This window comes from Pongo pygmaeus, chromosome 2 (genome assembly GCF_028885625.2).
Source record: "Pongo pygmaeus isolate AG05252 chromosome 2, NHGRI_mPonPyg2-v2.0_pri, whole genome shotgun sequence".
NCBI lineage: Eukaryota > Metazoa > Chordata > Mammalia > Primates > Hominidae > Pongo > Pongo pygmaeus.
This window is the reverse complement of record NC_085930.1, coordinates 196,557,919-196,702,097: the sequence shown is the minus strand read 5'-3', so window position 1 is coordinate 196,702,097 and position 144,179 is coordinate 196,557,919. Positions and strand designations below refer to the sequence as shown.

Genomic DNA, 144,179 nt, shown 5'->3' with positions numbered 1-144,179 from the left:
TGTGGACAGTGCTTTCTGCATGTGAGGTGATTTTCCTTGAGGATTCTGTGTAGAAATTCTTTGCTGCCTGAGTTTAAAATGTTTTTCTTCAAAAGACTTGTATTTGCTCCTTCCAGCCATCAAGAGGCCCTGTCACCCTAGGACCACTTTAAACTCACTTTTTGGCTTGGATTTTTTTAGTGCCACATGGTAGGGTAAATTCAGGCCTCCAACTCATTTGAACACTGCCCAGGTTTAGGAATTGTGAGAAGAAACTTTTGTTTTCTTTTCTGTATTTTCTGCTCTACCCAGAGTCAAGCTTGCTGTCCATTACTTCCCTCCGCAAGTTGTGGAGATCTTTCCCTTCGGAGAATTTAGGTTTATGTGGTCGTCTGTAACCCCAGTCCCCACTCCACTCAGGCTCCAACTTTGGCTCCAGTTAGGAGCCAAATCTTAGGCCACCCCTGATCAGAGGTCACACAATGACAAAACTGTCCCAGAAGATCCACACTGTCTTTCACGTCTGGCCTTCTTTACTTTCCAATCTCATCCATACCTTGAATTTTAGGTGGGTTATACCATGAGAGGTTTATCTAAACATCTATTTTACCAAAGGTTGGTGCTCAACCTTTCCCTTAAAACCCTCTTCTTGGCCAGGTGCAGTGGCTCACGCCTGTAATCCCAGCACTTTGGGAGGCCAGGGAGGGCGGATCACCTGAGGTCAGGAGTTTGAGACCAACCTGATCAACATGGAGAAACCCAGTCTCTACTAAAAATACAAAATTAGCCAGGCATGGTGGTGGGCACCTGTCCTAGCTACTCAGGAGGCTGAGGCAGGAGAATGGAGAATCGCTTGAACACGGGAGGCGGAAGTTGCAGTAAGCCAAGGTCATGCCACTGCACTGCACTCCAGCCTGGGCAACAATAACAAAACTCTACCTAAAAAAAAAAAAAAAAAAAAAAAAAAAAAAAAAACACCTCTTCACTTTTTTCCCTCTCTGCAAAGACATCATAAAGGAAAAATAAAATGCAGTTTATCTTGTAATAACACAGTTTTAATTTGCTTGCCGCTTGTTTGAAGGAAATTGTCTACCATATGCATGTTTGTAAATTGCTGTTCTGCTGTTTTTCCAGTCCACTGTGTGTGGTGAGGATGTGCTTGTTGGCTGCTCTCAAGCCAGCCACTTTTGCATCTGCTGCGCCTGTGTCCAGAGATCTAACCCATCTCTTCTTTTTCCTCAACCTCTGGTGGACCTGCCACCAAATTTTCGTAAAAACCCTTACAAGAAAGACCATCACTCTCCTAGGTTAACACTGTCTTTTCAATGTCCACTGACGTATTTACCCTACAAGCTATTTTTGGAGGTTAACCTCAATAAGTGAGTACATATCATAATGCCATGTACCTAAAAGGCATTTGCTGTTTAAGACAAACAATAATGGCTTATGGTAAATATGTAGCCTGAGGATATACACAGCCACTGTCAATCTTAGTTCTAAATTCCATGTCCCTACAACTTCTAGATACCTTTGCTAATATTTTTCTACTTTCTAGAAGATTCCAAATACTAATTATGTTCTAGGTGGCTGAGCATGGTAGCTCATGCCTGCAATCCCAGCACTTTGAGAGGGTGAGGTGGGAGGATCACCTGAGCCCGGAAGTTTAAGACCAGCCTGAACAACATAGTGAAACCCCATTTCTTAAAAGAAAGAGAAATAATAATAATAATGTTTTAGGAGTGGAAAGTGAGACCAGAAGAGGGGCCAACAAGCATTTATGGAATGACTACTCTAAGCAGGGAATTATGCTTCATGTTGTCAGCATCAGGGATGAGTAATAGTCTGCTCTTAACTAACTTACAGAGATACGGACTAGGAAACATGGTATCTAAAAACCTCTAGGATCCATTTTTATTCATCTCACAGTGCTGTAGGAGGGAAGACATAAGAGATGGATGTTGAGTGGGAAATCAGCAATGCCTACTACCAGGGATTGCAAATGGTATATCTGACAGGTTGGAGGAGATTCTGGAAAAAGCTAAATTGCAGTGATGGACAATGGGCTCATGGAATACAGAAAACTCCCTGTTAACATAGAATCCAGCAAGGAGGCTCCTACTCAGTAGTAGGCCCCAAAGAGAAGGAACATAGACATCTGGGGAAAACAAAACAAAACAAAACAAAACAAAACACAGATGTTGTAGTTTAAATTCTTGCTGCTCAAAATGTGGCCCTATCCCAGACCCATTCTATTAGAGTCTGCATATTAACAAGGTTCCCCTTCAGTCCAGAGCAAACCAAGGTAATTGTTCACCCTACAACAGTTTCTCAAATTTTAATGGGCTTAATGAACTCTGGGGACCCTGTTAATATGAAGATTCTAATAGAATGGATCTGGGGAAAGTCAGTGCTAAAACTGCATAGTCTCAGGCAAACTGGGACCTTGGTCACCCTAGAAATACTACTTTACACTGCCTCATCCTGTTTCCTAGGATGCCTGTACACTGGGTGAGAGATAACTACATGTGAAAATATAGAATATTCTCCCTGCGAATCCAAGTGGCACACAGGAAGGAGAAAGTGTATTGTGAAGGAAACCAAAGTATTTCAACCCGAAATATATTTTTGATATATTTTGAGATGGCTGTTCATAGGGCCTGCAGACAGAAGTAGTCCTGCAAAGCTGTCTTTTGTCAGGAGATCTGCACCTGTAGAGGAGATAAAGTGAAGTCAACAGCAGTTACAAACAAACTTTCTTGGAAGCACCGCCCTAGTCTGGACTTAGGAGAAATTAACTGAGAGTCCGGTTAAGAAGAGATGGTAAAGAAACATTTACCATCTATTATCTCTCGGTGCTGCTACCTTTGAGGATTTATCTGTATAATAAGACCACCTTTGCTAGTCAGGCCTCCTTTTCTTTTCCTCCCATAAACAATGTTGCAAGTTGAAATTAAAAAAAAAAAATTAAAAAAACCAAAAACCTATCTTCCAGCCTGAGCAACATGGCAACACCCCCTCTATACTAAAAATAGAAAAATTAGCCAGGTGTGGTGGCATGTACCTGTGGTCCCAGCTACTCAGGAGGCTGAGATGGGAGGGTCACTTGAGCCCACAGGCCAGAGGTTGCGGTGAGCTGAGATTGCACCACTGCCCTCCAGCCTGGGCAACAGAGTGAGACCCTGTCTCAAACAAAACAAAACAAAACACCTATCTTGCCACCATAAACTTGTTTACCACCCTAATGAGTTTTTGTCCATGCTCTGAGCCCCTATTCTTTCTGTAACCTCCAGGTGGCATAGACGGAGTTAGCTCCCCTATCTCCCAGTTCCTGTGGAAGGGTAAGAAACTAATTTCAGTGGAAACTTTCTTACAATCTGCAAAACTACCTCTTGTCACAAAGATATAGGAAGTGTGGTTTCTTCTTCAAATAAAGCCAATTAGCTAATGCAGGTGGTCTTCTCAATGACCATAGTGAAGTTAGAATGAACCATGTGTGACAAAAGGTCCTGTCAAGTTTTCTTATTTGAGAAATAATGATTGTTTATCTTGAACACGTGTATGTAATGGGTTGTGTGTGCTTGGCTATATAGGGGGATGAGCTTTCTTTCTGTCTTTGCAGTCCTTTAGCAAATTGCCTGTGGTGTCCATCACATTCTGGTTGAATGCTTATTCAATAATAAAAAGTGTTTTCTTTCTGTTCTATTTCTGTGGCGATGTTATCTGGATTGAGAGGAGATTTTGTTTTTAATTATATTTCCCCAACACCTTTAAGAAGAACGATGCAAAACTGATGTGGTTTGGCTCTGTGTCCCCACCCAAATCTCGTGTCGAATTATAATCCCCATGTGTCAGGGGAGGGGCCTGGTGGGGGCAGATTTCCCCTTGCTGTTCTTGTGATAGTGAGTGAGTTCTCATGAGATCTGATGGTTTAAAAGTGTGGCATTTCCCACTTCACACTCTCTCTCTCCTGCTGCCATGTGAAGGTATGTCTTGTTTCCCCTTCACTTCTGCCATGATTGTTAGTATCCTGAGACCCTTCCAGCCATTTAGAACTGTGAGTCTATTAAACCTCTTTTCTTCGTAAATTACGCAGTCTCAGGTAGCATCTTTATAACAGTGTGAGAATGGACTAACACACCCAAATAAACTCCTTAAACATGCCTGGACTTCTTGGTTTCTTTCACTGAGCTTTAACGTCCAGGTGCACGGCTTCTTGACAGTAAAGTTCCCTGTTAGCAATGCCTCGCAAGGGGGTGTAAGCACTTTTCTCTATCCCAAGATGCCTTTCAGAGGCTAAAGCAGAGACAGAATTTGAGCTGATAACCAAATGGCATCCCATCACAGGATTGTATTCAACAAAAACTTACTGTCTTTTGTGTACCCGCCAGTGTGCTAAAACTCAAATATGGTCCAATCTACAAGCTTACTGATTTTTTTTTTTTTTGAGACAAGGCCTTGCTCTGTCACCCAGGGTGGAGTACAGTGGCACAATCTTGGCTTACTGCAGTCTTGACACCCTGGGCTCAAGCAATACTACTACCTCAGCCTCCCATGTAGCTGGGACTACAGGTGCATGCCACCATGTCTGGCTAATTTTTGTATTGTTGTACAGATGAGGTTTGACCATGTTGTCCAGGCTGGTCTCGAACCCCTGAGCTCAAGCAATCTGCCAGCGTTGGCTTTCCAAAGTTCTAGGATTACAGGTATGAGCCACTGCACCTGTCCAGGCTTGCTGATTCTTAACCCAACATAATTTTTTCTTTTGCTATTTAACAAAGCTATAATAAATGTTTGTGTCTTTTGGTCTACATAAACAACATACCACATTAAGCAGATTAACCATCAGCTCTATTTTGACATTTACACAGTGAGTTTTTTTTTTTTTTTTTTACAGAGTCTTGCTCTGTCACCCAGGCTGGAGTACAGTGGCGTGATCTCAGCTCACTGCAACATTTGCCTCCGGGGTTCAAGCGATTCTCCTGCTTCAGCCTCCCAGGTAGCTGGGATTACAAGTGCGTGCCACCATGCCTGGCTAATTTTTTGTATTTTTGGTGGAGACAGGGTTTCACCATATTGGCCATCCTTGTCTTGAGCTCCCGACCTCAGGTGATCCACCCACCTCCCAAAGTGCTGGGATTACAGGCATGAACCACCATGCCCGGCTTATACAGTGATTTTTTTTCTTTCTTTTATTTTTGAAACAGAGTGTCACTCTGTCACTTAGGCTGAGTGCAGAGGTGTGATCACAGCTCACTACAGCCTAGGCCTCCTGGGTTCAAGCAATCCTCCTGCCCCAGCCTCCCAAGTAGCTGGGACTATAGGTGTGCCACCACACCCAGCTAATTTTTTTTATTTTTTTGTACAGAGAGGGTCTTGCTCTGTTGCCCAGGCTGGTCTCAAACTCCTGGCATCAAGCAATCCCCCCACGTCAGCCTCCTAAAGTGCCCAGATTGCAGGCATGAGTCACCTCACCCAACTGATTTTTTACTTTTATCAAATTTATTCTGATGTATTATAACATTTGAGTGTCACAGACCTTCAATAGGCAGGTCTGTGCCTATTATCCCTGAATGTTAGGTGAATGCACTGTTTCAAAGAGAATAACTTTCTCCAGGATAAACACTGAGTTAATATTATAATAAAGCCCAACAAGCAGGTCTCTTGACTGATCTCAGGGCTCAGACTCATTCTGCAGAGCCAAAAGGCTCTAAGTTTTTTAACTCTTTAAAAGTAAGAAGTAACTTACTAATGAATGGGTGCGTGTCTTCACAATGACAGATAAGAAGAATGGAAAATCCCAGGGCATTTGAGCTCCTGACAAGATGAAGCTTTGGCTCTCTAGTGGCAGGCAGTGATAGGTCTTTCAACAGTGCCGTGACAGGAGCCACAGTGATGCTTTTATGTTTCTTTTATCTTCACTGAGACCTTGGGAAGAGGTTCGGAAGCCCAAGGAAGATTTGTTATTGAAAGAGGAGACTTTTCTGGAGAATCTGGCACACAACTTGGTTTTGCTAGGCTTTCAGGAAATTAATAGTCAGGCTGCATTCCAGCCTCGGGACCTGGGCTGGTGGCAGCTGCTAGATATTTGGTCTGGCGATTTAAAATGCCACTATTAGAAACCTTTTGCAAATTAAGACAAATGCTAGGTTTGTTCCTGCTTGCTGGGGGACACACTTTTGCCTTTTCAGCTAGAGCTAATTATCTGCACCTGAGAAAATTGCTATCCAAGTGATGATTGGCCTGGGGGCTCTGTGAACTGCCCTCCAGAACTTTCTGTTCTCAGCAGTCTTTATTACCTGAGAAAGCTAAAGAATTTCTACATTGCATGGAAGACCATGTGAGAGAATGACTTTCCTCCTTATGTGTGTGTTAACTCATCTATCTGATTACACACTGAGTTAAGCTGATGATCTATACTGCAGCTTTTGTGAAATGCTTGTCTGATGATGGGTGAGAGTAATTGATGGATATGGTGGACAGAGTTGATTATCTGAATCAAGGAAGTTTGTTTTGCCTCAGCAAAAACTGCTTTTGGGGGCCAGGCACGGTGGCTCACACCTGTAATCCCAGCACTTTGGGAAGCTGAGGCAGGCAGATCACTTGAGCCCAGGAGTTGGAAACCAGCCTGGGCAACATGGCGAAACTCCGACTCTACTAAAAATACAAAAACTAGCCAGGCGTGCGTAGTCCCAGCTACTCAGGAGGCTGAGATGGGAGGATTGCCTGAAGTTGAGGCTCCAGTGAGTTGAGACTGCATCGCTGGACTCCAGCCTGGATGGTAGAGTAAGACTCCATCTCAAAAAATAAAACAACAACAACAAAAAATGCTTTTGAATTCAACTTTAAAGTGAGAATTGACCTCCAAGGAAGTCATAAATGTTTGAACCTGAAAATAATTTAATTGTCTTCTAAAAATAAAGACCATTGGGGCTTACTGAATGAGGGCAGGATCTCTGTCTTATTTATTTCTGTATGCACAGCTCTGTTCTTGACACATGATATACTTCAGTATGTGTTCATTGCTGAATGTTTACAGACCTAGGGACATGTTCACCAAAGTTGGTATTGGGTACACAGAGCAGAGAGAGAACCCCTTGGAAAGGCTGGGACCACTGCAAGGCTCTTAGAGAAATGTCTGAGGACTCTGTCCACATTTCAAATGTGACTTTCAAGAGGAAGAGGTGGGTGCCCAAGAGCCCTTAGGGTGACTGAGAATCAGAATGAGGGGACACAGAATGGATTGGATCTTAGGAGTGGGATAGAAATTACTAATATCAATGTTCTTCCCCAGGTGCAGCAACTCGTTCTGAAACTGCTCAGACACTGGAGGCAAGGTAGTCTGTTTTAGCAATGATGGCCATCCATCTTCTCATGAGAAGCCTTGAAGAACTTCTACTTATTTATGCTTTTATCCAGTTTCACCAGAGAACTGTGCTAACAATGAAAGACTCACTACAGGCTGTGCTCAGGAAAATACTCGGTTTCCTGGCAAAGCTGCCTAGAGCCCCACCAGCAGCCTTGCCAGGCTGACCTATGATCTCAATGAGAAACCCTATGAGAATGCACGGAACACAAGGGAACCCATCATCACCTGCGAAAACAATGTACCCATTTAGAACCGAGGTATTGAGCAGCCCTCAGGTACAGGCCCAGGAAGGGTAGGGGTGAGAGATGGGCAAGGAGCTTATTACCTAGTGGGTAGTATGAGACAGGTATCTGATAAACACAAGACATGGTGGAAAGCATTGAGTACCATGAAAAATACACCAGAATAATTAGTGTGAGATGGTGGCAGAGAGAGAGAGTAACTGAGGATTCTTTGGGGATATCATATTTCAGATAGGCTTTAAATGATTAGTAGAATTTGTACAAGGAGCTTTGGAAGTAAGAGGCAAGGGGATTCCAGACAGAGAAAAGAGATGCGTCAAATTACTGAAGTGAAACATCACCGACTGTGCTTTGGGATAAGCAAGAAGTTTCATTTGGCTGGAACATATGTCGGATGAGAGAGGGTATTGAGAGACAAGATTAGAAGGCTTTAAACATCAGAGGAAAGCAGCCAGCCCTTACTTGGAATCAAACTGAAAGGCACATGTTGGAATAGTCACAGGTCAGCATTTTTATCCATAGTAGAAATTTATCAGAGCTTCTAAGGAGCTCACAGCACTTTCCGATGAGATTTTCACCAGCCTCTCTGAATCTTTATAAAGAAGAACAGAGACTGTGATTAAGCTTTTCTCATTTCGGGTGGAAAAGAAATAAGGTAAACTTTGAGCATGGAATATTAGATGCTGGTTAGTTATCAGAGTGGATTCTGTTCTTAAGGGTGTGTAGCCATCTTTTTCAGATATTCAGGCCACACAGGCAACCACTCTATTCCTAGGGTAAAACTAGCACTGGAATTCGAGTTCCATGTCTGACCGTTTTTTATGTCAAGCTCTTGAACAATGAAACTAGAACAGCCTCACCTAAGGCAGTGGCAGTGAAATTGGGGAAGAGGAAACAACTTCAAGAAAGAGTTTGAGGATATATTCAATAGAACTTGGAATGAAGGAATGAAGAATGTGCATGTCAGTTCAAGTCCTCTAGAAAGTGGATGGATAAGACAGAGTTAGAAGTGCAACAGATTCATTAGCAGTAATGTCTATGAAAGACAAAAGAGAGGGAACAGAAAGGGGTAGGAAAAGCCTTTAGACCACGAGGTAGGTCTGATATCTGTGAAAGGAGAGGAGAAAGGAAGGTTGATTAGATAGGAAGAGCCTCAGATTTTGGTGAAGCTCTGAAAACATTTGACCAACTTATTGGAGAGCTCTGATCCAAGGAATGTCAGGCAAGGAATCCTTCATTGGACAGAAATGGTGAGGCTCATTCATTGAGTAGGAGCTACTGGGAAGAGAATGACCTCAGCTCAAATGTGATGGATGAAAAGGCGCTACAGGTGCAGGCTGTCAGCTAACTGCACTCCTTGCCACAGACTTCCCTTGAGGGAAGATCTGGAAGGGTCTCTTCCATGGCTGCCACAGGGGTGAGAAGAGATAGGAATCAAAGATGAATCCAAAGCTCTTGGATGGATGGCTAGGTAGTTCCTGATATTGTGAACACAGTTTAGAGAAACGGGCTGCGGAACACTGTCTTCTCCAAATGCCTCTGAAATAAACCTTGCTTGGAGGTAGAGGTTGTGACAAGATGACACTTTTAAGCCTGTGATTTAATATTCTTTTTTCTTGTACACTACACAGCATTATGTGTCATCTTGCAGCTCATACTCTAAAACCACAGCTTAAGCCTCTTCTCAGATTATCTCTTCCATAAAGCTAATCTGAATGAACCCAGGATTTAAAAAAAGGTTGACACAATGCTATTGATTCAAAGCCTTGTTTAATATATCATTGCTTTTTCTTGAATTCTCTTTCCACCAATTCCTCAATATCTTTCTTATATGCCTTTCTCACTGAGAATTCTGTCTAGCCCCCTGCCAAAAAAATGTTTCCCTTCCTTCCTTCCTTTGTTTGTTTGTTTTATAAAAGCATTTACAATTTTATTAAGGGGCAAATATGTATGATAAACTGTATATATTTACTGTATAAAATTGGACAAATGTTGTAATATGTATAGACCCTGTAACCATGCCACAATTAAGATGAAAAAGATTTCCATTAACCCAAAAAGTTTTCTTATGCCATTTGGTAAAATATTTATCTCTCCCTATCACCAGGAAAACATTGATTTGCTTTCTGTCACTGTAGATTAGTTTGCATTGTCTAGAATTTTATACAACGGAATCATGTAATTGTACTTTTTTGTCTGGCTTCTTGGACTTAGTATAATTACTTTCAACTTTACCCATCAATCAATAATCTGTTTCTTTTTGTTGCCAAATACTGTTCCATTTTATGGATTTACCACAATTTGTTTACATTAAGACATTGATAGACCTTCAGTGGACTTCAATTTTTGGCTGATAAAAATAGTGCTACCATAATTATTCATGTGCACCTTTTCTTATGAATGTATGTTTTCATAGCCCTTGGATAAATATTTACTTAGGAGTGGAATAGCTGGATTGTATGGTAAAAGAATGTTCAACTTTTTAAGAAAGTACCAAACTGTTTTCCAAAATCGTTGTACCACTTTATATATTCAAACCAGTAGTATTTGAGAGTTCTAATTTCTCCACATCATGTTAACATTTGGAATTATCATTTTGTTTCATCATATTTTTAAATTTTGGCCATTCTAGTCAAAGTGTAGTTGTATCCCATTGTGGTTCAATTTGCATTTCACTAATAACTCATAATGTTCAGCTTTTTTTTGTATCCCATCTATATGTCTTCTTCGGTAAAGTGCCAGTTGAAATCATTTGCCCATTTAAACAAATTATGTTCCTTGTCTTCTCATTTTACAGTTGTAACAATTCTTTACTCTGGATAAAATTCTTTGTTAGATATATATTATGTAAATATTTTCTCCTAAATCTGCAACTTAGATATTATTTTATTTTTTTATTTCAGTAGGTTTGGGGAAAACAGGTGGTTTTTGGTTACATGAGTAAGTTTTTTAGTGGTGATTTCTGAGTTTTTGGTGCACCCGTGACCCGAGCAGTACACACTGTACCCAGTGTGTAATATTTTATCTCTACCCTCCCATCCTTCCCCTCGAGTCCTCAAAGTCCATTATACCATTCTTATGCCTTTGCATCCTCACAGCTTAACTCCCACTTATAAGTGAGAACATATGATATTTGGTTTCCACTCCTGAGTTACTTAGCTTAGAAAGTGGTCTCTAACTTCATCCAAGTTGCTACAAAAGCCATTATTTTGTTCGTTTTATAGTATTGCATGATGTACATATACCACATTTTCTTTATTCACTTGTTAGTTGATGGGCATTTAGGTTGGTTCCATATTTTATCACTTGTGAATTGTGCTGCTATAAACTTCTGTGTGCAAGTGTCTTTTTCATATAATGACTCCTTTTCCTTTGGGTAGATAACCAGTAGTGAGATTGCTGAGTCCAATGGTAGAAGTACTTTTAGTCCTTTAAGGAATCTCCACACTGTTTTCTACAGTGGTTGTACTAGTTTACATTCCCACCAGCAGTGTAAAGGTGTTCTCTTTTCACCACATCAATGCCAACAGTTATTATTTTTTGATTTCTTAAATTATGGCCATTCTTGCAAGAGTTAAGTGGCATACTGAATTGTGGTTTTAATTTGTATTTCCCTGATAATGAGTAGGTGTTCTTTCCCTACTTCATGTTTTTGTATGCTTTGTCAATGATCAGTTGGGTATAAATCTTTGGCTTTATTTCTGGGTTCTGTATTCTGTTCCATTGGTCTACATGCTTATTTTTATACCAGAACCATGCTGTTTAGGTAAGGATAGTCTTGTAGGTTAGTTTGAAGTCAGGTAATGTGATGCCTCCCAATTTGCTCTTTTTGCTTAGTCTTGCTTTGGCTATGCAGGCTTTTATTTGGTGGGGGGGGGGGTCCATATAAATTTTAGAATTTTTTTTAGTTCTGCAAAGAATGATGATAGTATTTTGATGGGAATTGCATTGAATTTGTAGATTTATTTTGGCAGTATGGTCATTTTCACAATATTGATTCTATCCATCCATGAGCACGGGATGTGTTTCCATTTGTTCATGTCATCTATGATTCCTTTCAGCAGCTTTTTGTAGTTTTCCTTGTAGATGTCTTTATCTCCTTGGTTAGGTATATTCCTAACTTTTTTGTTCGTTTTTGGTTTTTGCAGCAATTGTAAAGGGGGTTAAGTTCTTGATTTGCTTCTCAGCCTGGTCATTGTTGGTATGTAGCAGTGCTACTGATTTGTGTACATTGATTTTGTGTTCTGAAACATTATTGAATTCATTTATCAGATCTAGAAGCTTTTCAAATGAGTCTTTAGGGTTTTCTAGGTATACAATCATATCATCAATGAACAGCAACAGTTTGACTTCCTCTTTATCGACTTGGATGCCCTGCATTTCTTTCTTCTGCCTGATTGCTCTGGCTAGAATTTCCAGGACTACGTTGAATAGAAGTAATGAAAGTGGGCATCCTTGTCTTGTTCTACTTCTCAGGTGGAATGCTTTCAACTTTTTCCCATTCAGTATAATGTTGGCTGTGGATTTGTAATATATGTCTTTTATTACCTTAAGCTATGTCCCATCTATGCCAATTTTGCTGAGGGTTTTAATCATATAGGGATGCTGGATTTTGTCAAATGCTTTTTCTGTGTCTATTGAGGTGATCACGTGGTTTTTGTTTTTAATTCTGCTTACGTGGTGTATCACATGCATCAACTTGCGTATGTTAAACCATCCCTGCATCCTTTGTATGAAAGCCACTTGTTCATGATGGATTATCTTTTTGATATGCTGTTGGATTTGGTTAGCTAGTATTTGTTTGATTTTTGCATCTATGTTCATCAGGGATGTTGGTCTATAGTTTTCTTTTTTTGTTATATCTTTTCTGGTTTTGGTATTAATGTGATACTGGCTTCACAGAATGATTTCGAAGGATTCTGTCTTTCTCTATCTTTTGGAATAGTTTCAGTAGGATTGATACCAGTTCTTTGAATATCTACTGTAATGCAGCTGTGAATCCATCTGGTCCTGGATTTTATTTTTGTTGGCGATTTTTTTATTACTGTCTCAATCTTGCTAATTGTTATTGGTCTGTTCAGAGTTTCTATTTCTTCCTGATTTAATATGGGAGGGTTGTATGTTTCCAGGAATTTATCCATCTCTCCATTTTTTTAGTTTGTGTGCATAAAAGTGTTCATAGTAGCTTTGTTGACTTCCTGTCTTGATGACCTGACTAGTGCTGTCAGTGGTGTATTGAAGTCCCCCACTATTATCTCAGCATCGTTTGTCTGAAAAACTAAGCTTGGTAGTGGAGAATTCTCTCAGCATTTGTTTGCCTGAAAAAGACAAAGGCCAGGGAAGTCATCCTCAATTATTCCCTCAAATAAGTTTTCTAAACTTTTAGATTTCTCTTCTTCCTCAGGAACACCAATTATTCTTATGTTTGGTCATTTAACATAATCCCAAGTTTCTTGGGAGCTTTGTTTACTTTTTTATTATTCTTTTTTATTTGTCTTTGTCTAATTGGGTTAATTTGAAAGCCTTGTCTGTGAGTTCTGAAGTTCTTTCTTCCACTTGTTCTAGCCTATTGTTGAAACTTTCCATTGCATTTTGTATTTCCCTAAATGTTTCTTTCATTTCCAGAAGTTGTGATTGTTTTTCTAATGATATCTATTTTTCTTCAATATTATGCATCCGTATCCTGTATTTTTTTTAATTTCTTTAAGTTGGTTTTCACCTTTCTCTGATATCTCGTTGAGTAGCTTAATATTTAACCTTCTGAATTCTTTATATGGCAATTCAGAGATTTCTTCCTGGTTTAAATCCATTGCTAGAGAGCTAGTGTGATCTTTTGGGGGTGTTATAGCACTGTGTTTTGTCATGTTACCAGAACTACTTTTCTGGTTCCTTCTCATTTGTGTAGACAATTTCTTCAAATTGTTCTTGAATTCTTTTTTGATTGGACTGTGTTTTTTAGATTTAATTTTCTTTTCTTTTTTGTGTTTTCCTCTTAAGAATCAGACTTTAATGTTTATTATAGTCTAATTTGATTCTTGGTGCTTATAGGAGTAAAGACTCTGTATGAGTTCCTTAGTTATAGAGAGTCTTTGTGTGCTGATTTTCCCCAATGTTGGTTGTAGTAGTTATATTCTTGGTGTGTGGGTGAGTTCAACGTCTCCTATCCAGTTGAAATGGCAGGGATCTCTTGAAACTTATCTCATTCCCTAGTGGTGTACAATTTATTCGTTTATTTAATTTTTCCCAGTGTTTTATTTACTGATTTGATGATTCAGGCTTCAGGTCAATAGGAGAGGTAAGCCTGGTTAGGCTCCAGGTGTGGCTAAGGCAGGTGGGAAGATATAATACCCAGTGGTGGGCCGAGGTCCAAGCCTTGATGAGTGACTGGGGGCTCTCTCAATTAGATGAGCTGAGGTTTTACCTTGGTGAAGAGTGGGAGCTACCTCAGCTCTCTTGCCAGGTCAGCAGGAAAGGTCTTCACCTCAAAGCCTCACTCCTGTCCTAGTGTTGCAGCTCTTCAGATAGGACAGGCACCTCTTTTAATCTGTAGGAATGTTGAGTTCCAAGTAGGAAGGAATTATGACACTGCCACTTGTATAGGCCTGAATTTGCGGGGGGGGGGGTGCTCCTCCTGTGGGGCTTCACTCAGCCTGGATTGTTCCAGAAATGCTGCCTATAGGTGCCTCCATGCTGCATTCTTGTGGGGGAAGCCCCAGCTGCATTTGTGGTGGAGTGGCAGTAGGGAAGAAGGACCCCTTCTCCAAGGCCCTTCACAATCACAGAGGCAGCCCACCTGTTGGGGTAGGGGTGCAGACTTTCCCTACTGTGCCCAGCACTGCAATTGTACCTTTTCTGTGAGAAACCACCCACCAGTGGAAGGATCTGGAATTCAAGGCCTGCTGTTCAGATTCTTTTGTCCCGTGGGGTGATCCTTTGATGTGGTGCTCTCCCCCTTCCTCTAAGGATGGGGCTCCCTGAGAGTTGGACTGCAGTGATTGTTATTGCTCTTCTGGGACTAGCCACCCAGTGGGGCTATGGGGCTCCAGACTGCTGCTGATGAATGTCTACAAAGAGTTCAGTGATGTGATCATTTTTCAGATCTCCCAGCTGTGGATACCAGCACCTGCTCTGGCAGAGGCATCAGGGAGTGATGAGATTCCTTGGTTGTAGAGAGGTTTAGTGTGCTGGCTTTCTCAAATGCTGGTTATGGGAGCAGTAAAGTTGGCACGTGGACAAATGCAGGACCTCTAGCTAACTAGAATGTTGCAGGCAGTGGAATTAACTATTGTTTTCTCTTTCCTGAGAGCAGGCTCATTCTGTCATGAGTTGCTATAATGGGCTGAGTTGTTTGGCCTCCAGCCAGGAGGTGGTTCTTTCACGACAGCACTAGTTGTGGTATTAGCAGTGGGATTTAAGCTTGCCCTAAGTTGGCCAGGGGAGGTATTCTGGCTTCTCAGGCAATCGGCAAGGCCATAAAGCTCCCAAGAGCTATAGTTTTTTGTTCAGCTACTAGGGTGGGTAGAGAAAAGCCATCAGGTGGGGACAGGGTTAGGTGGGTCTGAGCTCAGACTCTCCTTAGGCAGGGCTTGCTGTGGCCACTGTGGAGCATGGGGATGGTTCTTAGGCCAATGGTGTTATGTTCCAGAGGGAAGTATGGCTGCCTCTGCTGTGTCATATGGGTCACCAGGGAAGTGAGGGATAGCAGGTAATGACAGTCCTCACTCAACTCCCATGCAGTTGTTGAGGCCAGTCTCACTCCCATAGTGCTCCACTAACAGTGCTGAGTTGGAATCCAGGCAGCCTGCAAGCAGAAATCAGACCTGCCCCAGGCTATAAGCTTCCCAATCAAGAAAGCAAGCATGGCTTTCGTGGCACACTCCACCCCATCTGCTCATAATGGCTGTGGCTCCTGCACTTGGATCTGCAGCAGTCCCTGTTCACCCCTAAGATTCTGCTCAAGGAAGTTCATGCCCACTAGAAATTATCACAAAATTCAGTTGGAAGCTTCTTTCATCTGGGCCCCTCCCTAATTCTACCAGCTGCCTTCCCTGAGGGCCTCTGTGAGATACAGTCAGATATAGTCAGGGACGGCTTCCCTGGGCTTGAGCTGGAGACTGGGAATTCCTACAAAGTTCTTCCTGCTGCTGCTTCTACTTTTATATTTTGCATGGCTCCCTAAATCTTTTCGAGCTTTAAGTAAGGTTAAATCCTTCTCCTCTGATCTAGATTTGCAGATTCCCCAGGGAGGAAGCGTGTTCAGAGGTAGGGCTCCCCACTCATTCTTTGGGGACTCACAGTTTTTTGCCTGTCTCATGAAGTTTGCAGTGGTGTGCTGCTGCTTGTTTCAAAGGTTCCGTTTATTCTTTTGGTTTTCCTGGTGCATTCCTGTGGTGATTCTTGAAATAAAAGTTCATAGTGTGAATCTCCACAAACTGTTCTATCCATCCAAGTGAAAGATGCATGTTAGCCCTGCCTCCTATCCACCATCTTCCAGCTTTTATTTTGTTACCAGTAACCTCTGAAGATCAAGCTTTCAAAATTTTGATAAATTCAATTTATTAATTTTTAAATCTTATACTTTACACTTTTAGTGTCCTATTTAAGAAAATATTGGATAACTTAAGGTCACTAAGATTTTTCCCTCTGTTTTCTTCCAAATGTCTTATAGATTTATTTCTTGCAATCAGGTGTATATTCCATGTAAGTTAATTTTTGTATATGGTGTGTTATAAGATTTGAGGTTAATTTCTTTTTTTTTTTACATTTGGCTATCAAATTGTGCCAGAACAACATGTTGAAAAGACTTTCATTTTCCCCATTTAATTTCCTTTACACTTTTGTCAAAAACCAGTTGACCATGTATCTATATGTGGATTTACTTCTGTACTCCATCTTGTTCCATTAGTATGTTTCTCTAACTTTATGCCTATCCCACATTGTCTTGATTATTGTAGGTTTATAATAAGTTCTGAAATCATGTAGCATAAGTTCTGAAATTTTGTTCTTGCTTTTCAAATTTGCTTTGGCTATTTTAAGAGTTTTAAATTATCTTTCAGATTTTGGGATCAGCTTGACAACGTACAGAAGTATGAATAATACTTACAGTTGGCTGGGCATGGTGGCTCACGCCTGTAATCCCAACACTTTGGGAGGCCAAGATGGGCAGATCACTTGAGTTCAGGAGTTCAAGACCAGCCTGGGTAACATGGTGAAACCCTGTCTCTACTAAAAATTCAAAAATTACCCAGATGGTGGTACATACCTGTAATCCCAGCTACTAGGGTGACTGAGGCACAAGAACTGCTTGAACCAAGGAGACAGAGGTTGCAGTGAGCCAAGATTGCACCACTGCACTCCAGCCTGGGTGACAAAGCGAGACTCTGTCTCAAAAAAAAAAAAAAAAAAAAAAAAATGCCTCCTGGAATTTAATTGGAATTGCCTTGAATCTATAGGTTAGTTTAGGAATAATTAGTCTCTTAAAAATATTTAGTCTTTCTATTCCTGTGTTTTGTATATCTTCATTTCTTTAGATATTTTTAAATATGTCTCAATAATGTTTTGTAGTTTTCAGTGTATAAGCCTTGCACATTATTTGTCAAATTTATCCTTCATTACTTAATATTTTTGATGTTATTGGAAAAGTTGTTTTTTAGTTATATTTTATAATTGTCTATTGCTTTTATGGAAATAAAATGATTTTGTATGTGTTTATCCTACAAACTTGATAAACTCACTTATTGGTTTTAAGTTGTTTTAGAGACTCCTTGGGATTTTTTTTCAAAGACATTATGCCATCTGCCAATAAAGACAGCTTATTTTCTTCTTATCCAGTAAGTTTGGAAATTTTCTTATCTTATTGCAGTGGCTGGGACTTCTAATACAATGCTAAATTAAAGCTTTGCAAACAGATGTTTTTGCCTTTTTCCTCAATTGCAGAAGAAAGGAATTAATCCTGTCACTATCAAGTAAGATGTTAGGTATAAGTTTTTCATAAATCTCTTTATAAGGTTGAGCAAGTTTTCTTCTATTTCTAGATTTCTTGGCACTTTTATCACAAATAGACATTGAATTTGGTCAATGCCTCTTCTGTCTCTAACGAGATGATCATAGTCTATTAATATAGAAAATTCCATTGATTGATTTTCAAATGTTAAAAGAAACTTATATTACTGAAATAAACCTCACTTAATCATAAAATGTTAACTTATTTTTGTATTGTTAAATTTAATTTGCTAAAATTTTGTTGAGAATTTTTGTGTGTAGGCTTAGGAGGAATGTTTATAATTTCCTATTCATGCAATATTTTGGTCTGGTTTAAGTATTAAGGGCAATCCTGGCCTCATAAAATCAGTCAGAAAGTACCCCTTCTGCTACCATTTTTGAAGAGATTGTGGAGAATTAGTATCATTTCTTCCTCCAATTCTTCGTAGAATCAACCTGAGAAACCATCTGGGCTTGGTGACTTCTTTTTTTGGAAGATTATTAATTATTTAATTTCCATAGTAGATACAGAGATATCCAGGTTATCTTTTGTGTGTGGGTGTGTGTGTGTGCACTTTAGTAGTTTGTGTCTTTCAAGGCATTTGTCTATTTCAAACAGAATGTAACATTTATTGGTATAAAGTTTCTGTATTAGTTCATTTTCATGCTGCTGATAAAGACATACCTGAAACTGTGAACAAAAAGAGGTTTCATTACACATGGCCGGGGAGGCCTCAGAATCCTGGTGGGGGGTGAAAGACACTTCTTACATGGTGGCAGCAAGAGAAAAATGAGGGAAAAGTAAAAGTGGAAACTCCTGATAAACCCATCAGATCTCGTGAGACTTATTCACTATCAGGAGAATAGCATGGGAAAGACCGGCTCCCATGATTCAATTACTTCCCACTGGGTCCGTCCCACAAGATGTGGGAATTCTGGGAAATACAATTCAAGTTGAAATGTGGATGGGGACACAGCCAAAACATATCATTCCACACCTGGCCCCTCCCAAATCTCATGTCCTCACATTTTAAAACCAATCATGCCTTCCCAATAGTCCCCCAAAATCCTAACTCATTTCAGCATTAACTCAAAAGTCCAGTCCACTGTCTCATCTGAAACAATACAAGTTATTTCTGCCTACGAGCCTATAAAATCAAAAGCAGGCTAGTTACTTTCCAGATACAATGGGGGTAGAGATATTAATGTTAATCTTGGGGATTAACATTAGGTTCCTTGCTACTTATGCAAATTTCTCCAGCTGGCTTGAATTTCTTCCCAGAAAATGGTTTTTTCTTTTCTATCACATGGTTAGGTTGCAAATTTTCTGAACTTTTATACTCTGTTTCCTTTTTAAAACTGAATGCCTTTAACAGTACCCAAGTCACCTCTTGAATGCTTGCTGCTTAGAAAATTTTTCTGCCAGATACAAATCATCTCTCTTGAGTTCAAAGTTCCACAAATCCCTAGGGCAGGGGCAAAATGCCGCCAGTCTCTTTGCTAAAACATCACAAGAGTCACCTTTGCTCCATTTCCCAGCAAGTTCCTCTTCTCCACCTGAGACCACCTCAGCCTGGATCTTATTGTCCATATCGCTATCAACATTTTGGGCAAAGCCATTCAACAAGTCTCTAGGAAGTTCCAAACTTTCCCACATTTTCCTGTATTCTTCTGAGCCCTCCAAACTGTTGCAACCTCTGCATGTCACCCAGTTCCAAAGTTGCTTCCACATTTTCAGGTATCTTTTCAGCAACTCCCACTCTACTGGTACCAATTTACTGTATTAGTTCGTTTTCACGCTGCTGATGAAGACATACCTGAAACTTGGAACAAAAAGAGGTTTAATTGGACTTACAGTTCCACATGGCTGGGGAGGCCTCAGAATCACGGCAGGAGGCAAAAGGCACTTCTTACATGGCAGGAGCAAGAGAAAATGAGGAAGAAGCAAAAGCAGAAACCCCTGATAAACCCATCAGATCTCATGAGACTTATTCACTATCACCAGACTAGCATGGGAAAGACTAGCCCCCATGATTCAATTACCTCCCACTAGGTCCCTCCCACAAAACATGGGAATTCTGGGAAATACAATGTGAGTTGGGATTCGGGACGGAGCACAGCCAAACTGTATCAGTTACTCATAATATTTTTTATCATTTTAATGTATATAGAATCTATATTGATGCCCTTTCTTTTATTCTTTATTGGTCATTTCTGCATTCTTTTTCTTTTCCTAATTAGTGTGACTAGAGATTTATCAATATTTTGTAATCTTCTCAAATCAGTCATTTTCTCTATGTATTTCTGTTATCTATTTCATTGACCCCTACTTTGATCTTTATCATTTGCGCTCTGAGCCTTATTTTGCTCTTTTAAAACATTAAGGTGGGAAGGCAATTAGATCTCTGTGACTGTTATGGCCCAAAAGAAAAGTTTCTCTGTTCAAATTTGCCCTGAAATCATCTTCACTCCCACCCTCTTTCCAATCATGGGGCGTTTTATCAGTAATCATGCTCTAAGTTGAAAGCATTATAGATGTTGGAGTGTGGGCAGAGTCATTTTGCTTGGGTAGTGAGGGAGTTTACACAGATCTAAATGGAGAAACAGGGAGATAATTGGGAACCTTAACTTAGAGAAGGTGCAGAATAATGGTCATGTAAGCAATCCACCCCTACCTAAAGAACTACTTTATAGAATGTGTTAGACTTCTTCTGGTGCATCACTGGATCGATGGGTACAAGCTACAGAGAGGCAGGTTTTACTCCAATCAGAATGTTCAAAATGGGAGTGATCTCTGTGGAGAGGGTGCGAGTTCCCACTCTCCAGAAGAAGTGGATAGAACTCATATTTGAACATTTGTCAACCTTACAATTTCCATTTCTGAAGTCAGAAAAGGTATATGTTGAGACTCCACTGTCAGCACATACCAATTGTGTGATCCTGAGCCAGTTACTTAACCTGAGTCCCAGCTTTCCCATACGTTTACTGTAAACATGCCTATTTACAGGATTGCAGAGATTAAATGAGATATTATATAAAAATATGGTTATCAGAGTGTTTGATATATAGTATGCACTCCATAACTTCTATTTATTTATTATTAGATTAGTATCAGGATACACTGAAGTCATAATTATACAACTTTGGAAGTGGGAAGAACCTTGTAGTTCATTTAGTCTAAACCTATTATTTCATGGCTGGGGAAGGTGAAGCAAAAGCAAATGGCTTCCCAAAAGCCCCACAGTTTTTCATTTGATAAAATGAGCTCTGGAGCCCAGGTATTGAGATCTACGGTCAACTGACCTTCTCCCCTCTCCACATCACATACTACATAGTGGACTCAGGAGGCAGGAAACTCAGTTCTAAATTCCAGCTTTTTTGTTGGTGAACTGTGTGATTTGGGGCAAGTCCTTTCTCCTCTCCAGATCTCAGTCTCCTCATCCATAAAGGGGAGACATGGCAATATTTCCAAAGGCTTTCCTGAGTTCAGTATCTTGTGTTTTAAAAAGGTAATTTAGGTTAATATGGAAGAAATTGGTCTGTTTAAATTACTTTTCTTGAGAAGGCACTTTCATTGCTTTGCCCACAGTGGAAAAAAAAAAAAGAAGAATGCTTTTGTTTCGTATTTTATTTTTAAAAGGAACTCTATCATTCATTTCTAAGCTTGCTTGTTTGCAGCTGCATTGAGTGAAATAGCATGCCAGGCTTAAGGCAAGCCAGCGCTTCCCAGGAATGCAGTGTAAGGCTGATACTTTGCTTTCCTTATCTCCGTTTAGGGTGCTGATAATACAGCCTGCAGCACGCCTGTCCCCATCCTTGTCATTGGCTTAGGGATTTGCAGAGACCACACTGTTCCTTCTGTTCCTGGGACCCTCGTCACCAACTTAGAGATAATCACTCATTCCAGCTGTTCCCACGTTGATGGAAAGCTGGCTCCACTTGCCTGCCTAATGAATGCCTATGTTTACCCACAAAAGAGAAGCAATATTCCAAAAAGACATGTCAATTAACATGCTGCCTCCCAACTTTCTTTGGCTGCTATGAAAGATAAATCTTTCCGTTTGTCTTATAGTGTTCATTTTGCAAGTTTTTCTGTATTGTCACATTAAGTAGATATGCAGCCTATCAGATATGTGTCCTCCCTCCAGGATGTAGTGGGCACCCACGCTGTGCCCAGTGCTCTGCCAAGACTCCGTGCCTGTCCTCAAGTAACTCAGAGAGCAGGGGTAAGGGGAAAATGAGGAATTCTTGGGCTTGCGTTGGTATTTTAATGAATATAAATTAAGTGCTAAGAGAATATGGTGTAAGGGGGAGATGAACTCTGCCTGGAACTCAAGAAAGTCTGCCTGGAAATGGTGAAATTTACAACTTTAAAAGATTAGTAGAATATAAACGAGCAAAAAGAAAAGTCTGCACAACTAGTTTCTTTAACAAATGTCATAACTGATATTAATTGAATGTCAACTTAGTGGCATGTCCTGTGCCAATGAGTTGCTGGAGGGCTTACTTTAGAGAGGGAAAAGATGAACCTTGTGGCCTAAGACAGCATCTTTCCTGAATGGAAGGCTGTTGCACACTTCATATAGGGAAACTGAGGCAGTCTAGGAGAATTGGTTTATGTAAGGTTTTCTGGCAGTCCAGAGGAAGGAAGGAAAGAATAAAGGAGGAATATCTTGCCTTTCCAAGTGCCAGACTAGGGTTTGTTTGTTTGTCTGTTTGTTTCGAGACTGAGTCTCACTCTGTCACCCAGGCTGTAGTGCAGTGGCGTGATCTCGGCTCACTGCAACCTCTGCCTCCTGGGTTCAAGCGATACTCATGCCTCAGCCTCCTGAGTAGCTGGGATTACAGGCGCCCGCCACCATGCCTGGCTAATTTTTCTATTTTTAGTAGAGACGGGGTTTCACCATGTTGGCCAGGCTGGTCTTGAACTCCTGAACTCAAGTGATCTGCCTGTTTCGGCCTCCCAAAGTGCCAGGACTATAGGCACAAGCCACCGCGCCTGGCCCAGACCAGGAGTTTTCAACCTCGGCACTGTTGACATTATCAGTAGGTACTTCTTTGTTGTGGGGATTGTCCTGTGCATTGTGGGATGTTTAGAAGCATCCCTGTCTTCTACCCACTAGATGCCATTACAACCTCTCCCCAATTGGAAAAACTGAAAATCTCTCCAGACATTGCTAAGTGTCCCTAAAGGGCAAAATCATCCATGGTTGAGAACCACTTTGAGATGCAACTTGATACGCTGGAAAGATCATAAAACCAGGATCAGGGGACCAAGCCTTTCCTTTTTATAGTTTTTGACAATTCACTTCCAGTTTTGGGCCTCAGTTTCTCCACATTAAAAAGAAAGGAGTTGTACTAGACTTATTCACACATTCATTCATTCACTCAACCATTATTTTTAAGTTTCTGCTTTGTTCCAGACACTGTTCTAGGTGCTAGGGATATAGCAATGAACAAAGAAAGCAAGTCCCTGTCCTCAGATGCTTGCATTTTAATCGTGGAAGGCAGATAATAACCAAGTAGACATATACAAATGGAATACAATTTTTTTTTCTTTTTTTTTGAGATGGAGTGTCCCTCTGTCGCCCAGGCTGGAGTGCAATGGCACGATCTCAGCTCACTGCAACTTCCTCCTCCCCCCAGGTTCAAGCAATTCTCCTGCCTCAGCCTCCTGAGTAGCTGAGATTACAGGTGCCCGCTGCCACGCCAGGCTAATTTTTATATTTTTAGTAGAGACGGTGATTTCACCATGTTGGCCAAGCTGATCTCGAATTCCTGACTTAAAGTGATCCACCCGCCTTGGCCTCCCAAAGTGCTGAGATTACAGGCGTGAGCCACTGTGCCCGGCCACAAATGGAATACAATGTCAAGTAATGATGCATTCTGTGAAAACAATAAAACAGGGCAATCTTACAGAAAGTGTCTGAGGGTAGAAGGTTACTATCAAAGAATTACTCTGAGATGACATTTGGACTGAAATGTAAGTGATGGAGGGAGTCATCCGTGTGAAGCTCGAAGGAAAGGACAGTCCAGGCAGAGAACAGGACTTGCAAAGGCTCTGTGGTGGGAATGACCATGGCCTGTCAAGAGTGTGGCGAATAATGAGGAGAATGATGAGAGGTGAGGTCTGAGGAGTTGATAAGGGCCAGGTCCTACAGGGGCATGTAGATCATATGTAGGAGTTTGGATTTTAATTCAATTGCAATGGATGTCACTGAGGTATTTTAAGCAGGTGAGTGATACAATCTAATTTTTTGTTTTTATAAAGATCATTCTGGTTGCTTTGGGGATAATGGATTTTAACGCAGCAAGAATGGGAGCAAGAAACCAAGGAAGGAGAGGGTTGCAGTAGACCAGGAGAGAGATTGTGATAGCTTAGCCTAGACTTACAGTAAGGGAGATAGAATTGGATATAGTTAGAATGTCCTTTGGAGGTAGAATCCAATTAGATTTGCTGATGAATTTGATGTGAGGGCCAAGGGAAAGAGAGGAATCAAGGATGATGCCTAGGCTTTGAGGCCAAAGAGTTGAGTGGATTGTTTTCCTTTTTCCATTTACTATCAGAGGAAAGCAGATTTAGGGATGAAAGGCAAGATAAGTGTAAAATAATTTCCAAAGAGACTTTGGGAGGCTGAGGCAGGAGGATGATTTGAGGCCAGAGGTTAGAGAACAGCCTGAGCAACAAAGCAAAACCCCATCTTTACAAAAAAATAAAAATAAGCTGGGCATGGTGGTTCACACCTGTAGTCCCAGCTACCTGGGAGGTCAAGGCAGAAGAAATGCATTAGCCCAGGTATTTGAGGCTTCAGTGAGCTATGATAGCACCACTGCACTCCAGCCTGAGTGACAGAACACAACCCTGTCAAAAATTAAAAAATCCAACCAGAAAATTCAATTCTATAATTCAGTGTTGTGTTTGTTTTGCTTTCTCCAGAGACCTCAGTCTACCCCCTCCCACTTCCACAACACACAGACACACACCACAGATGCACACACAAAAAAAGTGTAACAAAAACAAATACGTGGGACAATGTAATAGCAGGAAATTAGTGTGGTTTTAAAACTACTTCATGCAAGCAGAGATAGTCTTGTGTCTGACAAGCAATAAGGGACTTTGGAAAATCATATTAGATGAGATCTTGTCAATGGGAGGTTTTGCTATCAAGAAATCTAATGAGGCTTGAAGAAAACTGATAATTCATTAGCATTCTTGAACATGCCCCCACTTTGCTGCATGGTAATTATTGAGTAGCTACAGACCAGCTCAGAAATATAGCGACAAGATAGACTACTCCATCCATCAAATCCCAACAGCTATAATCATCTAATGAATGCTACATGAATCAAACAGTGGAAAATAATAATAATATCTTTGCTCCCTGCTGAGCTGTTCAGCACAATTTCCAGTCTACAGTGAATAGATTTACTGGAAAGTTTGGCTCCCTCTAGGGTGCAAGGCCACAGCTGTCTAACATCTATAGGACAATGGTACTCCTTAGACCCAAGGCAGAAAGGGGATGGAAGAGGGGAGATAATCTTTCAGCTGAAGAGAAAGCAATCCTTCAGCTTCATCATAGTAGGAAAGCAAGAAATCAGGAGCAGTAATGGCTTTTATGTGAGGCTTGGGGTTTTCAGGATTCCAAAACAAGAATGGGCTTCTCTTTATGGATGGCAAAAGATACATATTTCTAAAAGCCTTAGATCCATTCCGTCTAGCACTGGATGGAGAGACTGCATTGAATGGTGCCAAGCCCAGTGTCTGGAACTCTGAAGACATAAGAGCAAGCCCTAGCTCAAACTCTTCTGATGTAACTGTAGACAAATGACTTCTATTGTCTAAAGCCTTATTTTGTATCAGTAACACGGAGATACTAAAATGTACTCTATATTTCTAAGTTATCATCATGAAACTGCATATGCTTTAGAAATATTCAAGTTTTAGAAAACGTAAAAGGTGTTTATGATGGCTACTTTTTAAATCAGAACAACCTTTGTAAAGAATGTACCACTGATTGACAACAAATCCTTGATACAGAAAATTCTCATGCCCATTCCCCCAATATATTTTTTTCCTTACCAGCTAAGCATCAAAGCCCAACAGTTACATCAGAAAAATATATGGATCTTGGGGTTAGAAACTACATTTCTGTGACCTTGGATAAGTCCTTATTACATACAAATATGTTACCTAGCAAGGGCAACACACATTGACCTGATTGATGCCATTTTTGCTTTGGCAGAGGTGAGTTTCTCAGAGCATCTAACAGGTCACCCAAAAGAGGAGGATGGAAAGAGACATCAAGTCAGAAGAATGGCACTCGCATTCTCTCTCTGCTGGAGATTAACCACATGCCCTTCTATGATGATACAACTGCAAATGAGCAGAGATCTTTAAAATATGAGCTCCAGTCCCCACCTTCCTGGCCTTGTTGTGGTATAGGCATTACAGCCCTGCTCTCCTTCTTTCCTGAGTCAATCCTAGAGATCTGGCACATCCTTCAGGAGAGATCTAGAATAATTCACCTTCTTTGACATGCTATTCACTATGCCTAGGTGAACTCCTCTCCAGCATGCTCCCTCACTCAAGCTACAATCTTTACTTGCTTCTAGCTATGCTTGCCCAGTCAATATAAACACACTTTGATACCATAATTTCCTGCTGAGTCTGTAATGTTTATATATACTAGCCACTGTGACTAGGCCTCCACACTCTGGGTCTGGACATTCTCCTCCTCTTGGATTACTAGATCCTTTTTCTCCTGCCCACCCCATTTCCCTCCAGTTGGTCCTGGGGTCCTGCTCAAACAAGCTGTTCATCTGGACTGTCACCATGTTGTTGCAAGTACCTGAGTCGACATCACCATTGCCTGGGTGCTCCTGATTCATGACCCACAATTCAGGTGGAACTTTGTATTCTGGCTCTACCAGCTCATATGAGTTGAGTTCTCACATTCATCTAGACCATGCAGTTTGAACTGACAGCCACCACATTCAATCAACTTGCAAGTCAGGTAAACTCCCAGAGTAGCCTGATTCTGTCCCTTCCACCATCAGTTTCTCTCAAGGTCCTTGGCATGGGATCTCAAAAGAGCTTACCCATAATCTGGCTTTGAGAGAGTGATTCTGACTCTTTTGCAACTTTTTTCTGGAACTCTACTCTGAAAATTGCCATGCAAACAAATCATTCTCATTGCTTTTAAGATACGCCTCTTCTACGATGAAGATGAAATATCTTTGCTTTCTCAGCCCACATCTCCCTTTTGTAATTTTCTCATAAGCATGGGAGAATCTGAATTTGAAGGGCAATTCAATGTATTACCAATTCTGAGACATCCTGTCATCATTGCTCAATAAGTTACTATTATATTTAAAATAGTTAATGAAATGCTAATTTGATCTTGGTCAATCCTTTTATTGGATGGAGCTGAGCAACTTCAGCAAGTTTAACACTGTTAAATATATTCTTAAAAGTATAGATAATAACAGCATCATAGGCTGAGATTGCAAAGAACTATAGTGCCATCTGAAATAATGTCTGAGATGAAGAGCACTCAACTGGGAGATTGTATTAGTCTGTTCTTTCATTGCTATAAAGAACTACTTGAGACTGGGTAATTTATAATGAAAAGATGTTTAATTGGCTCATGGGTCTGGAGGCTATACAGGAACCATGGCTGGGGAGGCCTCAGGAAACTTACAATCATGGCAGAAGGTGAAGGGGAAGTAGGCATGTCTTACATGGATGGAACAGGAGGAAGAGAGCCAAGGGGGAGGTGCTACACTCTTCTGAAAACCAAATGTCATGAGAACTTACTCACTATCATGAGAATAGCATGGGGGAAATCCACCCCCATGATCCCATCACCTCCCAACAGGCCCCTCCTCCAACCCTGGAGATTATAATTCAATTGCAATTTGGGCAGGGAAACAAATCCAAACCATATCAGAGATGTATCCAGTCAGTGTGGTAGAAAAGACTGCTTAAATCTTCTTGGGGAAGCTGGTGGTATTGCAGTTCAGATTTCAGATATTCCTCCTTTTGTGTGAAATACACTTCAAGAAAACCCATGGATCCTTAAGCTTGTTGTAGTTAAAATTTTCTAATTGTTACACAGGGTTGCTATAATAGCTCAGGGCAGTATTCTATGTCTGGGTCACCACACAACTCTTGACCCTCTCTTGGCCTCAGTTCACTCATATATAAAATGAAGATGATGGGCAATGTGATCTCTCAAGTCCTTCCCACTCTAAGATATATACATATTTTTTGGCTCATTGGGCACAGCAGCCTCAAAAATTCAGCTTAACTCCACATCAGAGTTAGCTTCTAAGTTAGATGTAGGCATGCTTTCAGATTACACCTGGTGGTAAGTTTCCCAAGTTTTAAACTCTTTATTTGCTCCTAAAAATTATTAGACTCACAATACCTATAGGATACTAAGTGTTTTGCATGTTAGAAAGTTGTTGTGGAACTGAATATAATTTTCATTTAGCATCTGTTGCTTCAGGGCTCAGAGACTGAGCCAGCTCACTCCTTCATAAGACAATCCTTCCAACTTGAAGACAGAGCTCCTTTCTCTCCAGAGGGAATCAGAAAGAACAGAAGGCAAGGAAGACAAGCTCCATCCTAAACTCCAATCTGCACTGTTGGATTCATATTCTTCCAGAGCTGAAAAAGACTTGTGAAGTCCTATGATCCATTGCACTCCCTCATTTTACAGTAAAGAAATTGAGGCTCAGAAAGAAATAAAATGGTTAGAACGTTGGTGTTTAGAACACAGCTTGAATCAGACAGACCTGGGTTTGAGAACTGGCTCTGAAACTGTCTTTGCAAAAATTATATCAGTGAGAAAAATTATAATAGTAAGCTAAGCCAACTCTCCCCACCCCTTGCCTTTCCCTTAATTATTTCTGGGCTGTTGGGCTAACTTTAGAAGACATTTAGGCTACAGTGTAAATGATAATAGGCCTTACCCAAAACTCAACTGCTTTTGTAAAGCTAATGGGAGGCCTTCATACTTGGGGGAGGAGAGGAGCCTGAGTCCTGCTAAGGCACAGACATAAATGAAGGCCAGCCATTATTCCAGAGGTTATAAGATATGTAACTTCCCCAATTATTCCTGAAAATAAAACCACTATTATAGATTGGCCTTTTGAGATATCTTTCCAGGTTTTTTTGCATGTCTGAAATCCATGGCTCCAACCCCCTCCTGTGCCCAGAAGCAAAGCAATTCAGAAGGACAACTTAGACTCCCTATGATTTTATCTCTACCCAGCCAATCAGCAGCAAGCACCTGTTACCTGGCCACCCCCACCCTTTCCCTCAAACTGCCTTTGAAAGTCTCCTAACCTATGAGCTTCTGATGAAATGATTTGAGTAGGAACTCCATCTCCCATGTGGTGTGGCTGGCCTTGTGCCTATTAAACTCTTTCTCTACTACAATGCCATGGTCTTTCTTTATGCAGTGGGCAGGAAGAACCCCTCAAGCAATTATAGCTCCATCAGTTATTAGCTCTATGACTGTGAAACCCCAAAATTTGAAAGAGGTCTCAGTTAATTTATAAAGTTTATTTTGCCAGGGTTGAAGATGTGCACCTGTAACACAGCCTCAAGAAGTCCTGACAACATGTGCCCAAGGTGGTCAGGGCACAGCTTGGTCTTACACATTTTAGGAAGACATGAGACATCAATCAATATATGCAAGAGGTACATTGGTTCCCTCCGGAAAGATGAGGACAACTCGAAGCAGGGAGGGGGCTTCCAAGCCACAGGTAGGCAACAGGCAAATAATTGCATTATTTTGAGTTTCTGATAAGATTTCCCAAAGGAGGCAACCAGATATGCATCTATCTCAGTGAGCAGAGGGATGACTTTGAATACAAAGGGAGGCAGATTTGCCCTGAGCAGTTCCCAGCTTGACTTTTTCCATTAGCTTAGTAATTTTGTGGCCCCAAGATTTTCCTGTCACATTTCCCCTCTTTTCTTTTAAAAAATCTTTTGGAGAAAGCATTTTAGAAGGAAATTAGTTTCTGGTCTCAGGTTTCATCTGATCTCTCATGGCTAGGACAGTTTATTTCTAGATGGGTAGCTCCTGAAAGCTCATTTTTAGCAGATTGTGAAGTCTCATGTCCTATGAAGAGAAAAGAGGGGGAGGAAAGGAGAAAAACAACAACAAACAAAAGAAAGATCCTGGAAAATTGACATAGGTTACATTACTCTGAAGTCCATACATTAGTAGGCAGATATGAAAGTGGTTTATGTATGTAAATAGGTTGCTGTTATTTTCTTCTGAAGTTTAAGGTGTCTGGCTTCAGTTCACAGGGTTTTAAGAAAACACAGGTTTGTTTTCAGTGATTTCAAATTAGGACAAAAATGGGGGAAAAAGGAAAAGAAAGAAGAAAAAATTAAAAATATTATTTGGAAAACTTGTAGCCAGGAAAAATTATAATTTAGCCCAAACTGTAGAAAATAATAAAAATTGAAAAACATTAGGAAAGACTCAAATCTAACAACAAGTGTACAATAGTTTTTGAAACATAATTTTTCTCTCTCCAGTTTTCCATTTTTACTAAAGACAAATCATGGTAGGACTGATTTGCTTTATTATATTTGGTCAGATTATTTGTATAAAGTGCAGCAAGAATAATTATTTTTCACATATGCTTTTAAAATTTGGCTTTGATGGAACTTTTTACTATAGAAGGAATCTCAGATAAGACTTTTAAAGCTGAACCCAACCATGGACTTGTACCATCAAATACCTATGTGTTTGGTGAACTTCCCCTCCTCTTGAGGTGCCAAGATAAACTTGGGGCTCCTGGGCCTTTCTGAAAATGACATTCTTTACTTACCACAGGTCAGAAACCCTGTAGAGGGACTGTGTAAAGTATGAGGACAGTTTTCCCAAGGACTTTTTTGGTTCCATGAGTCAAGTTTGATTCCTTAAAGGACAACACACCATTCCAGTCAAAGCCTTGGTAAAATAACAAATTTCTCCAATTGTGTCTTGTTACAAATGAAAATAAATTCTTGTTGCACTTATGCAAATAACTGGATTGCCATAAATTAAGAATACTCAAAAATAGTTTCTAAATTCTGGAGAAATCAGGTAGAGAGAAACAAACATGCTCCAAATTTTGTTCATAAGAGTATACTAAATTGCCAAAGCTGTCAATAGCTCAAAAGAAAAGTTTCAAGACTCTGAAAAACAAAACAAATGATCAGCAACATTTTAAGCAAAAAGTCAAAAAGATTAGTTCAGTCCATGCAGTTAATTCCTGTTCTGGTTGATATTCATGAACATTTTAGCACTCTATGCATGAGTCCTGAAAGTTTTTCCTTTATTCTGATGTCACAGTCTCCAAAGTTATCAGAAACCTGCATTCGAGAGCACCTGTTATAGTTTTATAGATGATTATAAAACCACCTTCCAAAGAGGACCAAAACAACACAACCATTGTCCAAGGTTGACACAAAGTTTTAGGGAACCCATAGTCAAAGACAAAACTGACAAGGAAATTTGTTACCTCTGTGGCAGACAATACTTTTAACGTAACAATTATCATTATTACTGATAAAGTCATATCAGAATTACAGGAGTGTCCCAAAATTTTAGAACACATATCAACAACGTATTTATACAAATTAACAAAGAAAACCAAACACCATTTTATATTTGATAATGCTTCCTATATAATTTTTGTACTAAACAAGCCAAATTATGTCATTTTTGGACTTTAGGGAAACTAATATCTTAGAGGATTAATTAAGTCAGAAAAAGACATAATTTATAATTTGATTTTGAAAAGTTTGTCAAGTATCAAAGGTTTAAAACACTTGATATCACAAAATAGGATCACAAGTCATTGTAAAATAAGTCATTCTTTTAACCAAAGTAATAAATCTAAGATTTCAAAAACAGGCAAAACCTTTATTCTTTTAGAGAGGCGACTTAATTTTTCAAACAATAAGCCCTAATAAAAACAGTATGAAGCCAATTAAATTTGCTTTTCAAAATGTATAAACAATCTATAACATTTAAATCTTTACCATAAGATATAATGTCGAGAAGCCTTTTATAACCTTTATAACCATTATTAAGGAATCAGTTAATGCCTCAAGAAAACCTTGTTAATCTAACACAGGGGCCCATATGCTGGTCTTGCATCAGTGTGCCTTTGACATCAATGATTAATTTATAGAGAAACTGAACTTATTTTTATCTTTTAAAGTTGGCTCTTACAATCTCACATGCCCACCTCTACTGCAATAGTCCTTGGGCCTTGAAGAGTTGAATAGATTTAATTTCTGGCCCTGTGTCTCAGTAATGCAGTTAATTTTATTTGCCATCTATTACAGGGCTGTCAGTGTTTAAGATTTAGCAGGACTTGGTGGCCATTTTAGATCCAGGAGTCAAAGTCCTGTAACTCAATGTCACAAGGACTTTAAAAGCACATATAGGAAGATACATGAATATAATAACCTTAATTTTTAAAAAAAATTAAATTTCAATTTTTTCCTGGGAAGCAAACCAAAGTTAATAATAATGGTGTATTAATTATTTTGATAAAACATAAAATCCATTACACAAGTTACCAAAAGGCAAAAGAAAATATCTTCCACAGAGCACAGAATATTATGTTGGAAGAAAACATTTCCCTTAGACCTTTAAGAAAATGTACCTTTTAAAAGGGGAGAGAAACAGCAAGATGCAATAAACGTTAGACTTTGGGTTAAAAAAAGAATTAAAATCTCTTATAATTTATTAAGAGTGAATCAATCTCTTAAGAAAATGTCATTGTTCTAATCAATAACTTAGCGTATAAGTGTTTTTTTGCATCAAGCCCAACCTCTAGAAAGAGCATTATAATTTCCCTTTAATTATAAACAACTTGATCATATAAAAGTTTTGGGTTTTTAAAAAATTTTATTTAATAAAGCCTTATTGTGACTTGCACAGACCATTCATGACATGCTTGGACTTTCTGGTTTGTCCTGAACATCCCTATTTCTTAAACAACCAGTCATTTTATTTTAGGTCTAAATTTACCATACAAGATTATTTCTCATATAAAATTATTTCTCTTTCTTTTTTTGAGATGGAGTCTTGCTCTGCCACCAGGCTGGAGTGCAGTGGCACAATCTCGGCTCACTGCAACCTCCACCTCCCAGGTTCAAGCCATTCTCCTGCCTCAGCCTCCCGAGTAGCTGGGACTGCAGGTGCCTGCCACCACTCCTGGCTAATTTTTTGTGTTTTAGTAGAAACGGGGTTTCACCATGTTGGCCAGGATGGTCTCGATCTCCTGACCTTGTGATCCACCCACCTCAGCCTCCCAAAGTGCTGGGATTACAGGTGTGAGCCACAGCACCTGGCCAAAATTATTTCTCTTTAAGCTTTCTTACCACAAAAAAAAAAAAAAAAAACCCTCTTTTTTTTTTATAACTTTCTTTACATCCCTCTTATTTCCTGGTTCCTTTACCTTGTTTTATACATAACCTTTAAATAAGCTTTGAATTGGACAAACTTGTTCACCTTTTCTTAAAAAGGACAAAGGACACACTATTTTTTTTGCAAGAATGTTTTCCTACAACATATATTATTGGAAAATACCCAAATAATGAAATATCTATTATTTAAATATAACTTCATATTCTAAATTATGAAAAGTTAGTCTACAAGTGTTTATCCCATTACATTTACCTAATTGTTATTTTAATTGTTTACCTAATTTATGAAAACTATGATAGTCATAATTTAAAGTTATGAAACTGCCATTGCAAAATTATAACTGAGGCAGTAAAAATGATTTGGCCTAGCTGACTCTGTCTTGCTTTTAACCTCCAAGCTGTCCTTGTTCATTCCTGGGCATAGGCCAAACTAACTTTAGGAGGAACTTAGTTTATAGTTTAGCTTTGAAACAAAGATGATAACAGTTGTTTCCCAAAACAAACCTCCTTACTGCCTGTGGACTAGACTGTCTAAAGCCATGGGATTAGAAGTTATGGTAATCTTACTAAATTTAAGACGCAGCTATTTTCATTAAACCTATATCAATGTCTTATTTCTTAAAAATTACATAAGCAAAAATCATTCTGTTTGGGGTTGGGTTTATATTTTTGTTACCCCATGCCAAATTTTGACACCTTGTAGTATTTGGAAGGGATAAGTATGAAATTGCTTGATCAATAAATGTAAACAAAAATGTGTGCTGGCAATTCTTAAGACATTTCTAACATTACCAATAATTTTAAAGCTAGCTTATTTATTAAAGATTTTACTTAAGTTACATAAACTTGAAAAAGCATTTGACTAGTCTTTTCTTTTTTCCTGATAAACCATTCAAGTCAAGTGCTTTTATTTTCTTAAGCCAATTAATTAGAACTCTTTCTATATTTTCGGTAGTGACGCATGTATACAACACATAAATACATAGACGTATTAGACATGCCAATAGAAGCGTGTCTTACAGATTTCTAAGACTTCCTTTTTTTTCATATCTTAGACTTGCAAACTCTTGATAACCTGTTTCCTTACTCTGGCAGTTGTCAGCTAAATAGCCCTAACTCTGTATATTGAAGGAAATAACTCTTAGGTGAAAAATCAGACGGCAAAATTTACATCTCAAGATTCAGAAGAAAAAGTCTGGTGGTGCTAGAAGAAGATTAAAGATTGATGCCAAATCAAATATAAAATTATAGAAATTTTTCATAGAATTGTATAAGGAGACCAATTTTATTTTGGTAGAAACTACCTTTAAAAAAAATATAAAAAACCGGGTCTCTGAGCAGTGGGCAGAGACCACACTGAATCCTGGGTCTCTGAGCTGTGGGCAGAGCCCAGACCAAATCCTGGGTCTCTGAGCTGTGGGCAGAGCCCACACCGAATCCTGGGTCTCTGAGCTGTAGGCAGAGCCCACACTGAATCCTGGGTCTCCAAAAAGGGAGAATAATTATGAGGCTAGACCATGTGATGTTTTTACAGTGCACTTAAAAAGCTTTTCTTTAAACAAAGACATTTCTAAGGGCCTAAACTACACTCTGTCAGGCCTCTGAGCCCAAGCTAAGCCATCATAGCCCAGTGACCTGCATGTACACATCCAGATGGCTGGTTCCTGCCTTAACTGCTGACATTCCACCACAAAAGAAGTGAAAATGGACTGTTCCTGCCTTAACTGATGACATTGTCTTGTGAAATTCCTTCTCCTGGCTCATCCTGGCTCAAAAGCTCCCCCACTGAGTACCTTGTGACCCCCACTCTGCCCGCCAGAGAATAACCCCCCTTTGACTGTAATTTTCCTTTACAGTCCCTTATTTCCGCACACCGACCTCTTATCTCTGTGCCCCAATCCCTTATTTCCATGCCCCGAACTTGTATCTCTGTACCCCAACCCCTTTCCTGCTTTTCTGGAGGGTAAGAACCCCTGAACCCCTTCCCTCCGTGTCTCTACTCTCTCTTTTCTCTGGGCTTGCCTCCTTCACTATGGGCAACCTTCCACCCTCCATTCCTCCTTCTTCTCCCTTAGCCTGTGTTCTTAAGAATTTAAAACCTCTTCAACTCTCACCTGACCTAAAATCTAAGCATCTTATTTTCTTCTGCAATGCCGCTTGACCCCAATACAAACTCGACAGTAGTTCCAAATAGCCAGAAAATGGCACTTTTAATTTTTCCATCCTACAAGATCTAAATAATGCTTGTCGTAAAATGGGCAAATGGTCTGAGGTGCCTGATATCCAGGCATTCTTTTACACATTAGTCCCTCTCTAGTCTCTGTTCCCAATGCGATTCCTCCCAAATCCTCCTTCTTTCCCTCCCGCCTGTCCCCTCAGTCCCAACCCCAAGTGTCGCTGAGTCTTTCCAGTCTTCCTTTTCTACAGACCCATCTGATCTTTCCCCTCCTCCTCAGGCTGCTCATCACCAGGCCGAGCTAAGTCCCAATTCTTCCTCAGCCTCTTTTCCTCCACCCTATAATCCTTTTATCACCTCCTCTCCTCACACCTCGTCCGGCTTACAGTTTCGTTCCGTGACTAGCCCTCACCTGCCCAGCAATTTACTCTTAAAAAGGTGGCTGAAGCTAAAGGCATAGTCAAGGTTAATGCTCCTTTTTCTTTATCAGACCTCTCCCAAACCAGATAGCATTTAGGCTCTTTCATCAAATATGAAAAACCCAGTCCAGTTCATGACTCTTTTGGCAGCAACCCTGAGACACTTTACAGCCCTAGACCCTAAAAGGTCAAAAGGCCGTCTTATTCTCAAAATACATTTTATTACCCAATCTGCTCCCGACATTAAATAAAACTCCAAAAATTAAATTCTGGCCCTCAAACCCCACAACAGGATTTAATTAACCTTGCCTTCAAGGTGTACAATAATAGAAAAAAGTTGCAATTCCTTGCCTCCACTGTGAGACAAACCCCAGCCACATCTCCAGCACACAAGAACTTCCAAACACCTGAACCGCAGCGGCCAGGCGTTCCTCCAGAACATCCTCCCCCAGGAGCTTACTACAAGTGCCAGAAATCTGGCCACCAGGCCAAGGAATGCCTGCAGCCCAGGATTCCTCCTAAGCCACGTCCCATCTGTGCGGGACCCCCTGGAAATCGGACTGTTCAACTCACCTGGCAGCCACTCCCAGAGCCCCTGGAACTCTGGCCCAGGGCTCTCTGACTCCTTCCCAGACCTTCTTGGCTTAGCGGCTGAAGACTGATGCTGCCCGATAGCCTCGGAAGCTCCCTAGACCATCACGGACGCTGAGCTTCGGGTAACTCTCACAGTGGAGAGTAAGTCTGTCCCCTTCTTAATCAATACTGAGGCTACTCACTCCACATTACCTTATTTTCAAGGGCCTGTTTCCTTTGCCTCCATAACTGTTGTGGGTATTGATGGCCAGGCTTCTAAACCTCTTAAAACTCCCCAACTCTTGTGCCAACTTAGACAATACTCTTTTAAGGACTCCTTTTAGTTATCCCCACCTGCCCAGTTCCCTTATTAGGCCGAGACACTTTAACTAAATTATCTGCTTCCCTGACTATTCCTGGATTACAGCTACATCTCATTGCTGCCCTTCTTCCCAATCCAAAGCCTCCTTTGCGTCCTCCTTTTGTATTCCCCCACCTTAACTCACAAGTATAAGATACCTCTACTCCCTCCTTGGCGAACGATCATGCACCCCTTACCATCTCATTAAAACCTAATCACCCTTAGTCCGATCAATGCCAATATCCCATCCCACAGCAAGTTTTGAAAGGATTAAAGCCTGTTATCACTCGCCTGCTACAGCATGGCCTTTTAAAGCCTATAAAGTCTCCTTACAATTCCCCCATTTTACCCGTCCAAAAACTGGACAAGTCTTACAGATTAGTTCAGGATCTGCGCCTTATCAACCAAATTGTTTTGCCTATCCATCCTGTGGTGCCTAACCCGTACACTCTTTTGTCCTCAATATCTTCCTCCACAACTCATTATTCCATTCTCGATCTTAAAGATGCTTTTTTCACTATTCCCCTGCACCCCTAGTCCCAGCGTCTCTTTGCTTTCACTTAGACTGACACTGACACCCATTAGGCTCAGCAAATTACCTGGGCTGTACTGCTGCAAGACTTCACAGACAGCCCCCATTACTTCAGTCAAGCCCAAATTTCATCCTCATCTGTTACCTATCTCGGCATAATTCTCATAAAAACACACGTGCTTTCCCCGCTGATCATGTCCGATTAATCTCCCAAACCTCAATCCCTTACAAAACAACTCCTTTCCTTCCTAGGCATGGTTAGTGCAGTCAGAATTCTTACCCAAGAGCCAGGACCGCACCCTGTAGCCTTTCTGTGCAAACAACTTGACCTTACTGTTTTAGCCTAGCCATCATGTCTCCGTGCAGCGGCTGGTGCCGCCCTAATACTTTTAGAGGTCCTCAAAATCACAAACTATGCTCAACTTACTCTCTACATTTCTCATAACTTCCAAAATCTATTTTCTTCCTCATACCTGAGGCATATACTTTCTGCTTCCCGGCTTCTTCAGCTGTACTCACTCTTTGTTAAGTCCCACAATTACCATTGTTCCTGGCCCGGACTTCAATCTGGCCTCCCACATTATTCCTGATACCACACCTGACCCCCATGACTGTATCTCTCTGATCCACCTGACATTCACCCCATTTCCCCATATTTCCTTCTTTCCTGTTCCTCACCCTGATCACACTTGATTTATTGATGGCGGTTCCACCAGGCCTAATCGCCGCACACCAGCAAAGGCAGGCTATGCTATAGTACAAGCCACTAGCCTGCCTCTTAGAACCTCTCATTTTCTTTCCATCATGGAAATCTATCCTCAAGGAAATAACTTCTCAGTGTTCCATCTGCTATTCTACTACTCCTCAGGGATTATTCAGGCCCCCTCCCTTCCCCACACATCAAGCTCGAGGATTTGCCCCCACACAGGACTGGCAAATTAGCTTTACTCAACATGCCCTGAGTCAAATAACTAAAATACCTCTTAGTCTAGGTAGACACTTTCACTGGATAGGTAGAGTCCTTTCCTACAGGGTCTGAGAAGGCCACCGCAGTCATTTCTTCCCTTCTGTCAGACATAATTCCTCAGTTTAGCCTTCTCACCTCTATACAGTCTGATAACAGACCAGCCTTTATTACTCAAATCAGCCAAGCAGTTTTTCAGGCTCTTAGTATTCAGTGAAACCTTTATATCCCTTATGGTCCTCCGTCTTCAGGAAAAGTAGAACAGACTAAAGGTCTTTTAAAAACACACCTCACCAAGCTCAGCCACCAACTTAAAAAGGACTGGACAATACTTTTACCACTTTCCCTTCTCAGAAGTCAGACCTGTCCTCAGAATGCTACAAAGCACAGACCATTTGAGCTCCTGTATAGACGCTTCTTTTTATTAGGCCCCAGTCTCATTCCAGACACCAGATCAACTTAGACTGTGCCCCAGAAAAACTTGTCATCCCTACTATCTTCTGTCTAGTCATACTCTTATTCACCGTTCTCAACTACTCATACATGCCCTGCTCTTGTTTACACTGCCGGTTTACACTGTTTCTCCAAGCCATCACAGCTGATATCTCCTGGTGCTGTCTCCAAACTGCCACTCTTAACTCTTGAAGTAAATAAATAATCTTTGCTGGCAGGACTATGCTGAACCTCCTCAGGCACTCTCTAATCAGATGTCCTGAGTCGTCCCAATATTTAGACCTTTTATACCTGTTTTTCTCCTTATTCCATTTAGTTTTCAATTCATACAAAACTGTATCCAGGCCATCACCAATAATTCTAAATGACAAATGTTTCTTCTAACAACCCCACAATATCACCTCTTACCACATAATCTTCCTTCAGCTTAATCTCTCCCACTCTAGGTCCCCATGCCGCCCCTAATCCTGCTCGAAGCAGCCCTGAGAAACATCGCCCATTATCTCTCCATACCACCCCTCAAAATTTTCGCTGTCCCAACACTTTACCACTATTTCATTTTATTTTTCTTATTAATATAAGAAGACAGGAATGTCAGGCCTCTGAGCCCAAGCTAAGCCATCATATCCCCTGTGACCTGCACGTACACATCCAGATGGCCGGTTCCTGCCTTAGCTGCTGACATTCCACCACAAAAGAAGTGAAAATGGACTGTTCCTGCCTTAACTGATGACATTGTCTTGTGAAATTCCTTCTCCTGGCTCATCCTGGCTCAAAAGCTCCCCCACTGAGCACCTTGTGACCCCCACTCTGCCCGCCAGAGAACAACCCCCCTTTGACTGTAATTTTCCTTTACCTACCCAAATCCTATAAAACAGCCCCACCCCTATCTCCCTTCACTGACTCTCTTTTCGGGCTCAGCCCACCTGCACCCAGCTGAAATAAACAGCTTTATTGCTCACACAAAGCCTCTTTGGTGGTCTCTTCACACGGACACGCATGAAACACTCTTCCTTAAATTATTTCTCTTTAAATTAGGGGAAAAAAAGCTGGGTTTGACTATATGGTAGACATGTGTTTGGTGGGTCATTACATGTTGTCATATCAATAAAGGCTTACAAACACAAAAGTAGCCTCTGTTGCAATAACTGTTTTAGTCAAAAAATCAGGTGAAAACCAAATTCAGTCAACAGAGAAGAAAAAGAAACTTTTGCTCAAAATAAGACAAGGTCCTAAGAGAGAAAAACAAACAAAAACATGAAGACATGAAGGCCTTTTAAATACAAACATGCACATACACACACAAACACACACACATCTTGGATGTCAACCTTTTAATAAAGGTGACTTTTAACCATTGAGCTCCTTTAAAATATACTTTTAAACCTTTAAATGCTTTACTCCTAAGTTTCTCATTTGTAAAATGGTGATATTGAAACTGCCTTTGCAAAAATTATATCAGTTAGAAAATTATAACAATAAGATGAATTATCACCCCCCACCTTCTTGCCATTCCCTTAATTATTCCTGGGCTATTGGGCTGAGCTCACTTTGGAAGACATGTAGGCTACAGTTTAAATGATAATAGGCCTTGCCGCAAAACTCAACCAGTTTTATAAAGCTAATGCGAGGCCATCAGGCTGTGGGGCGGAGAGGAACCTGAGTCCTGTAAAGGTGCAGACATAATTGACGTAAGATTGTTAGCCATTATTCCAGAGGTTATAAAATATGCAAATTCCCCAATTACTCCTGCAAATAACACTACTATTGTAGATTGGACTATTGAGGCATCTTTCCAGGTTTTTGCATGTCTGATACCCATTGTTACTGGGAAGGGGTCCCGATCCAGACCCCAAGAGAGGGTTCTTAGACCTCATGTAAGAAAGAATTTGGAGTGAGTCCATAGAGTAAAGTGAAAGCAAGTTTATTAAGAAAGTAAAGGAATAAAGAATGGCCACTCCATAGGCAGAGCAGTGGCATGTACCGCTCAACTGAATATACTCCTAGTTACTTCTTGATTACATGCTAAACGAGGTGTGGATTATTCATGAATTTCCTGGTAAAGAAGTGGGTAATTCCTGGAACTGAGGGTTCTTCTCCTTTTTAGTCTATACAGGGTAACTTCCTGATGTTACCATGGCATTTGTAAACTGTCATGGTGCTGGTGGGAGTGTCTTTTAGCATGCTAATGTATTATAATTAGCATATAATAAGCAATGAGGACCAATGGTCACTTTCAACACCATCTTGGTTTAAAAGGGTTTTGGCTGGGTCCTTTACAGCATCCTGTTTTATGAGGAAGGCCTTTGTGACTGTATCTTGTGCCGACCTCCTATCTCATCCTCTGACTAAGAATGCCTAACCTCCTGAGACAGCAGCTCAGTAGGTCTCAGTCTTATTTTACCCAGCTCCTATTCAAGATGGAGTCACTTTGGTTTGAACACTCTGATACCATGGCTCCACCTGGACCTGATGGCTCCACTTGAACAGCCAACCCAGCTCCTGTGGCCCACCCAGAAGTGATTCAGTCTTCAGGAGGACATCTTTGAGCCCCATGATTTTATCTCCACTCCAACCAATCAGCAGCAAGCAACTGTTACCTAGCCACCCCTACCTCTTCCCTCAAACTGCCTTTGAAGATCCTCTAACCTAGGAGCTTCTGGCAAGATAATTGAAGTAGGAACTCCATCTCCCATGTGGTGTGGCATGCCTCATGTCTATTAAACTCTTTCTCTACTACAATACTGTGGTCTTTCTTTATGCAATGGGCAGGAAGAACCCCTTGGGTGGTTACAATAATAACTACCAATTTGAAAGAGTTTTGTAAGAATGGATAAGAAAGTGAAAATAAAAATGTAATAGAGTGCCTAGCATATCTAAAAACACTAAAATAAAGATTAAATGTATTTATCAGATGTCTTAGGATGAAACCTCTGCCTCTTGCTCCCTTTGATTACATGATGGAGCCCTCTGTTTTATGGATGCAGAAGAAAAAGCTAAGAGAAAATGTTAGTGTCTTGAGTGTCAGAAATGGTTGACTTTCTCGAGATCAAACACCTAAAAAAATAAAGTGAGGCCAATGACTAGAATTTGATATAAATAAACAGTCCAAGCGTGAAGACTGCTGATGAATTGCTTAAAATTGCAGAAGTTGCTGAAGGAGACATCAGGGTGATCTTCTAGAAACAGTTGCAGAAGACATGAGAGGGTTGTGATAAATGGACCATAGGATGTGCAGGGTATGGAGACAGATGGCAGTCCTGGCATGTGACTTGGGGAAGGAGAGTGGTAAGGGAGGTGTCTGAAATGGGCAGGCAATGTTGGCAACATCAGTCAGCAAGTCTCAGGACCTCAGATATACAGTTGGAGAAAGGGTTGGAGAGAGAAGACAGCTTTAGTCCTAAGGAGTTTGAGACCTCAAAGCTTGTTTATACATTCCAGTGGGAAAATGTCCAGTTATCATTGACTGGAAAGAGGCCCCCTTCCACAGAGAAGGCCAGCCTTCATGTTCAAGCACTGGAGGAATACACTTGAGGCAGTGAGGAAGGAAGGAGCCACCTACTTAAGTAGCCTGAAGAGTGCAATAAGCCCTGGTCCTAGATGAAGACTCAAATGTTTCAGCCAGATCCCCTTCTTGTTCATCCCAAACAGAGAGAGATCAGCATACTTTCCAGAGAGTCTGAGCAGGACCCAAGGCAGAGGCGGAAATTTCTGGACCCATTATATGAGATGGGACTTGATCAGAATAGTTGGGCAGGAGGAACCCATTTAGACAGCATGGACCTACATAGGATGAGCAGTCAGGCTGTCTTGATGCCAAGTGTCCTGCACTGCTGGCATAGGAAGCCGTAAATCCCCCTTACAGTGATAGAGTTGGTCTCTGGGTCAGATATGGGACAAAGTCAGTAGGAAGCTAGTGAGAATAGAGTGTGAGGGACCAAGAAGAGTAAGTACCAGGATCAGAAAAGTGCAGGGACCCAGGCAGCCCGTACAACTGCTCAAACTCTGCTTCTTTACAGTACTTTGTCTATATCCCAACTGCAATAATCATTATAATCTACCATGACTGTTTGTCTGACTTTCTGGACTATGAAATACTTAAGGCAGAGATTTTGAAAGACAGTGCTTAATAGTATCCACTCTGGAGCTATACAGCATAGATTCAAATTCCAGCTCTAAGTGTCACTAGCTGTGTGATCTCAAACAAGTTTCTTCACTTTTCTGTATCTTAGTTTTTTCATCTGTGAAATGAAGATAATAATATTTCTCTTATTATTGGAGTGAAGATTAAGTTCTTTATTAATAATAAAGCAATTAAACAAGTGCATAGCATGTAGTAAGTGTTGTGTAACTATTTGCAAAATAAATAAAATTTACCCCCATATTCAGCTTTTGACATGGTGCTGATTTTCAGTGCTTGGTAAGTAACTGTTAAAGTGAAAAATTAAATGATAAGGCTGGGTATATTTGCTGAGTGATAGTTGGAAACCTAAGTCCTGGCCCACACTCTGTGGCTTCACCTTGCCCCAAGACACTGGCAATTAAGGGATTGAATTGGGTGGATGGCCCCAGTGCTCAGCCATGGAGGTAGCAGGGCTATCACCATGAATTCAGTGGACACACACGTCTCAGCCTGTGCATCCCTGTGAACTTTCCATCCCATCAGGCTGCCACAGGAGACAATGGCTGCTGGTCCCCCAGGTCCCACCCCACTGGCCTTCTTTTCTTGATTGGATTCTGAACATGGGTGCAGGCAGAATTATAAGGGCTCTGCAAGGAGAATATCTGCAGTGCACAGTCTCTTGAGCACATAATGGGTTCATGATGAAAGAGCATAAATCTGGAAGGTGAGGGAGATGGATGTCATTAAAGGCTAAAGCACAAAGCAAAAGGATGAATCCCACCACTACTCAGACCAAGTCTTCACCTCACTTCAAAGGACTTTGTCGTCTGAGCCACCTGCCCCACTAGGGTTCTCTCTCCATGCTGCTCCACTTTCCAGTCCTTACTTTTCCCATTTTCCCTAACATCTACCACCCACAAGATCTGCCACCCACCTGCACCACTGGGCATGTGTCACTAATTTGACTTAGTTCCAGAACACAGAGCCTCAGCTCCTGCTACCCCACGTCTAATGGGGAAAGTGACACTTCATGGGGCTCCAGTGAGAATGAAAGATACTGCATGTGAGAAAGTATTTTTAAAAATGTTCAGTGTTGTGCAAATGCAGCACAACCATTGAAAATTGTATTATTTATATAGCCATAGCTAATGGTTCACTTTTTTTCCCTAAATGAGCACTCCTTCTCCATCATGGATTATTTCAGTTCGTATAAAATTAAATATATGGTTTGTATAAAACTGATAAAGTTCAATTGCGTTTTGAATCCGAGTAGGTACAGCTATATATTATGTGAGTCAACATAAAGCATTTTTAATGGTGTCTTATACTGGCGAAGGCTATGTAAGGGAAGGCTAATATTCATGTAAAAATGACATGAACTAGAGGCTCCCAAACAGGACTCTAGATCTGATTCTTCCTTTCTGTTTATCTTTAAAAAAATGCTGATGTGTACTTACCCTGCCTACTTTGTACATGGAACAGTGTTGAGGAATAAAGTAGCAATGTAGGTGGGTAAAATTGCTTTATAAACTGTACTATAAACATTGTAAAGATAATACATGTATCTATGTTCATATGCCCCTCTTTTTTCAAATATTTCTATTTTTGCTCCCCTTTTCTTTGTTTTTTTTTTCTTTCTTTTTTTTGACAACTGGAACACAAAATATCAATCAGAGCAATTAACTAAGTTTAAGACAACATTTAAAATTTACTATATAATAGTCAGGACTTGAAAACAGTACAGATATCCTCTCTCTCTCTCTCACACACACACAGTTTTGAAATGCTGATGCTTGCTATCCACAAGGAGTCAAATACTTAGCCTGAATGAGAGCAAGACAATAAAATCTTTCCCCTGCAGTGTTTATTTTGACCTACAATGTAATTGAACTTTGCCAGCTGAGTGGGGAATAGGAGTAAGCCCTTGACAGGATTAGAAAGCTTATCTAAAAGTTTTTGCTTAATAACCTGATTGTTGAAATCTGTATTGCTTTTTCAAACACTGCACCTCCTGAGACCTTTCACCACCCACCAGAATGGCTTCCTGGAGGTTCTCTATTCAGAGTGGTGTCAGATTGTATTCAGTACAGTAGTTTGGATCTACCATGTTTTATTTTTCTAAGAGAAATGAATATTAAGGTTTAAGGATTCGAGGTTAGATGATAAAAGTGTGACTATGATCATAGCGATACTGGCATGACTCAAGTCTTAATGTACAATGTGATATTGGACTGGACAACAGAACACCCAGATCTCATCAAAGTATAATTGTTACTTAGCTGTGTGAGCTTGCGTAAGTCATGCACACTCTCTGAGCCTCAGTTTCATGAGTATCTGCAAAATAGAAATAACAGATATTATCAGCCCCATCTATTTCAGATTTGCTATGAGTGCCATATGAGATCCTAGCCTTTGTTAACCAGACCCTGGAAACAAATCCAGAAGTTTATGAAGACACCCACACTTGCTAATAAAGAAAATGATTGCTTTGAAGAGCTCTTCTACTAGAGAAGGGAATTGTCATGATGCATGATTCAGTTTTCAGAGAAACTGAGGACAAGTATTGACCGGTTTTGGTCTTGAGAACAGCTAGAATTATTGCCTAAAAAGAGAGAAGTGCCAGGCATGGTGGTTCATGCCTGTAATCCCAGCACTTTGGGAGACCAAGGCGGGTGGATCGTCTGAAGTCAGGAGTTTGAGACCAGCCTGGCCAATGTGGTGAAACACTGTCTCTACTAAAAAAAAAAAAAAAAAAAGAAAAATTAGCTGGGTGTGGTGGCACACACCTGTAGTCCCAGCTACTCAGGAGGCTGAGGCAGGAGAATCACTTGAATCCAGAAGGTGGAGGTTGTGGTGAGCCAAGATCACACCACTGCACTCCAGACTGGGTGACAGAGTGAGACTCCATCACAAAAAAAATAAAGAGAGAGAGAGAGAGAAGCATGCTCCCAATTTTTCTCCAATTTTACCTATGGATCAAAAATATAATTCTCTTTTAGATTTTTTCCATGCATTTCATGCATTGGGGGTAGCTACAATGTAGAAGGTGTCTATTGACATAACAATGAACAACAAGGAACGTTTAGTGAAGTTTTGAAGATACAGTAGTCATGCTTCCTGAACTGTGATGGGGCTGAGATGGGTCCTGCAGAGCACTTTCCTGGCTGTGCCTGGGTTAGAAAATGTTTTACCCTCAGGGAGATTTGTGTTGGCAACACTACCAGGTAGATTGGAATTCTGGATGGGTCTCTCCCAGGCCTGTGTTCTGTCTTCTCTCTAAGGCAGATGCCCAGACCATTACCTCTGGTGAAGACGCTGCTTGCCTGCAAGAGTCACAGAGATTCCTTCCCTGAAGACACCTCTTCTCTGACACCACATTTGCTCATCATGCTACCAGCTCCTCTGGGCCTGGCCACTGCCCTGAGTGTGCGTGTTTGTGTTTGGTGTCCCACTGTCACAACACGTGGGAAGAGACAGGCCTGTGGCCAAGTGTAGCCTTCTGGCTGCAGTAACAAATGCTTATTCAGCCACAGTGGGGATCCCAGGAGACAGTGACAGGTGGTGAATATGTTGAACAATAAGCCACTGTAATTTTTCTTCTCTATCAGATTGTCTTGGGATTCCTTTCTCAGTCACTTCTTTCTACCTTCCCTGCCTCAGCCCCAAGACAACTGCCAAGGGGAGAACCAAGTATAATGGACAATATTCAATTTTGAAATCACAAGAACTGTGTTTGAATTCCAGCTCCACACATTGCCAGCTCTGTAACTGTGGACAATTCACCTAAGTTCTCTAAGCCTCAGATTCTTCCCCCCTAAAATGTCAATTGTAAAGATTAAATATGAACACATAGTAAAAACTCCTGGCCCTTGATAGAAACTCAATAAAGCTTAAAACAACAATAGTAAAGTGATCCTTCAGAATACCATCATTATAGTTTAACAACCTTTTTCACTTGCAGAAATAATAGGAGAGTGGCTCACCTACCGTCTGTATGAAGTGGATGAATGCTTGCATCAGCCCTTTGCAAACAGACTGATCGATGGAGCCAGTGATCAGGAAAATTGAATTCCACTGAATACACACTGCTGTCTGCCTGGCATCATCATATTTCAATGAAGTGGAATTGTAAATAGTGGGAGGTGTTTTTGATGAGCTATGTGTTTGGGAATAGGGGATTTTGAAATGTCATTTTGAGCTCAAATTAATCAAATTCTGAATAACAGAGTTTGGAGAAACAAGTTAAACAGCATCTAAGTGGGGAATAAAGGAGAATTTAGTCTGAGCCATAGACCAGCCACAAACAATAAGGACTCCTTCGTGCTTCCTTGAACCTTAGGAAAAAAGCCTATATTATATGCTTTCTATGTTGTTCATTCTCCAAAGATTTATTTAGAGCATCCTATGTGCCAAGACTTGTGCCCAGAAAACCGGAATGCATGGAGATAGGCCCTTCCATCAGAAAACCCACAGTTCAGTGGGCACAGAGAATGCTTAAAAAGAATTCTGATAATGGATGCAGCCTCTCTGCTCATTATAGGTGTGGTTAAATCTGGCCTTAACACACATTCCACAACCTGTGATAGTCTAAAGCCCTCTCTAAGGTTTCTGTGAGAGCCCTCTGCTTATTCTTGTCTTTATGCCAGTGCTCACGTGACCTGTTTTTCCCTGCAATTCCCTGGACACAGACACACTAGCAGTGCCCTAAGAAATCTACTCTCATAAAATATTTTGTAATAATTGTATAGAATACACTCAGGATTTTGAGAAAATCATAGTGTAGGTCATATTGCAGAGTGGATGACCTCCTTTCTTCTCTCTGGAATGATTAGCAATCCCTCTTTGATTTTGAAAATGCATTTCTGAACTGTTTTTTACTCCTCTTGGTATGAAATTTTGCCCCAAGCACTCATATTTTTTCCCACAAGAAGTTCTTACAGCTGCCATGGCAGACCCTCTCCCTCGACTTGTTACACAGATGAAATGTCATAACATGTGAGGTTAGTGCTATTAGAGAATCAAGAGAAAAAGCGTCCATCTACCTGAGCCTGGGATAGTCAGAGGTGGCTGTGCGGGGGAGGAGAATTCTGCATGAGTTCTGGCAGGGTAAGTAGGCAAGAGTAAGAAAAACGCTGCAGCAGGAGCAAGTGGCAAAACAGTTTGAAAGACAGTGGCATGTGTGATCCTCTTTTTCCAAGACAAGGAGAAGCTATCCCAGGTGTCCTGCAGGCTTGGACAGAGTGATGAGTAGCACATCAATGCCAAATCGAGACAGGTAAGAGGTATCAGGGCATCAGGAAAAATCCCAACAGAACCAGGAAACCTGCTGAGTGGACTCAGCCAAAAAATTAGAAAGAGAAGAAATTCCAAGATAGAAGGCATGGGATGGAAACTAGATTAGGGAGAAGTTTTGAAGGGATTTGGGGGAAAGTGGATCTAGAGCAGTGGTTCTCAATTTGGCTGCACATTGAAATCACCAGGCAAGCTTCCAAAACCCCAACGCCTGGATCCACCTGGGGATCCCTACTTAATTGGTCAGGGGTTTGGCCTTGGCCTCCGGATGATCGAAAGCTTTCCAAGTGATTCTAATATGCCTCCAAGGTGGAGAGCTACTCTTCTAAGAGGTATCCAAAGGTGATGCTAATAATAGTAGCAGCTTATTTTAAACAACTGCCACTTCCGTCATGCTTGGAGACAGAGGAGAAGGGAAAGAAAGGGGAGTGGGACATTTTTAGGATGTGGGCCTAACCTAGACAGTTTTGACAGCCATGAACCAAAGCCAGGTTTTCTATTTAACATATAATTCTATAGCAATATTTTTCCAAGTATGATCATTGAATGACTTCATCAAAATCACTTGAGAATACTCACTAAAATGCAGGTTTCAGGGTCACCCCTCAAAATCGTTTGAAGTGAGATGAGACTGAGAATCCATATTTTTAACAAACTCCATAGGTGATTCTCATGCACATTAGAATTCAGGAGTCACTCTTCTATGGTAGTTAGTATATTTTATATTGTGGAGGATAACACATGACACCAAGAATAATGCCACCTTTAAATGAGCACATACTACATCCAAATGCTATGTACATAGATCATCTCATCTTATCCTTACACAAATAATTTGAAGTAGGTATTTTTATCTTTGCTTTACAGATGAGAAAACTGAGGGTCAGAGAAGTTAAATACTTACATAGAACCATGGAGCTACTCTGCACAGTCACCTCTGACTGTCCCAGGCTCGGGGGGGATGGACCCTTGTTCTCTTGACTCTCTAACAGCACTAACCTCACATGTTATGACATTTAATCTTTGTAACAAGTCAAACGAGAGGGGATGCCACTACAGCTATAAGAACTTCTTATGGGGAAAAATAAGAGTGCTTGGGGTAAAAGTTTATACCATGGAGTGGCAAAACCAGACTTCAAACCATAATCTAACTCCAAAGCCACAGTATTCCAAGCCTGGTCATATTCAGATCTCCGTCAGTAAGGCCACAGTAAACATCTGGAATGTGAGACATAGATGAGCTTTCTGATAGGTAAATGCACTGATGTTCAAGGAGGGTGATCCCCGCCAATTCCACTTTTACTGATGTTCAAGGAGGGTGATCCCCCCCAATTCCATTTTTACTGATGCTCTGACTATAATAACCCCTCTGTTCATACCAGCATTTAAGACATTATGTCTACTCTGGTGCAGTTTAGGCAAGACATGTATTTGTTGAGCACCTGCTGAAGGTACAGGGAGACAGAGACTTCCAAGTCATTTGTATTTTCTGAAAGGGTCCATCTCTCTCCCAGGCAAGCAAAGCCAGAGGTCCCTTTTCAGTTCTGTGCAACAGATTTTTTTAGAATGGATATAGCAACTCACGGCACACCAGTAAATGCTCGAGAATCCAGCCCCTGGTGGGCTGGCTGCAGGAGCCCTCTGACACAGTGGCACTGGCTCAGCGCTGGCTTTCCACTGTGGCATGCAGCCAAACCCCACCTGGTCCTCACTTCTGGTCTATATGTCTCTGGGCCTTCATGGAAAGCCAGTTTTGTCCCCCACCCCTCTCTGTTTAGGCCTTTTCTGTGCTTTTCCCATTTTCCTCTGTCCTGTCCTCTCTCTAAGGACAGGGATCCCATATTCCATGAGCAGCCTTTTCCCAGACACTCTGTCCACCTGCTGTGACCCCTGCTACTAGCATTTACCTAGACTGCTGTCTATTCCCCTGGCAGCTGTGCTGAAATGGAAAAAGCCCTAGAGTTGGAGCCAGAAGATCCATTTGTGCGTTGGTTCTCCAGTGTGGCCTTGGTTATGCCATTTTGCTTATCTGAGCATTTACTCGGAAATCAGAATATAAGTCACCACATTATCCAGATACAATTCTTTACCCACGTTCCTAAACTTTCTTTTATAACCTGAAATAGGGTGGACCCTACTGCTTCATCCTAAACCTGTGCACTTCATTAGCAATGTCTTGTATCCAGGTCTCTGTTGGAGTAAAGAATGTTCTTGCTTCTCTCATAAACTAAGTCAGCTTTGGGAGGCGGAGGCGGGCAGATCACCTGAGGTCAGGAGTTCGAGACCAGCCTGACCAACATGGAGAAACCCCATCTCTACCAAAAAAAAAAAGAACACACATTAGCCGGGCATGGTGGTGTATGCCTGTAATTCCAGGTACTTGGGAGGCTGAGGCGGGAGAATCGCTTGAAGCCAGGAAGCAGAGGTTGCAGTGAGCCGAGATCACACCATTGCACTTTAGCCTGGGCAACAAGAGTGAAACTCTGTCTCAAAAAAATAAAATAAAATAAAATAAATAAATAAACTCAGTCAGGCTGCATCAGACCGGTAACTCCTCCTGTCTTAATGGAGGATGGTAGGGAGCATTTCCTCTCCAGCTACTTCCACTTCCAAAAAGAAGAAAATTTACTAATTACAATAGAAAGCCAGCCACTGAGCCAGTGCCACTGTGTCAGAGGGCTCCTGCAGCCAGCCCACCATGAGCTGGATTCTCGAGCATTTACTGGTATGCCCTGAGTTGCTATATCTATTCATAAAAAATCTGTTGCACAGAATTGAAAAGGGACCTATGGCTTTGCTTGCCTGGGAGAGAGATGTACCCTTTCAGAAAATATAAATGACTTGGAAGCCTCTGCCTCCCTGTACCTTCAGCGGGGACACCAAGTAAGCCCAGTTTCCTTGTGGCCTGGCTTATTCTACCTAGTCCAAGCTACAGCCACGTGCTGTGTTCTCTCTTGCTTTTTTGCCTGAAGTCCAGGAAATGTCCGGCTCCAGGCCAGATTGGACAGCTTTGTTGGTCTTCAGCTTAGCTTATTAAATGAGTTTAAGGTCCCTCTGGGGTCTAATTCTCTTTCTCTCTCCATGGGTATTTCTAAATGTATTAGTCCCAGATTTGGTGCTTAGGAAGGCAGTCAATAGGCCTAAATTACATTCTCTGAATCAGGTTTGACCAGATAGCCCCTTATCATGGATTATCAGACCTCAGCCTCAGTGGCAAAGTGGTAATTTTCTTCCCATGCTGCTGCAATTTACTGTGTGTTCAGCAACATCCAAGAAACCTGTGCTGAAGACAAGAGCCAGGCATTCCTGCGTCATGGGCAAAAATATCCTCATTATGCAGCCAAAGCTTCTTTCTTTATTCCTAACCATGTCCACATGTTTGCATCTGCCACATCCCCACGTCTCATTCTGACTAACAGACTTGAGATGCTGTTGTTGTTGTTTCGTTTTGTTTTGTTTTTTTAATCTTCCCCATCCCCAGCTATTCAGTCAGTGCCTGAAACATAGCAAGGGCTCAGTGCTACTTGATGGGTTAAATAATGCCTGAACCTACTAACAACTCTAGTGAACACAATGCACACACACACAGACACACACACATATCATCACCATCAAAGGACAAAACAAGAAAAAAATTGATGCTAAGGGAATTTGGACCTCATGCTGTCATTTCTCAATTGGCTGATTTGGGTTGATTAAAATCATGAGGAATCCAAAAGTGGAAGAATTCGTCATATTTGACGTTGGCATATTTTAACCAATTTTAAAGATTGCTTCCGCATCAGCAACATGACCAATTTACATGTACTTAGGTAATGAAGAAGAAAAGATGCAGACACTGAACGTGAGAAGCAGAATAGCCAGTAGGGAGGCGAGAGGAGGAGTTATCCCAAAAGAAAGAGGAGAAAAAAATAAGAGGAAAGGAGGAAAGGAAAATCATGTAAGACAATGAAAAACAGAGAGTAATGAAAGAGAAGACAGCAGAGTAGACAAATGTCTCATCATTCAGATTAAGAATGATAGGGCAGCAAAGGAATTTTAGATTTCTAATGTGTGGAAGAAGAAACTAAGGTAAAGAGGAAACACATTATCCAATGTCACTCGCAGTGTCAGGGCTGGACTGCAGGTCTCCTGGTGACAAAGTATAGTGCTCTTTTCCCTAAATCAGGCTAGTGCCGTGATACATCATAGCTTTTTTTTCAGTATGACCAGTTCCTCATGTATGGTAAGTGCATGCACAATAATTGTTTGTGGAATGGAGAATACGATGGAACATGCTGGCATAGTAAGAAACCATTTGTATTATTATTGGACCACTGGCTTTTATTTTTTAAGGCAAAGATACTTTAAAATGCGTATGTTTCATTACCCCTCCACAGTGCCTTTCTGCTGTGCTTTACCAGGCACCCCTCTCCCATCCATGCCGCTGACTTCCTAATCTTCGAAAGCTCTTTATTTATTTCTCCTTTTATATATTGTGATGGTCACTTTTTACCTTGTGGTATCCACCCTTCTTTTTATGCATCTTGTTTTCCTTACTTGATTGGAAACCCTTTGAGATGAGAGATCCCATCCAGTTGTCTATGATACGGGGTCAACTGCATTGAATCAGGAGAGGTGGTAGAGAGCCAGCTTTGACCCTGTTAAAACTGAAGGTCAATTTCCTCATCCATAAACTGCCGATAAGTAGTTTCTGGATTCTCCATCTCAAAGGATGCTGATGAAATTCACTTGCAACATTGTGAACTGCTACAGTAGTTCATTTGAATGTTCTAAATGAGAAGAGTGTGGTTGCTGTTGACGTCTGCTTCCCTTGTAGCACTTAGCATAAGTTAACCACCCTGCAGGCACATTTTTGTTGAATGAACAACATAGCGATCACATTAGCATCTTCCATTTTAAACTGGACCCTTCTCCTTCCAAAATTAACAGAACTTTCTGTTTTCCAAAGCTTTGGTGATGAATTCCAAAACTTCATTTGTATTTCTTTTTTTAGTTGAGAAAACTTCTTATAAATCCTTTTGGGTCACTCCATTCTTTTCCCATAATTCTTGGACAAAAATACTGGATCGAGCCCCTCAAATATCCTTAGTCTATGCAAGGCAAAGGCATATATATGCCAGGCACTTTATATGCACCATCAAGTTGGTGCCTCACCATGATTATGTGAGAGAAGCACTATTATTAGCTCCATTACACATGAGAAAATTGAAGTACAGAACTAAGTTACCCAAGTTGCTTTTCTCTGTTCATGTGAAAATTTATAAAACATATGGAATAGAAACACCATCTTCTAACCCCACTTCCCTGACAACTGTGACATATTATCTGAGATCACTGATTTGGCTAATAAAAAAGGATCAGAATCATGAAATCATGTATTTTTATTTCCCTCTCAAGTCTGATTTTTTTTACCACTGATTTTTTTTGTGGTATCTTGTCATCCGATATCTTCCCAGCTTGACTTGGTAGAAGTGATAGCATCCTCACCCTTAGTCTTCATGGAAAAATCCAGTCAAGTCTCCATGCAGAGACTTTTGAAATACTGCACTCTCAGTCAAAGGGGGCTAGAAAGACTCCGTTTTATTAAGTCAAGCTGTTTCATATTGCTGCCGTAACAAATTACCACAAATGTAGCGTCTTGAAACAATACATTAATTCTTTTACATTTCTGGAGGCCAGAAGTCTAAAATCAAGGGATTGGCAGAACTGTGTTCTCTTGGGAGACTCTAGAAGACATTTTGTTTCCTTGCCTCTTCCAACTTCTAGAGGTACCTTTCTTGCGTACTTTGTCTCATGGCCCCTTCTGTTTTCAAAGCGTATCATTCCAATATCTGCTTCCATCTTCAAATCACGTTCTCCTCTTTGTGGTCAAATCTCCCTCTGCCTCCCTGTTTATAAGGACAGTTGTGACTGCATTTAGGAAAATCCAGGATTCCTATCTCAAGATCCTTAATTTAAACATATTTGCAAAGTCTCTTTTTGCTATATAAGGTAACATTCACAAATGCCAGGGATTAGGATCTGAATATCTTTGGCAGACGTTATTCAGTATACCACACCACCCAGAGACATTATAAAGAAGCATATAATGTCTTCATTGAGATTCTGTGTTGATAAAAAAAAAAAAAGAAAGCCTTTCATGCATCCATTCTATGAAGGAGCTTAGAGTTAAAAAAAAAAAAAAAAAAAAAAAAAAAAAGTACACCACCTATTAACTGTGGGAATTCCTATACCTTAACATTTACATTAAAAAATGTTCCTGGGGTCATGATATTTCTGGGGGCACCTACCAAAAGCAACTGCAATGCTTTTCTGCAGGGACACTTCCACAACCCAGACCACATCTAATTTCTACCCATCTCCATATTGTCATTGAAAATGTGCTCACACTCAAAAATTATAGAATATACATGAAAAAAATGACAGTAAACAGATACAAAAAATAAGAGTTTGCATGCTAAGAGCATGAGATAAAGCCATCTAAGGGAGACTACAAAATAAATGTTTAAAATAATTAAAGATGTGAAATTAACAATAAAACAGTAAGAAAAAAATAATACTCCATGGAAACAGAATAGGCAGATTTGAGAAAGAGCCAAATAGTAGATACAGAAACAAAAAATAAAATTATTGAAACTGAAAATTTTCCAGACAGTTTAGAGAGGAGACTAAACACAGTTATAGAGAGAATTAGTGCACAAAAGACAGATTTTGGATATTAGAATGCAGACAACATTCTTTTAGCAGGAGTTTAAAGAAATGGCTAAGAATTTTTTATAGTTGAAGAAAGATATGAAACTTTAGATTGGAGATTTACAATACATTCAGAGCAGCAAAAAGAAAAATGAATTTATACCTGTGAGGTGGGGAGAATAGAGCCTGGAACCTAAGGACTTCCAAGGAAGTCCAAGGAACCTAAGGACTTCCTAGAACTAAATCAAACAGAAACACTTCAGCTATGACAGGAAATATCCTCTTCATTTACATAGAGTGTACACCAAGTAAATAACTTTGTAACTTCACTTCAGCCTCTTCATTTACATAGGACATACGCTAAGTAACCAATGAAAACCTCTAGAGGGTATTTAAACCCCAGAAAAGTCTGTAACCAGACCTTTGAGCTGCTTGCTCAGGCCTGCTCCCACCCTGTGGAGTCTGCTTTCATTTTCAATAAATCTCCGCTTTTGTTGCTTTATTCTTTCCTTGCTTTGTTTGTGCATTTTGTCCAATTCTTTGTTTAAAAGGCCAAGAACCCAGACACCCTCCACCGGTAACACCTAGATTCTTTGAAATGAAAATACAGAACAAAACAAGGAAAAGATCTTAAAATTTACCAGAGAGAAAAGAGGAATTATACACAACAAAACAAACTGGACAAACAACAGACTTCTTAGTAGCAAACCTAGAAACCTGAAGACAATAGAATATTATCTCCAATGTGTTAGAGCAATTATATACAAGAAAAAAGATAAGAAAATGTATAAATAACATGTGTCTAAATCCAAATAAGCACAAAGTATTAAAAAATAACAATGACTAATTGGGATGCTTAAAAGAGGTAGAATTAAACAGTCGACAATTCCAAATACATAGAATTTAGGATGAGGTTTATTGGATTATTGGTGGTTTTACATACTGGTGTGAGAAAGATTTTGATTAAACGAAGATCATTTTTAATGTTAAGTAGGCATATTAACAATTTAAGGGTAACACCTAAAAGAGAAGAGATACAAAGTATAATTCCAACCAGTAGAGGAAAAAAAAGAATAACATTCAATTAATTAAATGGAAAATGGATATTTCATATGTAATAAAAATATTAACAACAATAATCACATAAGAATATTACACACCAATCTCAGGATGGCAGTTATTTATTAGGATGGCCACTTCAGGGTTTGGAATTCTGCTGGAGTTTAATGGTATATTAAGAGGGGGATGGGGGAGTAAATATGACCGAAAGTTAACATTTTATACTAACGAGGTACAAGTTTTATTATGGGAGTCAAATAGTTGGATATATTATTCACTGTATTTTAAAACCATATGATAACTAAATGAAAAGAAGCAAATAGCACCAGATTAGGAATTAAAATCTCTGGATCAGTTTCAGGCTCTGACCTTAACCTGCTATCTGACCTCGGACATCACTAACCTGTTTTGTATCTCACTGTCCTCTATTGTAGAATTAATGTCCTAGGGTAGATAATCTTTTAGTCACAACTCTGGAGTTTGATGACTCTCCAGTCATCTCTCCATTTTGATTTGCTCCCTGAACCACAGAGCTGAAAGGAAATACAAAACCCCTTATTTTATAGAGGTTTAGATTAGATGATCCCTGTATTTCCTCTGAGCTGAAAACTGAAGCACAGTTTTCCTTTCAGCAGAAAACTGAAGTCCAGAAAGGAGGCATGTTTTTGGCAACGTCACATAGAGTTCAAGTGAACAAAGAACTGTTATCCTAAGCTACAGTTCAGGCTGTTTCTTCACGTTCTGAGGCTTTATCTGTCTCTCAGTGGTGGTCTGAGGACAAAGGAGACAATGTCCACAGTAGGGAAGGCACCAGAATAGATAAGGACAACCTATTAGCACTGGGCTAAATTAGACCCAATATTATCCTTTATTAAGTCAAGCTGAGAAGTTGAATGCAGGGGGCGTTTTATATGTCAGCACTGTACCAATTATGAATGGACTGATTAATAAATAAACAAACAAATACTAGGAAACCAGGCCTGTTTTAGTGCTTCAAATTCACAGTAACACCCTGTTAACATGAACTTCAAGCATTAACACTAATAACCACACTAATCACAGCATTGAAAACTCCAAATTAATTCAAATGCTGCTCAATAGACCATCACTGCGTCATCACTGCCTGATACTTTTCTATGTGTTCAGATCTCTATGCAGTAATTAAATCCATTAACATGTAAAACTGGCTTTTATTCTCAAGGGGAAAAATTAAAAAGGGAGCTGAATAACAAAAATCCTGGTGATGGAACTGCAACTTCTCACAACTTCAATTACATCCAAATTCTTGGCCTTTTCTTTCTAAAATAGCAGCTCTCCTGCTCCCGGCTTTGCATCCAGACCCAAAGCATTTCACACACACAGAAATATGACATAACTTAATGAAGGGGATGAGCATAGGTCTTAGAAACAGGAAACTTATACTGAGGTCATGACTCTACCTCATATATATATGTAAGACCTCAGTTTTATACAGCACATTCTTTCTCTGGCCTTCATCTTCCCAATATGTGAAATGGGAATGTCAAGTGCTCTCCCAGGCTGATTGTAGGAATCAAATGAGATGATCGAAGTGAAGGTGCTTTGCAAATGCTGAAGGACTTTACAAAATGAGCTGTTGTTCTTCATGATGTTCAGAAGCTCATAGGAGATTACATTTATTCTGAGTGAGGTGTGGGAGCAGTGTAGAATGAGAAAATAAGATGTAATTATCGTGCACACTAAGACCTACTGAAGAATACCTTTTAAAAGAAGATATACTCATGACTCTCCTACAAATACAAAATAAATACATGCCAAAGGCTTTATTTAACTCATTAATTAATGAGGGAATTGGTAGATGTTACAATGAATTCAAAAACAAACTGGGAGTGTCACACATTTTTAGTCAAATATGGAATGCTGAAATGAATTTACAAAAGGATACAAAAGTGGTCACTATCTGCCGGAAATAAATCAGTTGATTTCCATTAGATCCAATTTGCATTTCTATGGACAATAATTATTTGTATTCCTATCAGCTTTCTATAACTTCATTTCTATCTTATGGGGTTGTAAAATAACCTAGTCAAAGATACGGAGAGAGCTGGGCACAGTGATGTCCTCCTGTAGCCCCAGCTACTCAGGAGGCTGAAGCAGGAAAACTGCTTGAGCCCAGGAGTTCAAGACCAGCCCAGGCAAAAGAGCAAGACTGCCATCTTAAAAGACAAAACACAAGTCAAGGAGAGGCAGAGATAACCCAGGTAGCTGAATGAATCAGGACAGCCGTCAAGTGTCAAAATTTTTCACAAATATCCCTTACAGATCCTTTATTGTAAAAATCCCAGATCTAGTCAAAACAGCTTTCTGAATTCTGGCTTCATTACTTGGCTGGGCTTCAGGATATTTATCAACTATCCTGGTTTTCCAACTAATTTGCTGTGTGGGATAACTTCAGGCAAGTCCTCTTCTCCCAGCCAGGTCTCAGATTCCCTGTCTGAAAAATGAATGCATCAGATCAGTTGATCATTGGCCTTATATGACAAAACAATGAGAGAGTAGACTGAAAATGCTTTATACAATTGAGATAGTTAATCTCCCCATGAGGAAATATTTATATTAGTATTATTCGACCACCTTGAACAGAGAAAGAAACATCATATGGCTCTCCAGTTGTTTTACCTCTTAAATACATTTGTTTAGAAAGACAAACAAAATAAGAATTGTCAGGGAGAGACCATGGCGAGTACTCTGCATGCTAACGCATAATGTTAATTAATTTTATGTGTCACCTTGGAAGGTGTTCTTGGATGAGACTAACACTTAAATTGATCAACTTTGAGTAAAGCAGATTACCCTTCAGAATGCTGGTGGGCCTCATCCAATCAGTAGATGGCCTGAATGGAAGAAAAACATCAGCCTCACAAGCTGGATAGAATTCTCCAGCAGACTGCCCTCCCAATGAAAGTCTGGGAACCCTTATTTGTGGGAGGGAGAAAGGCCTGGTTAGTGGCCCCAGTGGCCACAAAGGCCATTCCATGGAGCCTATCAAGGGACCTCAGCTCTGGTTCAGAACCACCACTTCCTACCTGGGCAGGAGTCACATCAACAGACATTCTTGGCTTTCCTGACAAGTGAGCTCTGAGGAAGTGTCAGGGAACTTGAGCACTGAATGGCAAGGATGGAGAAAGGATCATGCCCAATCATAAAGCACCTGAAAGAAGAAACGACCTCCTAAGATAAGGCTTAGTGCCCACCCTTGCTGAGACTCAGAATGAAGATACAGTAGTATCATAGAAAATTCTGTAATATCACTTACTGAGTCCTGCTGATGTGCCAGGAGCTGTGCTAGGTACACTTTACATAAATTGCCACACATGATCATCTCAACTGTGCTGAAAGCTAGAAGCATCATTCTCATTCAACAGATGAGGAAACTAAGCTCAGTGTAAGAAAATAATTTCCCCTAAATCACCAAGCTCTGGGAAAAGATGTCCCAAGGAAAGAGTATGCCTGAAGACAAAGGGCCATCAAGACAGAGACTAAGGACACCTGTGAACACCCACCACATGAGCTCGGGCAAAGAGGGAGGGTGGCAAGAGATTAGGAGACAGGTCAGGCAGGCAGGCTTGGATGGGGGCCAGCATGTCTACCTGTCCCTTCAAAAAACTCGCTGCCGTTCATTATAAATCGGTGGTCACCAGCAACATGTCACCTCCTCCTAATTAAACCTTATCAGTCAGCCAAGGAAGAAGTTATGGTTGGTTCGATAAAGCCTTGTGGGCCCAGCCAGCTAAGAGCAGAGCAGTTTACCGGTTACCGATGGGCTTTAATTTGCTAAAAATTACATCACTTTTCAGAGAGACTAGGCAGCCACTGATGCAAGCTCACATTTCTTGAGGGAGCTCATTGGAGATGCTAAGTGAGGCATGTAATAGGAAATGGATTACAAGAAAGAAGAGTTACCTGAAATATTGACTGTCTTGAAAAACATTGCAGGTCTGAGTATGAGGTGAGTGAGTTAGAAACTACCAGCTCTGCCACCTTGAAGCCGTGCAGTCTTGAGCAAGCAGCTTACTTTTGTGAGTTTCTGAAAATGGAGATGTTACCATAGGCCTGTAGTGACTACCAAATGAATGTGCAAATGTGAATGGGTTTTTATATATTAAAGTACAGGTCAGCAAACTTTTCCTGCAAAGGTCCAGATGTAAGTAATGTAGGCTTTGTGGGTTAAACAGTCCCTACTGCAACTACTCAACACTGCTGTTGCAGTGTCAAAGCAGCCATAAACAATATATAACACAGGTGCAGGACAGTTCTCCAGGTGGCCTTGGACCAACCCAGCTCTCTCCCCTTCTCGCTGTTGTTCCCTGGAATAACTGTAAAGTATGCTGAGAATGCAACATCCTGAGACAAGGAGAGACTGGCTGGAACAGGCCGACTCTGTTCCAGTTTCCACCTAGAAACGGGATGTTCTTCAACACATTAGCCTAGTGAGTCCTTTTATACCCTGGGGAGGGTGTAAAACCCAGGGTTGTCTGCTTTTCAGGGTCCCTCAGCAGTAATGCAAGTGGGGCACATGCAGATGAGACCTCATTTACCTGGCAGCTTTTCTGAGTTTGGGGGGAGAAGCTCACAATCAATCCTACACTTCTGTTATCCCTTGCTGTTTATCTGTAAATAATAAATTTGTTTCATGTAATTTGTTATGTTTGAGGATCTTCTGCCTTTCCAGACTCAGACAAGTTGGTAACCAGTGCACAGTGAATGTGCTTCACAAATGAGTGTGGCTATGTTTCAATAAAACTTTATTTGTGGATGCCAAAATTTAAATTTTAGGTAATTTTTACACTTCATGAAACATTTTTCTTCTTTTGATCTTTTTTTGACTATTTAAAGTACAAAAACATTCTTAGCTTTAGACCATACAAAAAGAAAGTGGTCCAGATTTGGCCACTGGGCCAATTTCTTCCCCAAAGTTCTATGTAAATGTGGAAAACACAATAGAGAAGGGAGTTGTGCAAAGAGATAAATAAGACTACATCTTTCTTATTGAAAAAGCCACTAGTTGCTAAGCATTGTGGTGCTAACGTGAAGGAATGAGAAGTCTGGGAAAAAACAGGCCAGTGTAGTCCGCAGCTACTGAGGAAGGGATTCCCAGAAGGTGGGGAATTTGGTTTGAACTGGAAGGTGGAGTGAGATTTCAGTAGGTGAGCCCAAGGTAGAAGGATGGGGATTTAAGAAGGGAAGGGAGAGTGAGGGCAGAGAGGAGATAATAGAAGACCTAATGAAAGACAGCCAGACAGAGGAATGTGGTAATCACAGGTGGTGCTGGGACTCCAGCTTGAGGCTCCTGGCTGCCATGCAAGTGTTCATTCCATGTTCCAGCTGCCTGATAAATTGTGTGGACACATCAGAAAATTTAGAAGTGCCCTGCTCTAGGAGAACCTATCGTCACATTGGGAGATAGAAAGACATTCTGGAGAAAGATATTTTAAAATACCCTAATAACTGACATGAGAGAAACAGTAATGAAATAGTAGTGCTCTTACTGAGCACCTCTTTAATTGAATATTCAGTATTCTGCAGGTATTATCTCACTTGGGACTCACAATAACCTTTTGAAGAAGGTCTGAGTATTCTCATTATTCCCATTTTATAAATGAGAAAATTGAGAAAAGAGGGGAGAATTTTCCATGAGGCTCAGTGACCAGACTTAACAATGATAAACATTCGCATGTTGTTTCCCAAAGACTCTCAGAGGGGATTGAGAGATCGAGTAATGATCTAAGGGCTGTGGTCAGCTGGCCTCCAAGGTAGATGGAAGCATGTCAGAGGTGGAGCAGCTGGAGTGTTCAGAAGGAGTGGCACAGTGGTGGTCCACGTAAGTGACTCAACACCAGCCTGATTGTTTACAGTGGTTGCAGACTTCTTTCATCCATTGGCAAGCCTGGAGTGGCTCATGAGAATGAATACAGATGCCTTGCAGGGAATGGATATTCCAGAAGGAGTCCTAGTAGCAGCAGTATAGGGGTTAGAAATAATTAAATAACATTTTCAGCTCTCCTGAGAGCCATTGGCCTAGAACAAAGAGGCAAGTGAGAAGAGGAAGCTGAGAGTTATTTGTGTGTTGTTAATGGGACTTTAATCAACAGACCCCCACCCTTTCACCAGCAGCAGCCGGTCCCTGCAATCTGCAGAGACTGTATTCTCACAAAGCACCCATTCAAGTAACATGAATGCTGGCACAATGCAGCAATCAGACAGGCCCCAGCTTCTCCATGGCACTACACCTGCACCTGTTATCATGGCAGGAACTTATTTATCAGCCCTTAGAAACTTACATAATGGAGAAGTTTATCTATCATCAGTTCTCTTTCAGGCCATGGGGATAGAGATATTTATAAGCCAATACTAAAGGCAAACCAGTCTCTTTCTAGAGAACCAGTAAACCCATGTGATTCTGGGCAGCTACAGGTCTACCATCGATGTTAACATGACAGAGTTCCTTGGACTGTGAACCACCTCTAGCTCTGGGTGTGGGGATAAGGGTGGTATTAGTGGCTGTAGCTGGAATCGGGGGATGGGAGCTGCAATAGCATCCACCCCACCACTGTTGGTGAGAATGCATGAGCCAGCTTGTCAGGTGCGGAAGAAGACTGAATGCTTTTTTGATTGCTATAATTGCAGCAAATTGGACGCTTGAAGAGTGCCTCTTCAATGAGAAGAATCTCATGAATGAGACTTAGGGAAGAGGGCCCTCTTTGGATCCCTCTCCTTTGTCCCATGTGTATGAAATAATTCCCCAGCCATTATGGACTGTGAATAAAGTGCTAATTTTAGTTGTTCAAGCTGAACAAAGACCCTGGTTGGAAGATCCGGAAGGTGATTCATCCTATATGATGTTTGCATGGTGGAAGCTAAAGGTCTTGATAGGAGTCCCTGATTATTCCAAACTTTCCATACAAAGAGTTAGACAATTTTTTTTTTTTTGAGAAGGAGTTTTGCTCTTGTTGCCTAGGCTGGAGTGCAATGGCATGATCTTGGCTCACTGCAAACCTCTGACTCCTGGGTTCAGGTGGATTCTCCTGCCTCAGCCTCCCAAGTAGTTGGGATTATAGGTGTGTGCTACCACACCTGGCTAATTTTTGTATTTTTAGTAGAGACAAGGTTTCATCATGTTGGCCAGGCTGGTCTCAAAGAGTTAGACAACTTTTTAAGTGGTCATCTCAACACCAGCAACCAAATGGACTCCAGTACCTTCTCTTCTGTTTAAGGTTCTCTCTTGGCAATCCTAGGTGCTTTGAGTGTGGGCATTCTCCTCTAAGTTTTCTTAATTGGGAAGACTCAGAAAGGCAGCAGTGAAGCCAGAGTCAATGAAAGACCAAAAGTCAAAAGCCATAGAGACACAACGTAAAACCAAGCCCAGTGGTCTTTGGCACCTCTGGGAAAAACAGACAAGAGTTGAAAGAATATCAGAACCTAAGTGGGAATAGAGGCTCTGGAAATAGATCAGCAAAGGCTTTGGGATGGATGAGACAATGGAACAAGTTCTTGAGAGAAAAGTAGAAGACTTTAGGTAAAGTAAGAAGAATTGTTATTTTAGCAGAGGAAAAAAATCCTCAGCATATTCAAAGGCACGTGTATTAATGCAGATGTTTTCTATAACACGTAATGGAAAAGTCTAACTTGAACTATTTCAAACACAGGATAACATAATGACTCAGTTAACTGGAAAGCCTAGAGTTCAAGCAGGCTTCCAAGATGGTTGATTCAATGGCTCAATGATGTTTCTTTCATTCTGCCATCCATAATGTTGACTCTAGGCTACAACTGGTTCCTTCTGTGTTTGTCAGCTGAGGATAGCACAATCAGTGTGATAACTCCTTTTTAGTATCTAGTGGAAGAGGAAATGCACTTCCTCCAACCATTGAGTAAATATCTGGCAACCTCCAACTCCTGGGTTCAGGCAATTCTCCTGCCTCAGCCTCCCAAGTAGCTGGAATTACAGGTGTGCACCACCACACCCAGCTAATTTTTGTATTTTTAGTAGAAACAGGGTTTCACCATGTTGGCCAGGCTGGTCTCAAAGAGTTAGACAATTTTTTAAGTGATCATCTCAACACCAGCAACCAAACGAACTCTAGTACCTGGCTTAGTTCTGGATAACTTGAAGCAACCACTGCGGCAAGGAGGTTATGCTTAGCCTGATTTACTCAGATGGATGTTGGAGAAAACAACAGTATCCATGTTATCACAGTAGCAACAGGCTTTAAAGTAAATTGTCCCATATATCGTACTTCATTTGGGCAGAGTAGCAAGACATAAGAGGGTAGAGAATAGGATCTAGACTGATGACTTTTGAGTATTAGGCAAAAGTCACTTGACATGGTCTGATAACCCATCTTTTAACAAGCTCCACCCTAAAACACTACCATTGTCTCTCCCTTGAAGCATGTATCTCTTTGGCCTTTTATTGTACTTACCAATGCAGTTTTCTTCTCTGTAAGCAAAGAAGGGAGTCCTACCTGCCTGATGACAGACTAACTGGCACCTAGCAGTCCCTCAGTGAATGTATTATTGAAACAGACCCATCATCTCCTTGGGCTTTCCCTCCGTAGGTTTAAGAAACATTCAGAGAGACACCTTCTTAAGTTCTTTGTGGCAACCAGGAGGTTTGAATGTCAGAAGCTGAGTAGCCTACACCTAGGCCTTTCTCTCTCTCTCTTCTCCCAAAAATTTGCTGTGTGACCTTGCCTAAGGTACTCACCAGCTCTGTTTCAGTTTCCTGATGTGTATTAAGAGAAATTGACAATATGATGGTTTTGTACTTTGTCAACTTAGCTAAGCTGGAATTACAAATCTTGGAGTCCCCTTGTCTATATAATTTCAGGTTAACTTTGGCCACAAATTAGTGTTCCAAGTCACGTGAGATTTGAAAGGGGAAAGTGAAGAAGGGCTATTTTATTTTCTTTATCCTCTAAAGGTTAATGAGGGCAGCTACAAGCTCTTGCACATGGTCACTGATATGCTGGCTTACTTGGTTGGTTTAGAGCACAGTTGACACTGCAGCTCCTTCAGCTCCTGCCAGATCCCCTCTTTCAACTTCTCTGAGTACTGGGACAAGAGCAGGTGTGACTCTATCATGCAGGCTGCCAGCTTATCTTGTAGGCCAACAGCATCACCGAGATTGAAGAAGCAGCACATATTGTTCCAGCTAATTCTTGCAGATTCTAGTCTGTCCTTGATATTCCTACTTGATGTCTATCTTTTCTTCTATGTTTCTGGCCCTGCTGACATTAGGGCCAGCACCAAAAGCAGAAACTGCCTCCCAAGGTAGCAACATAATGAGCTCCCACAATTATGTCTGGTCTAAGCCTTGTAATATATGCCATATTCTATGCTACTCAAAGGGGTTCTGTTTTTCTGATTGAACCTGAATGATACAAATAATTTATTGAATGTTCACTATGTGCCAGGCACTTTTCCAAAACTTTGACTATATGAATGCATTTAAACCTCATAAAATCTCTTCTGAGGTAGGTAATATTTTATATTGTTTCTCTTGTATAGATGAGAAAACTGAAGCATGGGGAATTTAAGTAACTTACCCCAAATCATCCAGCTTGTAAGAGGCTGAGCCAGGGTTTGAACTCTGACAGGCAGCTAGAGCCTAGGCCTCTGTCCACTGTCTCATTTGTAGAATAAAAGGCTATTCTAGATATCTTTGAATTATCTTCCAGTTTTTAACACTCTATAAAATAGGTTCTGTATTTATTTTTTAACTCCTAGAATAGTATACTTCAAAGTGTGATCTCATGATCCTTTATATCAGAATTACCTGGAAAACTGGTTAAAACATAGGTTCTCTAGGCCCTGTAGGTCTGGGGTGTGGCCCTGTATGTTTATAACTTTTCCAGGTTATTTTGATGCACACTGAAATTTGAGAATTTCTCACTGCCCTAAAAAAAAAATAAGAAAAAGGTGTGTGTGTGTGTGTAGGGGTGTGTGTGTGCACATGTGCATGCGTGTGTATTCGAAGAAAGTAAAGCTGGAATGAGTCCCTCTAGAGGTGGGTCCTCCTCTAGGCCTACATTTCAAGTGGAGGACTGTGCTGCAGCCTCAGGTATATAGTCAAGAAGACAAATGCCATAGGGTTGGTATCAGAAAGCTCTGGCAGGATTTGCCTCTGCTTCTCCCAAAAGCACCCCTAGAAACAGTTTCGGAGTTCTTCAGTGAGACAAGTTGTCATCCAGCTGCCGTGATGTGCCAGGAGGCAATGAGAGTGGCGGCAGCCACAGGGGCATCAGTGCCATTTGCATCCTACTCCCTGACCAGCCCTTTGTTAATGAGAAGTGTCACTCTCTCCTCTCTGGCGGGGGGGGGGTGATTATCAGTCATTTATCTTCTCTTGGGAAGTCAGAGCCATGCTGGCTAGGATGAGCGGAGGTTCACACTGGTGACCTTGGCTATTAACAGCCCCTGGGGTCTGGCTCCTGGAAGTGAAGCAACCCATAGCCTGTACAAATTGGAGTTGGAAGAAGACAAGGCGTGGTGATGAAAAGCCTCTTCAAGGCCGCTTGTGGTCATCATTAGCAGGCATGCAGGGCTGATAATAAGCCCTCTTCCATGCACTGATGCTGGCCTTGGGGCACAAGCAGTCTTGCTGAAAGCAAGGAAGCAGGCCCCCTCAGGTCTAAGATGGTCCCCTATAGGCGGAGTACACTTAATAGCTTGCAACAGGTTTTCCTAGACCCTGTCTCATTTGAGCTTCTTCCCACAAATCTTGGGATAAATAATCTGAGGAACTTAGAAACCGACTGGGGAAAATATTACTAATAATTTCTTCCTTACATATTTGGTCTAACTTTTCTCACAAAGTGTGTCATTTAGAAAAGGTATTTTAACTTTCCTAGATGTGATGGTATGAGGCAAGTATTAGGTGACAGCGAGCTACTATGTACTATATTTGGATAATTACTTCTGTGATACAACTTAAGTCTGCTAAACTTAATTTGGCTTATTACTTCTGTGATACAACTTAGTGCTGCTAAAATATCATCAGCCCCATTGGACAGGTGAGGAAACTGAGGCTCAGAGAAGTTACATAGTAACACATTAAGTTTTCTCAAAAATAATCTTATGGGAATTTGAGGAGGTATTGATGCAATTACATGATGCAGGTGGAGGTGTAAGCTAAAGAAAAAGGCTGATTACTGCAAATGCACCTTTGTACCAACCTCCTGATAGGGAATTTCTCAAGGCCAGAAATTGGTCCTAACATTTCTCTCCTGAGTCAGTTAAATTTTCAAGCCCAGAGCAAAAATAAGCCAATCTCATGCTACCTTGACTTTGAAATCAGGATAATCCTAGAAGGCAATTCTCCTTTTCTTGTGAAAGAACTTTCACAGTGCTTGCATTCCTGGCCAGCTTTCCTAAGAGAGTTTGGCCTGTGGCTTCTCTATCCTACATTGTTTTTGCTCGAGAATAAAGAAGAAAAAAATCTTCTCACTTCATTTCTTGACTCCTTTTAAGAAGAATCCCAGTTGAGGTCTCATCACAGGCTCAGATGCATATCCTATAAACACGAATTCTAGATGCTTATCTTCCTGTGTTGGGAGATATTTAGTAGAAATTTCAGTCAGACTCTTACTTAGTGCAACAACTACCTCTAAGGTCAGCGAGACCACTACATAACCAACTACCCTCTCCCTTTGCTGAAACATCTTAAATACGGTAAAATCCCACCATCCTAAAACACTGAAAGATTGCATCGAAATGTTAGAAGAATAAGTTTAGAAGAGAGACTGTAAATAATTTGAGGGAAGGAATTATGTCCAGTTTGTTCACCTCTGATTTCCAGAGCTTTGACCTACAACCCGGCACATGGTAGGTTCTTCCTACATAATTCTTGAGTAACTAAATAAATGAATAAATGAATGAGTGAATGAATGAATAAATAAATAAATACATGGACAAATTTATTAGATTTCCTGACAACTCTTCCACCACGCTTGTCTCTTACCTGGTCCTCCTGCTTCCTGGATCTCTACTCTAAGCCATGCTAGGACATCTGCCCCAGATTGGTGGTCCCATCACACTACTTTTCATCAAGTGACAACTCTGCTAGAAGTATTCATTGACTCCCTCTTGATGGAGTTGGGACGAAGAAAAGCTTAAGACTTAAATGGCTGGATCCGGACCCTTTGAATTCTGTTGCTAAATATTTCTAGGAACTACCCCCAAAAATATATGCCAGATACCATGTAAATAATTGTTATGTTTCTCCCCATTCTACTGGTAAGTACACAGGTCAAGCAAGGTACCTTACTTCCTATTGTCAAACTCAAATCTAAATCCTACAGTTGTTTACCTTTCCAATGGTGAGAAAAGGCCAGCCCAGAACATGCTCAACATCAGCAGCAACAAAAAAGGAATTTTCCTTGATGCAGGCTTATCTAGACCTCTGGAAATGCGGCCAATCAATACACTGGGCCTGACCAACCATGGGAACAAGGCTTCTTAATCTGTTGTTCAAGGCTCTTCACAGTCACACTCTATCAGGGACTATAGCCAAACTAACACAGAGTTTCAAACCAGCCTCCTTTCACTCCCAATATGGGTCTTTCACCATCTAGCCAGACCACTCTGCCCAATATTTGCTGACCATCCCGGCAAATTTCTCTCTATATATCTTGGCTCTTAAATCTTCCTGTATTGATGTCCCCTCCTATGCCTCCTCTGCCCACTGTTTTTGCAGGACTAGCTCAATATTCCCCTCCTCTCTGAATTCTCCTCCTCCCATGCAGAGGGTAAAATACAAAGGCAAAAACCTCTTGTGCTGTGTCTAACCCCACCACCCGATGCACAGAACAGGCATGCACTGAGTAGAGTAAAGAGAAGTACTGAGTTTGGAGACAAAAGTTCTGGGGTAGCTTTATACTTACTGAAGTAAAAATTTGGCCTACTCACTTAACCTACCCACATTCCAATTTCTTTATCTTAAAAATTGGGATAATTTCTACCTCACAGAGTTGTATGACTTAAGTGATATCTAGTATTCACCCAACCGGGTTTTCTGGGTGCCAGGTGCACAGTGACTGATGTATAGTAGGTGTTTAATAAATATTATTGAATGTTATTAAATACTAACCTTATTTGTAGGACTTGTCCAGTTATGGAAGAGAATTATTAGATTGAACATGAAATCTGTCTTGTAGTTTGAATGTACCGTCCAAAATTCATGCTGAAATTTAACTGCCAGCGTAACACTATTGGGAAGTGGAACCTTTAAGAGGTGATTAGGTCATGAGCATTCCACCCTCACAAATAGATTACTGCTGTCATCTCAGGGGTAGGTTAGATATTGAAGGAATCGCTTTGTTATAAACGTGTGCTTTCTTTTTCTCTCATGCTTGCTTCTATTTTCCATCCTTCTGCCATGGGATGACCCTCACCAGATGCTGGTGCCATGCTCTTGGACTTCCCAACCTCCAGAACTGTGAGAAATACATTTATTTTCTTTATAAATTACCCACTTTGTGGTATCCTATCATAACAGCGTAAAATGGATTAAGACAACCTACTTTCACAGTCTTTTCCTTCTTATCTTTTTTGACTGTGCTGGACACATAAACAAAAAGAAATAGAGCAGAATTGATGACTTAATATTCCATGTTCCATATTCCACCCATTATCTATGTCCTATATCTAACAATTTGAATTTCTGCTGGATGCACTACTGAAATATCTAGCGTAAAAATAATAGGTATGAGCATGAATATGTTTTCTCATCTTTTTTTGCATCAATCACATGACATTTGTCAGGTAATATTGTATTCAGCCAGCCTCAATGTTTAGCTAGGACAATAGAAAACTTGGGAAGTACATAGTAATTATATTTTTCTTTTTAATTTTTAGAGGTGAGGTCTCACTCTGTTGCTTAAGCTAGATTGCAGTTGCGGCAGCACAATCATAGTTCACTGCAGCCTTGAACTCTTGGGCTCAAGGAGTGATCCTCCTGCCTCAGCCTCCCAAGTAGCTGGGACTACAGGCATGCATTACCATACCCCGCTAACTTTTATTTTTGTTTCTATTTGTTTGGGTTTTTTTAGATATGGGTCTCACTATGTCACCCAGGCTGGTCTCAATCTCCTGACCTCAAGTGATTCTCCTGCCTCAGCCTTCTGAATTGCTGGAATTACCAGTATAAACCACTGTGCCTGGTGGTAATTATCTTGGAATACACAAAAGCCTCTCATAAAAAGATGAATTAGACCTTATCTGTGTGTCTGCAGCAGAAAATTATTACAGGTGGGTGGAGATTATAAGAAGGTAGATTTCCCCTAAGACATAGTAAAAAGAGTCAGGACATCCCTTCAGATATGTGTGTGTCTGTGTATGCATATGTGTGGTTGGGGTTGGAAACCACTGAATCCAGTCTGCAGCATGAGACTTTTATGATTCCATCAGAGATCAAAGCTGAGTAGAAAAGAAGCCAGACACTTCTTACTCAATATTGGGAGCTTCACTAACTCCATTTTCAATTGACAAATTGACTCCATTCTTAATTGATAAAAATCCACTCTACCTGAACCATCCTCAACACCCACTCCTAAACCTATTCACACATGTGCACACATGTACATGCACACACATACACACAAACACACACACACACACACACACACACACACACACCTGTCGTTTGTTCTTGGGAGCTGATCTTATTTTAATAGGTTCCTGGAAAGAATAACTGACAGCCTCAGCTTTCACAAGATGCCATCAAATAAAAAACTCTAGAATGGGACACTCTGCTCACTTTGCCCCAGGAATTTTGTGCCTGCCTGTCTGAAATTTGGCTGATGACCAACATCAGTGAAGGCTTGGGGTGCTAAGATCACATGCTTCAATCTTAAACCCTTTTTATATCGAGAAAAGATAAAGAATCTGAGTAAGGGGAATCTCATCCTTTGTAAAGAGGTAAGGCTTCCTAGAAGGAAGTGGAGGGGGTGGAAATTTGGATAGAGGCCCTTGAACAATGAGGCCCTTGGTATGAAAGAGGCAGAAATTATTGAACCTGAGGACAGAAGAACCAGACTGAGATTTGGTAAAATGGCCACAGAGAACCCCCTCACAGGTCTTTAAGTGCCTTCATTTTTGAGATTCAAAGCAATGTTTACATTTTTTACAACCATGCTCTCTTCCTTTTTATGTAATAATTCTCTTTCAAGATAATTGAAACTCCTTAGAAAAGAAATTTGCATGACACCATATACCCAGAGAGACTGGTGTTAAGAAAATGAAGAAACAGAGTGAAAAAAGAGAAGGAGGAAGCCCTTGTGCTCCACCCGTACTTTCAATCTTCTGTGTTTTCTAGCAGACAGGGCATTAGTAGAACGAAAACGAAAAACATGCCACACTCCATTAAGACATGGAGTCGATATCCCCACCCCAAAGCTCGGCTGGCTTTGTGATTGGCTTTAACCAATAGAATGTGTCAGAAATAATGTGCTATTTTCGAGGTTAGGCCTTAAGAGGCCTTGTAAGCTCCATGTTTGCCACCTTGGAAAGCTACCCAGAGACCATGTCAGAATGGCAATTGAGCCTAGGGAAGAACGAGCAGCCACTTGCAGGAGAACCAAGGAGTCCTAGTCACTGTCAGCACCAACTGCAATACCTGACACTCAGGCCATGTTGCCTCTTCTAGCCTAGCCAAGCTTTCCAACTGAATGCAGCCCTAGCAGGGATCCCAGGTGAAACCAGCAGAGCAGACTCCCCAGCCAACACTTCAGATCATAACAAATAATGGATCATTGTTTTAAGCCACTACATTTTGGGGAGGCTTATTAAGCAACAGCCCCTTTACTGGAGCATGAGCTCCAGGTGATGCCCAGAGGATTTGCAGGGCAGCCATGGAAAAACCATAGCAATAGGAGAACTCCCCAGTGCTAGGGAGAACTCCAGTGAGGGCAAAGCCATGGGCAAAGATAGGAGAAAGCTGTTTTCCTATACAGATTGGAGAATGCCGGTCTCTGAAAAGAGAAGGGAGGTGACTCGGCAGATACTTAAGAACTAATAAAAGGAAGAGCTGTCTAAGAATGGAATGGACTGTTTCAGGAGGTGCTGTGTTCTCCAACATTAGGGGCATTCAAGCATAAGCTGGATGGCGACTGAAGGGCAGAATTTGAGCTCTATGTAGTTGGATCTCTGAGGTCAGTTTCAACCCCAGGCGTTTTATTAGGTTCTCCAAGACCTATTTGAGAAGATGGAAGTATATGCATGATTATGTCAATAAATCTATCATGTTATCTTCAGAATAGGCCCTGCTTTATCAAAAGTAAAGCATACATGAGAGAGAAAATTCCTCTGTGCGCACAATTTATTGACATTTATCTGACCAGGCTAGTCAGAGCACACAGACAGATACCCAAACAGGCGGCACCAGAGGACTGTGACAATGGATTACCGGAAACATGTCTGACTTAAAAATGAGGCCTCTGGGAAGAGATTACATCTTTTTTTTTGAGCCTTCTTTTGGGTCCAGGCCGTATTGTTACCATTAAGTGAATGCGTAATATAATCATAATAATGACAACAGCAATAGTAATAACGTTAATAGGTAACAGTCTGACTCCCTGTTGCCCTCTTACTGCCTGCGACTCATCTGTCACTAACATGAGCTGTCTCTCCATTCTCTTCAGAAGGGGTTCATAAAATGCCGTGGGATGTGTTTGCCTCTGTAGCAAAGTGCTGCTTCCTTCCAGAAGGTGGACCCTCTTGAAATTTCTTAATAAGAAAGGCTGCAAGATTGATGCATACTTATTACATTGCCTTTCAACAACATTCTTTTTGTGACATGCCCAGAATCGGATAAATAACCCAAGGAGGCAGCTGAGCTGTGATTAAGAAACCATCAACTAACGAATTTTTTACCTGGGAAGGACTATATGGGATCATTCAGGCTCAACCAGAGTTTAATGCTGTAATCTGGAATTGGAAAGACAAGAAGCTCGGAGCTGGAGTTTGGCAAGGTAAGGGGTTAGTGTTGTGCCAGGGCTGTTCTAATTGAGAGGCAAGCCTGAGGAGTCAGTCCATAAGGAGAGGCATATCAGAAATCAACTAAGCGAGGCATACCAGCCAGTGTGATGGCAATGATGATGAACTGGGTGCCTCAAAGACTCGGATTTAGTTCTAGTTCTGTTGGAAAACACACATTTCTGAGCTTCGTTTTTACATTTGTAAGATTAGAAAAATAATCCTAATACTGTTTAATCTCATGGGGTAATGTTGAAAAGTCCACATAAAAACATTGGTAGAAAAGTACTTTGTCAACTAAAAAATATCATAAGAGTTACAAGGCATAACTGTAAAGTCTTTATATTATTGAAGTATAAAAATTGTTTACCTATAACTATATATAATAGAAGTCAGATATATATATGTGTGTGTGTGGTGTGTATATATATATATATATATATATTCTCCCAATTTAGTTTGACTATTCATTTTCCTTAATGGCTTTTTCTAAGAAAGTTGTGCTTACACTAGGATCACAAATATATTCTACTAAAAGTTTTGTAGTTTTAGCTTTTATGTTTATAATCTATCTCAGGTTAGTACTATAGTATGATGTAAGCTATGGATTGAAGTTTATTTTATTATCTACAGGGAGCCAGTTTTTGCAGCACCACGTGTTTAAAAGAATGTCTTTCTTCATTAGATTTCTTTGGCGCTTTAGTAAAATATCAACTCACCGTATACATGTGGGTCTATTTCTGTACTCTCTGTTCTATTCCATGAATCTATTTGTCTGTCTTTCCCTAATACCACACTGTTTTGATTATCATAGCTTTTAATAAGTTTTAAAATAAGGTAGTATCTGCCTTCCAAAGTTTATCTTCTCTTATAAAATTGTTTTGGTTATTTAAGGTTCTTTGCATTTCCGTATACATTTTAAATTTAGCTTATTAATTTATGCAAAAAAGCATTCTGGGATTTTGATTGGGATTAAATTGATTCTATAGATTAATTTGAGGAGAATTAATATTTTAACAACATTTAGCCTTTCAAATAATGAGCATGGGATGCCATGCCATTCACTTAAGTCTTTTAAAATTTCTCTCAGGAATATTTTGTAGTTTTCAGTATAGAGGTGTGCACATACTGCATTACATTTATCCCTAAGGATTTTATGCTTTGAAAATATTGTTGTAAATAAATTTTCTCTAATTTAAAATGCTTTAATTTTAAAATTTTATTTTAAATTGTTTTGTATGGAAATACAATTGGTTTTTCTATTGATCATGTATCCTGCAACCTTGCTAACTTTATTATTAGCTTTTGTACTTTCAAAGGATTATTTAGGATTCTCTCCATTTGCCAATAAAGATAGTTTAACTCTTGTTTTTCTTTTTCTTTATTTCCTTTCTTTCTTTTTCTTTCTTTTCTTTTTCTTTCTTCTTTCTTTCTTCTTTTTTTTTTTTTTGAGACAAGATCTCATTCTGTCACTCAGACTAGAGTGCAATGGCATGATCTTGGCTCACTGTAGCTGGGATCACAGGTATGTGCCACCACGCCCAGCTAATTTTTTTAATTTTATTTTTGTAGAGATAAGGTTTTGCCATGGTGCCCAGGCTGGTCTTGAACTCCTGGACTCAAGCTATCCACCTGCCTTGGCCTCCCAGATCTCTAGGATTACAAGCGTGAGCCACTGCACCCTGCCAAGTCTTCTTTTTCAATCTGTATGCTTGGCCTCTTTCTTTCTTTTTTTCTTTCTCTCTCTTCTCCCCTCTCCCACTTCCTCCCTTTCCTATCCTCTTTCTCCTCCTTCTTCTTGTTTTTAGACACTGCTTAGAAACTCCAATTCAACTCTGAATACAAGCAAAGTGGACATTTTGATTTTCTCCCCCAAAGCATGTGTTGGAAACTAAATCCCTAATGCAACAGGGTTAAGAGGTGGGACCTTTAAGAGGTGATTAGGCCATGAGGGTGGAGCCTTCATGAATGGACTAAGGCTGTTATCTTGGGAGTAGGTTTATTATAAAAGGTTGAGTTTGGCCCTGTCTTTTTCTCCCTCTCTTGCCCTTCACCTTCTACCATGGGATGATGCAGCACAAAGGCCTTTGCAAGATGTAGCTGCCCATCCCCCCAACCCCACCCCACTCCAGTCTTGGACTTCCCAGCCTTAAGAATTACAAAAAAATAAATCTCTCTTCATTATGGACAAAGTACTGACTAAGATGATGAAGATAAGCCCCACTTGGTTTTGATATATTATTCTTTTTAAGATTTGTTAGATTTTATTTAATGATGTACTTTTAAGGAAATTCATGTCTACATTTATAAGAGATATTGGTTTGTGGTTTTCTTATAATGTGTCTGATTTTGGAAACAAGATTATCATAATATGTGTTGAGAAGTCCTGTCTCTTCTTTTTTCTAGAGAATCTGTTATAAAACAATCTCATTTCTTCTCTAAACATTTAATGAAATTGATGAGTAAAGTCATATAGACTTGAAATTTTCTTTTTGGAAATCTTTTCAGTAACTTTTAATTTCATTAATAGATATTGGGCTATTTATATTTTTTCTTGTTTTCTAATTAGTTTTGGTAATTTGTATCTCAAAAAATTTGCCAGATTTGTCTAAATTACTTAATTTACTGGCATTAAGGTATTAAGATTTTTTAAATGTCTGTAGATAATAAAATAGTGTTCCAATGTTAGTAATTTGTGTTTTTTCTTTTCTTCTCTTTGTAATCAAGCAAGGCTATGTGCTTGAGGTATATTAATCTTATTAATCTTTTCATAGTAGTACCTTTGCTTTTTATTAATTTTCTATATTATTTGTTCTCTTTCTATTTAGTTGATTTCTGTTTTTATCTTTTCTACGTTCTTCCTTCTGTTTATTATGGCTTCAATCTGCTCTTCTTTCTTCTAAGTTCTTAAGAAGTAAACATACATTGCTTTTAAACCTTCTCCCATAAGAACGATAAATTTCCCCATAAGAACTATTTTGACTACATCCCTGAAATTTTGATCTGTTGTATTTTCATTATGATTAAGTTCAAAATATTTGCTGACTTCCTTTATGTTTTCTTATTTGATATATTTCGTATTTAAAAATATGTTGTTTAATTTCAAATTATTGAAGATTTTCCATACATATTTCTGTTGTGGTTTCCAATTTAATTCCATTATGGACAAAAACATATTCCACTCTAACTCCAGCAAGCACAGGGAACTGGCGGGTTCCTGGGAAGCTGTGAGACCCATGCAGACCTAACCCTGGGTATGGGCCACCCATAAGGGCGGGGGAGTACAGCCCACTAAAACCTCCTCAGAACAAAGAAAAGGAAGGCACAGCACCAACCACTAAATGTGGCAACACCCATCGCCCGGGAACAGGCATGGAGAGGGGGTCATCTCCCACTCCCCTGTACACTGTTATGGACACAGTAGTGGATCTTCCTTCTAGGGAGCAGTGTGTATACTCACAGAGTGTTTTTGGCTCTTTTCTTGGTTGCTCCACTCTGTTGAAGGTGATCTCAAGATGCTTGGGTTTACAGAGAGGGCAAGGGCCAACTTCCGCTGCCTACACACAGTGGCAGGATTCTCACAATGGAAGACAGACAAATTGTGGAGTTGCCTGCCCTGGACCTGACTGGGGGAAGAGGCCCTGCCCCGAGCCCATTTTTGTGGTTGCCCTCAGAGGGGGTCTCCTTACTTCTAGCTCAGGAAAAGGAGCTGGTGCACACATCCCCCACTCCCACTGCTTTCCCCAAGACCTCAGCACATCCCAACACTCTCTTCCCACCTCTGCCCCCTGCTTCCTCCATCAGGATAGTCGTTTCCACCAGACATCAGCCTACCTGAGGGTCAGCGGGCTCTTACTCTTAAGCACCTCCTACTGGTCTTCAGCCTGAACTGAACCACCAAAATTAAAAACCTGCTACCAGAAAGGCTCAGTACTAGTCAATGAGATAAACTTCCTGACGCCTCTGCAACCTCAGCCCCACAAGATGTAGTGTGTTGGCTCATACATTCAATACATCACTACAAAAAGTAGCATATGATAAAAACACCACACAGAAGCTAACAACCAAGGAACCCATACAATGCCTCAGTCCCCTGAAAGCACCCAGAAACAACGCCGAATAATTATACATCACATTCATACACTAAAGGAAAACAAATTAAAAATTAAAAAGTGTCATCCAAACTCAAAATTAAGAAGTTACAGCTCCCTCAGATGAGAAAGAATAAATGCAAGAACTCCAGCTGTACCAAAAGCCAGAGTGTCTTGACACCTCCAAAGGATCACATCAGCTCTCTAACAATAGATCTTAACCAAATTGAAAACTTTGAAATGACAGATAAAGAATTCAAAATATGGATTGCAAGAAAACCCAAAAAAATCCAAGTTGAAACCCAATACAAAGAAACAAACAAACAAAAAAACTACTCAGGGTATGAAAGGTGAGATAGTTATACTAAGAAAAAAACCAAGTAGAACTCCTGCAATTGAAAAATTCACTAAAGGAGCCAGGTGTGGTGGCTAACGCCTATAATCTCAACACTTTGGGAGGCCAAGGTGTGATGGTTGTTTGAGTACAAGAGCTTGAGACCAGTCTGGGCAATATAGTGAGACCTCATCTCTGCACTAAAAAGAAAATAAAAAAATTAAAAACTAAAAAAATTAATATATAAAAAAAGAAAAATTCACTAAAGGAATTTCAAAATATAGTTAGAAGCTTTAACAATCAAATAGAACAAGCAAAACAAAGAATTTCAGAGCTTCGGGGCAAATCTTCTCAATTAACCCAGCCAGACAAAAATAAAGAAAAAATAATTTTTAAAAAATCTACAAAGCTTTCAAGAAATATGTGATTATGTAAAGTGACCAAACCTATGACTTATTGGCATTCCTGAGAGAGGAGAAGAAAAAACAAGCAACTTGGAAAACATGTTTTAGGTGATAATTCAGGAAAATTTCTCTAATCTTTCTAGAGAGGCTGGCATCCAGATACAAGAAATTCAGAGAAAACCTGAATGATACTATACAAGATGGCCATCCCCAAGGCATAACATCATTGAACTCTCCAAGGTGAATGCAAAAGAAAAAAGTCTTAAGGGCAGCTGGAGAAAAGAAGCAAATTAGGAATAAAGGAAATCCCTATAAGACTAACAGCAGACTTCTCAGCAGAAATCTTACAAACCAGAAGAGATAACGAGCCTATTTTTAGCCTCCTTAAATAAAAAAATGCCAGCCAAGAATTTCATATTCTGCCAAACTAAGCTTCAAAACAAAGAAGAAATAAAGTATTTCCCAGACAAGCAAACCCTAAGAAAATTCATCTACAAACCATTGCTCAAGGAAATAAGAGAGGCCAAAAACAAATGGAAAAACATTCCATCCTCATGGATAGGAAGAATCAATATTGCAAAAATGGCCACACTGACCAAAGTAATTTATAGATTCAATGCTATTCCCATCAAAATACCAAAGGCATTCTTCACAGAATTAGAAAAAACTACTTTAACATTCATACGGAACCAAAAAAGAGCTTGTATAGCCAAGTCAATCCTAAGCAAAAAGAATAAAGCTGGAGGGAACACGCTACCTGACTTCAAACTATACCACAAGGCTATGGTAACCAAAACAGCATGGTACCAAAACAGACATACAAACCAATGGAAAAGAATAGAGACATCAGAAATAAGACCACACATCTACAACCATCTGATTTTTGACAAACCTGACAAAAACAAGCAATGGGGAAAGGATTCCCTATTTAATAAATGGTACAGGAAAACTGGCTAACAATATGCAGAAAACTGAAACTGGACCCCTTCCTTAAACCTGATGTAAAATTAACCCAAAATGGATTAAAAACTTAAATGTAAAACCTAAAACCATAAAAACCATAGAAGAAAACCTAGGCAAAACCATTCAGGACATACGCATGGGCAAAAATTTTATAATGAAATCACCAAAAGCAATTGCAACAAAAGCTAAAATTGACAAATGGGATATAATTAAACTAAAGAGCTTCTGCACAGCAAAAGAAACTATCATCAGAGAGAACAGGCAACCTAAAGAATGGGAGAAAATTTTTGCAATCTCTCTATCTGACAACAGTGTAATATCCAGAATTTACAAGAAACTTTAAAAATTTACAAGAAAAAAACAAATAACCCCATCAAAAAGTGGGCAAAGGATATGAACAGTCACTTCTCCAAAGAAGACATTTATGCGGTCAACAAACATATGAAAAAAAGCACAACATTGCTGATCATTAAAGAAAAGCAAATCAAAACCACAATGAGATACCATCTCATGCCAGTCAGAAGGGCGATTATTAAAAAGTCAAGAAACAACAGATGCCGGTGAGGCTGTGGAGAAATAGGAACACTTTTACACTGTTCTTGGGAATGTAAATTAGTTCAACCATTGTGGAAGACAATGTGGTAATTCCTCAAGGATCTTTAACCAGAAATACCATTTGACCCAGCAATCCCATTACTGGGTATATACCCAAAGGAATATAAGTCATTTTATTATAAAGATACATGCATACATGTGTTTACCACAACACTATTCACAAGAGCAAAGACATGGAATCAACCCAAATGCCCATCAATCATAGACTGGATTAAAAAAATGTGGTATATATGCACCATGGAATACTATGCAGCCATAAAAGGGAATGAGATCGTGTTCTTTGCAGGGACATGGATGAAACTGGAAGCCATCATCTTCAGCAAACTAACACAGGAACAGAAAACCAAACAGTGCATGTTCTCACTCATAAGTGTGAGCTGAACAATGAGAACACATGGCCACAGGGAGGAAAACAACATGCACCAGGGCCTGTTGGCTGGGCGAGGGGAGGGAGAGAGAGCATCAGGGCAAATAGGTAATGGATGCAAGGCTTAATAGGCTTAATACCTAGGTTGATAGGTACAGCAAACCACCATGGCACACATTTACCTATGTAACAAACCTGTACGTTCTGCACATGTATCCCGGAACATTAAAAAAAAAAAAAGGATACTAGACCTATCAAAAAAAAAGATAGACAGCTATACAATAATAGTAGGGAACTTCAGCACTCCACTAACAGCACTAGACAGATCATCAAAGCAGAAAATCAACAAAGAAACCCTGGACTTTAATCAGACCCTTGATCAAATAGACCTAATAAACATACGCAGAATATTTCACCTAACAACCACAGAAAATGCATTTTTCTCATCTGCATATGGAACATTTTCTAAAATTGACCACATTCTTGGTCATAAGGCAAGTCTCAATAAATTCAAACATATGAAAATCATATCAAGCATTTTCTTGGACCACAGTGAAATAAAATTAGAAATCAGTGCCAATAGAAACTCTCAAAATGACATAAGTACATGGAAACTAAACAACTTGCTCCTGAATGACTTTTGAATAAACAATGAAATTAAGGCAGAAATTTAAAAAATTGAAACCAACAAGAAGACAGGCACAACATACCAAAACCTCTGGGATACAGCAAAAGCAGTGTAAGAGGAAAGTTTATAACACTAAATTCCTACATTAAAAAGATAGAATAATCCCAAATTAACAATCTAATGTTGCACCTAAAGGAAACAGAAAAGCAAGAATAAACCTAATTCAAAGCTAGCAGAAGAAAAGACATAACAAAGATTAGAGCTGAACTAAATGAATCTGAGACCAAAAACAAACAAAAAAAAAACATACAAACGATCAATGAAAAAACCATACAAATGATCAAAGAACCTTTCAAAATTGGTTCTTTGAAAGGATAAACAAAATTAATAGACTTCCAGCTAGATTAACTAAGGAGGAAGAAGAGAAGATTCAAATAAGCACAATCAGAAATGACAAAGGTGACATTGCAACTGATAACACAGAAATACAAAAACCCTCAAAGACTACTATCAACATGTCTATGCACATAAACTAGAAAACCTAGAGGAAATAGAAATAAATTCCTGGAAACACAACCTCCCAAGATTGAACCACCAATAAATTGAAATCCTGAACAGACCAATAACAAGTTATGAAAGTAAATCAGCAATAAAAAATCTACCATCAAAAAAAAAGCCCTGGATCAAATAGATACACCACCAAATTCTACCAGACTTTCAAAGAACAGCTGGTATCAATCTTATTGAAACTACTCCAAAAAATTGAAGGGGAGGGATTCTTCCCTAACTCATTTTATTAAACCAATATTATCCTGATATCAAAATCTGGCAAAGACACAACCAAAAAAGAAAACTACAGGCCCATATCCCTGATGAACATAGGCATAAAAATGCTCAAAACAATACTAGTAAACTGAATCCAACAGCACATCAAAAAGATAATTTATCACAGTCAAGTGGTTTTTATTCATGGGACTCAAGAATGGTTCAACACATGCAAATCAATAAATGTGACTCACCACATAAATAGAATTAAAATAAAAAACTATATGATCTCAATGGGCCTAGAAAAAAAAAAGCATTCAATAAAATCCAATGTCCCTTCATGATAAAAATCCTCAACAAACTAGGCATTGAAGGAACATACCTCAAAATAATAAGAGCCATATATGACAGACCCACAGCCAACATCATGCTGAACAGGCGAAAGTTAAAAGCATTCCCCCTAAGAATTACAACAAAATAAGGTTATCTACTCTCACAACTCCTATTCAACATAGTACTAGAAGTCCTAGCCAGAGCAATTAGACAAAAGAAAAAAATAAAAGGCACCAAAATATGAAAAGAGGAAGACAAATCTTCTCTGTTTGCTGATGACAAGATCCTATACCTAGAAAGCCCTAATTTTCTCCAAAAGAATCCTAGACCTGATAAATGAATTCAGTAGTTTTAAGATACAAAATCAACCTACAAAATAAGTAGCATTTCTATACACCAATAACATTTAAACTAAGAAACAAATTAAGATATCAATCGCATTTACAGTGGATACACACACACACACACACACACACACACACACACACACACAATACCTAGGAATACATTTAACCAAGGAGGTAAAAGATCTCTACAAGGAGAACTACAAAACACTGCTGAAAGAAATCAGAAACAACATAAACAAATGGAAAAACATTCCATGCTTATGGAGTGGAAGAATCAATGTCATTAAAATGTCATACTTGCCAAAGTAAATTACAGATTTAAAGCAATTTCTATCAAATTGCCAATGTCATTTTTCACAGAACTAGAAAAAACTGGTCTAAAATTTGTATGGAACCAAAAAGAGCCCAAATAGCCAAAGCAATCCTAAGCAAAAAGAATAAAGCCAGAAGCATAACATTACCAGACTTAAAACTACATTAGAAGGCTAGAGTAATCCAAAGAGCATGGTACTGGTACAAAAATAGACACATAGACCAATAAAACAGAATAGAGAACTCAGAAATAAAGCCATACACCTACAATCAACTGATCTGCAATAAAGTTGGCAAAAATAAACAATGGAGAAAGAACATCTGTCTTAGGCTGTTCTCGCATCATCATAAACAAATACCTGAGTCAGGGTAATTTATAAGGAAACAAGGTTTAATTGGCTCATAGCTCTGCAAGCTGTACAGGAAGCATGGTGTCAAGCATCTGCTCAGCTTCTGGAGTGGCCTAGGAAGCTACAATCATGGTGGAAGGTGAAGGGGGAGCAGGCATCTCATATGGTAGGAGTAGGAGCAAGAGAGAAGGGAAGAGGTACCACACGCTTTAAACAACCAGATAGTTTGAGAACTCACTATAGCAAGGAAAGCAGCAAGACTTGAGGGATCCACCCCCACAACCCAAACACCTCTCACCAGGCCCCAATTCCAATACTGGGGATTACATTTCTTTCTTTTGTTTTGAGATGGAGTCTCGCTCTTTCGCCCATGCTGGAGTGCAATGACAGGATCTTGACTCACTGCAACCCCACCTCGCAGGTTCAAGCAATTCTCCTGCCTCAGCCTCCTGAATAGCTGGGACTACAGGCACACACCACCCCACCTGGCTAATTTTTTTGTATTTTTAGTAGAGGCAGAGTTTCAGTATATTTGCCAAGCCTCGAACTCCTGACCTCAGATGATCCACCTGCCTTGGCCTCCCAAAGTGCTGAGATTACAGGCATGAGCCACCATGCCTGGCTAGGATTACATTTCAACATGAGATTTTGGCAAAGACAAATATCAAGCTATATCAACACCCTATTCAATAAATGGTTCTTGGAAAATTGGCTGGCCATATTTAGAAGAATAAAACTGTACCCCTACTTCTCACCATATACAAAAATTAACTCAAGATGGATTAAAGACTTAAATGTAAGACCTCAACCTATAAAAATGCTAGAAGAAAATCTAGGAAATACTCTTCTGGACATTGACCTAGCCAAAGAATTTATGGCTAAGACATTAAAAGCAAATGCAACAAAAACAAAAAAAGACAAATGGGATTTAATTAAACTAAAGAGCTTCTGCCCAGCAAAAGAAACAACCAACAGAGTAAACAGGCAACCTACAACATAGGAGAAAATATTTGCAAACTATGCATCCAACAAAGGTCTAACATCCACAATCTATAAGAAATTTTAGTAAGTCAACAAGAAATAAACATTAAAAGTGGACAAAGGACATGAACAGACACTTCTTAAAAAAACACACAAGCAGCCAACAAATATATGGAAAAAATGTTAACATCACTAATCATCAGAGAAATGCAAATTAAAACCACAAGGAGATACCATCTCACACCAGTTAGAATGGCTATTATTAAAAAGTCAAAAAATAACAGATGTTAGTAAGGATGCAGAGAAAAAGGAGCACTTATACACTGTTGGTGGGAATGTAAATTAGTTCAACCCCTACGGAAAACAATATGAAGATTTCTCAAAGAACTAAAAATAGATCAATCTACTATACAACCCAGCAATTCCCGTTATTGGGTATCTACCCAAAGGAAAATAAATTATTCTTTCAAAAAGATACCTGCAGATCCTTTTGTAGTTCATGAACGTGATGGCTGGGTGTTCATGCACATGTGTGAGAGGTGCCACCCTCTGAATCTTGTTATGACATCAGCATCTGACCTGAAAAAAAAAAAAAAAGGCACTTGCACTCATATATTTATCACAGCACTATTCACAATAACAAAGGCATGGAATCAACTTATGTGTCCATCAATGGTGTATTGGATAAAGAAAAGGTGATACATGTACACCATAGAATACTACATAGCCATAAAAATGAATAAAATCACATCCTTTGCAGCAACATGAAAGGAGCTGGAGACAATAATCCTAAGTGAATTAATGCAGAAACAGAAAATTAAATACTGCGTATTCTTACTTACAAGTGAGAACTAAAGTATAGGTTCTCATGAAAATAAAGATAGAAGCAATAGAAACTGGAGACTCCAAAAGGAGAGAAGGAGTGAGGAAGCAAGAGTTGGAAAAACTACTTACTGGATACTATGTTCACTATTTCAGTGATAGGTTCACTAGAAGCCCAAACCCCAGCATTATGCAATATGCCTATGTAACGAATCTGCACATTACCCCCGAAATCTATGATATAGATAATCTATTATATATATAAAATAGATACATATATAATCTATTATATGTCTATATTCTATATAGATATTATAGTTATATATCTATTATATATTCTTATATATAATAGATGTTTATATTCCGTATATATTTAAAAATTTATGAACACTCAGATTTTGGCTTACCATATGGCTTCTCTTGATAAATGTTCCATGTGTACTTGAAGAAAACCTGTATACTGCAGTTGTTGGGTACAGTCTTCTGTAAATGTCCATTGGGCAAGTTGATTGATAGTGTTGCTCAAGACTGTCTCCTTATTAGACTTTCCTTCTTGTTCTATTCATTCCTGAGAGATGAGTTTTGAAATTTCCAACTGTAATTGTGGATTTTTTTCCTTCTTTCAGTTCTCTCAGTTTTTGTTTTGTATATTTTGAAGTTGTGTATTTAGGTGCATACACACTTAGGATCATGTTTTATGTTTTCTTGATGAATTGGTACTTATTAATCATTGTGAAATTTTTCTCCTTATCTCTGGTGATACTCAATGTTCTGTATGTACTTTGTTTTATATTAACAGAACCTCTCCAGTTTTCTTATGATTAATATTTCCTTGTTTGTCTTTTTCTATCTTTTAACTTTAACTTATATTTATATATTTTATATATTTATATATTTTATATATTTATATATTATATAATTTATATATTTTATATATTTTTATATATTGTATAATTTATATATTTTATATATTTATATTTAACATATGTCTTTTATATTTAATATGTGTCTTTTGTAAACAGCCTATAGTTAGCTATTTCCTTTTCTTTGTAGAGTCAGAGTCTTGCTTTCTTAGGCTGGTCTCAAAATCCTGGCCTCATGTGACCCTTCTGCCTCAGCCTCCCAAAGTACTGCAATGGCAGGTATGAGTCACCCTGCATGGCTGGTGTTTCCTTTTTAATCAAATCTTAAAATCTTTTTTTGACTGGATTTTTTGGTCTATTTATATTTAATGTAATTATTATGTGGAGTATTACTGTGCCAATTTGATATTCACTTTCTAATTTTTGGCTCTGTTCTTCATGATTTTCTCCCTACTTTTCTGCCTGTTTTTGAACCAACTAAGTACTTTCTATTATTTTATTTTATCTTCCCTTTTGGTTTATTAGCCATCCCTCTGCTTTATTTCTCAGAGGTAATTTTAGGGTTCATAATACACATCTTTAGCTTATCATTGTCAAGCTTCAAATAATATATATCACTTCACATACAAAGTAAATACTCTTTAACACTCTATCTCCATTTCAGCCCTATCTTTTGTGCTATTGTTATTATGTGTTTTACTTGTTCATGTGCTATGAACCCTATAATACATTATTTTTTCTTTTTAAATAGTTGTCTTTTAAAAACTTTAAGAGTTGAGAAAAAATTTAAATTCATACATGTATTTACCATTTCTGGCTTTCTCAGTCTTTTTTTTTGTTTGTTTGTTTGTTGAGACAGAGTCTCGCTCTGTCACCCAGGCTGGAGTGCAGTGGCTCGGCTCACTACAGCCTCTACTTCCTGGGCTCTAGCAATTCTCCTGCCTCAGCCCCCCAGGTAGCTGGGATTACAGGCACATGCCACTATGCCCAGCTATTTTTTGTATTTTTAGTAGAGATGGGGTTGCACCATGTTGGCCAGGCTGGTCTCGAACTCCTGACTTCAAATGATCTGCCCGTCTCAGCCTCCCAAAGTGCTAGGATTACAGGCATGAGCCACTGCGCCTGGCTCCATTTCTGGCTCTTTTTATTCTTTTATGTAGCTCTTAGTTTCCATCGAAAATCATCTTCCTTTGGGCTAGAACATTAAAGAAAGCTTCAGCCCAAAGGAAGATGTGCTAGCCGCAAAGTCTCTCAGCTTTCATCTATCTGAAAATATTGTATTTTGCTTTCATTTTTACAACATTTTCTTTGGATATGATTTCTAAGTTGAGAGGTTTTCTTGCCACCACATCAGATGTTCCAATTTTCTCTGATTTGAGTAGTTTCTGATAAGAAATCAGTGATAATTGATAATTGAGAACAACTCATAATCAGTTGTTCTCGTGTTTGTTTTTGATATGTCTTTTCTTCTGCCCTCTGGCTGCTTTTAAGATTTTTTTTCTTTATTATTAATTTTACATATTACTGGTTTACATCAATTTGTTTATAACATACTATGGTCTAGTTTTCTTTGTGTCTATCTTGCTTGAAGTACACTGAATTTCTTGTAGCCATGGATTTATATTGTTCATGTTATTTAAAAGGTTTCAATCATTATTTCTGTAAATATTTTTCCCCACTTCAACTTCTCTTTTGTCTCCTCCTGGGATTCCAATTACACACTTACTAGACTCCTTTATATTGTCCCAGAGCTCACAGAGATGCTATTCACTTCCCTCAGCATTTTATTTTTTGTGACATCCTCCCATTTACATAATTTATATTCTTCTATCTTAGTTCATTAACCTCTCTTATGGACTGTCTAGTCTTCTATTAAACTCATCTCATAATTTTTTCCTTTTAAATATTGCATCTTTCAATTCTAGAATTTCCATTTTATTATGCTACATTTCCCTTTATTCAGATTCCCTATTTGTTCTCTCACTATGCTTATGCTATCCTTTAAATACTTGAATATAATTTTAACAGTTGTTTTCAAATTCTTCTTTACTAATTTTATCACCTTTCCCGCTTCTTTGTTTCTATTTTTCTGACTTTTCTATGGTTATGGATCACATATTTATGTTCATTTACATATGTAGTAAATTTGATTGTATAGTTGATATTGTAGAAATTACATTTTTGGAGAATTTTCTCATCTTTCATAATAGAATTTTGTGTTTTGTTCCATTCGGCATTGAATTTGCTCAAGGATTAACATGTTCCTTTTGAGATTTATTCATAAACTTTTAAAGACTAGAATTATGTCTACCTTAGGGTTCCGCTAATTCTATTCCTAAAGTATTGCTTTTCTATAAGTTTTATTGCATATCTGAGATGTTTAGCAAAATGTCTCCACTCTGAAAGATCAGAATGCAATCATCTTCTAGCCCTGTGCAAACTCTGGGGTTTGTTTGGCTCACAGTTCCCCAGTATTTTTTTCCCTCTGGTAAATGCTTTTAGCATAGCTTTATGAAATTTGTCTGTGCATATACACAAGCTAATACTCAGCCAAAGACTCAAGGGGCTCCCTATGCAGATTTTTGGAGTTCCTTCTCTACTCAGCTTCCTTTTCCTTCTTATCCTGTTTCCAGAAACTCCAACTGTTTCAGTAGTCTTAAATTCTGGTCTTTATCTTTTTTAGCTCAGTGAGGCAACTGTGCTGTTTTGGCTTTTTTTTCACTGCCCTACAGTCTGAAAGGTGCCTTCAGGCAGAAAGCCATGGTTATTGTGGGGATTATCTTGTTTGTTTCCCAGCTCTCAGAGAGCACAGTCTTCCACTACCTTTGGTTCAACATCAGAAAACAGTTATATTATTTATCCAGGCTTATGATTGTTTACCACAAGAAGGCTAGTGCACTCCATCATGGCAAAAAACTGAAGTTCTAACAAATATTTAATGTATGACTACTTGGTACAAGTGCTGTGTTCATCTTTGAGCTTTGCAGACAAATGGTACATCTCAGGCTTCACGTAGTATATAGTACCTTGTGGGAAAGACACCCGGATAATTAAATTCAATGATTTCAGAGAAGTTTTAATAGAGGAATGTATTCAGTGACATAGAGTTTGAGAGGAGAGACATTGAACTGTCTGAAGAAGTCAGTACAGGATTCCTAGAGGAAATGGAATTTTGCAGGGAATTTTTATTTTGCCAATTGGAAAATAGAAAGATACCTTAAGCACATGTACAAAAGAATGAAAGTGACTATGTGTCTCTGGAGGAAGGGGATATAGTAAGATGCACTAGGTCACTACTGTATAGATTGCAGAAGGGTGGAGAAAAACTGTTAAACCTGAAAAATAAGGTCCAGATCATGCAAGTCCATTAATGTCACACTATATAGACAATTCTAGCCTGTATGGGAACATAGCAACATAATGATTAAAAGCAAGGTTTCTGTGAGTTCCAGTCCATGATGTTCTAGCTGGGACTTTGGGTACATTTATAATAAACTTCATGGAGTCTTTTTATTTGTTTTTTTTTAATAGGATAATATTAGGACCTGTCTTCTTATCCTATTGATGGTTAGTTTAGCTAATGTCTGTTAAGCGCTTAGCCCAGTGTCTGGCATTTAAGTACTCAAAATTGGTAGCTGCATATGTCATTGTTATTATTTGTGCCAAAAAATGTAGCCAGAGTTGGTTTGTGAGATGCTTTGTTTTGTGACTAGGTATGTATTTTCATTCAACCTTGTTGTCTGAGTGAGAGATAAATCACATGTAGGTGAATGATTAAAAGAAGGCTAGAAAGGGCAGAGTATGGAATGTGCTGGAAGGTATGCTCAGTAGAGATCAAGAAGGTCGATCTTCTGTGTGTGGAAATGGCATGGTAAGGGTGGAAAGCAGTGCCTATTTGCCTTGACCCTTTTGAAGTGTGTTTTACCTGCATTTGCTCTACAGCAGAGATGCCCAATGATGGGAGGTGATACTGAGACACTGAAATCTCATTGCCAGGTGTGATAAGCTCATATATTCATTTAAGAATGTTACAAAAATGGTGATAGCATTTTTTCTATTTGTGGAAGATTGTACTTTTTTAAATGGCCACAATACTATCTCTAATCCCGGATATTTGTCTTGTAATATAATGTTGACCTGAAGCAAATAAGTCTGGATGGGTCTGTTATGGAAGCAGGAGTGATTTCTGTGACTTGAGCTGAGGACACCTGAGTCCAAGTGACCTTAGTCTGAATCATAAAAGGTGATACAGGTGACACCAGGTTTTCTTGAGATACTTGCTCTTGAACCCAACTACCTTGACATGAGAAAGCAAAGAGACTATAGATAGAGGCTGTGTATAAGTTTTGTGGGTGACAGTCACAGCTGTGGTCCCACAATCAGTATCAACAATAACTAGAACACCATTTTATATTTTTTCTCTTTAATAGTTACTAAGCATACAACCACCAGTACTTAAAATCCTCAGTTATTAAAAAGGGACCCTAAACTCACAAAAATGTAAAGACTGATCGAGCTAGAAATTTTAACTGAAAAAGTGTAGCAGAGGTCATTGTACCAATGATATTGTTTAGTTTACTCTCATTAAACACTATTTGCTGCCTATAAGAAACTGAAAACAGTTTGCTGAAACTGGATTCTATGTCCCATAGCAATTATTTTGACAATGTATTTGCCTTTTACCCATGATAATGCGTTTATTTTCTGCTGAGGCATAATTTGTTTTCAAAAACAAGAAAATTATGCCTCTCTTGATGTAGACAAAGCCAGGTGAGTTTAAGTAATTGGGGGAAAAGGCATCATTTAAAATTATTCCTGCCAATTTGTCTCTTTTTCTTTCTGCCTCCACACTTCCTCCACACGGCTCCTGGCACACACTCTCAAATGTGGTCATAACAGTTGTCAATAACAACCAAAGATTAGGCTTTGTGTGGAGAAAAAGACTGAAAAAAAAATTGGAGCTGGAAACACCTCTAGTGGTTTGTTCCATTCTCCTTGAGGTTGATTCATGCGAAGACAGCTCTGCTGTTCATGGTTTGGGATAATATCAGATCTTCAAACAGCCTGAAAAACGTTATTAAGGCCTCACACATAGGAAAGGACTGTGCAAGCTATTGAGGCACCAAAGACAGATGTAGTGAACATTAAAAAAATAATAATAATAAACACCAGGACACACTGATCCAATGGATGGACTGAGAGTGGAGCAAAGCATTTTAATCTAAGACTTGTGGTCTGTTGCTCTAACAGAAAAGAGTGGAGAAAGTGTTCTAACAGCAGCCTGATTATCCTGATCCATTTAGAGTCTATCCCTCCCCCATTCCAACATACAGCATATCTCCATCAAACTGGCCAGATTCAACTTTTTTTTTCATTTCTACCTAAATGCCGATACCCCTTCCTGTGACATACAGGGTTTTTTTTTAACCCATTAGTTCTTTTTCTTATATCAACTGAATTCTTATATTTAAATATCACTTTATTCAATTTGTATTCATATCTCAGAAATTCTTATGTAGCTCTTCAACTACATCCTTCTACAATTGACCACTGCACAAAGACCTAGAAATTGTTCCTCCGAAAGGGAGATAAGATGTTTAATAAGTGCTTATTGATGATTAATCACTGAAATGGAAGTAGTGGTTTGCTGTTATGTTTTAAAACAACTGATAAGAATAAATGGCTTAATACAGAGCTAATTTTGTAGGGAGCCTAAAAATATAATTAAACTGAGAAATTTGCCCCAGAAAAGGGCACAGGAGCACAGGGTATATAATTCTAATTATAATTTCAGGAAGTTCATGGACTTCAGGTTAAGAACCCCTGTCTATGGCAATTCTGTGTGGAGCATGAGCTAACTTGTTAGTATTCAGAATCAATCACCATTTATTACAAGATTACTATATGTCATACACTGAGCTAGGCACTCCTACTTTTACTTCAGCATAATCCTGATATAGACCAGAAATGTTCTTCCTTCTCTTCTGTTTTCCCCATGACAACTATTAACATTTCAAAAACCGAGTGTTCTTCCAATGAGTGCATTTTGGGAAAGGCTAATGTAGCCAAATTCTTATTTTAAAGGTAAGAAAACTAAAGCCCAGAGAGAAGTAACATGCCTAAACTCAAATGGTGAGTTGTTACAGATGGGAGCTAGGGTCCAGGTCTGTCTCCTAGGCCTGGGCTCTTCAACTATGTACCTCTACCGTGAGAGGACTCTCGCCCAATGAATGACAAATTACCATAGTTCGGGTTACACCAGAAACTCACCTTGAAACAAAGATACAATAGCAAAGCAGTTTATTTGGGAGGTGAAAGAAACACTAGTGAAAGAAGGGGAAAATGAGACAGGGAAGGCAGTCGACATGGGGTTTATTATCAAATCATCTATTACTGTGGATGACTGGAGCTTAATCCTGTAGAGGAAACCCTAGAGAGCAGTGTTGGGAACACACCTTAGAGTTATCCCATATAAGGGATGAGGGAGCTCCAGTATTTATACACCTACTCCAGGAAGTTACAGGTTGAGTGTTATTTGGGTGATGCGGATGGGCTGCACTTCCAGCCTCCTTCATGATGGGATTCAATGGCCAAAGAAGACTCTTAATCCAAGAAATGCAGATGCTGGCAGTTGCAAGTCACTGGACATACACAGGAGATGGGAGAATATAGACAGGCCACTGATAATGTCTGCTACATGTGCATATCCACATTACATGGTCAGATCTGTGAGCCAGTGCATGGTGTATTATGTGGGAATTGGGAGACCCGATTTCTCACTTAATATGTTTAAGCTCTGTTTGGAAATCCATAACTGAACACAACTTAGAGACCCAGGGAAGTGCTTCTGAAGCCAGCAGCCAAGATAACAAAAGGTTTATAAAGCAGGCCAAGTTAGTTGATGGCTCTGGGTTTATTTAGCCTACAGAAGGGAAAGTTGAAACAGAGCTTAATTATAATCCACTGAATCTAATCACTTTGTAAATTCTGTTAGTTCTATATCCACAGTGACTTTCTTTTTCACCCCTCAAGCCCTTGTCTAAGCTGTGAATATTTATCACCTATATCAGCCATTTTCTTGACTTTTAGATCGAATGTTCTGTTTTCTTAAAAAAAAAAGAAAAAAAAAGCACACAAACACACATGCACACAACAAAAGCAACAACAAATATTTTGTGATATCCCATTTAGTATCTGGATATAAAAATCATAGGTAATGTAATCTGTAAACATATCATTTCACAAACTGCAATATAATGCTCCGAACTTAATACATGAAGAAATAAAGGGAAGTAATTAGTAAAAAAAAAATAACATTTTAGCAATGCAATTGCTGGAGCACATCACACTCGAGTACATGAGCAAGTAGTGAAATGCTTGCACTTCTTCACAGGATCAGATTGCATGCCATAGCTACAAATGCAGATCAGCACAGGTGTGTTACAATGAAATTCAAATGCCATTAGCAGTGTGAGTATATATATAAAATAGAGTTGAATGCTAGGGTCAGACTAGTGTGTATATACATATATATGTGTGTGTTTGTGTGTGTGTGTATGTGTGTGTATATATATATATATAGAGAGAGAGAGAGAGAGAGAGAGAGAGTTAAATGCTAGAATTAAACAAATTACCATAGTTCGGGCTACACCAGAAACTCACCTTGAAACAAAGACACAATAGCAAAGCAGTTTATTTGAGAGGGGAAAGAAGCACTGGTGAAGGAAGACTAGTGTAAAAAGGTCAGACTAGCATAAAAAAGGTTATTTAACTTTTACATGGAATGCAGGACACTTCTTAGTTGTTTGGAGCTGTCCTTTGCAATGCAAAAGGTCTGTCATTCCTGGCTCTTGTCCACTAATAACAGTAGCAAATCAAATGATCCCATTAAATTTTAAAACATGCCCTGTGACCAGTATTAGTTCCAGTGAGAAGCACTGACTCATTACAATAAAATCTTCTGATGGAAACAACATGTGATGTTAAAAACAAAGAAGTCTATAGATCCTAAAGTCCGTAAGTAAAGCAGAGCCAATGTTCCAGTAACTGCTCTGAGAAGCTCTGATATGCTCTGGGTTGCACAGAAACATGGAAGACTATCAAGGCCCCTCCCATAGTTCATTCTGTCCTGGTGATTCAGGTAGTGAGTCAGCTAGTAGTGGTGTTCACAAAAATTTGGAAGTTCCTTGTCCACATGTTTGTGTGCCCTCTCTGTAGCCTCTGGGTCTAGGTTCTTAAGTATACAATGCACTATGGACTGTTTGTGGCCTGGTGCAATCAGAAGTCATGGAAGATGGATACAATAAGTAGAAAGGGTGGTAATGGAATTGTCAAACCACAAGACTGACAACTTCTTCTTCTGGGAAGGGTCCCAAGCAGCAGTCCTCCAGGTTCCTCAGGTTAGGTGATGCTGAGGAAAGCCAAAGAGCACCTGACACCGTCTCCTAGTTTTTGGTACCTGTTAGCATATGCCTTTCATCAGTCTTTGTCAAACATATCCATCCAAGTCCCTGGATGGCCAAGGAGAATGAATAGAGATACCTCTCACAGGAGTGGGAAGAAGACATGAAGTGGAGGGCAGGAGGTGAAGGAAGCCTAGAAATTTAGGTTAAATTAGCCTGCTGAAAACATAAAGTGTCTTTAAAATCTCATGCTGTATCTTCCGTTATTTATTTATTTATTTATTTATTTATTTATTTGAGTCAGTGTTTCATTGTTGCCCAGGCTAGAGTGCAGTGGTGCAATCATAGCTCACTGCAGCCCACAACTTCTGGGCTCAAGTGATCTTCCCACCTCAGCCTCCAGAATACCTGGGATTACAGGCACACTCCACCATGCACGGCTAATTTTTTTTAAAAAATTTGTAGAAACAGTGCTCACTATGTTGCCCAGGCTAGTCACAAACTCCTGGACTTAAGCGATCCTCTCTTTGTGGCCTCCCAAAGCACTGGGGCTACAGGTGTGAGCCACCACAACCCAGCCTCATGCTTTATCTTCAAAAATGTATTATTTTTATATTCCTTAGTACATCAGTGTTTGTTTTTTATACATATTTTGGTTTTGTGTGTAGGTCTCTGGGTTTGTGTATATATACATAATCTAACTAACTAAAGCAGGTTTGGTCAAAACTAACACTTCAGAAATAAATGTTGTCTTTCTCCTATGGCTTCAAGTTACCACCAGTGGGTGCAAACATTTTCACTTAAAAGGTGTTGAGCTTATTGTTATTTGAACATAGGGTATCTTAGGTCCTTTCCAGATCCCTGTAGCTCTTCAAGGTACTGGAGTAATGATGGTGCATAGGGAGCATGGATTTAGCAGGAGAAAAATCTACACTTTCGGATACATATATATATATATATATATATATGCACACATATATATTTTTATATAGAGAGAGTATATACATATATATATATATATACACACACACACACAGTCTTTTGTGTCTGGCTACCTTTACTCAGTGTAATGCTTTTGAGATTAATCTATGCTTTTGCATATATCTGCAGTGCATTCTTTTTTATTTCTGAGTAGTATTTTACCATATATATGTATTAAAATTGTTTATACCTTCTCCTGCTAGTGCATATTTAGATTGTTACCAGTTTTTAATCTAGCATAAATAATGATTCTGTAAAGATTTGTATACAAGCATTTTTATGGACATATGTTTTAATTTCTCTTGGATAACTGCCCAGAAGTGGAATTGCAGACGCCACAAGGCTCCGTTAGGAAAGTAGGATCACAGTGGTGCTGCTGGCATTTTGTTTGAACACCTATCTAGTGACAGCTCATGTACCATCACCTTCCCTATTTCATGAAAGAGATTGTGTATAATCATTATTATTTCTTCCTTAGATGTTTGCAATTATTTGCCATAGATGTCATCTGGGCTGGGATTTTTCCTTCTGAAGCATTTTTACTTAGAAATAAAATTATTTTTAGGTAGACTATTTGGAATTTCTGTTTTCTCTTGTCAGTTTTAGTCATGTGTGTTTTCCAAAGGATTATTCCATTTCCTATCAGAAGTTAAATTTATTGGCATAAAGCTATTCATAATAGACCTTATTATTCTTTTAGTGACTGTAAAATTTGTAATCATGTTCCCTTTTTTGTTCTTGATATAAATAATTTGTGTCTTCTCCCTTGTTTTCTTGGTGTGTTTAAATAGAAGTTATTAGTTTTATTGTTCTTTTTTAAAAAATCAGCTTTTGGTTTCATTTATTTTCTCTGCTATTTGTACATTTTCTATTTGGCTGATTTCTGCTATTATCTCTACTATTTTTTATTTCCACTCACTTGAAATTTTACTGTCTCACCTTTTTGTAGCAGATTAACATGTAAGTTTAAATCATTGATTTGACTTTTCATTACTTTCTGATATAATCATTTGAAGTTATACGTCTTCTAGGTACTGTTTTAATTATGTCCCACACATTTGTTTTTATTTTCAGTCAGTTCAAAATATTTTTAAGTTCCCCTTGTGATTTCTTTTTTAATCTGAGTTACTTACAACTACATTGTTTATTTTTAGATCCCTTTCTGTTTTTAATTTCTAATTTAATTCTGTAAAATCAGAGAACATATTCTTTATTATTTCAATCTTTCAAAATGTGTTGATTTTAATAAATTAAAGGATTCACTTTGTTTGTGTTCCTATTCCCAGTAATTATGATCTTGTGATGTCTATTATCCAATGTCTGAAAATGGTTTTTTCCTCATATATTTTGCCCAGTTTTTTACTTGTTTACAGTGGCAGTGCAAGTGCTGTACCAGCTACTTCATCATGATGCAAAGCATCCCTGACTTATTAAATCTGGCTCCTAGTGATTAATTTCCCTTGCTGTCATCCATTCAGGTCTTAACATAGATGTCATTTTCTTAGAGGTCTCTCCTGACTGCTCACCTCACTGAAAACTTGGTTAGAACTCTCTTTTATGCCTTTTTTTCTTCAGTATACACAGTATTTACTCCTTTCATAGCACATTTCCTACACTGTTGTATTTGCCTGCTACTTTTTCACTTGCCTCCAATAAAGAATATACATTCTACATATATATTAGCTTGAGCCATACACAATTTTTGCTATTTGACCATTTTTGAGATACAAAATGGAAGGTTTCCCCTGGTTCAAACTAACATGTATACAAGAAATTATTATTTATACATACACAGAGAAATGGTGGGATCTCAAAATAGCACTGGTCTCTTATAACATGTTATTAATGGGAGAGTTCTCCTTTATAGTAATCCTTTCCCGGAACTTTTGAAAGTGGCCCTACCACATTCTCTAATTCTTATTAGAATTACAGAGGCTGTTATGAGGATCAAATGAGATCATGTATACAGAGTGCTTTAAAAAGTGCTGGGCCCATGATACGTGCCCAATAAGTTTAGTTGTGACGGCTGTTTCATTGGTGTTTTTTCGCGGTGGTTGCTTCAGCTAAGCCTTGTCTTTGTTGGATGCCAGTCAAGTTCCTCAGACTGTGGCTCTCCATGATGTCCCTGCCTCGAGGCAGCCCTTCTGGACCTCTTTTCAGCCTTTCCTGCAGCTCCCTACTTTTGGTTAACCCTGAGGAAAGGGAGTCCCTTCTTTTATGACAATGATTAGTTACCCTGGGCTTCAGGTTGGTTGGGAAAATCCTTGCACTTGATCCCTTAATCTCTCCCAGAAGTGTCTCAGGTCTCTAGAATCAGCGTTTTGACCGGCTTCTCTCAGCCCTGAGGTGGAGAGGGGGCTTTATCTCAGGCACATGTACTAGCACTTTTATGCTTTTGATTTTAAATCTCTTCAGCAATGTTTGACTTTCTTGACCAGAGTTTCTAGACTGAGCTCTGGGTGTCCTAGAAATAATGTTCTTCCGATGGCAGGAGCCACTGTCCCAGAGACCTGGTGTTTCTGTTACTGCTCCTGAAAGAAGCTCCCAGGGATGGAAGGTAGAAGCGGCATCACTGTCCCACCTCAACCTTCAGTTGAACAATGGTGAAGAGGGCCCATGTCAGGAGGTCTTAAAATCTCATTCTTGGCTACCCACTCGGCCAAGCCCTGCTCCCTGCGTAGACTCCAATTTCCTCATATGTTCAAAGTCCTTTTAGTTCTCAGGTTCTCAGGTTCCATGACCTGCTTGAGTTTATTTTGAAATGTATTTTAGGAATTTCTACACCTAAGAAATTGAGGAAATCCTTTATTTCTCAACCACTTTTTTCTCGTACAACACAAACTTTAGTAGCTTTTTAGCTGAAGTTTCCCTCCCCTCCCCCTTAAGTGGATACTTAATTAATTACTTAGGAAGGAGCCGTGTGCCCTCAACTTAACAGCAGGGAATGGACCTTAATTCTAGAAGAACTTTGCATCCTCCCTCAATCATGTGAGCGAACATGTCGGCTCCCACCTTAAGGGTACCACTTTTCAATAATAACTTGGAGGATAATGGTTCTTAGCCACCTACCCACATCAGAGTGTTGCCAATACACAATATTTAAAAGGCACTCTAGAGTAGTGCTTCTTAATGATAACTGTGTGGAAAATGGCAGTAATCACAGGTGCATATACATCTGTGGGCTGTATTAGCCATGGTCCTTTGGAGGCAGCAGGAGCCGCTGAGTTGATGGGGAAATTGTAGGCATGTGGGCTCAGGTTCCGTGAGGAGCAATTACAGCACTGACTGCAGAGCCATTGTGGGAGGAAACTGACATATGTAATTGAAGAGCATAATATGATAAGTCAATGGTGTAAAAAGGAAAGAAAAGCATGAAATTCACAACAGCAAGATGGCAAAGAAATGCCTTGTTTTAGATTATTTTGTGTCCTGTTTCCCTGTCTATAAAGAAGGACCCTATAGAAATCAGGACAGAACTGAATCCTAACTTTGCCTTTTACTAGTGGTACTATCTTGGGCAAATCACTTACCCTCCCTTAGGGTTAGTTCCTTCCTCTGTGAAACTAGAGTAGTAACGCTTTGCAAAATCATCCCAAGGAGTAAAGGAACTGGCATATGTAAAAAGCAGCTTGTGATGACACTCTAAGTCAGCAAAAATATTTTCTGAGTACTTATTGTGTGCCAGGCACTGTACTAGCCATAAAGGAAATTCAAACAAAAATGAGACAATTCCTGCCTTTCAGGAGAATAGAAGCTACTGGATGAGACAGACATAATTACTCAAGATCAGAAGGTAAACTTTTGGTTTATCCTGAGAAAATACAGCTCATTTTAAAACATTTTTTTCAGATACTTTAAAGATTTGTCTGCTCCCATTTTATTGTTAAAAAGGATCAATTCCATAATCAAGTAACAGTGGATTTATCTGCATATTTCATTCAAGGACATCACTGTGTTACCATTTTAGCAACAACTATCATAATCATGAACTAATCTATTTGTAGTGCCATCCATGATTCTGAGGGTTTGAGAATACCCCTTTTTAAAAATTCAATAATTAAACTGAATTGTCAAGTAAAGCCAATGTTCTAAATTGTATTATTCATAAGCAGTAGCCATCTAAAATGAGAGGTGGATCCAAGAAAACTCAAGATTAGATTTGAGAGTGTAGAGAACAAGCCATTGAAGGAAGGATTATTCCCTGGGCCCAAAATAATCAATTTGGATTCCCCTAACTCTTCACAAATCTTGGTCAACCTTCTTGACTATGGAGAATGTGATAGGAAGTGTCTGAGGTTCTTACTTGAATAACATTGCTATATTCTTGTCTCCTTTGTAAGCATTGTCACTTTGGGTCCTGTCAGTCTTTTTAAGCAATCAAACACTGTTTAAATGCTGCCACTGATGCAGTCCCAGACTGGAACCAATCCATATGTCCACCAACTGGTGAATGTAAAAACAAGCTTATCATACGCATACAGTAGAATACTCTTCAGCAATTGAAAGAAACAAATTACTGATAAATGATAAGTGAAAGAAACCAGACACAGCAAACCACACATTGTATGCTTCCATTGATACAGCCTTTTCAGAAAAGGCAAACCTATAGAGAAAGAAAGCAGATCAGTGGTGGCCGGGGTTAGCTGTGGGAATGGGAATTGACCACAAGTTGTTATGAGGGACCTTTTGGGTGATAGAAATGTTCTAAAGTGGATTGTGTTGATGACTGTACAACCGTGTAAATTTACTAGAAATAACTCAACAGTGCACTCAGGATGGGTGGGTTCTATGCTATGTGTTTTATATCTCAATAAAGCTGATTTTAAAAGAAAGCATTTTTAAAAACAATTGTGCCTTGGAGGCAAATAAAAACATATTGTGGATGGAAAAGAAACACGGTTATGATAATTGCCAAGGAACCAATGTTTGGCATATTATTAACTGCTCTACTCTGCAGAAGTTGAATGCTCAGAATTCAACTTGAGCCCAATTCCCAATATGTCTGGGAATATGACCTTCTCAGGGGCCTCCTGCTTGACCAGTCATCTCTTAGCTTTGTCAGCTTTCAGCACACAGAATGTCAATACAGGAAGGCGCATAAAGTACCAGGGCTTCAGAGCCTGACAAACTTTGGTTTGAACTCTGGCTTTGTCATTTACCAACTGTGTGACATGGGGCATGTAATTTGAGTTCTCCAACTTTTGGCTCTTTCACTCATAAATTGAGACTAATAATTCATCTGTACTGGGCCAGTTATGAGGATTATATAAGATCATTCCAATTAGCTATTGCTGTTTGACAAACAAACCCCAACTCAATGGATAAAAACAAACATTTTATTACATCTAATGATTCTGTGGGTCATGAACTTAGGACAGGCTTGTTTGGACAATCTGTGTGTGATCCACAGGGCGTCAGCTGGGGAAGTGTGTGCTTGGATCTACTTCCAAGATATTCTCCTTACTCCTGTGGGGCTCCTCCATGACCCTTGTGTTCTTTCTCCACATGGAATCTCATGCCAGGGCCTTTCTGTGGGATTTGGGCTTTTCACAGCATGGTGGTCTCAGATACTTGTATTTCTTAACTGGCAGCTGGCTTCCTATGGGCAGGAAGCAGAAGTTGCTGTGAGCTAAACAATGGTCCAACTTCACTTCTATGTTACTGGTCAAAGCAGTCACAGGGCCCACCCAGACAGAAGCTGACTTCACCTCTTGATGTGAAACAAGTTCACATTTTTACAAGAGCATATGGGTTGGGAGACACTATATGGACATATTTGGAAAAAACAATCTGCCCCAGAAATAATGACCACAGAGTGCAGGGGCTAGCAAACATTTTCTATAAGAGCCAAATAGTAAATATTTTAGACTATGCAAGTCACATGGTCTCTGTCACAATTACTTAACTCTGCCATCATAGCACAAAGGTGGTCATAGATAATACCTAAATGAATAGTTACAGATGTGTTCCAGTAAAACTTGATTTACAAAAACAGAAGAGGATAGACTTGGTCCATGGGCTATAGTTTGCTGACCTCTGACACAATGCACGACATATAATAAGTGCTCAGTAGTGGTAAAAATTATTATCGTCATTGTTACTAAGAACCTTTGCTGAGCCTGAATTTAGTTTAGTGCTACTGGCCACCTACCTGCATGCTGTTTTACCTCACCCCATAACTTGTGCCTGTACTTCGGGTCCCGGTTAATACCATCCTCTCTTCCAGCAACTCCACGCCAGGCTCTTTCTCTCTTCCTCACAGGTTTGGTGGGGTCTGAAACCTATAAAATATGATTGGGCCCTTTAAGAGTACAAAAATACAAAGTTAGGAGTGAAAAATGAATGTTTATTAGAATGAGAAAAGAAATCACAATAAATCACAAATTTAAGAATGCGGCCAGATACAACTATAACAAAATTCAAAAATGTCACATAGCCTGACATACTGTAATACTGTATACACTATAATTTGATCGATTTTTTAAAAAATTTTGTGATGTTATTTTCTGTAAAGAACAAAGATATAGGTCAGGCGTGGTGGCTCATGCCTGTAATCCTAGCACTTTGGGAGGCCGAGGTGGGAGGATTGCCCGAGCTCAGGAGTTTGAGACCAGCCTGGGCAACACGGTAAAATCCCATCTCTACTAAAAATACAAAAACAAAAAAATAGGTGGGTGTGGCAGCATGAGCCTGTAGTCCCAGCTAATCATGGGGCTGAGGCAGGAAAATTGCTTGAACCTGGGAGGCAGAGGTTACAGTGAGCCAAGATGATGCCACTGTACTCCAGCCTGGGTGACAGAGCGAGACTCTGTCTCAAAAAAAAAAAAAAAAAAGAACAAAGACATACTTTTCTTCTATCACGGTTAGTCAGTTTTTTTAAAAAAGTATTAATAGTTTAGATTGTGGCATCCTAATTAGGGAAAAGGAGTCAAGTTGGTGGGACCAGTGGAAAGCAAAGAGATAAAGCAGGTAAGCTGTAGGTCTGCCTTTCTTTATGGCCCAGAACATATAGCCCTCCTGTGCAAATAACCTACATAATTCACAGATCTCCTGCCTATCGTCAAATGCCTCAATTTATCAAACACCTAGACTAACAGAAGAATGCAAGTGAAGCTCCCTGCTACCTTGGTATTATCAATCAGCCCAAGAACTATCCTTATATAAAATCTCAAGCAATCAGCTTTTCCTTGCAATCAACTCCTCTCTTGCTGGCTGTCCTTTGCCTCCTTGCAACATATTTTCCTACTTTCTCTAATGAATCTGCCTTTCTCTACCTACAACTGTCTTGGTAAATGCTCTTACCCCTGCATTATCAGCCCAGGTAGTCATCACTCATCTGCAACACAGACAAATTCCTTTCAGCTTTATAACTCTTTATTAATAATGCCATGCAAAATGTTAGGATTATTGTCCAATTAGGAAAAAGCTTTACTGAGTTGCTTTCATATATAAACAGTATGTCTTCAAGTTTCTTTGTATCGTGACATCTTGAATACTCTTTGAATTAAGGACTAACAGGTTTGTTAGCATTTTTTTAAAAATAAGTTTGTCAAAAACACCCTTGTTCTAGTGGCAAATGATTGGTTTTACATTATCTTCATTGCTATTAGCATTCCAAGTCAAATCTACAGAATATCTTCAAATTTTTCAGTGTATTATATGATTCACTTGACTCATTAATTGGAGTATCAAGCCACCCAAGAGCCTCGGCTTTATTGCCATGTGAAAGTTATCTTTTCCTTTTAATTCATTAAAATGAATTAAAATTCATTTTAACTCATTTACTTCATTTGGTAATTTTTGTTTTTGTTACAATTTGCTTCTCAATATCAGAAAACTTCTGTCAATTTCTTTGCTCATCTTGATCATTATTGTTTCATGTTTCATTCATTGTAAACAGTTTCTAATTTTTATTACAAAAATTTTCAAACGTATAAAAAATTGAAAAAAAATGATGCTGTGAAAGGAAAATTAAAACTTGGGACCCCATTCATGATGCCAAAACGAAAAAAAAAAAAATAAGCTGAAAGCTGAGTCATGCAAGAAGCTATCCGTCCTTTTGTTCCTAAGCAGATGGTTCCAGATAAAAGGGCAAATACCGCCACAGGTAGCTACTCTATGTTCACCTTATCTTATATGTAGTGCCAATTACTGAGGAGACAAATACATAATTGACTACTCACATACCTGCTCCTGTTTCCTTGCACTATGTAGATTCAGTAATGTGACTATACGCTCCCTTTTTCCCCTCCAGCCTGCTTTTCCCCCTTTAAATTTGAAGCCCTCAAAATCATCTTTGAAGGAAGGCACATGTTAGAGTAGGCAGATAATTAGACATGAGCGGAAGAGCAAGCCCCAGGGGGAGGAAGCTCTGCAAAATCTCATGCCCCAGAGACCACCCAAAACATACATGCTAAATATGAGCAGAGAGGAGGGGAGATTCTGTGCAGAAAGGAACTCCCTAGGACCCGCCTTAAGATGCCCAGTAATCACTCTTTGTGTGGTTAAGCTGTGAGGACATAGCTAGTTACATGCTGGTAAGAAGGGAAGAAGGACAAAGGCAAAAGTCCTAAGAGGTACACAGGTACAATAAGTACAGATTTAACTGCTATACGACCTTCTTGGGGTGGCGGGAATGAGCAACACCACCATTAGGTAGGAGTTGTATTGATCCCAGGCCTGCACATGAACGTCAATGGACAGCAAGGGAGAATCCCACAAGCCTGGGAGGGAACTATATGGGGACAAAGGTGGAGACTTAAGACAAAAGCTGGAACTTAAAGAAATAGTCCAGCATAATAAAAACCGCAAGGCAGAACTCTCAGAGCTGCTCCCAGCCAGCTTAGCGCACTTCTCTCCTGGAGTGTATTATTTCTCTCCCATTAATAAATCTTTTACTTACTTTACTAATTGGTCTCTTGGCCAAATTCTTTCCTCCAAGAAAACTAAGAACTGAGGACCGCACACTTCCTTGTAACACACAGACCACAGACTGTTTCTGTGAGTCTGTGTTTTTTCTCCCAGGGATTGTCCTTAACCTTAGCAAAATAAACTTCTAAACTGATTGAGCCCTGTCTCAGATACTTTTTGATTTAGAGTGCAATAAATATCCACTAATTTTTATCTGATTTTTCCTTCAGTTCTTCAATAATTTTGAAGGGACAAAACAAGGCATCCTTTGTGTATGTCCAAATCAAGAGTCAGTAAATCCTCACTTGATTTAATGAGATGTCCAATATGTCTTTGCAGTTAAAATGGTGTATTGAGGCCGGACAAGGTGGCTCACGCCTGTAATCCCATTGGGAGGCCAAGATGGGTGGATCACCTGAGGTTAGGAATTTGAGACCAGCCTGACCAACACGGATTGAGAGGCTGAGATGGGTGGATCACCTGTGGTTGGGAGTTCGAGACCAGCCTGACCAACAAGGAGAAACCCCATCTCTACTAAAAATACAAAATTAGCCGGGCATGGTGGCACATGCCTGTAATCCCAGGTACTCAGGAGGCTGAGGCAGCAGAATTGATTGAACCCAGGAGGCAGAGGTTGCAGTGAGCTGAGATGGCGCCACTGCACTCCAGCCTGGGCAACAAGAGTGAAACTCCATCTCAAATAATAATAAAATAAAATAAAATAAAATGATTTATTGAAATGTTCCCAACTTTCTGCATAAAATTTTGAAACTTACTCATGTTCAGATATGTGAAATACATAAAATCTATTCTACTAAATCCAGACCTAAGTGTATTCCCATTTCAGCTTCCTCATGGCTGGACCCCAAAAATGCCTTCAGCCTATCTTATGCCACATGACACTACTGAATGTTACATGATGGTAGGGTCAGAGTAAAAAAAAGATCTAAGTCTTAACTAAAAATAATAAAAATACCTTAATTTTGAAAATACAAGAACAAATGAATACATTGCTAAATTTTACCCCCATGTTAGTTTTTTCTTCTAAGAGTAAGTGGGAAAGGTAGGTAATATAGTACAACAAGAATTATGGGTTACAAACCAACAACCTCTTCCACTAATTGGATTGTGACACCCACTATAAATCTGTCTTTTTCTTCAAGTCTGGTTCTGTGTACCTAGCTCATTGAGAATCTACTTTAGCCTAGCTTCAATTGCAAAAATACAAGGACTGAAGAAAACGTCAGATACTCAAGACAAAGTCATGAGAAATATTTGATTGATGTAATTTCCTTGGGTTTTCATTGTTGGTATTATATCTCACCAAACTTTGTCCTTCTATAAACAAAGGATTGAAGGATTTTCACCAAGTCTCCATTTTGTGCATCACAAATATAATTAAATCATACCCTTTAGTTAAAAATGTATTGCCCCAGAGGCAAAAAAAAAAGTCCACATAATTCCCCATAATTTCCTAAACAATGATTCCAGAAAGCAGAAGGCAATTGATTTTCACCAGCACATGCATTAATTTTTATGACACCCTCTCTGAGTTTTGGAAACAAATGAAGTTATTAATATTTGAAGATGTCGGGTAGTATTTTCTGGCCCATCTAATTAAAGAGACTCCATTGCAACCAGACAAGGAGGGGGGTCTAAATCCAAAGTCTAGAATTCGAGCTGGGCCGACGAAAAGCTCTGCCATTGTGAAGGGAAGTTGGGGTTTAGAAACATTGCAGGCATTGAACGCATTCTTCAAAATTGATGTTTCTCAATCTCATGTGAACAAAATGGAAAGCATGTGGGAATAGGCAAAAAGAGATAAGAATTCCCAATTTGAGTCTTCAATGCCGCTCTGAAAAAGGGCTGAGATTGGTTTATATCCTTCTACAGTAGAAACAACGATCTCTACCTCCAGAATACAACTTAAGAGAAGACCAGGCTATAAAAATGAGGGTTTCTTTTAACTGTAGAGCTGTGTAAAAATGTTAGTACTGCTTTTAAAATGGCCACTTATTTAGAAACGTTTTTTAGTTACCATCAAATTGTCCTACGTTTTAGTGATAAAGAGACCTAAAAATAAGTAAGGAGTTGTGTTTAAGGAAATGATAGGCCAAGTTTTCCAGACTTTCCCATCCATTCAGTGATAATTATTAAAGGTCACCTTAATATTCTCAAAAAGTAGAGATTTGAACAGGTTCCTTCCTCTGTGTGCTTTAGTTTCCCCAGCTGAAAAAGAAAGTGTGTCTCTGTGGCTTCTCAGCTTCTTTTCAGTTACTCCTTTCAGATATTTCCCAACTCCAAATATCTAACAATATCAAAAGGTTACTGTTGCCCTTCACCTCTCCCACAACTTTTGGGAACTTCTCTGTAAGTGACAACTGTGGTGTTTCTCCTGCACAGCCTAAGAATGGAAGAGGGGCCTTCCCCCTGAACCCTACCATCAAGCAGTACTGTGTGACCAGGCACATAGGGAGGGATGACACTGAGGAGCCATGCTTACAGAGGACTTTTTAAATGAGCACTGAGATTCTTTCATTAATGAACTTTATTTTTTAAAAAATTCAATAGTTTTTGGGGAACAGGTGGTTTTTGTTCACATGGATAAGTTGCATAGTGGTGATTTCTGAGATTTTGGTGCACCCATCACCCAAGCATTTTACACTGTACCCAGTGTGCAGTCTTTTACCCCTCACCCCTCTCCCACCTTTCCCCACAAGACTCCAGAGTCCATTACATCATTCTCATGTCTTTGCCTCCTCATAATTTAGCTGCAACTTGTAAATGAGAATATACGAAGTCTGGTTTTCCACTTCTGAGTTACTTCACTTAGAATAATGGTCTCCAACTCCATCCAGGTTGCTGTGATTGCCATTATTTCACTCCTTTTTATGGCTGCGTAGTATTCCATGGTATGTATATCCACATTTTCTTTGCCCACTAGTTGGTTGATGGGCATTTAGACTGGTTCCATACTTTTTCCATTGCAAATTGTGCTGCTATAAACTTGTGTGTGCAAGTGTGTTTTTTATATAATGACTTATTTTCCTCTGGGTAGATAATCACTAGTGGGATTGCTGAATCAAATGGTAGATGTACTTTTAGTTCTTTAAGAAATCTCCATACTGTTTTCCACAGTGGTTGTACTAGTTTACATTCCCACCAGCAGTGTAAAAGTATTTCCTTTTCACCACATGCCTACCAACATCTATCATTTTTTGATTTTTTAAATTATGGCCATTCTTGCAGGAGTAAGCTGGTATCACATTGTCGTTTTGATTTGCATTTCCTTGATAATTGATGATGTGGAGCATTGTTTCATACGTTTGTTAGCCATTTGTATAACTTCTATTGAAAATTGTCTATTCATGTCCTTTGCCCACTTTTTGATGGGATTATTTGTTTTTTCTTGATTTGTATGAGCTCTTTGTAGATTCTGGATATTAGTCCTTTGTCAGATGCATAGTTTGTTAATATATTCTCTTACTCTGGGTTGTCTGTTTACTCGGCTGATTATTTCTTTAGCTGTGTAGAAGCTTTCTAGTTTAATTAGGTCCCATGTATTTATCTTTGTTTCTGTTGCATTTGCTTTTGGGTTCTTGGTCATGAACTCTTTGCCTAAGCCAATGTCTAGAAGAGTTTTTCTGATGTTATCTTCTAGAAGTTTTATGGTTTCAGGTATTAGATTTAAGTCATTGATCCATCTTGAGTTAATTTTTGTATACAATGAGAGTTGAGGATCCAGTTTCATTCTTCTATATGTGGCTTGCCAATTATCCCAGCACCATTTGTTAAGTAGGGTGTCTTTTCCCCACTTTATGTTTTTGTTTGCTTTGTTGAGGATCAGTTGGCTGTATGTATTTGGCTTTATTTCTGCATTCTCTGTTCTGTTCCATTGATCTATATGCCTATTTTTATACCAGTACCATGCTGTTTTGGTGACTATAGAGTTAAAGCATGGTTTGAAGTCAGGTAATGTGACACCTCCAGATTTGTTCTTTTTGCTTAGTCTTGTTTTGGCTATGCAGGGTCTTTTTTAGTTCCATATGAATTTTAGGATTGTTTTTTCTATTTCTGTGAAGAATGATGATGGTATTTTGATGGGAATTGCACTGAATTCATAGATTGCTTTTGGCAGTATGGTTATTTTCACAATATTGATTCTACCCATCCATGAGCATAGGATGTGTTTCCATTTGTGTCATCTATGATTTCTTTCAGCAGCATTTTGTAATCTTCCTTGTAGAGGTCTTTCACCTCGTTGGTCAGGTATATTGCCAAGTTTGTTTGTTTGTTTGTTTTTGCAGCTATTGCAAAGAGGGTTAAGTTCTTGATTTTATTCTCAGCTTGGTCACTGTTGGTTTACAGCAGTGCTACTGATTTGTGTACATTGACTTTTTATCCTGAAATATTACTGAATTCATTTATCAGACCTAGAAGCTTTTTAGAGGAGTCTTTAGGGTTTTCTAGGTATAGAATCATATCATTGGTGAACAGTGACAGTTTGACTTCCTCTTTTATCGACTTGGATGCCCTTTATTTCTTTCTCTTGTCTGATTGCTCTGGCCAGGACTTCCACTACTATGTTGAATTGAAGTGGTGAAAGTGGTCACCCTTGTCTTGTTCTACTTCTCAGGGGGAATGCTTTCAATTTTTTCCTGTTCGGTATAATGTTAGCTGTGAGTTTGTCATAGATGGCTTGTATTACCGTAAGGTATCTCCCTTCTGTGACGATTTTGCTGAGGGTCTTAATCACACAGGGATGCTGGATTTTTTCAAATGCTTTTTCTGCATCTATTGAGATGATCATGTGATAATTGTTTTTAATTTTGTTATGTGGTGTATCACATCGATTGACTTGCTTATGTTAAACCATCCCTGGATCCCTGATATGAAACCAATTTGATCATGGTAGATTATCTCTTTGACATACTGTTGGATTCAGTTAGCTAGTATTTTGTTGAGGATTTTTGCATCTATGTTCATCAGCAATATTGGTGGTTAGTTTTCTTTTTTTGTTATATTCTTTCCTGGTTTTGGTATTAGGGTGATACTGGCTTCATTGAATGATTTAGGGAGGATTCCCCCTTTCTCTGTCTTTTGGAATAACGTCAATATGGTTGGTACCAATTCTTCTTTGAATGTCTGCTAGAATTCAGCTGTGAATCCATTTGGTCCTGGACTTTTTTTATTGGCAATTTTTTTTATTACCCTTTCAATGTTGCTGTTTGTTATTGGTCTGTTCAGAGCTTCTATTTCTTGCTGGTTTAATCTAGGAGGGTTGTCTATTTCCAGGAATTTATACATCTTCTCTAGGTTTTCTAGTTTGTGCACATAAAGGTGTTCATAGTAGCCTTAAATGATCTTTTATATTTCTATGGTATTGGTTGTATTAGGTTGGTGAAAAGTAATTGTGGTTTTTGCCATAACTTTTGTGCTGACCTACTACCATCTCTCATTTTGTTTCCAATTGAGCTTATTTGGATCTCCTCTCTTCTTTTCATGGTTAATCTCACTAATAGTGCTTCCATTTTCTTTATTTTTTTCTAAGAATCAGCTTTTTGTTTCATTTATCTTTTGTGTTTTTTCTTTCAATTTCATTTAGTTCTGCTCTGATCTTTGTTATTTCTTTTCCTCTTCGAGGTTACAGTTCAGTTTGTTCTTGTTTCTCTAGTTCCTTGAGGTGCGACATTAGGTTGTCTATTTGTGCTTTTTCATATTTTTTGATGTAGGCATTTAATGCTATGAACTTTCCTCTTAGCACTGCTTTTGCCATATCCCAGAGGATTTCAGAGGTTGTGTCACTATAGGTTTGATAGATTATGTTCAGTTCGAAGAATTTTTTAATTTCCATCTTGATTTTATTGTTGACCCAAAGATAATTCTGGAGCAGATTATTTAATTTCCATGTGTTTGTATAGTTTTGAGGGATCCTTTTGGAGTTGATTTCTAATTTTATTCCACTGTGGTCAGAGAGGGTACTTGATATGAATTTGATTTTCTTAAATTTATTGAAACTTGTTTTGTGGCCTACTATATGGTCTATCTTGGAGAATGTTCCATGCGCTGATGATAAGAATGTATATTCTGCAGTTGTTTGGTAGAACGTTCAGTAAATATCTGTTAAGTTCATTGGTTATAGGGTATAGTTTAAGTCCATTGTTCTTTGTTGACTTTCTGTCTTCATGACCTGTCTAATGCTGTTGACAGAGTATTGAAGTCCCCCACTATTATTGTGTTGTTGTCTATCTCATTTCTTAGGTCTAGTAGTAATTGTTTAATAAATTTGGGAACTCCAATGTTAGGTGCATATATATTTAGGATTGTGATATTTTCCTGTTGGGCTAATCCTTTTATTATTATATAATGTCCCTCTTTGTCTTCTTTTGTTTGTCCCTCTTTGTCTGTTGTTACTTGAAAATCTGTTTTATCTGATATGAGAATAGCCAGTCCTGCTCACTTTTGGTTGCCATTTGCATGGAATATCTTTTTCCACTCCTTTACCTTACGCTTATATGAGTCCTATGTGTTAGATGAGTTTCTTTAAGACAGCAGATACTTGGTTGGTCCATTTTTATCTGCCATTTTATATCTGTTAAATGGATCATTTAGGCCATTTACATTCAACGTCAGTATTGAGACATAAGGTAATATTCTGTTCATCCTGCTAGTTGTTGCCTGAATACCTTGTTTTGTTGTTTTTTTATTTGCACTGTGTTATTGTTTTATAAGCCCTGTGAGATGTATGCTTTAAGGAGGTTTAATTTTGGTGTAGTTCGATGTCTTGTTTCAAGATTTAGAACTTCTTTTAGTATTTCTTGTAGAGCTGGCTTGGTAGTGCTAAATTCTCTCAGCATCTGTTTGTCTGAAAAAGACTTTATCTCTCCTTCACAGTACCTAACAGCAGGTTTGGGAATGAGGTTTCCGGCTGTATGGTCACCAGCTTTGGGGTCTTAGGCAAGATACTCAATCTCACTGAGCCTCAACATCCCCATTTATCAAATGAAATTAACTGCATTGGCCTTAGTGTTGCTATGAAGGTTAATTGAGTTACTAGAAGTGGAGTGCAAAGAGCTTGACATTTAATGAATGGTTGGTAAACATTACTATTTTATTATTATTTCTGGGAGAAATGAGGAGACAGCATATGGGGAAACTATTAGGGAGTGGCATTAACAGGAGATGACAGTGAGTCCTGGAGGCCTTGAGAGCAGAAATTTGGGACTGATGAGGAAAAGGCTTAATTTGAGGAGAGGGAAAATGAGCTGAGGTTACTCCTTCCTATCTCTGGTATCTTTGCTTTATAGCTCAAGCCTCAGAGAAATATCCCTCACTCACTCCTTGGGCAGTTTAGTAAATAGACTACTAGCTTCCCCATCTTAGAGTTCTGTTCCTTCTGCCTCATCCCCTCTAAACCACACAAAAAAAAGTGCCTCAACACAGGCTGTGGGAGCTTGAGCAAGTTACATTCCCTCTTTGGGGCTTCATTTCTCAATCTGTAAAATGCTGATGTCTCATATTCCTTTGGCCTTACCATACTGTGAGTAAAATAACACAATTGAAATCTTGGCCCAGCATTTTTCAAAGATTCCTATTTCTATCCCAGATTTGTGGTCTAAACTTTATATTATGATGGTTCTCAACTTTACTAACCATAAGGAACTCATTCTCCTTTGAAATTTTCTCTTATTACTTAGAGGACAAAAAAGAAAGCAAAAACAAACCTGGGAATCAGGGTGTGGGGGTAGATGATTCATTCCCATCATGTTATCTTTTGAAAGGTTAATAGCTACCCCTGCACTACCCCATTCCTTATCTACCTGAATTCCATTTCAGGCAAACAAATAAAATGATCAAGAAAAAGGCAATCTTAGAGAGACACTGTCAAGGCTGATAGACTCTGGTAATGAAATTATTCCAACTTCTGCCACCCACACAGAGCTGACAAGAACAAAAGGATGGGTGTTTGTGCAGATGCCTTGTCATAGTGGTAAGCAGCTCAGTGTCACTTGCCTCAGGCCTTCGCGTCTCATCCTCAGAACCCTCCCAGAAGAAAGGACATTAGTATTCACTCTGATGAGGAACCAGGAAATTAGACTTTTCCTGAACGCAGAAAAGAAAATCAATGCCAGCTTTGCAAACCCACCTGAGTCTTTCTAGGTTGCATGTGCAGGTTATCATTCCCATTTAGGGAAATAAATTCTTACAGAATCCTTGAATTTAAGCACTGACAGGACTTTAAATGGCATCTATGCCAACCAAGCACATTCAGTATTTAAGTCCTCTTGCTTAGTACTCAACCAAAGTGTCACCTAGCCTCACTTGAACACTTCCAATGAGAGTTCCAACTGAGAACCTGTAGGAAGAACTCAGAGAGGCAAAAAGGAAGTCACAGGGCCCCACAGAGCTCAGAGACAGCTGAGTATGAGAACTGAGTGAGTGCATGGCAGTGGTAGTGTTAGCAGTGGAAGAGATCTGAGTTACCCCGAGTTGCCGGCAGTGTATCTATCAGAGTCCATAGCAACTTCAGTCCTTGCCTCCTCAAAAGAAATAATTTGACTAAGGGGCATAAAGCAGAAAAAGATACCCAGGCAAGTTCCAGAGCAGGAATGGAAGTTTATTAAAAAGACTTTAGAAGGGTAAAGAAAGGAAAGAACCCTTGGAAGAGATCCCAGTGGGCGCCTAAAGGTTAAAGAGAGGAAAAAAAGGAAGCCACCTTTAACCAAGGTTCTAAGATTTGATGAGCTCGCCTCTTCCCCATGATTCTTCCCTTAGGGTGGGCTTTCTGCATGCATGGTGCCCTCGTTACCCTTGGGAATTGAGCATGCACAGTGCCTTTAGAGAGTTTATGAGTTTATGAGGCTTTTTTCCCTTTTTCCAGTGGCATGTGCCCCCAGAATGTCATACTTCACCATTTCATTTCTTAACATGTGTGGCCAAGGGGCTTCTCCCTGGGGCCTGCATTCAATCAACATTTTGATGTTAACAGGTGTGGATCATCAGGAAATGGCCTCTCCCTGGCACTGGCTGTCAATTTATCACTTTTAGAGAGGCAATGCAATAGTTGCCAAACTGTCACCCGACATTTCTAGTGGGTGGGGGAAGAGCCCTCTCATGCCCAACTATCTGTAACAGTAGGGTGGCCAAGGGATCCTGTGGGATGCTGGAAGGAAGAAGGAAAGTATGGAGACCTTGCCTTGGGTTTGGAGAATGTGGGAAGTTTGGGCTTCCTCATGGGGTCAGTGTTTCCATAAGCAGCACTTTAGGGAGGGTAGGTGAGCTGGGCTAACAGGGAGTAGGAAATCCACCTCTTCTCTAAATTTAACTCTTGGACATCTTGGTCTTTCTGGATTGTGTTGCAAGGACAAAAATATTGGGTTGAGTATAATGAGACTTTATCACTATATATCTGCTGTCAGTTATCAGTGAAACCATGAACAAGTTTTTAAAAATCATCTGAAATTTAGATATAGGCCAAAGAGATTATTGGGTGATCTTTCAGTGCTGGACTTAACTTTCTATTTACTGGATTATTTTACTTCGCTGTAAAGGAAAGCCTCACTTATAAATTTTGTTCAGTAGAGATAAAAATAATCTCTGCCCAGTGGAACTAATAGCCCCAAAGTGTACAGTTTATGATCCTATTAAATGTAAACCAGTCTAGTCTATATAGCTTATTACACACCAAGCTATTAAATTGCTTATATAGACCTAGCTTCTCAAATGTTCTTCAGGGTGGTTCTCAATCTTATTGTTTCCCCATTAACTAATGAGTTCAATAAAATCTTTGAAACATGTTCACTGTTTGTATGAAGCATACTTTTACCTTTTTGAAGATTATACTTTAGCAGGAAACTCACTTCTGACTCCAAGGATTAGGTTTTCTTATCTTTTAAAAGATGCATTAGGATTAGAGGGTCTCTAAGAGCCCACTCTGAGATGTCTGAGCCACTAAGCCACCTGGGCCCTGTCTTCTCCACCATCCCAGGGTCTCCAGGGAAAAGGCCCTCTTAACCCTCTGGAGCTGAGAATTAGAGACTGCCAATACTGTTTCCTCCCATGGCCCCCCAGAAAAGGTGGTCAAGTCACATCTGAACACTGCAGGCCTTCAGCAATTCTGAGATTCTTTGGAAGTTCTCAGGAGCCAGAATACATTGTTTTTCCCCACTTATTCCCATTCCTCAGCCTCTCCCTCCTCCTAACCACTCTCTACTTCCCATGACAAACCTGAAAAATTCCTGGTTCTACATACCCAGCTTTTAGTTCAACCCAGAGCCTAAGGCATCACCCCTGAGTGCTCACCTCTTTGACATCCTTAAGTGGAAATCAGCAGTGCCTTTTGGCCTCAGCTGAGGCAGCAGGGGTCAAACAGCTACTCCTCTCACTCCTGCAGAAGGGGTGTAAAATCGCTTCCGGCTCTGACGTCTGATGAATCTGTCCTTCCGAACCTCCAGAGGCTTCTCTGTCTCTGCCCTTTTGGCCTGAGGTTGTTCAGAGGGCATTATCCTCTAAACTGAAAGTGTCTGAATTCACTGAGGGCGAAGATGTGGTGTGTAGATGGGGCAGAGAACATGAAAGGAGGTTCAGGAAAGGCCAGAGATTACATTTAGCATTCCTGAAAGCCCCTTTTGGCCTTTGGCAACAATTAATGATCAACACATGGAAAAAGCCTTTTCCATTTCAAGGGATGACTGATTTTGTTAACAGCAGCTTTTGCTGAGCCTTCCTAGGTCAGATCTCTGTGTCTGAGAATAAGCTCAGTGTGTACAGTGTTTATGAAATAAACACTTTTCTGTTTCTGATGCCAAGTTGGTTGCCAGGCCTGACTGCTAATACTCATGGCTTGGTCAGGTGCTGATAAATTTCTCTTGGTACCTTTCTTCCTTCTAGTGATGTCCCCATCCATTATTTTAGGAACCAAATTAATTCCCCAGCTCTGGGAGGGAGTAATGCTTCCCAGGCTGCCAACCACAGCCTGGGCCCTCACCCCTCCTGTACTATGCAGTTGGATGGGGGGCGGAGGAGGGGGTGCTGAAGATTAAGCCCAAATGTCTGATAAATCACATAATATTTATTGGACTTTGAGTGGTTACACAGGGTGCCACAGAGACAAAATCCCCAAAAGTTTGGATGTGAATATCCTGAAAATATGAAATGAGGTCAGCCAATCCATGATGTATCTATCTGACACACTGAGATGGTGTTTTTAAACACCTCCCTCCCGTACACAACAGAGACCTTAGGGACCCTCTGCTTCAGTTTAAAGAAAAGTTTCCCCAAAACGTTGTGGGCATTTGTGTCTCTGAGAAGGAAGAAAGCTGAAGCCAACTCCAAACAGATTCCACACTTATTTATAAGTCTTGAGCCTCTGGGACACAATTCTCTCCAAGATCACATCCCCAGCAAGAAAAAAGAGTCGAGAGAGATGGATACCTAGCTAGGGCTAGGGAAGGAGTTGTCTTCTCACTCCTGGCCACTCTTGGAATATCTTGAAGTAATCAAATCTTGAGGCTGGGGATTTATCCACTGGTTGGAGCGATACTTATATATGTATTATTAAAACTCAACAGTGATCACAGCAATTATTTATAATTTAGATCAACAAAATGTTATTTGGGGGAAGTAATTCATCACTGACATTGTTCAGAATTGGTGGGATATAATGGTAATTTAAAAATTGTTAAAAATTGGTGGGATATAATGGTAATTTAAAAATAGACAATTTTTATGCATTTTATTACGAATTTAAACTTCTCTATAGTGAATGCCCCCTTCATTGCCTACACCACAGCCCTCCCACTGCCCCTGCCTGGGTGTCTACCTCCAGCTAATGAACTTAGGTCTTTAATAAATAATGTTAGTCTAGGGCTGCCTCATCCTTTGCAAAGTAAAAACATCTGTACCGTCTGCATTTCTATAATTGTGATTTTATTTATTTATTTATTTATTTATTTATTTATTTATTTATTGAGACAGGGTTTCGCCCAGTCTGAAGTGCAATGGCACGATCTCAGCTTATTACAACCTCTGCCTCTGGGCTCAAATCATTCTACTGCCTCAGCCTCCTGACTAGCTGGGATTATAGGCACGTGCCACCACTCTCAGCTAATTTTTGTAAGTTTAGTAGAGACAGGGTTTCACTCTGTTGCCCAGATTGATCTCAAACTCCTGAGCTCAAGCCATCCGCCCTCCTCGGCCTTCCAAAATACTGGAATTACCGGCGTTTCTCACTGTGCCTGGCCATGATTATACTTAAATTGTGGTTGGAAGAGGAGTCAAAGTAAAGAAGAAAAGAGGAGACTAGGTAATATAAAAAGAAAAAGGGGTTTCAGACCAGTCTGACCAACATGGTGAAACCCCATCTCTACTAAAAATACAAAAAAATTAGCCAGGTATGGTGGCTCATGCCGGTAGTCCCAGCTACTCAGGAGGCTGAGGCAGGAGAATCGCTTGAACCAGGGAGGCGGAGGTTGCAGTAAGCCAAGATTGTGCCACTGCACTCCAGCCTGGACGACAGAGTGAGACTCTGTCTCAAAAAAATAAAAAGAAAAGAAAAAGGGGAGAGAGGCATATCAGAATAAAGAAAATAAACAGGGAGAATGTAGCCAGGAGTGGGGGCTGCACCTGTACTCCCAGATGTTCTAGGAGCTGAGGTGGGAGGATTGCTTGAGCCCAGGAGTTTGAGGCCAGCCTGGACAACATCACAAGACCCTATCTTTGTTTTTTTTTTTGATTTTTTGTTTTTTATTAACAACAACAACAACAAAAAGGGAGAATGTGACAGGAAGAGATCTTGGAAATCTAATAAGCCATTATTTTCTTAAAGTGACGTTTTATTTTAATTTTTATCAAAGTCAAATGTGGGCATAGCTTAAGAAAAGTAGTCATTCTATAATGCTTATGGCAAAAATCAGCCCTTTTTGGCCCCTCTCAGCTTCCATTTCCTCTCCCCAGAAGCAATCATCTTCCTTTCTTTTAGCTTTTTCTTCTAGTATTCAGCTCCTTGTTTCTGTTTCTTGATTTTTCACTTTTTGGTATTAATCACTGATTTCCTCCACCAAGATAAGCATTTAATTGTCTTTCACCCTCAGGCTCTAATCGGGCACGCTCCTCTTACCTTCCAATTCTTTTAAATCACATTTTTTATTAAACCAATATTCAGTCATAATACTTAATACTATGACTATTTGAGTATTATTTATAGCTAAGCAGTGTAGAGTACTCTAATTGCATTTATTTTCTAGTACAAGCTCTTGTTTTATCCCTGAAGTTAATAATTGCCTTGGTTTTCATTTTTTTGTTTCTCTGCTTACTTTTCCATGTTTCCATTTAACTCATTCCCTACTGTTAGAAATGTAAACTCCTCTTTAAACATTCAAATGCACCAGGTAATCTCTTGTTTCTTTTTGCTTTTTCCCTTGGGGCCATCCCCCCCTCCAGCCTCCCCCACCCCCCACCCCCCCCAAACACCCCCACCACCACCACCCATAGCCTTCCATCAAACAGCCCCAATCTAGAATGGGTTTCTCTGTACGCTGGCTGCACAGTGAGTGTTCTGGGAGCTTTTTAGTGTCTCACACTCGGTCTTGGACAGAGAGCCAAGGATACTATGATATCTGAAGAAATCCTCTACCATGAAAGGCAGAGGCCAAAACAAGCAGACAGAGGGAAAGTGAGACAGAAGAGGTAGTCAGTGAAAGAACCAGAAAATGGTACACCCAAACAAAGGCATTACTGCCTCAGATATTGAGATGTTAAGTACAACCCCATTACAATTCCAGGTCCTGTATATGTGACCTGTTTCTGTTTGTTTGTTTTTATGTTTATCTGTTTCTTATTTTGTTTTTATCTCCAAAGGCTTTTAGGATATCTTTATATCTTAACGTCAGAAACTTCATAATGGTGTGACTTGGTACGAATTTTTGTCCATTCACTGTGTGGGTGGCCTCTTGATGAACCCTTTAAAGTAGGCAATCATGTCCTTCAGTTCTAGGAAAGTTTTTTAAAGTATTCCTTTTATAATTTCCTTCCCTTCATTATCTCTGTTGCCTATCTCTCTGGCGCTCCCGTTGTTGGATATTGGGTCTTGTGGACAAACCCACTAGTTTTATCTATTTCCTATTTTCCATGTATGGGCAAGTAGGTGGGCAATCAGTAAGGATATTTCTTTCTTTTTTTTTTTTTTTTTTTTTTTGAGACGGAGTCTCGCTCTGTCACCCGGGCTGGAGTGCAGTGGCGCGATCTTGGCTCACTGCAATCTCTGCCTCCCGGGTTCACACCATTCTCCTGCCTCAGCCTCCCGAGTAGCTGGGACTACAGGCGCCCGCCACAACGCCCGGCTAATTTTTTGTGTTTTCAGTAGAGACGGGGTTTCACTGCGTTAGCCAGGATAGTAAGGATATTTCTTAATTTATACAATTAAAAGAAAAAAATGAATGCTTAGGAGACTGAAAGCTGCACACACACACACAAACATACACACACACACACACACACACACAAATCAGGACTCCGTTTCTTGACTGAGAACTGAGCTGATTTTCAGAGTCGTAACTCACTGACTGAAAAGGCCAGGTCCCCAGGAGAAAGAATGCTGCAGGAACTCCCAGTCCTTGACCAAAGAGATGTATGACCATGCATTTGGCTAACTAGATGCTGGGGAAGGGAGAATACCCAGATATTTTGAGAACTTTTGGATTCATGGTCTGAATTGGTCCCCAGGCATCTAAAGCAAATAATAGCCCATTGTTAGAGAGGAAGCATGTGGGAGCCAGGTAATAAAAGGAGTTCTAGTTCAGGTTAGACTCACCATGGCTATACTGGTTCCATGGACTCACTCAGTGGCCATTTCCCCAGTTCCTGAATTTATCACTGGAAAGGATACATGTGGTAGATTGCAGAACCCCTTGCTGATTCCTTAGTCTGTGGGTTAAGAGCTGCTATAATGAGAAAATCTGAGGACCCTCCTTAAAAATCCAACACAAAACCCTAAAATATTATATCTCAAGGGAAATAGCAGCGATTAGTGCCAACCTTAAGACCTAAAAGATACAGAGATGGTAATCTCCAGCATATTTTCATTAATTCATCACTCTGGCCCCTACAAAAAGGATTCAGATCCTGGAGCATGACATTGGACTATCTCAAACAACCAAGTGGAGATCTCAATTGCAACTATTGTGCCAGAAGTGGTATTTTTGCTAGGGTAAATTCACATAGCTTCAGATATATGGTATATGGACATTGATCTGGCATGTGCATTCTTTTTCACCCCTAACAAGGAGGATCAGAAGTAGACTGTATTCATTTGGGAGGATAATAGTATACATTTACACTTTTGTCCTAGGATCATGTTAACCCTCTCACCCTCTGTCATAATACAATCTGCAAGACCTGATCCATCTGGACGTTCTGAAGAATATCACATTGGTTTATGCTATCAATGACGTCATTGATGAGTCAAAAGTGGCAACTGCATCAGAAGCCTTGGTAAGACACATTCACTCCAGAGAGTGTTAGATAATCTCTGTAAAGATTCCCTGACAAATAAGTAAAACATGTAAGGGCATAGTAATTTGGAGCATGCCAGGAAAACACTTCCAAAATAAAGGTCAAATTATTGCATCTGGACTCTCCCACCACTAAAAGGAAACACAACACCTGATAATCCACACTGCTCTGACCCATTTACCAAACGACAGAGAAAGCTGACAGCTTTGAATAAGACCCAGAACAGGAAAGGGATCTGCAGCTGGTCCACAATGCAATGTAAGCAGCTTCACCACATGGGCCATATTATTTGGCAGACCCTATGGAATTAGTTATCTGTAGTGGGAATTGATACCATGTGTAGTTTATGACAATCCCAATGGAAAACAAAATACAGTTTATAATACTTGTGCTCTGAAGCGAGGCCATGCCATCTGCATCACAGGATTGCACGTCATTCAAAAAAAAACAACTCCTGCAATCTATGTGGCTGTGGTTGAGTTAGAACTCATGACCATGAGACATGCACAGATAATGGGGCCAGAGATGCCCATCATGGCCTAGGTTCAAAACAGCCCATTAAGTCCTAAAACCACTAAAAATCCATCAAAATATGGGAGCAGTGCAGCCAGGCTAGAGAAGGATAAGTCAGGGCTAGAGAATACAAGTGAGCTAGAAAACTGGTGGTCCAGCCCTCATGTCAACCACCACTGTTGCATTAGTACCTCTCCCTCAGCTCACATCTGGCCATGTAGTGGCTGTGGTGGTATGCAGGTGGGGAGACTGTCACTTTTAACCAGCCAACAGATGAAGGAAAAGGCCAATCATAGTTAACCAATGGTTTAGTTCAATATGTGGTGAAAGCTTAAAACAGGCTGTGGCTGCATTACACCCTCCATCAGGGGTGGCCTTGAAAGGTAGTAGAGAGAAGAAATCCTCCCAATGGGCAGAGGTTTGATTGGTGCACCTAGTCATCCACTTGATTTGAAAAGCTAAACGGACCAGTAAGCATAAGTATAGACTCATGTGCAGTGACAAATGGCCCAGCTGGTTGATCAGAGGCCTGGAAGGAGAAACCTGGGAAGATTAGAGACAATAAAGTTTGGGGAAGAGGAGTGTACACAGATCTTTAAAAGTGAGCACAAAATGTAAAGATCTCTGTATTTTATTTTAATGCCCACCAGAAAGCACCCATCATGGAAGAGGCACTAGGCAATTAAGTAGACAGAATGTCTATGCCGGTTGCTGATAGGAGACTGTGTCATCTGCCACTCCAATACTGGCACTATGTGTGCATAAAAGGAGTGGCCATGGAGGTAAGAATGGAAGGTATGCATGGGCCCAACAGTATGAGTTTCCACTCACTAAGTTTGATATGAATAATCCCACTGCTGAATGTCCAATCTGCCAACAATACATGAGCCCTCAATGTGGCACCATCCCTTGAGGAATCAAACCAGCTATTTGGTGGCACATTATATCCCTTCCATCATGGAGAGGGTAGTGATTTATCTCGACTGCGCTCAGCACATACTCCAGATATGGCTTGTGTTTCTTGCATGTAGAGCTTTGGCCAGCACAAATCTCCAAAGACTTGTGGAGTATTCGATCTGCAAGCCCAGGATGCTTCATGTAATGGACTAAATTGTGCCCCCTCCCCCCAAACAAAAGTATGTTGAAAAGCTAAACCTTAGTACCTCAGAATGTGACCTTATTTGAAATTATGGTCATTGAAGATGTAATTAGTTAAAATGAGGTCATACTGGAGTCAGGTGGCCCCCTGACCCAATATTACTGATATTACTGGTGTCCTTATAAAAAAGGGAAATTTGAACACAGATATAAACACAGGGAGACTACTGGGTGAAGACAAAAAGCAAGAATTAGGGTGATGTTTCTACAAGCCAAAGAACTCTAAAGATTGCCAACAAACCACCAGAAGCTTAGTGATAGGCAGGAAACTGATTCTCTCTTACAGCCCTAGCAAACTGACATAGCACGTAATGTCACATTAGACCAAGGGACAAAATTTGTAGCAAAAGAGTTACAGAAGTGGCAATATGACCATGGAATTTCCTGGTTTTACCAAATACTGCATTTCCCAGAAGCTGCCAGCCTAACAGACTAATGGCAGATCAATGATCTTTAAGATGCAGCTGTGGTGCAATTTAGAGATGCTATCTTGTAAAGATGAATCATCATCCACCAGAACACAGTATACAACCTGAATCAATTACCATCACATGATGCTGTGGTCACAATAAGTAGAATATATGGGTCTGGAAATCAACGGGTGGTTTAGGAGTAACTCTGTTTACAATGCTTCACATTAAATCACTTGCCATTTTCTGTGCTTCCCATTGCCACAACTCAAGGCTCTGCAGGTCTAGAGATCCTAGATGGTGAATGGTTCCACCAAGAAACACAGCAGAAGTCCCTATGTCTTGCTATGGCTGATCATTCCAGAGATCCTTTACCAAGAGTGCAGCAGACAAGAAAAAGAGTTATGCTCCTGAATGCAAATCAATACCACAATGTGGTATTGCAAATCAATACCACAATGATATACCATCTCAAACCAGTCAGAATGGCTATTTAAAAAGTCAAAAAATAACAGATGCTGGCAAGGTTGTAGAGAAAAAGGAACGCTTTTACACTGTTGATGTGAGTGTAAATTAGTCCAGCCATTGTAGACGACGGTGTAGTGATTCCTCAAAGACATACAGACAGAAATACTATTTGGCCCAGTGATCCCATTACTGGGTATATACCCGAAGGAATATAAATCATTCTACTATAAAGACACATACATGCATATGTTCATCACAGCTCTATTCACAATTGCGAACATATGGAATCAACCTAAATGCCCATCGATGATACACTGGATAAAGAAAATGTGGTACATATACACCATGGATAAAGAAAATGTGGTACATATACACCATGGAATTCTATGCAGCCATAAAAAAAGAATGGGATTATGTCCTTTGCAAGGACATGGATGAATCTAGAGGCCATTATCCTTAGCAAACTAATGCGTAAACAGAAAACCAAATACCACATATTCTCACTTGTAAGTGGTAGTTAAATGATGAGAACACATGGACACATAGAAGAGAACAACTCACAGTGGGGCCTCCCAGAGGGCAGAGGGTGGGAGGAGGGAGAGGATCAGGAAAAATAAGTAATGGATACTGGGCTTAATACCTGGGTGGGGAAATAATCTGTATAACAAACCCCCATGACACAAATTTACCTATATGACAAACCTGCACATAGACTCTTAAACCTAAAATAAAATTTAAAGAAAAAAGAGTTATCTTCCTGATCATCAGAGGGAAATAGGACTACTATTAAACAATGGGTGTGGGAAGAATGTTTGACACCCAAGTGATTCACTGGTGCATCTCTTGGTATTTCCCTAAGTTTGATAATATTTAATAGATGGACAAGGGAAGAAGCCACAGACTGAGAAGGACCTGGTGACCCAGGGCTCACAGTCCTCAGGATAAGTGTTTGGATAGCCTTATACGTAAGCCACCTAAACCAGCAGAGGTGTTAGGATAAGGAGAATCAAGAACTGGAGGTAGAAAAAAGAGATTATGGGTGTACAACTGCTGTCCCAAGACCAGATGCAGTGGTAGGGGCTAAGTTTATCCACTAACCTTCCTCTTGTATCTTTCTGCCAGAAAAGAATCCTGGAAGACCTTTCCCCAGATGTAGACTTTTTATACAAAGCAAGTAGATTTGAGTTTTGCAAGATGTGGATTGTAGTGGAGGCTGTGGTGCACCACTCACATCACTTCCTTGAGGACTAAGGTGCTCATTGTCCAAGCTTTTGGGAACATTGCCTATTGGATGCTTGTAGCTGAGACTCTACCACAGATCTGATTCCAGCCAAAGGTAGCTGTCTCACCTAGGGTTATCCCAAAGGATGATGTCTAATTCTTGTCTAATGAATATTATACCTTCTTTTACCTCACTGAGGTATAATAGTTTTACTTTTTAAATGTTTTTTTTTTTTTTTTTGGTTTTCTTATCCTGTAATCATCTCTATTTCTTCAGAGTCTTTTTTGTTTTAACCTTTTTTCTTCTTTGCCTTTATATTAGGGGACTTTATCAAACATTTGAGAATCCCTTGGCAGTCTGTCCAGTCACATTTAAGGTGCAAATATGAGACCTTAAAAAGCCACCTGCAAGCTCTGGCAGAGGAGATTCCATCCGATGGGTTCACTCTGAGGTTATCGGAATTGAAACCCCCACCCCCTTTCAGTATACGTATTTTCTTTTATGTTGAGCAGATCCGTTTTTCTAGAAAAGGAGTCCTCCACTGTTCTGTGTCTATAAGGGATGGGCAGGTAGGTTATAAAATGGCTCCAAGGGCTGATAGTGGGGTGAGAAGGTCTCATTAGTCAGTATGTGAACATCCATGGTCTTTTTGATTGCTTGTGGCTCCTCTTCTCTTAAAGATTTCCCTGAGCCATAGTCCCTATGAGAAATGTCTTCAGAGAAGCAGCCTCCATTCTTCTCCCTCAGTTGGGTAAAGTGTGGTTACGAGGCTGCCTCGGAGAGGGGAAAGAAACTTGGTATAGTCTTTCAGCCAACACTCCCACTTTTGCCTTCCCAGTGCCCACTTTCAGAGCTACTTCATCCTACAGTCTGGAGCCTTTTTGGAATTGTGCAACATGAATCACATCTTGGTTTTTCCACACTAAACTGATATTCTGGCTCACCCTACTCTGCTAAGTCAGTTACCTGCCACTAGTCCATCAGTGTTCTGTCTTCTAACCATTCTCCTTGCCCTTCTCTATTGATGCCTTTATTTCCTTTTGCTGTCACTCAGTGTGGTTTCAAGAGAGATCAGAGGTAAATACATGTGATCAACCCTCCATGTTTTACCCCCACCTATTTTATAGATGGAGAAACTAAGGCCCTGGAAGGGATTATGACTTGCTGAAGTCATACAGCATTACTAGGCTATAAATAATATTTTCATGTAGATCCCCAGGCCAATGTTCTTTGTGAAAAAAACAGAAAGGTATGAAAACAGGAGGAATTCAGGAATTCAATAGTGTGGTTTGGTTTGGGGAGGGGATATGTATACAGAGAGAGCACTGGTAGGGGGATCCTGAAATAAAATGAAGAGATGGCCAGAAAGAAAGGAGATATTTTCATCCTTAGGTCTTTTGGTCGTTTATATTTGTCTTCAAATTCTTTCAAGATATTTATTGTGTACGGGACCCTCTTTCTGTGTTTCCCGCTATTCTATTGTAAGACAGACTTCTCACTATTTCTATTCTGTACTCCATTCTTTCCCAAAAATAGATGGTATTTAAAAAATGTGGTTCTACTCAAATTGCCCATATCCTCAAATGCTTGCAATGACTCCACATTGCCTATGGGATAAAGTCCAAATCCCCTCGTTTTTCAATAATTTTGAACTAGGTGAGGAGAGAGGATGACAAGGAAAAGTAAAAGGAAGAGATGGGAGTAATTTGACAAAAGAAAGGAATAAGTGTTGCTGATCAGGAGAGGTTGACGATGACTCTGAGGTGATAAGCTTGGATGACTTGGGGGATTTAAAACAGCAAAGTCAGAGGCGTTGAGCTTGGCTTTAAACATGACAGCCACACAGAAATGCCTAGCAGACAGATGAAAATAGGAGGTGAAGGACACATCAGAGGATCTCAGGATTGGCAAGTTCTTCTGTGATTCCCAATCCAATGCTGAAAGAAGTGAGAATATGATAGCTCCAAGGATCATCAAATCAAGGGGAATCTCTTTGAGATGGAGACATTTGAGTGGGTTTAAGTAGGGGAGAAAGAAGAACAAGAGGAGATGGGGCTGACTGGTATTTCTAACGTATAAAGTGCTCTTTTTTCTATCAAACCTGAAGCATACCTAAAACATAATTCCCTGATTCATACTGTGGTATTGATAACTATATTCATTTCTTATTGCTTCTCTAATAAATTATCACAAACTTAGTGCATTAAAACAAGACAAGCTTACGAGCAAGCAGTTCTGAAGGTCAGATGTCCAAAATCAGTGTCACTGGGCTAAAGCCATGTGCAGGCAGGGCTGGTTCCTTCTGGAGACTCCAGGGGAGAATCTGTTTCTTTGTCCTTTCGAGTTTCTAAAGGCTGCCTGTACTCTTTTGCCTGTTACCTCTTCCTTCAACTTCAAAGCACTTCAACCTCCTGTTCCATTGACAAATCTCCTTTTTCTGATTTTGAGCTTGTTGCCTCCCTGTTATAAAATCCTGGGTTCTTATCCACCTGGACAATATGAAATAATCTACCCATTTCAAGGTCCTTAATTACATCCGCAAAGTCCATTCTACCATGTAAAGTAACATGTTTATAGGTTCTGGGGATTAAGACATGCATATGTCGGGAGAGACCATTATTCAGCCTCCCACACCTTCTGAGCTATGTATATTGATATCACTGAATGACTTAGTGAATGAATGATTGAAGACTTTTTAGCAATTTGACAATATTTATTACTAAATCCATTATGCACTTGGTCATGTTTTACACTGTTTTCAGCAGATAGCTAGGAAACCAGTGTTTATTCTACAAACTTGATCCTGCTTGGTCTCAAAGTGAATTCTCAGTTATCTTAAAGTGGCAGCCAGTTCATTGACTACCATGGAATTAAAACAAGAGAAGGTGGCAAGCCTATTTTCATCATTCTGATGTAAAGCATTTGACTACAATAAATACAAGCACCAAAATAAAGACACAGATGTTCAACGGATCTGGGTCTCGACTGGGCCCTAATTTCTCATACCCACTCCCCTTAGCCTCTTTTGCCTCAGCTGACTGGTTCTTGGCTTGGTTTTCAATGTACACAGCACCAGTTCCAGGTGAGGAATTCCCAGTCTTTAGGTGGGAGAGTAGGGATTTGGATGGCTTTGTCATGTAGCTTTTTAAGCCCTGTCCACAGATGCCCAGAGTGCATGCCTCACAATTGGCTGCATCATGGGATCCTTCCAGGGACACTTCCAGGATTACTGGCATTTCTGGAGACTTCCTCGTGCCATTTCCGTAGTATTTCTTCAGGATATGCTGCACCAGGTTGCTCAAAATCCTCATGGTGCTATCCGAGGAGAACTCAGGCATCTCATATTGGGACCAGGAGCACTTCTGGCACCTTTGGCCAAAGAGCCTCATACGCACCTGGCCCTGGGATGTCCGGTGCTCCCAGTACGTGTGGCACAGAATCTGCACTTGAGCAGAAGCCCAACTTCGCTGGCAGGAGGAACACCGGAACCTGCAGTCAGAAGGAAGACACCCATTATGCCTTCATCTGGTTGTTAACCTGAGGGAAAATGGTCTTGGCCCCCGTCTCTAAGATCCTTTTCCATTTGAAAAATATCATGTGATTTGGATTGTCCCAGTCATTGATAAACAGGAACAAGAAGGATTATGTTTCAGATAAGACTTTTTCCTGTGACCTACTGAGTATCCACCCATATGTTATACCCAAGTCTACCTCTTTGCTAGTAAAACATCTCCAGATGCCTCTGAGAGAAAATCATGTCTGCCATCTTCCAGATAAACTTATTCTTAATTTTGCTCATAGAAAGCTTTGGTAAAGTATCTATTTTGATGCATACACTATAATTGGTGCTTTATAATTTTATCCCATTTCATCTGTGAAGTAAGCACTATTAAACCCAATATCCAGATAAGGAAACTGAGTCATGAAAAGGATACACAACCTGCTTAAGGACATACAGGGTAAATGTTAGAGGCATGTTGCTAATCCCAGGCCATCTGAAATTAATCTCGTTTACCTGCTGTAACACTTTGCCTCTGATGAGTAGTGTAGCTAATCTCTCACACCTGGAGAAACAGACTGCATCCCTCATACCTGGGTTGAAGATCCAAGTCCACAGTTTACAACAGGAAGACTTTGGGCAAAGCCCTTCCCTTTTATAACTACTTCATTGTTTGAATCCATAAAAAAAAAATTCAAGGGTTATATTGGCAGCATCAAAAGAGACGATGTTTGTGAAAACACTTTGTAAACTACAAAATGCTTTTCAAAAGCTGATTGATATTTTCCAAAAGTACACTGGTAGGTTGCTTTTCCAATCTCAAAATGACAATCAAATCAATTCATCCCAACAGGAGAAACAACTTCTTTCTGTTTGAAGGAGTGCCAAAACGTTGTAAGACCTCATGAGTCCCTCAAAAAGCTCTGGCTGGTGTGGAAAGAAACATTTACACAGTTCCCTGGATTAGAAAGCAGAGCAAAATGACTGCTATATGGGCTCTGACAAGTGACTTGAGAACTGTTCTGGAGACGTTTAGGAGGCTTTATTTAACAACAGGTTCTGCAGCTAAAAATAAGCATATACTGTATTTGATACAATATATAATAATATATTATTTATAAATTTATTATTCTCAAATACATAGTACATATGTATATATAATTATATATCACTTATGTATACATACACATATATATTTTATCTTATCCCATTATCTTATGGGAATGTATACGAAGGAATACTTACTCTGCCTAGGAGAACCAGAGAATGCTTTTAGGAGGAGGAGGCACTAGAGTGGGCCTTGAAGGATGAGCAGGGAGGGGTGAGGGGAGGGTCTGCTGAACAAGTAGAACTCCATGAACAAGGATGTGGAAGTCTGAAAATGCATGGCATAGCTAATAGTCCATAAGGAATGGAGTAGGTCATACCTGAGGCAGGATGGGGCAGGCAGGCAAGCTGAGTAATAGGTCAGATGAAAACTAGACTGAAGGTCCTGGGTGTCATTTAAAAATAAATTTGATTGTCCAGGTCAGCAACTCTCACCCTCCTAACATGGGCAAGGAAACTGGTTCCTGCAACCTGGAGGCTTGCTGGGAGTTAAAGAAGGAAGTGGTGAGTAAGGGAGAAGTATTACTTGGTTACTCCATGAACTGGGTTTTAGATTTAGGTTTTGCAACATCATTCTCTCCTATTATCCCCAGGCCTTCAGTAAAGCAAAGTTCATAGTAACTGCTTGATCTTAGCCAATTCTTAGGATATTTAAAAAAAAAAAAATGGCTCCATCCCAGGCTTGTACTGAACAGGGTCAAGGCTTGGAGAGCTGCTGCAGCTGGGGGAAGCTGGTCAGGACTACTGGGGAGACTGCAAAAGACTCTAGAGGAACAAATGAGGTGGTGAGAAACTAGAAGGGCAGATTTACGGAATGGGGGCCTTCTCCAGGGTTTTCCAGAAATATTTACAGAGAGAAACCTAGTAAAAGAAGAAACTTCCAGCAGTTAAACAAAATGGAGGTTTGGAGTCATCTTATCATTTAGACCCTAAAGAGTACTATGACCACAAGAGGATGGAGACATTTACTCCTTCAACAAGCTCTCAGAGGAATAAATCATGCTAAGCTGAGCCTCAGCCTCTCTTCTCAGAAGGGCTATTGCCTCGGAAACCCACACTCACCAGCCAAATGCTCTCTGTTGGTATTGCTTCCACCCTTGAGCCAGGCAGTCTAGCTGAAGGTTTCCATCCAACTTCAGCGTCCATGTGGTCCAGGGTTTTGCCTCTTGGATTAGTTCTTGAAATGTCTGCTCCCAAGTCGTGATATCTACAACCATTTTTACCCTCTGAAGCTCATAGAGTAGGTTTCAGGTTTACTCGTTTCTCAGGAAGAGACAAACAGTTTCAGTTTCGGTGTTCGGTTCAGTTTCTGTTTCTGTGTATGGACATGAGCTGTTTTTTCAACCTTCATTTTAGACTGTCTGAGTACACAGAACAAGTCTTTGTTCCGAAGACAGACAGGAGCAAAACTTTGTTAGTTAATAGGCCTTGCTGAGAGAGAGAGAAAGAGCTCTGTTCTAGATTCTGGGGTCACATATATATTCGCTTTTATTTTATCTCTCTCATTTTTTATAATAGGCAAAGTGAGAGGTGACAGCGTGCTGGCAGCCCTCACAGCCCTCGCTCGCTCTCGGAGCCTCCTCAGCCTCGGTGCCCACTCTGGCGGCGCTGGAGGAGCCCTTCAGCCAGCCACTGCACTGTGGGAGACCCTTCCTGGGTAGGCCAATGCCAGAGCCGGCTCCCTCAGCCTGCAGGGAGGTGTGGAGGGAGAGGCACGGGCGGGAACCTGGGCTGCACACAGCGCTTGCAGGCCAGCTAGAGTTCCGGGTGGGCGTGGGCTTGGCGGGTCCTGCACTCAGAGTGGCCGGCCAGCCCCGCCGCCCTGGGCAGTGAGGTGTTTGGCATCTCGGCCAGCAGCTGCGGAGGGTGCGCCGGGTCCCCCAGCAGTGCCGGCCCACTGGCACTGAGCTCGATTTCTTGCCAGGCCTTAGCTGCCTCCCCGGGGGGCAGGGCTCGGGACCTGCAGCCCGCCATGCCTGAGCCTCCCCACCGTGGGCTCCTGCACGGCCCAAGCCTCCCTGCCGAGTGCCACCCCCTGCTCCACGGCACCCGGTCCCGTCCACCACCCAAGGGCAGAGGAGTGCGGGCACACCTGCGGGACTGGCAGGCAGCTCCACCTGCTGCCCTGGGTTGGGATCCACTGGGTGAAGCCAGCTGGGCTTCTGAGTCTAGTGGGGACTTGGAGAACCTTTATGTCTAGCTAAGGGATTGTGAACACACCAATGGGCGCTCTCTATCTAGCTCAAGGTTTGTAAATGCACCAATCAGCACCCTGTGTCTAGCTCAGGGTTTGTGGATGCACCAGTCACCACTATCTATCTAGCTAATCTGGTGGGGACATGAAGAACTTGTGTGTCTAGCTCAGGGATTGTAAACGCACCAATCAGCACCCTGTCAAAATGGACCAATCAGCTCTCTGTAAAACAGACCAATTGGCTCTCTGTAAAATGGACCAATCTGCAGGATGTGGGTGGGGCCAGATAAGAGAATAAAAGTAGGCTGCCCCAGCCAGCAGTGACAACCCGCTCGGGTCCCCTTCCACACCATGGAAGCTTTGTTCTTTTGCTTTTTGCAATAAATGTTGTTGCTGTGCACTGTTTGGATCCGCACTGCCTTTATGAGCTGTAACACTCACCCTGAAGGTCTGCAGCTTCACTCCCCAGCCAGCAAGACCATGAACCCACCAGAAGGAAGAAACTCAGAACACATCCAAACATCAGAAGGAATAAACTCTGGACACTCCACCTTTATGAGCTGTAACACTCACCGTGAGAGTCCGTGGCTTCATTCTTGAAGTCAATGAGACCAAGAAACCACCAATTCCGGACACAAAAGCACTATTTTTGGCACTGAGAAAAAAGAGTATCCTGTGGCTAAGAAACAATTCCTACCCCCACAGATGCTCACACCCCGGTGGAGACAGGGAGGTTAGGAGCAGGGTAGGGGAGCACGTATTTAACGCTCATCTCCCGCACCTGATGAATCCTCACCAGTCCTGCGAGGGACGATTATTCTTGGAATTTTGCAGGTTAGTTGCACAGAGAGCGGGGGTACTTTGTCCAAATCCCCTCAGTTAACGAGCAGTGGAAGTGAGACTTGAAACCGGGTCTGTGTGACTCCAAAACCTGCCATGTGTCCTCCCACCTCACTCCCTGAAGAGAAGCTGAGAATGGCATTTCAGGTTCCAGGCTGGCACACTGGAGCCAGTGTCAGAGGAACCCTAGGGAGATTTCCTGGGTCCTGAGGCAGGAGGTCAGCTGCATGAAGGGATTATCAAACTCTGCCTTCCACTCTGTAAATTATGTGAAAGGGGAAATACACACAGGTGTGGGGGCTGTCTTTCAGTGGTAGGCTACAGAGAATTCTCATTTTGGGGTAAGGGATTGAGATGAGATGATCTTTAAAGACACTGGTAAGTCTAAAACGCAGAGATTCCAGAGAGTAAGCTTTGTCTTCCTGGGGCTTAAATTCAAATGGGGGAGCTAGGACAAGCAGGATGCTTAGGTCTTTAGAAGACCCGCTACAGCTTCTGTGTCTGAGACAGATCAACTTCAGTCTTCCTGGGCTTTCTAGGCTTCCATGTGCCCTGTCAGGGACTCAGAAACACCCTCTCTCTTTCCTTCCCTTCCTGGATACCTGTATCTATACACATGATATAGGAAGCTCTAAGAACTTGTAATTGGATCCACAGGATATTAGAGTTGGGAAAACCCTTAGAAATCAACTTATTCCTTTTCCCTTTAATTTTTATACACGAGAAAACTGAGGCTGGGCACGGCGGCTCATGCTTGTGATCTCAGCACTTCGGGAGGCCAAGGTGGGTAGATAACTTGAGGTCAGGAGTTTGAGACCAGCCTGACCAACATGATGAAACCTCGTCTCTACTTTAAAAATTACAAAATCAGCCAGGCATGATGGCGCATGCCTGTAATCCTAGCTACTTGGGAGGCCAGGGCAGGAGAATTGCTTGAACCCAGGAGGCAGACGTTGCAGTGAGCCAAGGTCATGCCATTGCGCTCCAGCCTGAGTGACAAGAGCATAACTGTCTCAAAAAAAAAAAAAAAAAGAAAGAAAGAAAGAAAAGAAAACTGAGACCCAGAGGAATAAGGTCTCCTGCCTAAGGTCACACAGCAAATTAGTGCCATTACAGGGCCTGGCTTCAAGTTCTGCTCTCTTGCTCCACCCATGCATAAATCATTTCTCTACCCTTTCTCTTCACTTTCCACTGGGTTTAGGATCCCAAGTCCACTCTACTTATTCTGTATCTTCAGAGTGTACCTTCAGAGAGTCCCCTTACCCCTGACACCTCAAATGCTCTGTTTTTCCCAAAAGGTAGCTTGACCAGTCCATTGCATGCCCTCATGATTTCCTTCTGCCTCTTCTTCATGTGTGCCCTTTGATATACCCAACTGTTCAGGTCAGCCTGGTCCTTTGCATGGGGGTTCAGCAGGAAGATTAAGGGTAATGTGTGTTGAAGAAACACACTCAAAGTGCTTTTTCTATTCTGTCACTCAATAACAATCAACACAAAAGACTTCTAACCTAATATGTGGGGGGTTTCCTCACCAACAAGCAAGCAGTCACTTAATTCTGCAGAGGACACCAACTAGATGACCTCTTATTTAATTGAATTCTAATACTATCTACCCCAACCCAGCATGAGATCCCAAGGGTGGAGGGCCCAGTCCACAAGACTGTTCCCCTACAACATCATGCTGGGGCTTGGGGCCGGTTGAAAGCCCCATGTTATTTTACCTGTGCTTCTGACCAACTGGTTATATATTAGGATTCCCTCCTTAAGTTCGATTAATTTGCTGGAGTGGCTCATGGAACTCAGAAAAACACTTACTTATGTGTGCCAGTTTATTATAAAGGTATTAAAGGGGATACAGATGAAGAGATGCATACGGAAAGGTATGGGAAGGGGCATGGAAGCCCACCCTGGGCACACTATCCTCCAGGAGCCTCCTTGTGTTCAGCTATCCTGACGCTGTCTGAACCCTGCCCATTTGGAGCTTTTAAGGAGACTTCATTACGCAGGCATGATTGATTAAACTATGACCATTGGTGATGAACTTAGTCTTCAGCCTTAGAGATTAGGGGATGGGACTGAAAGTCCCAACACTCTAATTCTGCCTGGAGCTTTCTGGTGACCAGCTCTCATCCTGAAGTGACCTAGGAGCTGCCAGCCACCTGTCATTTCATTAGCATACAAAAAGATCTCTTCAGAGATTCTAAGGATTTTAAGAGTTGTATGCCAGGAAATGGAGTCAATGATCAAATATAGATTTTACAATATCACTTTGAGATTTGAGGGCTGGATGAAGCCCACTACCTACCTTCCTCATCACCAAGAAGGAACGGAAAAAGAAAAAGAAGGAAAAGAAGAAAATACAGCCCCTTCTACAACCCTACAATGCACTTAAGCCGCTTGGTGGGTGGTTTGTTTGTTTGTTTTCACCAAGGCATTGTAACTCCAGAATAATAGAATTGTGGGACTTGGTCATTGAAAGAGACCTTAGATATCTTGTGACAGCCCCTCCAATTTCACTGAGACCCAGTGAAGAAAATGCCTTACCCAAGGAATGCAGTGTGATAGTTGCAACCTTCAAGCTTTCAACTGTTGAAGCCTTATCCTAGATTGGTTAAAGAACTGCTAAGAGACAGCTGGAAAAAAAAAACAAAAAAACAAAAAAACTGATGAATTCTGAAGAAGCGGGGCATAGCAACATTTAGATTCTTAACAGTTCAGAGCTGAAATGAATCTATAAGATCTTATAATCCTGGGATGGCAAGCAATGTCTCTCCCCTTTTCTTGTGTAAGACAGACACTGCCAATCAACCTTCTCACCTTTCCCTCCGGGTCTGGGTGTTACTTAAGAATTTCCCTCATCACAGCTTTCTAGGCAGCCACTAGAAAGTGATTGGTATATGAAACATTTTTGCCATTTCTGCAATAGTCCAACAAATTACAAAAACTGAAGTCAAGACAGATTTGGATTAATCAAGGCTTAAGTTCAGTTTTTGTAACCTTAGGCATGCACCCATTTTTGGAATATCACATGACCCATCACAAATAGGGCTAGCACAAAACTTAACACATAGAAATATGTTCTTCTTGGGGACATTTTAGGCTTGGGAAGAAAGGAGGCTAGACAAGAGTGATAAGAATTGGTGTGTATTGGACTGAAAGAGATGAACGTCTATGGCACTTGGCTGGCAAGGCCAGCTCTTCCCCCAGGACACTTGTCCAACCTCTGTCTTGGTGGCCAACTGCTCTGTAAAAGGTGAAACAAGAAGTAAAATGAAGTGTGACACCCAGAGCCAACTGCTACTCAGGCCTAGGGGCTAAGCCTGCTAAGAACACCATTCAGGAGAGCAAAGATTAGATTAAAGGTAACCTCTGAGAAATAGCAAGAAGAAATGTATAAAATCAAAAGAACTAAAATAAAAAATTACAAGTTTCCAAAGGGGCCATTTGTTTCACAGCTTCTATGAAAATCTGCTGGGCCTCAGGCCTCTTGAGACCCATTGTTCAGATGTGGAATTTGCCTCAACAGACAATCATTTGGATATTTTTTAGTAGAAAGAATGTCTGTGAGCTTAATGAAAGCTAAGCCCTGGAGAGATGACCAGTTGAGACCACCGCAAATAGAGACCCTGACTCCTATTCTTGACAGCCACCTCCTCTTTTTCAGCACAAATGGTCTTAAAATCAGAGGCAGGACTTTTTCTGCTCTGTTCCAAGGTGTGGTGAACATAGGTACCCTACCTATGCAGAGTTTTTAATCACCCCCATATCAGGCCAATGTCAGGAAACAAGCAGGCCAAAGCTATTCTCTGTAAATGAACTTTTCTCCTGTCCCTGATTCACTTTACCAATCTCTCACTCCTGCCCTCAGGGATCACTTTTCAAATTAACTACTTGCAGTAAGTTCTTGCCTCAGGCTCTGCTTTTAAAAGAATTTCAACCAAGACAGAGTGCAACTTATTTTCTTTTTCTTCTTCTTCTTCCATGTGTAAAAAAGTCCATTTCCAGTCTGACTTGTAAGAAGCTTGGAAGTCATCACCCCCATCCTCATAACAAAAGAAAAGCTGAACGAACTGAAAATCAACAACTCTTCTTTTTTTTATATATTTTATTTTATTTTATTATACTTTAAGTTTTAGGGTACATGTGCACAACGTGCAGGTTTGTTACTCTTCTTAAGTACATCAGAGAATTGAAGTCACAGGGCAAACTGCTACCCTGAAAACTAGAGCGATAGATGGGCAGATACAGGGAGTCACAGCTTATCAGAGCCAAAGCCCAGGAACGGAAGTTCACAGCTGGAACTAGTACTGGTAGGGTAAGAACACTTTAAACTGAAATTGGCAATTGCTGGAAGCTCCGTGAGAACAGGCTTGAGAATTAAATAATTGGGGGGCACGGGTTCGGTTTCAGGAGAACCCTCACACTTTCAGGAGTTTTACCTCCAGGAGCCCTACCAGGTTGTCACTATGAAGATAGAGAAAAATCTTCTTGTGCTTTCATCATGTGAGGAGAAAAATAACCATTTTTGTTAACACTCAGAACTCTCTGTTCTCCCTAACAGTCTGCCCTCAAGGGAAACTATTTCACCAGAGTAACACACTTGAGTTTACCAATGCCTAATCAACCTGAGAGAAGGGAAATGTGAGCGATAGGAACTGCCCCCACTTGTTTCATGTGTGACTTCCTTTCTGCCTGACAATGAGGACACAGCCCTCCATGCTTACAGGGTCAGGAAAAGAGAGTCTGGCATAAGCTCAAGGAGTCAGGGCTGCCTGTCTGCTTTTTTCTAGGAAAGGAACCAAGTCCCACACAGCTCAGACTAATTCTCTACTCAGCTAATAGTATCTGGGAGAGAAACAAAGAACTCAATCAGCCATCAAAATTTCTAAACATATTATAATAATAATTAAACCACCAAGCCATGGAAGAGATTTTAAAAGTTCCCTAAGTTCCATTTATTACTTGCTGGCTTTGTAATAGTTAATACCTAAGTTATAAGCAAAAAAATTGAAACTATTCCCAGAGTTAGCCCATGGGAAAAGCAATGAACTTAAAATTAGAAGACAAGGTTATCAATTCCACTTCCAATACTTACTGAGTTACTTAATCTCTGTGAATCTTAATGTCCTTGGCTGTAAAATGGAAATAATACTCATTCCATTAGATTTAATGATATATATATTAATATGACCTATACATGGACAGTAATAAAAAAAATAGATAGGGTTATTTCAAAAAAGAAAGACAATGAAGTGGCATAAGTTAATAGGACCTAAATGGAATACAACATTTAAACTCATTATTCAATGAATGAGAAAGAGATAGGGCTCACATATGGAAAGGAAAGAGGTATTTAGAACAAGAACCTAGAAACTGTCTGTGTCTGTGTGTTCGGGAGAAGAAAAAGATAAAATGAATAACTAAGATTTGGAGCACTTTATCTCTTCGAATGCACCTTTATAGCCATATCTATATGGTTCCTACAATAACCCAATGGTTTATGTCCTTTATCAAGAAATGTTTCAGAATGGATGCATCTAATGGAGCTTTGTAAAATATAGATATCCAGGTCCACCTCTGGAAATTGATTCCACAGGTATGGGGTGGGACTTGTATTATTTAAAAGCTCCAATAATGATACTGAAATACTCCTGGATAAAAATCACTATAAATAGAAAATATGAAGCTCGAGAAGTTTGACTGACTTGCCAAGATCTCACTTTATGAGTAGCAGAGGTACAATGTGAAACAAGGTGCTTTAACGGCCACTTGTGTGCTTTCTTTCATGGTGAAAATCTGGAAGGCAGGGTCAGACTCTGAGTCTATTCATTATGGCTGAGTTGACCTGGCACTGGAAAGCAGCTTGCTATCTGATGGATGGAGTCCAGGAGACAGCCACAGTCATAATATATGAATTTGATTAACAGCAGAGGACATCGAAAGCAAGGGAGGAGAGCTATGAGAAACAGAGACAGATCATTTGGGGCTATTACAATGCAAAGCTGAGGCGAGGCCACACAGCCTGCCAATTATAATGCCAATATGTAGTAACTTGACTTTTCACCTCTGCAGACTCAGTCTGGGCATGAGAATGCAGCTCGGGCCTCACTGAGACCCCTGTATCCCCTCTTGATGGCAGTGAGTATTTTATGCCTGTGCAAAGAGCAGCCAGGAGCCCAGGAAATGAGAAGGAAACAAACAAGCCCACCCAGGGGTGGATTGATGAGTGCGTTAAAGAACTCCTGATTTTCACCTCAATGCAGATGTTTTGCAAACATTCAGACTCCTTCCTCCCAGGACAGTTCACAGGATTCACACTGTAGTAGTTTCAGAATTTGACCTAAAGTCTTCCACTGAAGTTATTGATTTCTCCTGAGTTCCTTCTGATGGGTCATTTTCACAGCCTGTTTTGTGTACCTCTCTGTGGGGCACTCTTTGGTTCTCAGCCACAGGATCACAGATTAGGTTTTTCATTACTGTTGGGGCAAAGAGGTTGATTCCCTCTTTCTCTGCCAGCCCTTCAGACAGAGATTTTTTTTTTTCATTTTCATGTTTAAAAATGCAGATAGAGGCTGGCCCCGTGAGCTTCAGTTTTGAGGTATCAGTCGCATACGTCAAGAATGTAGAGAGGGATCAGTGTCAGTGCAGCCTACTGCTTCAGAACAAAACCCACCGTGCACAGGGCGGGCTCTAAAGACGGCGAGGCTGGGAGATCACAGATGATGAATGTTGCTCAGGGCAGCAGCCACTATTGAACACTTTTCTCTCCTTGTTCTTCCCTTACAGCCCCAGGATTTATAATGCTCTGTCTTATCCAATTTTGGTCACAGCCTGATGGATGTCGTAAGGCTGTAAATACTCTGAGGTTTTACTTTTCTGTGTATGTTTTCTCCTACTTTGTATTTGCTATAATCCATGTCATCCAATAATGGATTAATTTTGGGATCCACTTTTTGTTCTTGCTAAGCTCCTGAGATTTGGAAGATGAATATTCATAGTATAAATATGTGAAACTGAGCTGAAAAATTACTCTGGCACAAATATATAGGGAGAACAAAATGCAATATTGGCTCAGGGAATCTGCTAAACATAAAGAGAACCAGATTAGAGATAAGAGGACCTGGATTTAAATCCAAGCTGTGCCACTAGTCAATTGCCATGATGTAGATGAGCTGCTTCACCTCCTTTCTGTATAATAAAGCACTGGACCACGTAGTCTCCAAGTTTGGTTCCAGTTCTGTCACTGTGTGGATGGATCAGGGCTCTGGTTCTCCATTAGGAAATGCAAAGAGACCTGGGAAGCCAGATCTCAGCTTGGTGATGTTGACAGCACCAGGCTGTCCCAAGTGTGTAGTGGAGTGATGAACTTGAGCATAGTCCTCCTGAAGGCCAAAGACCTGCCTCCTGGTAGAGCTTACTTTCCCTAGAAGAAAGCAGAGACTTGAGGTAAAGCTGGAAGAGGGAAGGGTGATAGGGGAGATGGGACTGGTCGCCTTGAGGAAGGGAAGTTGCACTAGAATCTTGGCTACTTGATAATACCAAATAAAGATGTTCCATGTGCAAGAGGAGACAATTTTATCCCCAGTGGCTCCAAGGGGCTGAACTACATGCAGGAGACAAGAGCCTCAAGGAGAGTAGCTCTTTCAGCGTGAATACACACAACCATCATTCCAAGCTGTGGGAAACTATGTGGGTTACCCCACTCACTGCTGTCTCCAGCTCCCTCTCCCTAGTGGTAGCCCAGGAATTTTGATATAGCATAAAAAAGGCCAGGTTAAGAACTAAACACTTGGATTCAAATCCAAGCTCTGCCAGGACTGGGTTGCAGTGACTGGGTGGAGTGGCCACATGGCGAGGATACTGAATAGTTCAGCACCAAATGTCAGCTTGAGAAGATGACTCTAAGGCCTCTTCCAGTCTTAGATTTATGAAAATCTTTGGGGGTCTCTCCTTCTTTCCCTGAAATCAAAACTAAAATATGGAAGAAATTGGCATGACTCTGCTTGGTCTGGTGCCAGTCAAACTCTTGGTATAAGTAGGTTAAGCGAGCATTTGTTTACAAAAAGATGGTAAAATCTAGGCTACTACTTCTCCATAGCTTCCTCTAACCCTCATATCAATGAGCACACAATGATTTATATTCATTTGTAGCCTTCTGAAATGTTTTCATTCTTCTCTGTAATTTCCTTAAGGGCAAGTATTAGACAGATTTGAAATACAACAAGTACTATTGAGTCTAGCATTATGGATAAAATCCAATTGAGAATTGAAACAAAACAAGACATTACTTAGAATCTGCACTTAACCAAAGAGGCATGATATACATTTATTCTGCCAAGACAAGTCAGGTTTGATGAAGAAAATCCATCCTACATTTCTGACCCCATTCATTTTCAGTGCCCTTCACCTCCATTTATGTAAGTCAGCCAGTTTCATGGCCACATACTAGACCTTGTCATATTCCAGGCTATCTATCTGTCTAACCACATCCAGCTCTCCAATTCAGCTACTTCCACCAAGCCCAGTGTTAGACCTTGCAAATCCCTGACCTCTCCATCCTTCAGTGCTCTGCTGCCTTTACCTCCTTCTCTCTCTAGTTTAAAAAAATGTAGTTCAACACTAGGAAATGTCCCATATTACTTGTAAAAATCTCAGCCTAGGATTAATCTACTCCCCCCTTTATTTGAGCCTGCTGAGTGCTGTTAGGAAAACACACACACACACACACACACACATACACACACACACACATACACTCATGCCATTGCACATTTATGTTCCCGTATCTCAGTAGAGCCTTCCGTATGGTCCATAAATCTCTCTGCTTTCTTTTCTCCCACTTTACTACAGCTATTTCAAACTGTGTCCACTATCCACAAAATTTCAACTCTGCTGTTTCACTGGCTTACTCTCAGGAAACGACCTTAATTCCTTCATAGAGAAAGCTGAAATCTTCAAATGAGAATTTCCTAAAGTTTATGCCACCAAACCTATAAACTCTCTGTGTTCTGTACCCATGTTTTTATCCTTTGCTCCTACTTTGATAGTAGAGGCACCCTTCAATCTATGTTGAACAGTGACTTCAGTGCTTCCCCCAAATCTTGACATTTTAATTTCCCCTGCTCTGTGTATCTAATTTTTTGTTGTTGGCCCCTTCCACTCAGTGCTTAAACATGTTAAAGTAAGTCTTTCTTGCCTCAAATGACCCCAACCTTAACCCTGTATCCCCTTCCTGCTATCATTGATCTCCCTGTCATAACCACATTTCTCAAGTGAGCTGCTTATGCTCACCACTCTGCTTCCTTCCCTTCCAGCTACTTCTCAACACACCGCCTCTGATTTCTGTCCCCAATGCACCACTAAAGCCCATCTCATCATAGTCGCCTTCAAACTCCTTGTTGCTAAGTCCACTAGGTGATTCTCCATCTTCCTAGTGTATACTATAAATTATATACTGTGGCCTATTTGAAATCATCTTTCTTTGACTTCTGTCATACTGCACAGTCCTGGTTTTGTTTGATTTTGTTTATTTCCTCAAGTTGCCTGCCACTTTCTAAATAGCCTTTGGATTCTTTCTTCTATGCCTGTTAGTGTTCCTCCGAGTTCTGCCTTCTTATCTCATGCCACACTCCTCTTAGGCAGTGGCACGCATTCCCATGTACAATTGCATTATATATCCTGATGCCCAATACACAGCCCCAATCTCTCCAGAGTTTCCTGATCTTATCCTCAGTTACTCCCTAAAAGTCTCCACTTTGATTTTGAAAATGACAAAATCCAATTTGTCATTTTCTCCCCCAAGCCAGCTCCTTCACCTTTGTCTGCTGTGTCAGCCAAGAGCTTTATTGCCATCACCTACTAGCACAGCCAGAAGCCTGGATCCCAAGCTGCTCCTCTTTCTCCTTCTTTTTCTGAACACTGAATCAAACAAATCACCATACCCTGAGAATTCTTCTTAGTGAATTAATATCTTTTAAATCCTTCCATTCCCTCTGCTACCACTCTATTTAGGTCACCATTATCTCTGTCCTCCCTGACTCTCTAATCTGTTTTCTAAGCTGTACACAAAGTGACGTTTTGGGTATTCAGTGGCAATTTCATCATGCCAATCCCTCAATTAATACCACTGTTTCTTCTTTAGAGGAAGGCCAAACTTCTCAACTTTACCCCATAACTCTTCATGGCCTGGCCTCTTACCTCTTCAGACCAAGGTTTTTCAATTTTGGCACTCCTGACATTTTGGGCTGAATAATTCCTTGTTGGGGAGGTCGTCCTGTGCGTTGTAGGCTGTTTAACAGCATCCATGGCCTCTACCCACCAGATGTCAGTAACATCACCATGCCAATTGTGATAATTAAAAATGTCTCCAGACATTGTTCTGTGGAGGGCAAAATTCACCCTGGTTGAGATTTACCACGTTAAACTAATTTATCACTACATCCTACACCCTATATGTTTGAAGTTCTAGCCATACTCAACTTTCCTCTACTCTGCTAAGGAACCATTTTTATTATTTAAAAAATGTGTAATAGCTTTATTGAGATATAATTCACATAGCATACTATCCATTCATTTAAAGTATACAATTCAATGGTTTGTAGTATAATCACAAAGGGAGATAACCATCACCACAATCCATTTAAGAATATTTTATTAACCAAGCAGAAACATTATACCCATTGGCAGTCACTCAATTTTTCTCCACTTCCCCCAACCCTAGGCAATCACCAGTCTACTTTCTGTCTGTGTAGGTTTGCCTCTTATGGACATTTCATATCACGTAATACATGGTCTTTTGTGGTTGGCTTCTTTCACTTGGCACAATGTTTTCAAGGTTCAGCCATGTTGTAACATATGTCATTACTTCATTACTTTTTATTGTTTGAGTAGTATTCTCTACAGTTCTCTACTTTGTACATCATTGTAGTCTCTACATGAAGGTTTGTTCTTATTTTATGGACACTGCATTTTTTTCTCTTTCATTCAAACATTGCTCTTATATTTGTTATATCACTGTCCTTGTGCACTGCCAACCCACAGTCTCTACTCTAAGTTCTAGAAGCACAGGTGTATTACGAGTGGCTTCAACAGGCCAATTTAGAAGCCGTCTTGCTGTGATCTCATATTAATAATTGGTTTTCTCCTGAATGAAGACTTTCTTAATCCTCTTTCTCTATCAACCTCCATTCCTCACTTCTCCTTTCATCCTTGCAGTTGAGTTTGGTAAGGTCAGAACTTTTGGGTTGTTACTATAGTGCCCTGTGCATATTTTTATCAAAGCATCACATCATCTGATATCTGTCTTTCTCACTAGTCTAAACATTTTGAAGGCAGAAACTATATATTACTATTAATATATCCAGTACCTGACACATTGTCTGGCACAAGTTAAGCATTTAAATAAATTTTTTGTAGAAACAAAGAAAGGAAGAAAGGAAGGAAGGAAGGAAGAAGGAAGGAGGAAGGAAGGAAGGAAAGAAGGAAGGAAGGAAGGAGAGAGAAAGAAAGAAAGAGAAAAGGAAGGAAGAAAGAAAGAGAGAAAGAAAGAAAGAAAATGAATGAATGAAAGAAAGAAAGAGAGAAAGTGAATTAGTCCTTTGATAACCTGCCTTGTATTGTGATTTTCTTGGATGCAGGCCTGGCTTGGTGCTGGTCAGGCTTCCCAGAGCTGGACTCTTGCCTTCTCACAAGATATGGAAGTGGCAACAAGAACTTCCTGTCAGTCTCTGTGGCCACCTGCCCAAATCACTGATGGCTGCCTTGCCTGGCTTTTATCTTAGATGTACACGTGACCACTTCTCCTGGATTCCATGTTGGTGCTCTTCCCATGGACTCACTGACTGAGCGCCTGTCTCTCAATGTTCGTGGTTCTTTTCTGAGCTTGTGTGTGAACATGTCTCTTGAGCCAGCCGGAAGCTCAATGCAGGCAGGTCAGGGGCAAGCAGACAGGCTCATTTAGGCAGCTGGATCCACTGCTGCAGAGGTCAGGGAGAAAACATGGCGGCCTCCAACGGGAGACACTGAAGAGTAGATGCTTCTTACTCGTTGTTGAATGAGGCAGCATGGAAAGATTTGTTTTGTTTTATATGTAGGTTTAATTTTATTTTTCATGTAATAAAGCCCTGTTTGAAGTGTTTTACAAATGTTAACTTGCTCAATCTTCATAACAACTTCACGGGGTAGCTGCCATTTTTATTATCCCTGTCAAAATACCTTGTGCACACAGCTGATAAGTTGGAGAGCCAGCATTCCAAACCAGATCGTTTAACTCTAGAACCTTGCTCTACTGCCTCTCTCATTGCTGGGCCTTCCCACTTGAGCTCTCCTTGTCTGGAGGCTCCTTCAGCATCTCTTTACCTGGCCCATGCCGATGTGTCCTTGAAGTATTACTCAGTATTCTCCTCTAATAAATAAGCTTTTTCTGCTTCCCCAGGCCTAGATTTGGTGCCTGCTCTATGTGCTTCCATAGCACCTGGGGCATCTTGTATAACAATTTCACACTACAAACCTATTGACTTGACTGATCTCTTCTATGACTTAAACTCTTTGAGAGCAGGAACATTTCTTTGGCTGGTACACATTGCACTCTCACGCTCAGTAATGAAACACAGTTGACCCTTGAACAACACAGGTTTGAAGTGAGTGGATCCACTTATACATGGGTTTTCTTCACCTCTGCCACCCCTGAGACAAGACAGCAAGACCAACTTCTCCCCCTCAGTCCACGCAATGTGAAGATGACAAGGATGCAGACCTTTATGATCACCCACTTTCACTTAACGAATAGTAAATCTATTTTCTCTTCCTTATGATTTTCTCAGAAACATTTTGTTTTATCTAGCTTACTTTATTGTAAAAATATAATGAATAATATATATAATACAAAATACATGTTAGTAGGCTGGTTATGTTATCAGTAAGGCCTCCAGTCAACAATGTGCTAGTAGGAGTTAAGTTTTGGGGGAGTCAAAAGTCGTACACAGATGTTTAACTGTGTGGTGGGGGCGGGTTGGTGCCCCTAACCCCCACATTGTTCAAGGGTCAACTGTACCTGGCAAGTAGTACTTGCTAAAAAAAATTGCTTGCATAAATAAGTAAATCTAAATATTCCTATTTTAATATTAAAGTATAATGTCATTCTATAAATGCCCATTAGCCTCCCTGCTCCCCACTCATTGAGTTTGACTTAACAGAGTATCAAAGTAAAATAAAAATAACAGGTAAGAGGTTTTCCCAACTTTGCTCTCAAAACTGAATCACACTATTTAAACAAACTACATGATTAATATAGTAGATTCACAAAAGTAAATAAATCTATCCCTGTGTATCTCTACCACTTGTGCAACTTGGCTAATTCTGAGAACACATTTAGAAGAGGCATTAAAAACCTGAATATATTATGGATGACTATCCCTTAGCCATTTAACTCTTTCACCTGGGTAGCAGCTGTGTGGTGAAGCAGGAAATAGTGAATTAACACCATCCCAGCCCTGGAGGCAGCGGCAATGCCAATATGAGTATAAGCCAATTAGTGAGATTTCATGCTCCTTCAATAACAACAAGTTCAGGTATTGCAGTCTGACCCAGTCAGTCCCATCTCCTACTGGGTCATGTACTGTGCAGACGTGAACTGTGGGAACTGTTGCAACTACTTTGTCTCCTTAAGGAAGGTCAGGCTTGGGGTGAAGACATCTGGGAAGCAGAGAACAAAGATTAAAAGAAACTTGGTCCTTGACAACCTCATTAGGCTATGAGGGAAAAGTCCTGTAGCGTTCAGCTTATCTCAGTGAACTGAGTGCTCATTCCCTTTATTGCCTAGACTTGCTTGGATTAGGTTTCCTGGTCCATGTACCGTGAAGGGAGTACCAGCACACTGAAGCACGCCCAAGGACATATGAGCCGGGTGGCATGGAACTCTGAAGGTCAGCAAACGAGATCACTCTCCCAGCTAGCTGTCAGATCACATGAAACATGGGAAAGGAAAGAAGCCTGAACAGAGAATTCCAAGACCCTGACCATCATTTTCTCGAGCCTTCTGCCTCTCCTTGTCAGGCTTCAGGAATGCAGACAGGCAAAGAAAAACTGCTGTATATCCAAACCTATTCAGCCC

General features: G+C 40.2%; 1 protein-coding gene, 1 long non-coding RNA gene and 1 other non-coding gene across 4 annotated transcripts; 1 reads left to right on the top strand and 2 right to left on the bottom strand.

The window, feature by feature from the left end:
• Nucleotides 1–57,443: 57,443 nt before the first annotated feature.
• Nucleotides 57,444–84,487, bottom strand: LOC129032507 (uncharacterized). 2 transcript variants are annotated; one of them, XR_010125648.1, is made up of 4 exons: nt 84,400–84,487; nt 83,649–83,749; nt 67,156–67,252; nt 57,444–58,140 (listed from the first exon to the last, which is right to left on the bottom strand). It is a non-coding gene; the product is annotated as an uncharacterized LOC129032507 (long non-coding RNA). The 2 variants fall into 2 exon arrangements; XR_010125649.1 differs by lacking the exon at nt 67,156–67,252 and having other exon boundaries at nt 84,400–84,482.
• Nucleotides 83,655–83,755, top strand: LOC129034456 (small nucleolar RNA U13). The gene has a single exon (XR_008501930.1). It is a non-coding gene; the product is annotated as a small nucleolar RNA U13 (small nucleolar RNA).
• Nucleotides 84,488–100,337: 15,850 nt separating the features above from the next.
• RTP4 (receptor transporter protein 4) lies at nt 100,338–128,309 on the bottom strand. The gene is made up of 3 exons (XM_054482279.2): nt 128,098–128,309; nt 124,653–125,918; nt 100,338–100,519 (listed from the first exon to the last, which is right to left on the bottom strand). Exons 1-2 carry the CDS (start codon nt 128,250–128,252, stop codon nt 125,333–125,335), a joined length of 741 nt encoding a protein of 246 aa, XP_054338254.1. The 5' UTR covers nt 128,253–128,309; the 3' UTR covers nt 100,338–100,519; nt 124,653–125,332.
• Between the last annotated feature and the right edge of the window lie 15,870 nt (nt 128,310–144,179).

Bases quoted from the DNA above. Each gene is read 5' to 3' on its own strand.
- RTP4 (XM_054482279.2), bottom strand. From the start codon at position 128,252: ATGGTTGTAGATATCACGACTTGGGAGCAGACATTTCAAGAACTAATC. The intron at 125,919-128,097 runs GTGAGTGTGGGT...TTCTGACTGCAG, and splicing joins CAACAGAGAGCATTTGGCTG to GTTCCGGTGTTCCTCCTGCC.